The sequence below is a fragment of the Convolutriloba macropyga genome, chromosome 2, assembly GCF_964194025.1.
Source record: "Convolutriloba macropyga chromosome 2, txConMacr16.3, whole genome shotgun sequence".
Lineage (NCBI taxonomy): Eukaryota > Metazoa > Xenacoelomorpha > Acoela > Convolutidae > Convolutriloba > Convolutriloba macropyga.
The window spans coordinates 6,865,693-7,009,871 of NC_134469.1; the positions used below are offsets into that span (position 1 = coordinate 6,865,693).

A 144,179-nucleotide genomic window follows, 5' to 3' on the forward strand; every position below is an offset into this window, starting at 1 on the left:
AACTTAGGAGCCTAATGAGTCCTAGGAATTTGAGAGACACTCCGTATAAAGATATCAGATTGGCGCTTCAGAATTATATTTCTCCTAAAGAGAGTAGTAACGGCAGAAAGAGCCAAATTTCTGTCCGTAATACAAGTTGTAGGCGAGTCAGACGACGACTTCCTAGCACGTCTTAGAGAAAAACTACGCTATTAAGACTTCGAAAAACTGAGAACAGCGGCCAACCCCAAAGAGGAGTTGGTAAAAATGAAGTTTATCTCAGGTTTGAGGGACCCTGAAGCAAAACTTAGACTACTAGACGGTATTAAAGAAAAACCAGCAATGTCGGTTACTGAAATGACCGAGAGCTTACAGTTAAGAAGCGAAGCAATGGCTTTTGCAAGTTCTTAGGTAATAGGCCCTTTACTGTGAAAGAAGTTGGGTTCAACTTCAAAAAGAGCTTTCAAAAACCAAATGAAAAAATTACGGCTAATAAAAGCAACAACATGTGCACTAGGCGTGGAGGTAAGCCACACTCTCGTATACCCTGTCCAGCGCTAAGTAAAAGGTGGGACACTTCTCAAAAATGTGTAGAAGCAAGCCCCAACCAAATTCAGGTAAGTACAATAATCAGAATAACTTTTGCGAAGAAGAAAATGTTTCCTCTGAGCAAACATCTCCAGCATCGGAGATGGGAATGTTTTATACTAAAGAACAAACCTTTAGCATGTCTGTGGCATGGGAATATATCTCAATAAATAACTGCAAAGTAAAAATGCAGGTAGACACAGGTGCAGATAGCACAGTGGTATCATCAAAAACATGGACTGAGCTTGGTAAACCTCAGTTGGATGGTAAAATAAGACATCTCGAAGCTTATGATGGTCATCAATTAACGCTTCTGTGATCACTTACTTGTGACGTTGAGCGGAACGGAAGCAGGCTCACGCAAAACCACTATCAGTTGTGCAGTCTGATAAGGAATTTGGACTGCTTGGTGAGACCTTCTACCCAAGCACGTTGTGAACAACATCACAACAGAGCACCTACCTGCTGTGAAGGGTTACAAAGCTCATGTGAAGCTGATACCAGGAACACAGCCAATGTTCTGCAAAGCCAGAAAAATACCTCCAGCTCTTCAAGACAAGGTCAGAGAGAAGCTGGAACAAATGGTCAGACAAGGCATCCTTGAACCGGTACAGCCAGGAGTCACTAATGCATCTCCAGTTGTGTGGCAGAGAAAGAAGAGTGGAGAACTGAGACTTTGCGTGGACTTGAAAGTGCACATCAATGGCAAGGTCATGGATGAGGACTACCCAATACCAGACATGGAGACGATCTTCCACAACCTATATGGGGCATCACACTTTGGCAAAATTGACCTCTCAGATGCCTACTATCAAATTGACGAAGAAGCAAAAGATATCTGCACAATCAACACATCTCAGGGACTGTTCAAGATGTACCGACTACCTCAGGGATTGAAAAACTCTTCGTCAATCTTCCAGAATTGCATCGAATCAACACTCAAAGGAATCAAAGGTATCGTGATCTTTCAAGACGATGTATTGGTGTATGGAACTACCAAGGAGCAGTTCGACAAAAGAATGCTTGCAGTCAAGAGTCGACTACGTGAGGAAAATTTTACTATTTATGAGAAAAAATCTTAACTCAAAACCAGTCGATAGCGTTAGCTTTTTGTGATAATCCATTTCAAAGGAGGGAATAGCACCAGATCCCAAACATTTTGAAAAAATAAAAAAATCAAAAGCACCAACTAACAACAAACAACTCGAATCGTTTGTTGGGTTAGCTAATTTTTACGGAAGAATGATTCCTGATTTTGCAAAAAAATGCTATTCTTAAATAACATGAGAAATAGCGATTTCTCATGGGGCAAAATGCAACAAAAAGCCTTTGAAGACATAAAAATGAATTATGTGCTAACCCACTAGTACAGCCATATTGTCTACAAAAAGAAGCAACAGTTACTACTGACGCCTCTGAAAAAGCCATAGTCGGGGTTCTTTCGCAAGAAGGATATCCAGTCATATATGTATCGAGAAAATTGACTCCAGCGGAGCAAAACTACTTGAACATAGAGCGGAAAGCACTGGCAATTGTGTTTGTGGTCACAAGACTTAAGCAATTCCTTCTTGGAAGACGATTTACCTTACAGACTGACCACAAACAACTCAAATACCTCTTTGCACCAGACGAGGAGATCCCGAAGACAGCATCAGCGAGAATCACAAGATGGGCAAAAGCTCTAATAGGTTTCGACTATGAGTTGAAGTACACACCAGGAGAGCAGATACCACATGCAGATGCTCTGAGCAGAATGGATTTTGACGAAGACGAATCGGACAACGATCGAGTGTGCTTCGCAATCAATAGCATCTACATCGCCCAGAGTGAATTGGTGACTCAAGCAAAAATCAAAACTGAACATGGAACAAACAGACTCTTCCAGGACATAATGAAACGAATCAAAAGCGGCAATTGGAAACAATGTTCAGAAGCGGAAAAAGGATTCGAACAACAGAAAGATGCACTTACTTTACTTAATGGAATCATCTTCAGGTGTTGTTCCTTTCATTCCACCCAAACTACACTTGGTTTTGGCAAAAGCCCATGAGACACATCCCGGGGAAGAATGCAACTGAGGCATCACTAAGAACGATAGCATGGTGGCCTGGCATAACCCAAGACGTTCAACACTTTGTTAGTAAATGTAAGAATTGTCAAATGAACAGGTCTAGCCTGGGAAAAACAGTCTTTACGTGGCCAGAAGCCGACGTTTCGGAACGGCTCCACATGGACTGGGGTTATGTTAAGGACCAAGGCAATATCTTAGTAATTGTTGACGTGGGTTCTGGTTGGATAGAAGCTTTCCCCGCGGGAAATAAAACATCAGAAACAGTTAAAATATATCTTAGTCCAATCTTTGCAAGACTCGGAATACCAAAAACGTTAGTATCTGATAGTGGTCCTCAATTTGTAAGTGGTGACCTTAAACAGTGGTGTGAATCACTGGGAATTAAGAAAATGGAATCATCCGTCTATCATCCAAGAGCTAATGGACTAGCTGAAAGAGCAGTTCAGACAGTGAAGCGGGCACTTCAAGCGTGGAGTCCCAACCTTAATGTGTCATTTGGAGCATTCCTGCAAAGGATACTGGTGACACATCACAACAATTCAAAGACGAGGGGCAAAACTCCAGTTGAACTCTTGTTGGGACGCAGAGTGAGACTACCATAGAAGATTTAGACTTGTGCGACTAAATAGCAGATTTAGACTTGTGCGAACACATTTTATTAAGGCCAACGAAAAAACAAAGACAGTTCCTGCTACCTTCATCATCAGGAAGGGCTTGAACACATCTTTTATACAGCCCGAAAACTGAACACGGACTATTCTAGTGAGTAACAACCAAATTGCGAGACTAGATGAGGACAAAGTGAAAACTGAACCAGCAGTGGAGGAGACCATATCTCAATCAGAACAACAACTTCAGAAAACAGATGTGGGACCTTCACTTCAAGATGAAACTTCTGCAGCCACATCATCTGCAGAGCACCAACAACCCAAAACGTCAGAGCCTTCACGAACATCAACGAGAAACAGAAAACAACCCGACAGATTTGGAGAACCTATACCCACAAACTTGCTTAAAAAAGGAGGGAGGGTGTGATGGTTTCAAAGAAACATCAAGAAACTTAGAAGTTTTCTTTATTAAAGTTTCAAAGAACGAAAAAACTTACCTGACGAACTTTATTGATGTGTCGAGAAGAAGTGGCCACAAAACTAAACTCAATTCCAATTTTGTTTTGACGCTATCATTATCTTATCGACCTATCAATCATAAGTCAGAAGTAAATTCTCCAACCAACAGAAACCTGATTCTAACATCCACCGACTCCAAGTAATGAACTCGATTGTACCCAAGCCATATACGATTCTCATGAGATGTTGATGAAAATAGAAAATCACCTCCGGGATTCCGAATTAAGATCTATTCACATGCCAATCATGTGAAATATTTGTTAGCTAATCTAAATTTTCTCAGTATATTTTCGCATAGATAACTACTATAAAAACAAGCTACTTTTTGTATCTTTTCAGTTTAAAATTTAATTTAAAATTCAACTTATTGAATTTTTGACCCGTGTTATCGACCACGACAATGAGCTACCATCTTTTAGCTAACAAAATTTTAATACCTGACTGACTTCATATGAAGTATGGTTTATGCTGTCTGTGTTATTTAATTCAATTCACCATTATACCCCGCCCCCCGAAATTATAGCCCCCATATTATGGTATGTTAACATGATTGGGGGTTTAATTGTTATATGACCACTAAGCTGGAGGGATGGGGGCTATAATGGGAAGACCCCAATTTTCTTGAGCAATATTTCACTCACAGCAAACTTGGAGAATGCGCCGTCGTACACGGGCAGCTGTGCAACTCTGCACCTGTCTCTGTTCTTGAGAGACTCGCCACTTGTGTAGCCACCCCGCATACCAGCACCCTCTGCCAGAATCAGCTCGAGCTCCGGAGTCGCCCCTCCCGTCACCAAAGTCCGGATCAGTGTCAGTGCTTTGGGGTTGAAGTAAGCCTGAACGAAAGGAAAAAAATTAACGTTGTGGATTTGTATTGATTTCAGGAGAAAGTCTTGATGAAAAAATTCGTCCATACTTAAAAATTTAAGTATCGAATAATTGCCAGGGTCAGATTTGTTATACTCAATAATGTTGCGTTTTTTAGGAAGCATTATATATCCTGTGCCAAAAAATAATGATATTCAGTATCACAGCCAACTTGCCATTCGCTTGTCACACCTCAGAAGTTTAAGCAACATTCGAGTATATCGTAGTGTTCTCCGCAAAAGTGAAAATTATTGCGAGAATGCGTCAATAGATTTACTGGATTATGGTTCATTCAAAGGCATTAGGTATTGGGTGTTTTGCGTAATTGAGAAAATGGATGGAAGAATGAGGACTAACAGCACTCATGATGGAGTCGAGGACAGAGATGGCGAAAGTGGTTCCAGTGGCGAATGGCTGTGTCATGTACAACTCAGTGTCCGGGTCATCGTCGTCATCCTGGTCCAGGTACTGTGCACTGTCGTCGTTCACTATCTCCGTGATCATCGGCACATTAGCACCTAGACAACAACCCACACTCATACAATTTATTGCCATCAATACACTAATCCTCAATAGCCTTCAGAATATGAATCCTGGAAACACCCCCAATAACCGTAACTGATATGCACTGAACTTTTCACGTTTGCTCGCCAATAACTTCAAAAACACGCACGCGCAAGTTTTAAAATGAAAGATCTCTGCGGTGCCCTATTTTCCTATATACAGATTTTTGGAACTGTTGGCATTTTATAACTTGCAAGGTGCGTGTTTGAAGAAAGGTTACGCGACTCCACTAAAGCCTTCCAAATTCTGGCTTCAACTCTCGGACCACTCCGCAGTTCTCGATTAATGCAAGATTTTCTCAGTGACTTCATTAGCGTCACGTATCCTTTACACTCCTTCAGTTGAGAATAAATGCGCTCGTCCAAAATGATGCAAGATTCAAAAAAGCTGTTGACTATAATGGTTAAAAAAAACTGCACCAAACACATTCTTTCTTATGGGGCACTCAGTTGATTTTACTTTGCGCTACAGTTGATGTTACGCAATCTTTTCCTTACATCATAGTTTACAAAAACAACCGGGTTTTTTCCATTATAGCCCCCCCCCGCCGCTCCCACACGAAATTATAGCCCCCTCCACATTATTACCATGATTTGTGGGGTTATAGTTTATATGACCACTACGCAGGGGGGGGGGGGGGGTAATGGGAAAGACCCGAAAAACTTACGACTAATAATAAAAAGAATTTAAAATCTTTAGGCGGAAAGAAGAGGATTCTGTCCTTGATGGCATGAATTATCCATCACAGAAAGTTTATTGTAAAGTAATCCAAAAACATTACATCAGCAGAAAAGTTAAACATTGCATATGTGGACACTTGCTGTATCAGAAAGCAGAGTTTTTGAGAGCACTGTTTTTTAACTAAGTAGCATTCATGATGCCGGAGACTTACAATTGATACTTAATTTAGTTGAGGCAGACCGTAGGAGGGCCCCTTTTACTGCTTTAAGGGTAATCAATAGAGAGCTACTTATTTCTGTACTTATCCGTTTATTATCTGCACTGAGCGATTCAATGTCCTTACGAAAGGAATAGAATTGACTAAAGGGAGTATTGGAAGACTCCTTTAAGAGCATCAGCTATTTATTACAGAACAGTAGATTTCGTAAAGGCAACCTGAAAAATTCCAATCTAGTAAACCTTGAGTACATTTCCATCTGCTGCATTAGTTTTCATGATATGATGGTTATAGTTCATAAGATCCTATATAGTGAAGTTAGGCTACAACCCGTGCTTCTGCCTTTAGTAATTCTCTGAACGGCTCTATGAGACGTTTGGCCAAATCAGTTGTAACTTGTACGCATAATTCTGAGCAAGTACCGTCGCTACCATTGCAAGACAACACTGCAAAACAACATTAAAAATGAAGTAAAAATCGATTCCGTCTTCCGATTTTAGTTATAATAAGTTATTTGTCATTGATGTTTCATCGCTGAATATTTTTAGTAGCTAAACAACAATCCTTATTTTTCAATGTTAATTCGACTTTAGTTCTTAACTTAAATGTTTAACTAGAAGTACAGCAACAGCAACATTCAGGGCAACACCCATTTTGGTTTTTGGTGAATTTTTGACATCATCCAAAACATTCCACAGTAAAGTTGGACGAAAAACAATAACATAGCTGGCAGATTACCAGAAAATAGCCGCAATAGCTTCGTAGATCTGCAGTCTCAAAAAAACAGTAAAAAAGACAGACCAAAAAATTCGTCTTTTCGTTGAAGGCTGATATGTTATATTTTGATTTAAAATCTGTACAAGTTTTTCCTGCCTCTATTAGCTGGTCTCAAATAACCTTCATTTAGAGTGACAGACACCCATTTGACATTATCTCTTTGAATTAAAGTAAATGAAAGTCAATTTCAACGAGAGGAAGTCATTTTTGAAGTGAAATAAAACAACTGTGACCAAAAAATTAACCAAACGATTGAACAAAAGAACTCGCTCCACGAAGAGCGAAAAATGACGTCACGCACGCACTTCAGTTGAAATTGCATGAACGAAAGAACAAAAAGCAGATCTGAAGTGGTTGTGACGTCATATGGTCGTAACAAAAATCGCGTCGACGAAACAAAAAACATAGCAGGACAAGTCCTGACGTACAATTCAAAGAATTTTCATTGACTAAACAAAAAACTAGATCTAGAACGTACTATGAGTGGATTAGGAAAACTATTTCTGAAAACAAAACAGATAAAAAAATTAAAAAAAAACAATCAATGTCAAAATGCCGCATATGCGCATATGAACAAAAAACCACTAGAGACAAAAAAAATTGCTTCAAACGAAACATAGAATGAAATATGAATGGATTGGGAAAACGCTTTAGAAAAAAACCGATCCAAAAAATCGAAAAAACAGTAGAAATCAGAGTGAAATTGCCACATGTGAACAAAAAACCACCAGACAGAAAGCAAACTTTTGTTCAAACACCGTTTTCTCACTCTGCTTTAAATTTAGAGCGAGAAAATTTCATGCCGCAAAACAATCGCTTTTTCGCTCCTCTTCATGTTTCGGCGTGACCAAAATCACTACTCCAATTTGACTTCAAAAATCATGAAATTGTGTGAACAGATCTTAAAAAAAGACAGCGCCCCAATACAATTCAAATTCTTTGAATTGTAAAAAATAAAGGAAATTTCTGCTTCCGTCTCGCGGCAATTATTACGACGAGGCTTAAAGTGAAAGGCTCAGAGTAAACTTCGAGGACTAAGGTTATTAATCGATGCACTGCAAACATATTTTTTTGCTATGACTCCTTCTTTCAAGTTACTTTTTATTTCCTTATTTTGGTTACTCCCATGCAGTACCTTTCATGCAAAGAGCCTCATGGTCATCTGTATCGGCCTTTTTTGATATAATCTCACATCTGAAGTTCAAAACTGTTCAAACACCGTTTTCTCACTCTGCTTTAAATTTAGAGCGAGAAAATTTCATGCCGCAAAACACTCGCTTTTTCGCTCCTCTTCATTTTTCGGCGTGACCAAAATCACTACTCCAATTTGACTTCAAAAATCATGAAATTGTGTGAACAGATCTTAAAAAAAACATGCCGGAAGAATTCCGGAAACGACTCGAATGAGATAATTGCCCATACTTATAACTAAACAACTAGAACAAATATTGTGAACCCTGAACCTCCACAAATGCCATAAAAAATTTGAAGAATAGAAACGGCACTCAAAAACTTAAAACTAGAAAAACTTAATGATTTTCTTTAAAAGTACAAGGAAACATAAAATCGAATAAGGTTTCTTTGCAAAACAATGGGCAAGTCATAATAGGCTACGAAACTTGTCTAAGATTGAAAAAAAAGAAAAACTGCAAAAAAATAAGAAAAATGGTTTAAAATTTCTTCAATTTTTCTGTTAATTTTCCTCAGAAAAAAAGGATATATACCACTAAAACTTTAGCCAATTGGTATCTGAATATTCTTTAAGTAACAAGCTTCTACTTAAATCCCACTTAAAGCATTAAAAAAACAGGCAAAAAATCGTTAAATTTCGTCTAAAAATCAGCAAAACTGATCAAAAACCTCCAAATTGGCATTAAACTCAAATTAACTACCTGAAAACTTCAATTCCTATCGAAACAAGCGTAAAACTAATACAATATCATAATCAAACCTCATAACCATCAAAAGTTGCAAAAAACTGCTTTTAAAAGCCGCACGTGAACAAATAAGTTTCGCTCGCTCAGAGAAATTTTTTTCACATCAATTTCTCACTCTCTCTCGAAAACAGCGGTATGAACAAAAAAAAACTGTCTTTTCGCTCCGCTCTTCACTTCTGTTCAGCACCAAAATCACTCCAATTCTTTTCACGCGTTTCATTTCCCGCTTCAAAAATCACTCCAATAAAATTGATTTAAAAAAGGACTTCTCCAATACTCCTCTTCGAGTCGTAAAAAAGACAGCGCCCCAATACAATTCAAATTCTTTGAATTGTAAAAAATCCAAGAGAAGGCCAATAATAGCTCCAGCTATCGCTGTGCGGCTATTAATCAAAAACATACCGTTAACAATAAAATAAGTCTCGAGAGCTCTAATATGGTACCATTCTACGAATATGCAAAAGAGATTTCCAATTTCGTCACCAGAAAAAGCCAGGCTCGCATAAAAATTCCAACTTTTCTAATGAAATGTTGGAAAAATTAATTTGAATACCTGAGAGCACTTCTGGTCTGGCGGAGGAAGGGGCCGACGTTGTTGAGTTTGAGGCTATGGCCACTGTTCCGCCTGCTCCAGCACCACCCCTGCGTGTTAGGGTGGAGCCGGTTGCATTGGGGGCACCAGGACCCACACCTCCTGCAGTATTAGATTGGGGTCCACTTAACTGACTAGCTCCCGATTGCCTACTGCCGGCTACTCCTAGAAAACATGACAGAACTATACCCTAAGTCAGCCATCCACAAACATCGGTTTTTAAGCTATAGTTAGCTGGTCTGTTAAAGGAGCACGGCTGTGCGATTTTGATTTCTAAAAGAGCAGTGCATTAGTATGATTTTTAAAGTTAATTAAAGTGAAGTATACTGCGAAACGACCCACTGACGAAGGACCAATTGCTCTCATGATTTGGGCTTTCCAGTTTAGCTTCACAACGTGCTTTAAGTGTTTGCTGTAAAACATAATATTTAAGTTTAAACACGCACGTACAGGTTTGGAAAATGCATGAAATCTGAAGTGCCATAATTTAAAAAGCCAGAAGTTACTACATACATATCCAGAAGTAAACATGGCAGACATTTTTTCAGCATATTCAAATTCGCAGAATACGTGATTTAAGCAAGGTTAGGTTAATCCCAGAAATTCTGACTTAAGTCTCATCCTGCAACGTGTTTCTCTATAACGCCGGAAGATTTCAAGAGCGATTTCAAGTTACTTCAAGAGCGATTCATGTCATCTATACTTTGCGACAACGTCAAAACAAATCACTCAAATAATTCAAAATGGCCAAGCAGAACATCGCACAAAGGCCAACATGACCAGAATTGATGTCAAAAAGTTAATTTGAGAGCAATTAATCACGTCTTTTCATTTTGCATACTTATTCATATAAATTTCAGGAATATGCCTGCTATAATAAGCGTTTCCTTTTAACTAATCGGTCAGCGAAGGAGCTGAGCTTTTATCGTGTTTTGAAAGTCTCAGAACCCGAAGTAAACCTGAAATGAAATCAAACCACATATAAGAAAGGCTTCAGAGATATTTTGAAATAGATAGACACCAAAGCCAAGACATAACAGAGTCAAAAAGGACGAAGAAACGATAGTACTGAGCCCTGAAACTTCTAAAAGCATGCAAGTTAGAAACGAATGCAGTTAAAGTAACACCGCTGAAGTTAGACCAAAATCCGCCAGCAAGCAATAAGGATGACAGATTAGAAGTTTGCATGTAGTGTTGACGTGAGTCTTTAACTCCGTTTGTGCGTCTACATCACCCTTGCAATACCTGGCAGCGAATTGGCAGTCGGATAAATTGGAGGATTCGCACTCGGATCCACGACGTGAGGAGTTCCCGACGTTTGATTGGCGGGAATCGCTATTAGGGTGCTTGTACTGCCACTATGAACACTGTTGAGTCCTGTATTTTGCAATGCAGGACCATTCATAGCTAGTGTCTGAGCAGTAGCTTCGCTTACATTTGATGATGCTAGGTTTGTTGTTTCACGAGCTAATGAAGAGACTGCATTTTTGGAAATATTCGACCTGTTTGAAGCTCCTCCGCCACCCCATGGCACTGCTAGACCGAAGTCTTGCAACGATTCCTTCATACTAACGACCGATTCCATACTGTTTGAGGGATTCATGACGGATGTTGGAATCGTCTCAGATACCCGTGAAATGGATCTCGTTTTTGCGTTTTTATTTTTGTCAGCTTTGTTTGACTTGGCGTCTCTAGGAGTACTAAACTGGCGGTTTTCTGTGTTGTTGTCTTCGGGGGACTTTTTGGATGGCATCGTATCGTTTGCAATGATGGGAAGAGGAGCTAAACCTATATCAAGGATTATGATAAACTGGAACTCTTCTGTCCCAAAGCTTAGTGGGCACACAGCTTTTAGCCCCCCCCCCCCCCCCCCCCCAGGTGGACGTGCTATTTTTTTACAGAGTAACGTGCCATATAACAAATAAATTGTAAATGGGGGGCATAAAAACATTGGGAGGGGTGGGGGGTTAGCGACAGAATAGTTACAGAATATAAACTTATTTGACATTGAATAAGTATGAAATTTTGCATCAAACACAAGATTTCCGAGACAATAAAAATTTCAAAACGGGCCATGTGGCCTAACATAGCGATATATGTGGTGCTTTCCTGTCACGAGTTTTGTTCAATTATAGTGTTGTATATAATAGCTCCAGAAGAAATCAGCGTTACTGCAGATAATACCCAACAAAAAAATAACACTTGACTCTAAATACAGTTCGACTCATGTGGATAACGAAAAAGGCTCTCAACTTTTTCTAAACTAAAGGACTCATTGAAGGACTCAGTGTTTCAATACTTGAAACACTTTTCAATTGAACACAGAAAATATTTCCACTACTCAATTGACCACCAGCATGGTTTTTGTAAAAATGATTAGGCCACTGTCGCTTTGTGGAAGTGACAAGGCCACTGTTTCAAATGAACTTTAAAAAAGTACCAGACCAATTTTGCAATTTTTCTGTCATTAGCTGACAAGAACTAGAATGTCAGAAGCCTCGAATATCATATTTCAAATGGAGTCACACTTAAGTGTAAAAGCATCAAGTTCCGCTTCGTTAGTTTTGTTTCCTACTTTTATTACATTTACAAAAAGCTTTTTTTCAACAAGGAAAAGTGAAATAGGAAAGCGGGCATAATTATTATCATGAGGCAATCACGATAGAACCAAAAAAGACTCGATAGGGTTAAAAATATAAATTGATACTCACCCATCATCTGCTGTTCGGCTTGGGATGGAGGTGGTGGCCCAGGTCCCACGTGTCCAATGGCATTCTCTCCAAAGTGCATAGCTTTGATGTTTAGAGAGGCGAGGATTGACTCTTTGTCTGTCACTGAGGGGTCAACTATCTTAGTCTTGTTAGCCGACAGAATGATACACATGTCGCACAAGTTCACTTTGATTGATCGCAGGTCCGCTCTGTTCAGAGGAGAGCCCTGAAAAACGTTGACAACCCCATAACTCAAAGCCATCAATGGTTGTCTTTTACAACGAGAGTCAATTGTAGTCTCATTTTTCCGGGAGGGGTAGCCGGCTACATCTTCACTAAGAGATTTGACTTGAATTTGTCTAGATATTAGCTAGATTATGAGATCGGGATTGTTTCCTGGTTTCTTTGAACAAGATAGATTATTTGCGATAACCAATCCGAGCGGATTCAATGCAATTGCAGTCGCTATTACACGTATGATTTAACTACTTAATGGCCATGGTCAAGCGTCCGCGAACCCGTGGGACTGGATATGAATCTATCACAGCCGAACATGGGATTAAATTATCCGCTTGCGTATGTTGAAACATACGTGTAATAGCGACTGCTAATTTTTATTCGGATCATTAAACGAAAAAATTAAAGTGCATTGGGCATTGGCAGGTTAGGTAAAAGGACATCGGGTATAATGACATTGGGTAAATTGTCATGTGACCTATTGTATAGTATAGCATATTGATAGTAATAAGCTAACTGACCACTAAGATGTCGACTTTGGGGAAGTTGGCGAGGGAGTCCCACTCCTTCCTGAGGTACTCTAGATTGCCCAGGAGCACAATGTGTTTCAACTCGTGGTAGTGGAACATGGAGGCCCTCAGAGGCATCACCAGGTTCCGAAGTCCAATCAAGGGAGAGTCTGGCTCAGCAAAGATACACACTATCACGTGACCTGACAGTTGCTGCCTCGCCGCCTCAGATCTCAACTGAAATTAGAAATATGTCTTTGTACCAGCAAAGTCATCATTCAATATGCCGTAAGCACCAATGCTCCCCGTATACACTACAAGCCTAAGCAAAGGCGCCTACTCATGAGCTTCATTTGTTAGTCAAAGAGTAAACTATTCATAATAGACTATTCATAGAATAAACTTATTCATAGTAAGTTTAATTAGAATTGGTTTCAGATCTAAATTTCGAGGCCGGTTCATAATTTGCATGTCAGTCTGGCGACGATTGTGTTTTACGTTGATAATACATCCCGAGATGACAAAAAATCAAACCCCTGGTCACTAAAAGTTTTGAGAACACTGGAAAACGCACAAAAAACCGGACGCTTGTCGTTTGACAATCAATCAACTTTACCAAAGCTACTACACAAAAGGCCGCCGCGGAAATTTTCACGGACAAGCAAATAAGGTCACTAAGTTTTGAAAATCTAACCTAGAATGGCTCCAAACGCATGACTTTATAGAGTTAAAAAAGCATGAAACAGTATTTGATCTGTTGTGACCAAATTAGCATATCTATGTTTAGTAAATAAATTTGATAAAAGATTTCCAGCTGGTTGAACTGATGACCAAAAGCTCTTTAATAATTAGTCTGCACAGAGCTTTTTTTTGTTTCATACCACGAATAACTGCTTGATCATCGTCACTCTGTCTATTCTATTAAGCATGCAAGCCATGTTAACTATCTGAGCACACAGCTCGCATTAATTACTATACCACGAACTTCATTCAAAAGAAACAACTCGATACCAACCAATTCGATAAGATGAGAAAACGGCGGACAATTTGAAAATTATTAAGAGTGACAGGTTAATTATTATTTTAGCTCTTTTATGTGAAAGACAAATCACCATTTAACAAAAGAGCTTTGACCAGCATTATTCATCTGCTCGATAACTCAACGACAAATCGACGGCTGAGTTTATTTCCGCAGGCTATTACAGATAAACAAACCGAATAACGTCGGACACATTTCTCTCGAACGACAAGCGGGGCAATTTAGTTCAGGGGCAATAACGTAATTAAATTTCTCCTCATGGGTGCAAAACTCTACGCTTAGTTCGAAACCACGACCTCCAGAGTTCTCAGCATCAGAATTCACAAGTCAGCTATCTGGTCTTTGTTGTTAACTATTATGCAATCGGTTTCATTTTAGCAACACAATTTTTGCGGAGTGAGGGCAATTGAGATCACTCAAAAAAGAAAAAGTGAAGCATGAAAAAATCAAACTTGAGAAGTCAAAAAAATGTGTTAGAAAAAGCGCAAAAAAGGTCAAGCAAAAACTTTGCATTAAAAAAAGACACAGATGTTTACAATAATTACTTCAAACTTCGTTCGAGAGCATTTTAAAACCCTGTATTTACCGATCAATCCTTAAAAAGCATAAGATTCCCACATTATTCGCGGCCAAATAAGCACTATACAAAAATATTACGCAGCCATTACAGATTCTCTAATAGATATTTGAGCGGTCATGCGTGAGAATCATAACGAACTCCTTCTCAACATAACAACATAACCGGCAGATTGCCGGAAAATAGCACCAGTTGATTCCAATAAGCATGATTGGGATCGAAAGAGAAGATATAGAAAAAAAAAGATTTTTGTACAAAAACATTTTTTAAGTCCGATTTATTTTGATAGCAATTCGTAGTTGAACATACTTCTGTTTTTTAGAGAGAGACTACAGGCGCTACTGTCAATACCAATAAGTATTAGAGATGTTAACTAAGACTTATTGGAACGACGTTCAAATAGCGGGCATCTAAAATTGGGCTTTATGGGTTTATCCCGTTTCTATTTCTGACTTCAATTTTTTATACTGACTCTGTTCATTTTAAATTGCTTTGCTGAGCAACTGATGTTCAAATTCATTTTTAGCAGAATGAGAAAAGAGAGAAACTAGCCTAGAGAAATCAAAAAGATTTCACGCAAAATGTCGAAAAAGCGGCAAAATGGTAAAGCGAACAAAAGTTTGACGAAGTAAAAAAACATAGCAGGACAAGTCCTGAAGTGAGTGAATTGGGAAAACCATTTAGAAAAAATCCGATCCAAAAATTCGAAAAAACAGTAAAAATCAGAGTGAAATTGCCGCATGTGAACAAAAAACCACTACCAAGTAACCGAATTTTTGTTCAAACAACGTTTTCTCACTCTACTTTAAAATTAGAGCGAAAAAAATTCACGCCGCAAAACCACTCGCTTTTTCGCTCCATTTCCTGTTTCGGCGTGACCAAAATCACTACTTCAATTTGACTTCAAAAATCCTGAAAATGTGTGAACAGATCTTAAAAAAAGACAGCGCCCCAATACAATTCAAATTCTTTGAATTGTAAAAAATTAGGAGCGCTATAATAGCCGGCTGAGAAAATGAGAACGCCTATTAATTACAATAATTTGAAACATTAGAATACACACAACCCCAACGAGAATAAAATACTTGCCGAGAGCCACAGCAAATGTAAATATATTCAAACTATCTTCTTTTAATTATACAAGTCAACGTTGTACACTTTGTTCTTTATGTAAAACAGTTATTATACAACAGTTAAGAAATCAAGTATTTGACGAATAAAAAATTCACTAAGCCCAAAATCTACGGCAGTTAAATTAATGAAATTTTGACAGAATATTGAAATAACCGCTAATGTGAAAAAAGTATATTCTGGACTCACTCTATTTCGTGTTGGCATTTCATGCAACTATTATTAACTGCATTTTTCCGGAGAAAAGTTTGAGCAACGAGCAGCTTTCAGTTGCAATAACAATCTCAGTGCAAAGTGTGGTAAACTCGCAGAAAATTATTTACAAAAAAGGCTCGTGCGGGTCTCTGCACAGCCTAGAACGATGCAACTTCTTTCCAAAAAAATCCAAAAACCTACTACATATCGGAGTACAATCTTTTTTGAATCTTTAATACTTTATAGTTATCCAAGATCAATTTGAAGCAAAAATTTTCAGGCAGGTGTTGAGTAGTTCTTTTTCATGAGCTAGAAACAGTCCAATATTGGTGAAAGGGACTCGCATAACTCAATATAAGTTATTATAAACTACTATTACAAAATACTAGTAACAAAACAAAACAACCAATGAACGTCACAAAAATTGCTCTCGAACTGGTGAGAGCTCAAATCTATCGCAGCCTGCTTCAGTCGGGGGTAAGGGGGTAGCTTAATTCACTAAGTGGACTTCAAAATTTTAAGTGAGAACCACCGACTAACGTCGGAAGAATTGCTCTCGAACGACTAGTGGAGCTCTAATCTATTGCAGCCTGCTTCAGTTGGGGGGTGGTAACTAAAATTGCTAAGGCGGCTTCAAATAACGTCATTAGAGGTTATATACGACTATAATCACTAAAAAATTAAAATAAAATAAATGACACTAATTTCGGCGCACTCTTCATTTGACTTGTAGTAGTAAAATGCCAACACTTGAGTTCAGCTGTGGACACTTGTGAAGGAGACATAATATTGGATCAGGCGAAACGAAAACGTCAAGGGCGTTAAAGTCCCTCGAAAAGTCAAACTGGTCAAGCAAAAATTTTACATAATTAAAGACCAACACCTTTTTAATAATTGCTTTAAACTTTGCTCGAGAGCAATTAAAAAGAGAAAAATCTAGCAGGCCAGAAAATAGCTGCGCCGACTTCGAAGACATGTAGTCTCAACTATATGTCAAGATCTGAAAAAATGGATGTTGCTTTTCACTGATCTGAAAAAATGGATCTGAAAAAACAGCGTTGTTTTCAGACCCTGCAATTATATAAAAAATCGCGGTTTGAACTAATTCTTGAAATAGAAGTAAGTAAAATCAATTTGAAAGCGAGAAAAAGCATTTCGAGATTGCTGTAAGTCAAGTTTGACAAAAAAATGATTTCATTGGCACAAACGAAAAAAACTCCTATGTGAAAACGTGAAGTCACGCACAAAATGCTGTTTAGAAGCTGCATGAAAGAATGGATATGAGCAGATTTGAAATGACAAGTCATATGGTCGTGAAAAACATCGACGACAAAGTAAGACTCCCAAACCGAATCGTAGCCATATCTGTCTTGAACTGCAGGTAACAACAAATTAAACAAATTATCTTTTCTTAATTATTCAAGTCAACTTAAATAACTGGAGGTCAAAAACAAAAAACTCAAAGTTTGTCTCCAGGAAAACTCCACAATTTGCAATTACAAAACATAGCCGGCATATGGTCAGAAAATAGTCGCAATAGCTTCGTAGATCTGCGATTTCAAAAAGATAGTAAAAGAAAGAGACGAAACAAGAAATTTTTCATTAAATGCTGAGATGTTATATTTTGATTATTAATCTGTATAACTTATTGCTGCTTCCATTAGCAGCTCTTAGAAAACCTTCACTTATAGTGACATACACTCACTTGACCTCATCTCTTTGAATCAAATTTTAAAAAGTCAATTTTAGAGTGAGAAAGTCATCTTTGGAAGTGATGTAAGTCATGTGTGACCAAAAACTTAATCACGCGAATGAACAAAAAAACTAGCTCCACTAAAAGTGAAACATTACGTCACGCACGCAATTCAATTGAAATTGAATGAACGAATGAACAAAAAGCAGATTTGAAGTGATTGTGACGTCATATGGTCGTAACAAAATCGTGACGACGAAAGTAAAAACATAGCAAGACAACTCCTGACGTACAATTCAAAAAATTTTCATTGACTAAGCAAAAAACTATAACGGACTATGCGTGAATTGCGAAAACCATTTCTAAAAAACAATCAGATGAAAAAACAGAAAATCAGTGTCAAAATGCCAAAGTGAACAAAAAACCACCAGCGAGAAATGGAAATTTGGTTTAAAAGATTAGGCCTAGAATGAACTATGAATGGATTGGGAAGACCATCTAGAAAAAATCCGATCCAAAACAAAAGAAAAACCGGAAAAATCAACAGGAAATTGTCGCATGTGAACAGAAAATTAGAGCCAAAAGATTTCACACCGCAAAACCACGCGCTTTTTTGCTCCACTTCCTGTTTCGGCGTGATGAAATCACCAATTTGACTTCAAAAATCCTGAAAATGTGTGAACAGATCTTAAATGAAAGACAGCGCCCCAATACAATCGAAACTCTTTGAATTGTAAAAAACAAGAGAAGACCAATGATAGCCCCAGATATCGCTGTGAGGCTATTAAACATAAACCGACGGACATTTTCCTTTGTGCCGCCAGTACGTTATGCAACCACCATTTACAGAGCACCTGTAATTCAGTGCAAAAATATGGCAGGTGCGTCTGGGTGTTGGAAATAATATGCACCCATTAAGCTGAGGGGCACAAACGGAAAAGATCCAAACCGACTAACGTCAGACAAATTGCTCTCGAACGACAGGCTGGGCAATTTAATTCAAATGCTGTAACCTAGATGAATTTTTGTTGATGGGAGCAAAAACATCCTATCCGGTTGGGACTGGACCCCGCGACCTCTGGATCGCTCGCCAGAAGCATTCACCACTCGGCTATCGGGCCCTTACAGTCTCCTCAGCTACAATCGCTTTTACCTTATTAACAAACTTTACTTCGGAGTGAGAGTAATTGAGATCACTCAAAAATAAAGAGAACCAAGAAAAAAATCAGTTGAGAAGTCAAAGGATGTTCTAGAACAGAAGCGCAAAAACGGTCAAGCATGCGTGAAAAACACGCACTGAGTTCTCTGGGTTATGGTTGGAACAGTTCCGGTGATTCGCATGCTTAGCACCTAGTAAGAGAAAAGGTTCTAAGAGAGCTTAATGCCCTCCGGGCGTTACCTATTTGAGGGCGAAAAGTCAGAAGGGTCAGACAAAAAATCATTCAAGCGAAAAATTCCATACACTAATATTCCATAATTTTAAGTGAAATACGTACCCAAACACACTTGTCGATACCTCTGGCCTCACACCAATGGAACATGCCTGTGACGTCATATCTCTTCACTGTGTCAATCTCTCCTGCCATCATCACTGCACCAGAGGGAGGCTCACCTCCTCCCCCACCAGGAGCCCCTCCCGCCCCAGCACTGGCTGCAACATTGCCCACAAATTGGAGAGCACTGCCAACAGCTTTCTCGCCCAGGGCACTCAATTGCAGCACAGACCTGCAGGGCACAAGCAACACTAACTTTGGCATAGATTATTATAAAAGAAGGCTGTCTTGAACATTTTAAAGATAAAATTTTGATGAGTAGTGGCGCTTGAAACGATTGAAGCAGTTGAGCTGCGATCCCATCTAACTATTAACTAAATATCAAAAGGCACTCTACTTTTGGTTAAACACAGTTTGAGTCGAATCCTCAGCATCGAAACTTTTTATTCGTTTACAGAGTTTAATTCAGCAAAATGGACCCCAACTTTGCAAGGAAAGATTTTAAATTTAAAAAGCAAGATTGTCAAATTTTGCAAGAAACCGCATTCGTTTTTGCAAGATAGCGCTCCAATATTTTTCGAATTACTGGAAACATAAAATATGGGCAAGTAATTAGTAGGTATAAAGATTGGAGTCATTAGTCAGTTAATTCCGAAATTCAGTTTTAATTTGATCCAGAATTTTTTTGTTGATTTAGTCCTTTGAACTTGCTTTAGCTTATTGGGGGCTTTCTCATTACAGCCCCCAAGCTTAGTGGTCAGATAACATATAGATCCCCAATCATGGCAAATATACGATAACGGGGGCTATAATTTCAGGGGGTCTATAACGGGAAAGACCCGCTTATTGTTCATTTAGATGCTGAAACAGATCCTAATTATCTCGGATTGAAATTGCTGTGGTAGGGAATATGGGGTAAACATTATTCAGGGATGTAAAGGTAGGGTGTTAAAAGATATGGGTGGATTGAATCTGGGTAAAAAGAGAAGTCACAGAAAGTTATGCTTGCCCGTGAGTTAATGTTCTTGTTGAACACTCTTACCTATTATTATGTCCGCCGGCAATGCCATTGAGTTGTTTCTTGTCGTGTGCCCCAGTGGGTCTGTTATGCCCCCCTAGATTCCCTCCGAGGGCATTTCTGCTCTGCTTCTGATCTGAGGCACATTTGCACTCCTTGATCTTTCTGATGTCTTGTACCTCGTCGTGGCAATTCTTGCAGTAGTAATAAGCTCTATAACATCACAAACAAATCCTTGTCAGACAATTTACATTTTGACCTTAGGGCTTGTCCAGTTATGATAATCTTAGTTTTACCGTAATAGAGCTCCAATTAATATTTTTAAGGCAAGGGGATTTTACAGAACGAAGGTCTACATCAGGAAAAATACTGTTTGATTCGATTTTTACCCAAAATTAGCTTAATTTACTATGGAATTAATTGTTCGGCTATAAACATTTTTTCTCTGCAGTCCCAAATTGTTCACTAACATCCGATGCATTGCTCTCGAACGATAGGCGGGGGCAATTTAAATTACAGGGGATGAAGTCTAGAAATGTTTTAAGGGTGCACCTACAGGCTGACAGTCTGACATCTTAATCTCCCAGCTACAATGACTTTGCTTTCCTTTCGCTCACAATCGCTTTTAGTAACCAACTTTATTTCAGAATGAGAGCAACTTGGATCGCTCAACAATGAAAAACTTAAGTGACAAGTCACCCAAAGAATGTTATAGAACAAAAGCCCAAAAGCGGCAAAGCAAAAATTTTGCATTGAAGACACACACGTTTACAATAATTGCTTCAAACTTTGGCAAGTGTGGAGTTCTTTCTTAGGGGGGAGTGTGCAACTTCAGAGAAGGCAGTAAGGTAGTTAAAATTGTTCAAAAAATTAAGTTCCAATGAATTGTAAAGCTCTAAGAGCTGATCAGCGACCTAATGGCCTACTGGCTTTACCCATTCAACAGTTTTGTGGGGACACAAAGTCAATGGAGTCATGCGTAAAATTGATGGAGCGAAAGATGAATGCAAGTCCTCTATTACAATCCAAAGAAATGAATTAGATACGCAACTAACAAATGAACCAATTACAGCACACATACACACGCACGCGCACACACACACACACACACACCTACACACAAACACACACTTACACACACACGCATACACACACACAAACACACACCCACCCACACACACACACACGCAAGCACGCACACACAAACAAAAACAAACACATATACACGCACGCACACGCAAAGACACACGCACACGCACAGACACACACACACACACACACACACACACACACACACCCACATAGACGCATACGCACACAAACGAACAAAAACAAACAAAAACACATGCACGCACACACATACACAACACACAGACACACATACATACACATGTGCACACACACACGCACGCACTAGAGAAGTCTAAATTTTATGCAAAATGTCGAAAAAGGGGAAAAAATGAGGAAAAGCAAAACAAAATTTTATTCGACGAGGTAGAATATATAGGAGCGCAGTATAGCTTCTCTTCCTGCGAAGATGAGAACGCCTATTTAACATAAACTGACTAACGTTGCACAAATGGCTCTTGAACGACTGCAGAGGCTAGGGAAAATTTTATGCTGCAAAAAATTTTGATTACGGAGGGGTCCGCACTACGCAATTCAAAAATAACAACGTCGGGCGAATCGCTCCAATGCGCCAGGTTGGAGGAGGCGGAGAAGCTTGTCGGGGCGGGGGACGTAGAGTGTCGGGTGGGGGGACTGCAGGGGTATCAAACCTCTAAGACTAAGAACCGCCTTTCACATCTTGAAAAGTCTACTCAAAACAGTTTTGGTGAATCGGATAATTAGAGCCTATTATCAATATAATTGTTACAAATTTCGTTTGAGAGCAATTAATCACTCAAAAAACAAAAAAGAAGTCAAGCATGAGAAAGTCACCACAAAAAATCAGTCCAGCAAAAATTTAGCATAAAAAAGACACCCACCTTTAAAATAATTGATTCAAACTTCATTCAAGCGCAATTTAAAATAGTCAACACATTAAACATGACATTTCTGAGCCTAATACACAAAGAATAACAAATACCGGCATCCAAGTTTTCAGTAAAAACCATTAACTGACAGTTGTGAAACTCAAACAATAGCAACTGGGCAACGTCGTATACTTCTAAAACATATGTATCTCCTTTTATATGCATTTCTGGAAAGAAAACGAAGTCAAGTAGAGCACTTGAAAAACTTTCGATAACCATAACTGCCCTCACTATACCCTTAAAAAATTGACTTTCTCACCTTTAATCGAGCTTTATTTTGCTTTCTAAAACTTCATCGCGCCAGAAATTGAAACCTCGTTGAGGTCAAACTATCGAAAATCAACTCAGTTTACAAACAACCGCCTGACGTGTGACGAATTCGCCCTATATATACAGCAGGCGGTGGATGGGGTCAATTTCAGCATGCTTCACTTGCAGAAGGGTGGTTAACAGAAATTAGACAGAATTTGGGGCGGTTAACAGCTATTAGACTACTGCTCAAGATATACCGGGAAAAATTGATTGATTTGGGCGTACATTTCATTTGACATTTTATAACCAGTCACCAAATCAGTTCAGCTGCCTAAAATTCGGAATGAGAGCAGTTTTAGATCACACAAAAAGCACAAAGTCAAGCGCAAATGATCAGAAGAAAAATTGATCAACCAAAAACCGCGTTAAAAAAGACCTACAGGACAAATATGATGCTACAATTTTCGTTTGAGAGCATCAAAAAGGACAACGCAACAATACAACCAAAACTCTTCGGTTTACAGAAAAAAAGCGAAAGTGGGCATTTCTCCATCATAAACATAGCCGGCAGATTGCCGGAATAGCTGCGAAAGAATAGACCTGCGTGCCATATAATAGAGATAAAGATACAGATCTAAATTGAAAAATCGACACCGCTCAAAAACTAGGCTAAAATACATTCAGCGATAAATTAATGAAGCTTGTTTAAATTCATTCCACAGAAGCCTTTATTAGTGACCTTTACTGCACATGAGTTCCTTTGACCTTAAACAAATTCAAATTAAACTTAAGTTTTAAAGTGTAAAAGTCATTTTATTGAGTGAGGTAAGTCACGTATGGTCAAAATCTAATCACGCAAATAACCTAAAGCGAGTGAGAAATGACGTCACGCGCGCAAATGCTGTTAGTGAGAGGAAGAAGTCATTCAGAAAATTTGACTTTTTCAGCTTTGCTGTGTGAACAAATGTAAAACGAAAAAAGAGCGTCAGACGACGAAACAAAAAAACATAGCAGGACAAGTCCTGACGTAAAATTCAAAGAATTTTCAATGACTAAACAGAAAAACTAGACCTAGAATGGACTATGAGTGAATTGAGAAAACCATTTTCAAAAAAATCAGATAAAAAAATAAAAAAAAGAACAGAAAATCAATGTCAAAATGCCGCATGTGAACAAAAAACCACTAGCGAGAAATGAAAATTTAATTCAAACAAAAAACTAGGCCTAGAATGATCTGTGAATGGATTGGGAAAACCATTTAGAAAAAAATCCGATCCAAAAAATCGAAAAAACAGTAAAAATCAGAGTGAAATTACCGCATGTGAACAAAAAACCGCTACCGAGAAACCGAATTTTTGTTCAAACACCGTTTTCTCATACTACTTTAAAATTAGAGCGAAAAAAATTCACGCCGCAAAACCACTCGCTTTTTCGCTCCATTTCCTGTTTCGGCGTGACCAAAATCACTACTCTAATTTGACTTCAAAAATCATGAAAATGTGTGAACAGATCTTAAAAAAAAAGACAGCGCCCCAATACAATTCAAATTCTTTGAATTGTAAAAACCAAGAGCACCGCAATATAGCTACGCTCAGCTTACAGCTTCGCAGCTATAACTTCGTAAAGTAACGAAGGAGCTGATTGCAAAAGATCATTTTTCCTTATTTGAATGTACTCTGCGTCAGTAACGCAAACCGTAAGAGTTCAATGAAAAACCACTTCTCTGTCACGGAATTGAGCAAACCATCATTCATACAAAAACCGATTGTCTTTTGATGTTGTTTCTCAATTAACTTTTATCTTGCAAGCATCCTTGCCAAAAACATGTTTAAGAGATTCTCAAAATAATCCAGAAGATTACACTGTATGGTTGAAGCTCTTATATTTCAAGACTGCATGTATAGCTTGACCGGATAGCGCATTCATTGCCTCGCCGGGTATTTTGGTGACCATAAAACACCGAAATAGAAATCTTTTCAGGGACACCTCGATTTGTTTGTACACGGGCTCACCGTTTAACTTCCTGGGCTGATCCGGCGATGAAGAATCCTAATGTCCCGTCTTGTATCTTCACTTTACTGCCTGGGTTTATGATGATTCTGAAACAGTATGCAAAATAACCCAATATCATCTCTAGAAAGAACACCTCAATCTCTAAACCCTATCTCTACACGATAGATTGAATCATCACAAAATGAATACACCATACTTCTTTCTAATAAATTTTACCATAAGTTTCTAATAAAATAAGTTTTAAATCTTGACGGCTGCTAAACTTAAAATAGTCAGCATTAGAATTCAGCAGAAGTCTCTTGCAGAAGGTCAGCAGAAGTTTAAACGTTTCTCTCTAATACACAATCTCAATTTGATTGAATTTTAACGACTGCTTCAGTTTTAAAACGGATCAGAGCAATTGTAATAAGTTAGGCCTAGCTCTCAATATATTTTTTTAAAAATAATATCGCGATAATACTTCAGTCTCGGCAGTTTGAAAAATTCGGCCGAACATTTACGAAAGCAATATGTACTGCGTTAAACTTGTCTCTGGTTAAATTAGTTATTAGACTACATATAGTTAATTTTTTTAAATTGAGAACTGAAATGGTTCACATGGCGAGAGCTGCAGCTATTAATGAGCTCACAAATAGTCAATGTCGGACATTAAGATGAGAAGAATAAGAAAATAGAGGAGTTATCACACTTAAAACAAACCAAACGCGTTATGATTTATGATTATTATTAATTATAACCATTATTATTACACAAGATAAGATACAACACAGGTGGTATTCTGCATTATTAACGTGAAAAACACTTGAAAGATTAATATTTAGTTGTTTTTTGTTCAACCGCCTTAGTTGCAAAATTTTCCACTGCACTTACTTTCGTTGGCTAAAAGTAAAATGATTTAACTTTAAACTTCAGCTTCTATTATTTTGTAGACTTCTTCACAAATACATGAACACTTTTACAGCAACAACGCAGGAGTATTAAATTTGATAGATTAGCCACTTACGTTTAAATAGTTGAAAACTGCAAATTAACACGTTTCAGCCTGTTAAGCAAGGAAACGCTGACTTTTCGAAAATTTCGACCAGATATAAGCCGCTCTAATGAAAAATGCAAAATGAAGATTAAACTCTCCCCATGCGATCTTTTACAAACCATTAATAAAATAGCAAATTTCATCTCAAATTTAAAGACATAAATCTGGAACATTTCCCAGAATATAGATTAAATAATCTTTTTTGCAATCTACCCTCGAGAGTTTCAAAACACACATCATTCAGAACGTTCTCAATGTTGGTCCTTACTCAATATTGCGCCCCCCTCCTCACTCGTGATCACAAATCGAGTGAACTCTTTTATAATTTCTATTTTGAAGTTGTTTACTAACTTAGTTTCGTCGTTTTCGTCACGCAACTCTACAGCAAACATGAGAAGCTTCAACTTGACAAAGATGAACCTGAAACAACAACAAATTGATTTGTTCAAATAAATACCGATTCAACAGGAAAACGAGAAAGTATTCGGTTATTATGTCAGAACAGATCATATGCAATTATAAATTTAACCAACCGTGGCCGTTATCTGTACAGGTCTGATATTAAAGTTTAAGATTTGGTCTTAAGATTTGAGGTCTCAGACATTGAGGATCCAATTGAGAAGGCAATAACTCTCGCGTTGAATCTTCGGCAAAACTACAAAAAATATCAACACGATACAAACATCGCACCCTCAAATAAAACATAGCCGGCAGATTGTCGGAATAGCTGCGAAAGAATAGACCTGCGTGCATATAATAGAGATTAGAAACAGATAGATCTAAATTGAAAAAAAAATCGACGCCGCTCAAAAAATTAGGCTAAAAAACATTCAGCGATAAATTAATAAAGCTTGTTAAAATTCATTCCACAGAAGCCTCTTATTAGGGACCTTTACTGCACATATGAGTTCCTTTGACCTTAAACAAATTCAAATTAAACTTAAAATTTAAAGTGCAAAAGGCATTTTATTGAGTGAGGTAAGGCACGTATGATCAAAATCTAATCACGCAAATAACCTAAAAACTTTCGCTAAAGCGAGTGAGAAATGACGTCATGCGCGCAAATGCCGTTAGTGAGAGGAGGAAGTCATTCAGAAAATTTGACTTTTTCAGCTTTGCTGTGTGAACAAATGTAAAACGAAAAAAAGAGCGTCAGACGACGAAACAAAAAAAAACATAGCAGGACAAGTCCTGACGAACAATTCAAAAAACTTTCATTGACTAAACAAACATCTAGACCTTAAAATGACTATGAGCGAATTGGAAAAACCATTTTAAAAAAATCAGATAAAAAAATTTAAAAAAAAAACCAGAAAATCAATGTCAAAATGTCGCATGTCAAGAAAATCATTAGCGAGAAATGGAAATTTGGTGCATACAAAAAACTAGGCCTAGAATGAACTATGAATGGATTGGGAAAACCATTTAGAAAAAAAATCCGATCCAAAAATCGAAAAAAACAGTAAAAAATCAAAGTGAAATTGCCGCATGTGAACAAAAAACCACTAGCGAGAAAGCTAACTTTTGTTCAAACACCGTTTTCTCACTCTACTTTAAAATTAGAGCAAAAAAATTTCACGCCGCAAAACTACTCGCTTTTTCGCTCCATTTCCTGTTTCGGCGTGACCAAAATCACCACTCCAATTTGACTTAAAAATCATGAATATGTGTGAACAGACCTTAAAAAAAAGACAGCACCCCAATACAATTCAAATTCTTTGAATTGTAAAAAACCAAGAGCACCGCAATATAGCTCCGCTCAGCTTACAGCTTCGCAGCTATAATAACGCAGTAGGCGGACCGTCGAAAAAAGCTAGGAAATGGATTTCAGCTATGTAGACAGAAACATACAGAAATGAGGTGAAATAAAGTTGGTTTTCAAAACTATTTTAAAAAAAACCATTGGTATAAAATGATAATTCTAGTTCAATTTCATCCCGCCGAGATTTCCGCGCAAAAATGCCTTTAATAAACATTATTCCAAAATTTTAAGCTGAGCTGTCCCAACAAAAAAAAAGAGTAAAAATAGGGGGAAATGTAAATTAAATTGCTCTTCAACGACTTCTTTGATGTTTTTGTTAATAAACTCAATGACTTATAGCATGCAATCACTTAAGAAATAAACTCGCAAGAAAACCCTATAGATCAATTGATAAACTTGGTAATGTCTTCAAAAATCCAAACTTGTAAACATCGGGCGAATTTCTCTCAAAAGATTGGCGAGCGGTTGGCTTCGTTAGTAGCTAGCTACACTTTAAGTAGGCAAAATTTAGCTTAATTTAAAGGGCTCGGGGTTGGCACGGCGTAGCGGGTGGAGGGGCTCGAGTGCGACGCTGGGTTGCGAGTGGAACGAAGTGCAGGCAGTGGGGGTGAAACGCTGATGACTAATACGTTAAAGAAGGAGACTATCAGATTTTGAACAAAAACGGAAATTAATTTGAAAAACTGCTTCAAAATTTGATGTGTATTAAATCAATTTCATTAAGATATGTTTAATATGTTTAAAATAAAACAAACTTTTCCATATAAACTAAAATCTGCAAAGCTGATAGGATATTAACAAAGTAAAAGATATTGCCAAAAAATCATTGCCAAGTTAATATTGCCAAAAGCAAAAAAATATATCAAGTGCTAAAAACTATGCTAAACGTAAATACAGTTACAACTCAATGTCAATACCAATTGGTTACAGAAAAAAACGAATAATTGACCAAAACACTCGTCCCATCTGCTCATCAAATTAGTTCAACTTTTTTAAAACTTTTTAAGTACGCACAAGCCTGCAACTTTTTTAAATACGCACAAGCTTGCAAAAAGCCTGGAGTTAACGTGTGTATCAGTAAATAAACTTCTTTATCGAAGTTCAAAGGTCACCATTCCATTCAGAAAACAGTAAGCAAATTGACGCAAAATATCCGAGTAAGAAGAAAAATGTTAGGTACAAATTATAACTTTCCGAATTTTCAAAAAGTTTTCTAACTTGGGGTGCAGTTTAAATAAGATTACAAAAATATTCTTAACTCGCCTTCTAAACTAAAGCTATTCAACTTGAAACTAGAACCAACTAGCATTTGTTCGAATGAAAATCGATGATGTAATTCTAAATTCATTTCAGTTGAACCAATGAGTAGGCGGATCAAAATTAAACGCCAAAAAGAACAAACATAGCCCACCGATTGCCAGAATAGCTGCAAAAGAATAGACTTGAGTGCCTTATAATAGAGATAGAAACAGATACAGATCTAAATTGAAAAAAAGAACGATCGACGCCACTCAAAAAGCTAGGTAAAAACATTTAGCGATAAATTAATAAAGCTTGTTGAAATTCATTCCGCAGAAGCCTTTTATTAGGATCCTTTACTGCACATATGAGTTCCTTTGACCTTAAAACAATTCAAAACATATCCGGCAGATTGCCGGAAAATAGCCGCCGTTGATTCCAATAACCATGATTGGGATTGAAAGAATAGATATTGAAAAAAAATAAGATTTTTGTACAAAAACATTTTTTAAGTCCTATTTATTTCGATGGCATTTCGTAGTTGAACATACTTCTGTTTCTTAGAGAGAGGCTACAGGGGCTACTATCAATATCTATAAGCATTAGAGATGGCAGCTAAGACTTATAGGAACGACGTTCAAATAGCGGCCATCTAAAATTGGGCTCTATGGGTTTATCCCGTTTCCATTTCTGACGTTTTTATTTTCTAATTTTTTGTTCTGACTCTGTTTATTTTGAATTGCTTTGCTGAGCAACTGAAATTCAAATTCACTTTTAGCAGAATGAGAGAAGAGAGAAACTAGCCTAAAGAAGTCAAAAAGATTTCACATAAAATGCTGAAAAGCGGCAAAATGGTAAAGCGAAAAAAAGTTCGACGAAGTAAAAAAAATTAGGAGCGCTATAATAGCAGGCTGAGAAGATGAGGGCGGCTATTAATTAAACTTAAGTTTTAAAGTGCAAAAGTCATTTTATTGAGTGCGGTAAGTCACGCATGATCAAAATCTAATCACGCAAATGAACTTAAAATTTTGCTAGAGAGAGAATGAGAAATCACGCGCGCAAACGCTGTTAGTGACAGGAAGAAATCATTCAGAAAACTTTACTTTCAGTTTTGCTGTGTGAACAAATGTAAAACAAAAAAACCGTCAGACGACGAAACAAAAAGATAGCCGGACAAGTCCTGAAGTAAAAATCAAAGAATTTTCATTGAATATACAAAAACTAGACCTAGAATGGACTATGAGTGAATTCGGAAAATCATTTCTAAAAAAATCAGATAGAAAACAGAAAAACGAAATCAATATCAAAATACCGCTATCGAGAACAAAAAAGCACTAGCGAGATATGTAAATTTGATTATAACAAAAAACTAGGCCTAGAATGAACTATGAATGGATTGAGAAAAACCATTTAGAAAAAAATCTGATCCAAAAAATTTAAAAACAGTAAAAACCGAGGTAAAATTGCCGCATGTGGACAAAAATCCACTAGCGAGAACGAGAAATTTTGTTCAAACACCGTTTTCTCACTCTTCTTTAAAATGAGAGCGAAAAAATTTAACTCCGCAAAACCACTCGCTTTTTCGCTCCACTTCCTGTTTCGGCGTGAACAAAATATCTACACTAATTTGACTTCAAAAAGCATGAAAATACTTAAACAATTCTTAAAAAAGACAGCCCCCAATACAATTCAAATTTTTTGAATTGTAAAAAAAACCAAGAGCACCGCAATATAGCTCCACTCCGCCTACAGCTTCGCAGCTATAAAACAAAAAAAAATGAAAGGTAAAAAAGTTAAACATAAACGGCAGATTGCCAAAAATAGCCACAAATATTCACATTCACCCGATTGGTATTAAAAATATACCCGGCAGATTGTCGGAAAATAGCCGACGTTGATTCCCATAACTCTAATGGGATTGAAATAAAAGAAAATATCCTCAAAAATTGATTTTTGTATAAAAACATTTTTAAGTGCGACTGACTTATTTTGATGTCATTTCGTAATTGAGCATAATCCTGTCTCTCAGTGAGAGGCTACAGGGTCTAGTATCAATACCAATAAGCACTGTAGATAGTTAACAAAGTTCAAGTACCGGGCATCTAAAAATGGGCTTTATGGGTTTATCCCGTTTCTATTTCTGACTTCGATTTTTTTATACTGACCCTCCTCATTTTGAATTGCTTTGCTGAGCAGCTGCTGTTTAAAAGAACTTTGAGCAGAATGACAGAAGAGTGAAACTAGCCTAGAGAAGTCAAAAAAGATTTCACGCAAAATGTCGAAAAAGAGGCAAAATGGGTAAAGCGAAAAGTTCGACGAAGTAAAAAAGCGTAGCAGAACAAATCCTGACGTACAATTCAAAGAATTTTCATTGACTAAACAGAAAACTAGACACAGAACGGACTATGAATGGATTCGGAAAACCATTTAGAAAAAAATCCGATCCAAAAATCGAAAAACAGTAAAAAATCAAATTGAAATTGCCGCATGTGAACAAAAAACCACTAGCGAGAAAGCGAATTTTTGTTAACACACTGTTTTCTCATTCTACTTTAAAATTAGAGCGCAAAAATTTCACGCCACAAAAGCACTCGCTTTTCTGCTCCATTTCCTGTTTCAGCGTGACCAAAATCACTACTCCAATTTGACTTCAAAAAACATGAAAATGTGTGAACAATTCTTAAAAAAGACAGCGCCCCAATACAATTCAAATTCTTTGAATTGTAAAAACAGGAGCGCTATAATAGCCCGCTGAGAAGATGAGGGTGGCTATTAACAAGAACAGAAAAATAGAGTTTTTTTAACCAAAAATGGACAAAAGTTTGCGCTACATACTGGGCATATGAAATTGTTTCTTAGGTTTCTCACGCAATTTTTCATTTCAATTTTCTTTACTGAGCAACTAATTTTTAAAAGCAACTTGATCAGAAATAGAGAAGAATTAGAATACACTAGAGACACCAAAAAGACTTCGACGCCACTCAAAAATCTAGGTAAGAACATTTAGCGATAAATTAATAAAGCTTGTTGAAATTCATTCCGCAGAAGCCTTTTATTAGGAACCTTTACTGCACATATGAGTTCCTTTGACCTTAAAATATTTCAAAACATACCCGGCAGATTGCCGGAAAATAGCCGCCGTTGATTCCAATAACCATGATTGGGATTGAAAGAATAGATATTGAAAAAAAAAGATTTTTGTACAAAAACATTTTTAAGTCCTATTTATTTCGATGGCATTTCGAACATACTTCTGTTTCTTAGAGAGGGGCTACAGGGGCTACTATCAATATCAATAAGCATTAGAGATGGTAACTAAGACTTATAGGAACGACGTTCAAATAGCGGCCATCTAAAATTGGGCTTTATGGGTTTATCCCGTTTCTATTTCTGACTTAAATTTTTTATTCTGACTGTTTATTTTGAATTGCTTTGCTGAGCAACTGATGTTCAAATTCACTTTTAGCAGAATGAGAGAAGAGAGAAACTAGCCTAGAGAAGTCAAAAAGACATCACGCAAAATGCTGAAAAAGCGGCAAAATGGTAAAGCGAAAAAAAGTTCGACGAATTCAAAAAAAATTTGGAGCGCTATAATAGCCGGCTGAGAAGATGAGGGCGGCTATTAATTAAACTTAAGTTTTAAAGTGCAAAAGTCATTTTATTGAGTGCGGTAAGTCACGTATGGTCAAAATCTAATCACGCAAATGAACTTAAAATTTTGCTAGAGAGAGAATGAGAAATCACGCGCGCAAACATTGTTAGTGACAGGAAGAAATCATTCAGAAAACTTTACTTTCAGCTTTGCTGTGTGAACAAACGTAAAATGAAAAAAAGCGTCAGACGACGAAACAAAAAACATAGCCGGACAAGTCCCGACGTAAAAGTCAAAGAATTTTCATTGACTATACAAAAACTAGACCTAGAATGGACTATGAGTAAATTCGGAAAATCATTTCTAAAAAAATCAGATAAAAACAGAAAAATAAAATCAATATCAAAATACCGCTATCGAGAACAAAAAAGCACTAGCCAGACATGTAAATTTGATTATAACAAAAAACTAGGCCTAGAATGAACTATGAATGGATTGAGAAAAACCATTAAGAAAAAAATCCGATCCAAAAAATTTAGAAAAAAAACAGTAAAAACCGAAGTAAAATTGCCGCATGTGGACAAAAACCCACTAGCGAGAACGAGAAATTTTGTTCAAACACCATTTTCTCACTCTTCTTTAAAATTAGAGCGAAAAAATTTCACTCCTCAAAACCACTCGCTTTTTCGCTCCACTTCCTGTTTCGGCGTGACCAAAATCACTACTCCAATTTGACTCCAAAAAGCATGAAAATATGCGAACAATTCTTAAAAACAACAGCATCCCAATACAATTCAAATTCTTTGAATTGTAAAAAACCAAGAGCACCACAATATAGCTCCACTCCGCCTACAGCTTCGCAGCTATAAAACAAAATAAATGAAAGGTAAAAAAGTTAAACATAAACGGCAGATTGCCAAAAATAGCCACAAATATTCACATTCACCCTATTGGTATTAAAAAAATACCCGGCAGATTGCCGGAAAATAGCCGCCGTTGATTCCCATAACTCTTTTGGGATTGAAATAAAAGAAAATATCAACAAAAATTGATTTTTGTATAAAAACATTTTTAAGTGCGACTGACTTATTTTGATGTCATTTCGTAATTGAACATAATCCTGTCTCTCAGTGAGAGGCTACAGGGTCTAATATCAATACCAATAAGCATTATAGATAGTTAACAATGTTCAAGTACCGGGCATCTAAAAATGGGCTATATGGGTTTATCCCGTTTCTATTTCTGACTGATTGTTTTATACTGACCCTCTTCATTTTGAATTGCTTTGCTGAGCAGCAGCTGTTTAAAAGATTTTTGAGCAGAATGACAGAAGAGTGAAACTAGCCTAGAGAAGTCAAAAAAGATTTCACGCAAAATGTCGAAAAAGCGGCAAAATGGGTAAAGCGAAAAGTTCGACGAAGTAAAAAAAATTAGGAGCGCTATAATAGCCGGCTGAGAAGATGAGGGCGGCTATTAATTAAACTTAAGTTTTAAAGTGCAAAAGTCATTTTATTGAGTGCGGTAAGTCACGCATGATCAAAATCTAATCACGCGAATGAACTTAAAATTTTGCTAGAGAGAGAATGAGAAATCACGCGCGCAAACGCTGTTAGTGACAGGAAGAAATCATTCAGAAAACTTTACTTTCAGCTTTGCTGTGTGAACAAATGTAAAACGAAAAAAAGCGTCAGACGACGAAACAAAAAACATAGCCGGACAAGTCCTGACGTAAAAATCAAAGAATTTTCATTGACTATACAAAAACTAGACCTAGAATGGACTATGAGTGAAATCGGAAAATCATTTCTAAAAAAATCAGATATAAACAGAAAAACAAAATCAATATTAAAATACCGCTATCGAGAACAAAAAAGCACCAGCGAGATATGTAAATTTGATTACATGAAAAAACTAGGCCTAGAATGAATTTTGAATGGATTGAGAAAAACCATTTAGAAAAAAATCCCATCCAAAAAATTTAGAAAAAACAGTAAAAACCGAAGTAAAATTGCCGCATGTGGACAAAAATCCACTAGCGAGAACGAGAAATTTTGTTCAAACACCGTTTTCTCACTCTTCTTTAAAATTAGAGCGAAAAAATTTCACTCCACAAAACCACTCGATTTTTCGCTCCACTTCCTGTTTCGGCGTGACCAAAATCACTACTCCAATATGACTTCAAAAAGCATGAAAAAGCGTGAACAGTTCTTAAAAAAGACAGCGCCCCAATACAATTCAAATTCTTTGAACTGTAAAAAAACCAAGAGCACCGCAATATAGCTCCACTCCGCCTACAGCTTCGCAGCTATAAAACAAATTAAATGAAAGGTAAAAAAGTTAAACATGAACGGCAGATTGCCAAAAATAGCCCTAAATATTCACATTCACCCGATTCCTATTAAAAAATAACGGCAGATTGCCGGAAAATAGCCGCCGTTGATTCCCATAACTCTATTGGGATTGAAATAAAAGAAAATATCAACAAAAATTGATTTTTGTATAAAAACATTTTTAAGTGCGACTGACTTATTTTGATGTCATTTCGTAATTGAAAATAAACCTGTCTCTCAGTGAGAGGCTACAGGGTCTAGTATCAATACCAATAAGCATTATAGATAGTTAACGAAGTTCAAGTACCGGGCATCTAAAAATGGGCTTTATGGGTTTATCCTGTTTCTATTTCTGACTTTGATTTTTTTTATACTGACCCTCATCATTTTGAATTGCTTTGCTGAGCAGCTGCTGTTTAAAAGAACTTTGAGCAGAATGACAGAAGAGTGAAACTAGCCTAGAGAAGTCAAAAAAGATTTCACGCAAAATGTCGAAAAAGAGGCAAAATGGGTAAAGCGAAAAGTTCGACGAAGTAAAAAAGCGTAGCAGAACAAGTCCTGATGTACAATTCAAAGAATTTTCATTGACTAAACAGAAAACTAGACACAGAACGGACTATGAATGGATTCGAAAAACCAATTAGAAAAAAATCCGATCCAAGAATCGAAAAAACAGTAAAAAATCAAAATGAAATTGCCGCATGTGAACAAAAAACCACTAGCGAGAAAGCAAATTTTTGTTCACACACTGTTTTCTCACTCTACTTTAAAATTAGAGCGCAAAAATTTCACGCCACAAAACCACTCGCTTTTCTGCTCCATTTCCTGTTTCGGCGTGACCAAAATCACTACTCCAATTTGACTTCAAAAAACATGAAAAATGTGTGAACAGATCCTAAAAAAAAGACAGCGCCCCAATACAATTCAAATTCTTTGAATTGTAAAAATAGGAGCGCTATAATAGCCCGCTGAGAAGATGAGGGTGGCTATTAACAAGAACAGAAAAATAGAGTTTTTTTAACCAAAAATGGACAAAAGTTTGCGCTACATACTGGGCATATGAAATTGGTTTCTTAGGTTTCTCACGCAATTTTTGATTTCAATTTTCTTTACTGAGCAACTGCTTTTTAAAAGCAACTTGATCAGAAAGAGAGAAGAATTAGAATACACTAGAGACACCAAAAAGACTTCGCGCAAAATAGAGATATCAAAAAAATTTTTGAAAAAGAGGCAAAATGTGATATAAAGCTAGAAGGAACGCTTTGGTTTGACAAATTTCAAGAGGCCGGCAATAAGGACCAATAAAACTAATATAATTGATAAAAAGTTCGTTCGAGAGCATTTATCAAACTGGTTATATTCACGCTTATGTGTATGTTCTGCATTTCCTAATGTGCACTCTACGTTGTACTAAAAGACTTCGATTACATATCGTACCAACAAAGCATAACTCATCGTCAGAGAGATGACACAAGTAGAAGTTTCAAAAGAAAAGGTAAAGCAAAAGATTTATTATGAGCCAGCAAAAACCAAAAACATACCCAGCAGAATGCCGGAAAAAAGCCGCCATGGACTCCCATAACACCGATTGGGATTGAGGGAACAGAAAAACAATGATAAAAATTGACTTTTGCTCAAAAAGAATAGGTAAGTGCAAACTATTTCTATTGGATTTCGTAGTTATGCAGGGCCCCTGTTCCTTAATGATGATGCGGGGGCTAGTATCAATAAAAATAAGCATTAAAGGTGTTAACTAAGACTTTAGATTCCTTTGCTGAGCAAGTGCTGATTAAAATCAATTTGAGGAGAATGAGCGACAAATAAAACTCTCCTACATAAGACAAAAAGATTTTGTGTAAACTGTCGAACAAGCTGCGAACTAAGAAAGCGAAACAAATTTTATTCGACGAAGTGAACAGATAGCAGGGCAAGTCGCTCCCTTTACGGTTCAAGGGTGATTAAAATCCGTGCTTAAGAGTTAAAATCTGAAGTGAAAACTGAACAGATCTCCAAACAGACAGTACCCAAAAATCAACCACATTTTAAGGATCGAGTCAGAAAAAATTCTAAGCGTTAAAAAGTTCTTCTTTGGCGTACAATTTTTCCTGAACGGAAAAAAGGGTTCAAGAGATAACAGATTGTATTTTACTAATACTCAATCCTTTTCAATGGATGAAATACCGAATAAATTTTAGAAACCTTGCACATCAGTTTCTTATAGCTAATCGTTAAACTAACTCATCAGCGAAGCAACACAAAACATAGCAAGCAAATTGCCGGAAAATAGCTGCCGTTGCAAACCGGGATTGAAACAGAAAAAAAAATTGACATAATTGACTAATGTCAGCAAGTAATCGCTCTAATGACCTTTGATAACCAAATGCACTTTGACCTAATGACCAGGCTTTATCGGTTTATCATGTTTCATTTCGATTTTGCTCTTGTGACTTCGACCGAAATCCATTCAATCAGGAAACAGTGAGTGAGGTAAGTCAGAAGTCTGACGTGAAAATCGTGACCTATGTAAAACGAAAAAAGGATCAAATGGTAAAGCGAACTAATAAAACATAGCAGGACAAGTCCTGAGCTACAATTCAAGGAATTTTCAATGACTAAACAAAAAATTAGACCTAGAATGGACTATGACTGAATTGGAAAAACTATTTAAGAAACCCTAGCGGGCAAATCGCCAGAAAATAGCCGCCTTTAACCCGCTTGACGCTCATTGGAATTTTTCTTATAAAGGTGAAGGTGTTCTTATTTGGTGTGCAAATTCTGCATATTCGATTGAAGGCTATTGAAAATCGTAAAAAAAAATGAAAAACCGTAAAAATCAAAGCGAAAATACCGCATTTGAACAAAAAAACCACTAGCGAGAAAGCGAACTTTTGTGCACACACTTCTTAAAAATGAATGAAAAAATTTCAAGGCGCAAAACACTCGCTTTTTCTCTTGACTTCCAGTTTTGGCGTGACAAAAATCATCACTCGAATTTGACTTAAAAAAATCATGAAAATGTGTGAACAGATCCTTAAGAAAAGACAGCACCCCAATATAATTCAAATTCTTTGTATTGTAAAAAAAGGAGACCGCCTAAATATTAGCCGTCGAGAGCCTGACGGTGGCTATTAAAAAAATAGGAGCGCTATAATAGCCGGCTGAGAAGCTGAGGGCGGCTATTAAACATAAACCGATTAACGCCGGACGAATTACTCTCGAACGACTGGAGAGGCAATTCAATTCAGAGGGGTTGTAGCATAGATAACTTTTAATGGCTGCAAAACACCCAACAGGTCATAACTTTACTGCTATAGTAAATCTTTAATGTCATCACTGAGCTGACATTTTGGCATCTAGAAACTTTCAGAGTAGTTTTTGATAGGAAATTTCCCAATGATGGTTTTCAAAATTTTGCCTTGCTGTATCAGGAAATAAGGATGTCGATTGACTACGTACTCTGCGACTTGTGAGAAGGTGAGATTTGAGAAGGCACTAGAGAGATAATCAGTGTACATTTCATTGGCAGTCCCTGACAGGTAGTGCTTGAGCCAGCTGTTGCCCTCTTCGTCCACTTTGGGGTTGCTGCGCATGGCGAACAGGTTGGCCATCACGCTAGAGAAGCCGGGCGCCAGACACGACTGGGCGATGAAGCCTAACTTGAGTTCAGTGAGGCACACCACGTCGTCCCCGTCGCGCCAGTTCCAGCTAGGAATGTTCAGGAGGTGCGCCTTAAACACATTAAAATTAACATTCCCAAACAGTTCACAAAAAACATTTCTAAAGTGCAAACTTTTGAAGCCAAACTACTCCTGTTTCATAATGAGAGGATACAGGAGCTAGTATCAAAACCAAAATGCACTAGAGATGGCAACCAGCCTAGAGAAGTCAAAAAGATTCCTCGAAATTGTTGAAGATGCAAAAAAACTTTTTTCGACAAAGTTATTGAAAAAAGTAGCAGGACAAGTCCAGAAACAATTCAAAGAATTTTCATTGAAAAACCAAAAACGTAGACCCTGATAAATCGCAGAAATGTGCGAACAGATCTTAAAGACTGCGCCCCAATGCAATTTAAATTTGAATTGCAAAAAAGACAGCTAGAGCCGGCTGAGATGACGGCGGCTATTAAAAAATAAATTTTAATTTTAATGGTCGATTAGACATAAATAGGCAAATTGCGGTTTTGGATTGTTGACTTCTCAAATTTTTTGACGTTTCCCTAGCTGATATTGTAGAATTATATTGTAATTATAGTGCATGTAAACTTCAATTGAAGACATCTGGAAGAATGCAGTAAAATACCCGCAACGGATTCCCATAACCGTAGTTGGGATTGAAAGAATAACAAACTGAAATTGATTGTTGAACAAAAAAAAAACATTTATAAAGTGGTAACCACTTTATATGGATTTTGTAATTAGACATGCTTCGGGTTCTCCAGGAAAGAAGACATTGGTAACCACCCCCCCCCCCCATTATACCGGGTAGCTAAAACTAATTAGATAAGATTTCAGATACCGGGCATCTAAAACTGGACTTTAAGGAATCCAGTTTACATTCTTGATTGCGTTTTTCCAAACTGGCACTGTTTATTTGAGATTGCTTTGTTGAGCAACTGCTCTTTAAAAGCATTATAACAAGGAGCGAAGAATTAATCTAATCTGAAGAAGTCCAAAAGATTAAGCTGTGAACAGGAAACCGCGAAACCTTGAACACGTACACCACTATTCAAAAAAAATTGAAAAACTTATTTCAAAAACTTGGAGTATTATTAAGGAATGAATTAGAAAAAAAGCCAAAATCGTCGCTGCAATTTGACTACAAACATCAAACGTGTGAACAGATCCCAAACTCCAAACACGAATCGAAGTTGTCTTTGAAGAAACACTAGCCTTTCATGTAGCTTTTATCAACTGGCAAAAAACATCAAACCAGTAAAAAAAAAAGTCTAAAACCAACTAAAAATATGATTTAAACCAACAAAAGCAATCGACTATTGTCAGGCGAATTGCTCTCAAACAACCAGCGAGAGGTTGGCTTCGTCAGTGGCCAGCCACGGTTTAGTGAGGCTAGCTTTAGCTTAATTGAAGGGGCATGAGCTGAGGGTAATAGATGATGACATCACGCTACATAACAGCAGCTGAAGTGCGGCAACAAAAGGAGAGAGAGAGAGAGAAGAGAGGGAGAGAGAGAGAAAAGGGGAGAGAGAGGAGGGAAGGAAAGAAAACCTAACCGCACAGCACCCACAGAGAGCTAGGAAATTTTCCATGATGAGATTCGACTCTGCAACTTCTAGGTTTCCAGCCTTGTTAGTATTAATATTTTATAGAGATGCGCAAAATTTTTAAAAAGCTTCCAGAATGTGCAGTGAAAAAAAAAGTTTTGAATCAGTTTTGTCTCTGGAGTTGTTCCGTTATGTAACCGATCTGCAGGACTTAAAAAGTTTTGGCCAATAATGATAGTAAAACTCAGAAAAGGATAAATTCGAAAAGTTTAAAAACAATTGCAAACTTTAAAAAAATTTTGCTAAAATTACTGATATTAATATCTTCAGAACCAATTCATCGTCTCAAGAGACTATCCGAGATCCCTATTTCAATCCTTGAAAAGTTTCACTCGCACATAAAAGATCCATAAACTTAGAACACGATAAGAATTTTTCGGAAATACTGTATAAAAAAATGATAAACCTCGAGTCACTAGGAAATGTATAACCCTTCCAATCAAGAAACTATGCATCTGCTTATTAGAGAACTGGATCCCTGGTGCCAGAAAAAAATCAAGAATATTTAAAACACTAGAAAAAAGCAAATATTTTTTTACAAAAATTTCGTTCGGAAATACTAAAAAAAAATGATAAAACTCGAGTCACTAGCAAATGTATAACCCTTCCAATCAAGAAACTATGCATCTGCTTATTAGAGAACTGGATCCCTGGTGCCAGAAAAAAATCAAGAATATTTAAAACACTAGAAAAAAGCAAATATTTTTTTACAAAAATTTCGTTCGGAAATACTAAAAAAAAATGATAAAACTCGAGTCACTAGGAAATGTATAACCCTTCCAATCAAGAAACTATGCATCTGCTTATTAGAGAACTGGACCCCTGGTGCCAGAAAAAAATCAAGAATATTTAAAACACTAGAAAAAAAGCAAATATTTTTTTACAAAAATTTCGTTCGGAAATAATAAAAAAAAAATGATAAAACTCGAGTCACTAGGAAATGTATAACCCTTCCAATCAAGAAACTATGCACCTGCTTATTAGAGAACTGGACCCCTGGTGCCAGAAAAAAAATCAAGATTATTTAAAACACTAGAAGTGCAAATTTTTTTTTTACAAAAATTTCGTTCGGAAATACTATAAAAAAAAGATAAAACTCGAGCCACTAGGAAATGTATAACCCTTCCATTCAAGATACTATGCATCTGCTTATTAGAGACCTGGACCCCTGGTGCCAGAAAAAAACAAGAATATTTAAAAATACTTGAAAAAGTGCAAACATTTTTTTTACAAAAATTGCTTAAATTTGTTATATTAAAATTTTGAAAAACATTCCATTACATCTAGAAACTATGCAGTAACATATTATTAAACCCTAGAGGAGGTTTCTTGGCCCTTGAAGCGGCAGAAACCTAAACATGACAAATAATTTCAAAAAACTTGAAAATTGCAATATTTAAAAAAAATTGCTCTTATTCGTCATATTAAAATTTTGAAAAACATTCTAAATCATGAATATAAATACTATGCAGTAATATGTGAGGCTGCAGAAACCTAAAAAAGCAAGTTTTACAAAAAAAGTGCCAAAAACTGTTTTTAAAAAATTGAAAACTATTCTATGGCCAAAAAATTTTTCAGTAACTTATTATCAAACCCTTAAGGAGGATTTCTGACCCGTGAGGCAGAAAAAACCTGAATAATGACAAATATCCAAAAAAAATTGAAAATTTGCAAGTTTTGTAAAAAAAAGGCTAAAAATCGTGATGTTACATCTAGAAACTATACAATAACCTATCATCAAACCGCAGACAAGGTTCCGTGGCTCTTAGAGACTGGAGAAACCTAAAAAATAATAAAAAACTTAAAAATGGCAAGTTTTATCAAAAAATTGCTTAAATTTATAATATTAAACAGCTGAAAATAATTCCATGGCCAATAAATATTTTTCAGTCACTTATAATCGAACCCATAAGGAGGTGCTATGGCCCCTGTGTCAGGAAAAATTTGAATAAGAATAGGAAAATGAAAATAGATGTCAAAAAATTGACAAAAAATGCAAGTTTTATCAAAAATTGCTAAAATTTTTGAAATTAAAACCTCGAAAAACATTCCATTACATCTCCTGAAAACCCTGATTCCATTGAAACTATTGAGTATCCTATTATCAAACCCTAGAGGAGGTTCCTTGGCTCTTGAGAATAAAGAAATCAAAAACATGACAAAAATTTTCTTAAGTTTTATCCAAAAACTGCTAAAAATTTTCATTTTAATAAAAAGTTAAGAACTATTCCAATGCCAAAAAAATCCTTTCAGTAATAGAGTATCAAACCCTTAAGAAGGTTTTCTGGTCCCTGGGACTGAAAAAACTTGAATAATGACAATAAATGTCATTGAAAAAAAATTGAACAAAAAAAAGTTATTAAAATATCTAAAATTGGTGATATTAAAAAGTTGACAACTATACCATGGTAAATAAAAACTTTCCAGTAATTTATTATCAAACCATTAAGCAGGTTTTCTGGCCCCTGGTTCTGGAACAACTTGAATAATGACAAATGCCAAAAAATGAAAAAAAAATTGCAGGTTTTCTCAAAAAAGGCTAAAATTCGTGATAATAAAATGTTGAAAACCATTTCATTACCACTGAAAACTATGCAGTAATCTATTATCCAGCCCTAGAGGAGGTTTCTTGACACCAAGAGCTGAAAATACTCAAAAAAGACAAAAAGTTTCAAAAAGTTGGAAAAATTGTGAAAATTAGCACAAACGTGTTTTTGTTTGGATTACTAAAAACATATAGCTCATAAAATGGTCATATAAAGTACTTATGTCTTGCAAAGGATTTTTTTCAATTTCAACCACCCTCAATTTTATACTGATCCCAACAAAAAATTTTAAAAATGAAAAAAAAAAACAAAAAAATGTAACACTTTGGGCTCAAAAACTCCTAAAAATGACCATTTAACCTTTAACTACGGCCTTCCCAACAGCTTCATTACACTAAAAACTTGAAGGACAAAAAATCGGTAAGCTGAAATATTGCATAAAAAACAACAAGAAGTCTATAATTGCTACGAGCTTCGTTTGAGAGCAATTAAAAAATAGGAAAGTACAATTATTCTGTTATTAACTAAGTACGCTTACAAACAAAAAACTTCGTTTCCTGCAACCACTGCTAAAACTTGTCTACGAAATTCATGATGAACTCACAATATCTATTATTGAAAGAAAAACAGAAACTGTTCGAAAAAAGAGCATGGAAGCAATAAAACTTCATTAAATTCCTAATACAAAATGCATACGGATAATTGGCTTCAAATTATATAACATAACCTCAAATTGCCGGAAAATGACCGCCGTTGACCCGCTTGACGCACATCAGGATTGAAACAGAAAGAGGCAAAAAAGAAGACCGTGTATTTTTTCAGTGTCAAAAAGAGGTCTAATCTGGTGTGCATTTTGAGTTAGATTCTAAAACTACACTTAACTCAGCTTTTAAACTGAAAGCTAAACAAAGCCGGCAAATAGCTGGAAAAAAGCCGCCGTTGACCCACTTGGCGCTCATTGGGATTGAAAGAAAAAGAAAAAATAAGAGATAGAAATTGAGAGAATTTTTCTAAAGGGCAAAGTGTTCGTATTTGATGTGTGTAAATTCTGCGTATTCGGTTAGATTCTAAAATTACACTTGATTCTGCTTCTTAAGTGACGGCTATTAAGCATAATACTAACGCCAGCTAGCAGTCGCTTAAAAGGACTTTGATAACCTAATGCACCTAACTTAATGACCGCGCTTTATATGTTTATTCCGTTTCTTTTGATTTTGCATTTTTTGACTTTGACCGTATTCACTACATTACCTAATTCAATACGCGAAAGAATTTTGGTTGAAACAGTGAGTGAAGTAAGTCAGAAGTCAAGCGTGAAAGTCGTGACTTATGTAAAACGAAAAACGTGATCAAAAGGTAAAGCGAATTTTAAAAAAAAAGAGCGCCTAAATAATAGCAAATGAGAGGCTGACGACGGCTATTAATCAGTAAAAGTAGTAAAACATGAAAGGCCAAAAATTGCTGAAAAATAATTGCTAAAATAGAAAGAAAATTTAATAGTTGAAGCTCACTTTGATTACCGAAAAAGTTCACAACGCCATCAAAACAACTTGAATATTTTTTAGTTAGTTTCTCAAACTAAGGTCCTCCCTATACTAAAATCGCATAAAAAAGACCACAGGACTTATTATATATAATTGTTACAAACTTCGTTTGAGAGGAATTAAAAATCAATTCTGAGTTGCACAGCATGAAATAATGTATTTATTTATGATTTGACAATACAAGTGATCCGAGGAGGCTAACCTTGTTCTCGTACTGTAGCATTTGGGTGATGATGCGTATCTTGGGGTGGAAGTCCTTGATTGATATGACGCGCATGATGTTGCCGGCGTCTTCTGCGTTGGGGTCGCACGCGTACTTGTTCGCCAGGATCAGACACGCGTCCGCCTGGTCTATCTAAAACACACAAATACAACACATCAATCTGCAAGCAAATAACAAACTGGTCTAATCATGATTCAGACAAAAGACGCTGACCAAAATTTCGCGATAAAATATTGCATTGAGTCAATGAAAATTTGGCAGCTAACAAACATCAATTTAAGTTCAACGTTTCCTACTCGAGACTTGGAAACAGTTTCCTAAATAGGGAAATATAGCCGACAGATTGCCTGCAAATAGCCGCGATAGACGCTTGTGGCCTACCATGAATTGAAACAACTAAAGAAATAAGATTGACAGATCGACCACCAGCTTTTCAACAGACCACTAGACTTTTTGTGTTAGATTCGGACTGTCATTTTTATGAGACAAAATTGCTCTACAAGGAAAAAGCCCTAATGGAGCTTTTTCAAAATTAATATTGGATATTAAAACAAGACTCTATTACTCAGGAATTAGGGCATAAAAGTTTGGCACTACTTAGATGCACACTATTGACCTTTAATTGGCCTAAATTGACCTAAAAAATTGACCACGCAATTGACATAAAAGCAGAAATGACGTCACGAACACAAATTTTAACTGCAAAGCAGTAGAAGTCACCGAAGTCAATGAAAAAGTCAGCGTAAGACGAAACAAAAATCTGTTAGACGATAAAAAAAATAGGAGCGCTATAATAACCGCCTGGAATTGCTGACGCGGCTATTAAAAATGGGAAATTACGTTACTTATACTGAAGATATGAGAAGAAATATCTACAAATTCAGATTTCGCAAAGCAAATCAAAACCTGAATGAACATCGTTATTTCCACTGCTTAAAAATCAAAATGACCAAGAAGTTAACTCAGGCCTACTAAAACTAGAAGCATTCCCGTGTTGACATTTCTTGGATGTCTTTCAAGGACTATACACGATGTCATTCCAATCTCACGGTTTAATTCAGCAATCAACGCATAGACCGTAAGGAAATCGAGATGCCTTCAATTTTATCGGGAAATCAAATATGATAGTTCTATGACAACCGGGAGGTCATGGATATCATACAAGATTTTGCATGATCGCAAAGAGATTTGTTCGATGGCCATCCCGGGCTGCCACTAATAATCTGAGGAGCATGATTTGCCCAAAATTCTCCCTCGACTTTGTATTTTTGTTATTAAAGTGAGAGCAGAGCCTTATTAAGCTGTGGCAGGAGTAGAACGAGAGTAGTACAAATGAACAAATGATATAGAGACAGGGATAGACAGCAGCAGCAGGCGCGTCTCTTCACAATTTCCTCAAACAACGTTTGACTTAATTTCATTTCAGCAAACAAAGCCTCCCTCCCTCCTTCACAACCCAACACACACTCGCCACTGCCCCTAACACAACTACCACTATTAACTAATGGAAGAAGGACAGTAGATCGAAAGGACAACAGATCGAAACTACCAGAATTTGAACAGAAACTCAAATTACCCTAATCAGTTGAGTTGAACCAAGATTTTTTTATCAGATTAGCATCTAGATTTTCTTATTAGAAATATATTTATCAAAATGTGAGAGGAAATCTATTATCAAGCAAGAGATTTTTATCAGATTAGCAAAATTATTTGTGCCTCGCCAGTCATGGTCACACCTCGATGTTTCGTCGCACTAGCTATAAACCTATCGAAAACAAATCGTGGTCACGGCCGAAATTGTAAAACACGCTAGCAATGGTTTGTCTCAAAACTCAATAGGCCCAAAAAAACTCGGGAAATAAAAAAGCGCATTCGATCTCTTGTCCCGTTTCCGGTTTAGTTTCCTTCTGCCAACTGACCTAGCACCCTCCTAGCTAACTAACCAACTCAGTTAGCTGACGTCCAACCCAAACACATAGAACCCAAGCCCAACATATGTAGTACTAATAATAGCATACGTATTGGTATTTACGTTTAAGAGACCTTGGTATGCGTGTGTGTGTGTGTGTGTGTGGGTTTGCATGCATCTAGCAAAATGATTTTAATAATCCCATGAGCCCTGTCAAAACCGGAAACTGTACTGGGCTAAGCTTTATTTTTGAGAGAGACACATTGTGGCTTCCCCTGACCAAGTCAACACCCTTTTATCGACCGAAAGTGCGTTCATCCGAACATGTTTATCTTTATTAGCCCAAGCACCGATGTAGGTTAGGAAGAATCGCCTGCAAGTTGACACAAACCTACACGAGCTCCACAACGTTTTGACGAGCAGATCCAGCTTTTGAGAGTTATATGACAGGTGAGTTATCAAAACCAGACAACTGTAATTGGTCGCATGTTCGGTCTGCTTCAAGAATCGTCGTCCTCCGGAGCTTAGATAGTAAAAATAATAGAACACGTGTTTTGTCTGAAGAGCGGGAAAGGGTGATAAACAAAACATGGAAACAGACTCCCGTAAAACTAACAAAACCCACTTTTGACCAAAGATACCCAACAATACACTTCGAATTTCACCCAAATTAACACACACCAACATTGGCAACAATTCCGATTGTATTATTGCATTGCGTACAATTTTAGAAGCCATAAAGAGGGATAATCAGATCAGAGAACAGGCTTCACCTTATCGGTCAAGATACCTTCAATAAACACACGCCTATTTATCCAAAATGTGTGTACTTGATTAGGTCTAAACACTTTGAAGACCGACTGGATTTACGTCAATGTTTCTGCAGGACCGTCAGGGCAATTTATTTGAGGCAGACCAATAATGTCCCTAAGCGGTCATTGTACTCCCACACTTTAACTGATTGGTCAGATATACGTCAATAAATTGGACCAACTTACCTTAATGTCTTAAGTAAGTTTTAATCGGTAATACAAAAGCGTATATGGAAGAAAATGGAATTACTAACTTTTCAGCCTGCACCCTCATTCGGGCACTGCTGTACTCAACATAACAGCCAAGGACATATTTGGGCTAGCAAGGATGACATATAATTTCTGCTTAATTTTGTACGCTTCATTAAAAAGTGTAGTATTCAGTAGAGTGACTGGCAACTAAAAAACATCCAAGTGTTGAAGGATCAGGCAATTAATATGAACAGTTATACCTGTGGATCGACGGTATAACATAGTTATTTTAAGATCGGAAAGGAAACTCTTCAGTTTGTCCAGCCTGCTTCAATTGGGGAGAGCCTAAATGTGACTAAGAAAGTTCAATAGTTGGCTTCAAATAAAAATCAAGTTGAAAAATATCTAACGTCCTTCAGATTCGTTTTTATAGTATAAACTAGAGATTACTTCGGAAGTCATTTATGGAAAATGAAAAAACAGTCGTCTGAGGAGTTTGTGCGCTTCGATAAACAAAAACATCCCACCTCTTTCGTGAATATTACCAGTGACTCTTTGGGCCGATGGGGGCTAATAACTACGTTCACGTTCATGGTAAAACGGTGTTTTAATTTTCCTATTGACCAAGAATTCGAGCGAATTAACTCTGCTTATCAGGAAAATTTTTCTGTTTTTCCTTAAAAGATTTAGAAATCGAGAGCCTTTGAGCCTGATTCATCGTCGCATAGGGGCCTTCTTCCCTTCTGCTCTTAAAATAAGATAACTTTGAGGTTTCTCAGGGGAAATTTCTAACTTTCTTCTTACTTCACCTGCTTTTCTCTCGGAAGTTCCTCGGAGAAGCAAATGGCAGTTTAAGAGGAGGGAAATTGAGCAGAGTTACCGGCGCCTACGTAAAATTAGTTCTTGTTCTAGTAAGTACAACTGACCTCACACGTACAAATTAAGCTGCTTAGAGGTAGATATCAGAGAAAAAGGGGCTCTCTAATTTGACGCGTGGTCGGATGATAGTAACATATATCAAGGAAAACCATTACACCGTAAAAATAATGCCTTAATTACCAACGGCAACAACACCCTTTGATTGCCAACAAAGCTTATAAACATGCGCAAAAAATGGAGATAGAGGACTGATTCTTTTTTGAAAAAACTAGTATTGTTAAAAATATCACAGCCAGTCGAATCATGTTGACAAAGTCCACAACGCTTCGCAAAGAAAATCACACAAGATTTGTTTAAAGACAAACGATTCGACAGAAACGATAAGAAATCGACATTTATTAGAACTCAAAATAGCTGGCGACAAGCTTTAAACACTTAAACCTGTTTTGTTAGACAACTGAAAGCCAAAAACATCTGCAAACGTCAAAGCCTACGATTTTTTTAATACCAAACAGAAATGCTAACACTGTTTGATTTTGCTTCACCATAATGAGGTGTGAGCTGGCAGGAATGAGACATTAGAAGAGTCGACAATGGACAACCGACAGGGATAGAAGTGAGGTGGTATGTGTTCACTTATGCCTCATGAGACCAAAATAGACATGTCGAGAATGGCTTTAAAATTTTACCAGATCCTCACTAAAAGAACATACCCGTAAGATTACCGGGAAAAAGCCGCCTTTGGTTCCCATAACCAAGATTGGGATTGAAAGAAGAACAACTAGAAAAAATGATTTTTGTACAAACAATTTTAAAGTACGAACTATTTTGATGTCATTTTGGAGTTGAACATACTCCTGTTTCGTAGTGAGACCCCAGAGTGGCGCGTATTAATACCAATAAGCATTGGAGCTGGTAACTAAGAATAAAGTTCGAGTACCGGGCATCTAAAATTGTGTTTATCTCGTTTCTATTTTTGATTTGGTTATTGGATGATGACTCTGTTCATTTTGAATTGCTCTGCTGAGCAACTGATGTTCAAAATCACTTTTAGCAGAATGAGAGAAGAGAGAAACTAGCCTAGAGAAGTCGAAAAATTTTCACGCAAAAGGTTGAAAAAGCGGTTAAATGAGGTAAAGCGAAACATTTTTTTGTTCTATGAAGTAAAAAAACATAGCAGGACAAGTCCTGACGTACAATTCAAAGAATTTTCCTTGAGAAACAGAAAACTAGACATAGAAAGGACTATGAATGGATTGGAAAAACCATTTAGAAAAAAAACCGATCTAAAAAATCGAAAACACAGAAAAAAATCGAAACGAAATTGCCGCATGTGAACAAAAAACCACTAGCGAGAAAGCGAATTTTTGTTCAAACACCGTTTTCTCACTCTACTTTAAATTCAGAGCGAAAAAACTTCACGCCGCAAAACCCCTCGCTTTTTCGATCCACTTCCTGTTTAGGCGTGACCATAATCACTACTCCAATTTGACTTCAAAAATCATGAAAATGTGTGAACAGATCTTAAAAAAAGACAGCGCCCCAATACAATTCAAATTCTTTGAATTGTAATAAAAATTAGCAGCGCTATAACTGCCGGCTGAGAAGCTGAGGCAGCTATTAATTAGCCTCAAAAAAGAATAACAGTTGAAGCTAAAACTCAAAACTTTTAGACACATAGTTTCAAAACCTTCAAAGCCATTAACTGAAAACTTCAAATACCTTCTCCTATTGTTTTCATAAGTTTTTCACATGGAACCACCTACTATGAGACTATAAGAGAGGACATCAAAAAAAACAAATGGAAAAAAGTAAAACGTCCACAAATATTTTTCAAGAAAACTCAGTGCTATAGTAATAACAACCAAGAGTTGCCGATTGATCGATTCCAACCATTTTATAAGGGCACTATAAGATCAGCTACATTAACATTAGAAAACCTTCGCGTACTGATAAACCGAAAAGCAGCAAACAGAGGTCAAATTGCCGCATGTGACAATAAACCGCTCCAAAAACCAAAAAAAAAATATTCAACCCAAATTTTGCTCCACTTGTAACGGCTGCTTTCATATCAATGACAAGGAAAGTTTTATAACGCCCAGTTCGTTATTAGCGGTTTACAAGCTGTCGGTATACTAAGTTGTGCAGTTCGCTTTTGTAATTTTATATCCGCTATTCTGTAAATTACCGTTGCATTAAACGTTGTTTTATTAGTCCAAATAACTAATCTTTCAGCTTTGCTGAATAATCAAACCAATTGCCGGAACTTCTCAGTAAGTTCCAATTAAATAATCAAATAAATTTCTGAGTTTTGGTTAATTACTCAATAATTCAGTTTGGGGCTATTCAAAACCAAAATTTGTATCCCTATAGGTTGCTCACTGTTTATGTTTATAAACGAATCTAAGGGGGTACATTCGGTTTCAGAATAGAACACAATTCACAGAGGAAAACCCGTCTTTTGCCGTAAGCGCACTTGAATTGTTGGTCAAAACAGAGGTCCTTCGTTAGTCACTGGGGCCGAAGCCATAGAGACGACGTAGCATCTAGGTTTTTGGTTCGGAAAATTCAAGTCTGTGAACTGAAAATCTATCTTTCACCGCCTATTACTTTCAACGAACTGATTTTAGTCGTTCGTCTGGTCAAAGAAGAGGAATTTTGACACCTTTATGTTCAGCTAACAGTGGTTCTTCAATTTCCTTTCTCTCAAGTTACTCAAACTTTCAAGACCAAATCGATGATAAGATAAATTACCAGTTTCACGTTAGCAAGACAGTATTTTACCGCTCAAATGAGATTGTTTGGCCGGCTGGATTTCCTTGTGAAAACAGTTTTCTTAGTTCTTTCGAAGCCACACTGACTTCAACTAAAATCTGTGGTGTTCTGCTGAAGCTAGAGCTCCTGTTTTTCCACAAAACTGAACCCGGTTTCTGTGATCACAACAAAGCTCAGGCTTAATTTTCTGATTGTTCACAGCAATCTGTGACACACACACTTACTTTTATTAAGCTTTGAAGTGCGTGGAATCAGATCTATGCGGAATTTCACGAGTCTTAATTCTTTCACTTCACTTCTGTATAAGTGGCAGCAGCTGTGATTTTTTAGAACACTTTGTTGTTACCAGGTGTAAAACGCAATTTTGGTATACAGCAGTTTTAGTGACCTCGTTTTGTTACGACTTTAACCCGGTCAGCCTGTTTACACGTTTGGGGGATCTTTTTACACGTTTACAAATGTATGAAAATTAGAAACAAAATATGTCGACATAGAAATTGTTTTAATGAAATTAATGTTTGAGGAAATCATTCATGCTCGGCCTTCACATCGCCGGCCCTGTTTTCCATCACGAAAACATCTTTACTGCTTGGTAACAAAGGAGCTAGCTTCACCACTGGTCTCTTGTAAACTCCGTCGTTCGTTCGAACTTTCGCTGATCGAATCACTCCGTCGGACCCTTCGATGGTCTCCGTGACCCGACCCAGATTATAATATCCTCGCTTGTTACTGTCTTCGATCAACCAAACGAGATCGCCTGCTGTAAGGTTTTCCTTCGCTATAGATCGCCACTTTTGCCGGTTGTTCAACGTTTGCAGATACTCTTTTCGAAATCTGTCCCAAATGAGATTTGCATAGGCTTGAGTTTGTCTAAAGAGCTTTCGGTGATCGACAAATTCTTCTGCGCATGGTAGGTATGGTATGCAAACATTCTTGTTGCCAAGCAAGAAATGATTGGGGGTCAGTGCCTCTAGGTCATTGACACCTGAACTTACGGGAGTCAACGGTCTTGCATTCAATGTTTGCTCAACAATACACATCGTTGTTGGAAGAACGTCCTCTGTGACTGATCTGTTCCCCAAGACTATATACATTGCCTTTTTGCAACTTCTGACCAACTGTTCCCATACCCCTCCAAAGTGGGGTGCTGCGGGTGGGTTGTACTTTCATCTGATTCCTTGCTGAATTAGATGTTCCTCGATTCGTTCTTTGTTCCATGCAGCAACGTACTCTGCAAACTCTCGTTCAGCTCCAACAAAGCTTTTCCCGTTGTCGCTGATGATTGTACTGGGTTTGACTCTTCGTGCAATAAATCGCAAGATTGCATTGAGACAGCTATCCGTGTCTAATTTGGGTACCACTTCTATGTGCACCGCTCTCACAGTTAGACATGTGAACAGACAACACCATCGCTTTTCGTTTCTTCGCCCAATCTTTTCAGTGAAAGGGCCAAAGTAGTCAACCCCAACGTTTGTAAAGGCTGTTGAAGCATCTAACCGCTCTTCGGGTAGATCTGCCATTACTGGTGTTATCGTTTGCGCTCTACCTTTTCTGCAGGTAACACACTTGTTCTTGATTGATCGTCAGGCGTTTCGTATGCCTAGGATCCACATTTTCTGCTGAACAATGTTTCTGACATGCTCTGTGCCTTCGTGTTGATTTTTCTTGTGCTCGTTTTGCAAGAACAATTCAATTGCATGATGTTTCCAATGTAACAATATTGGATGTTTTGCGTTAAAGCCCAATTGACTTTTACCTATTCTGCCTTTTGCACGAATAAGTCCTTCCTCATCCAGGTAAGGTGAGAATTGTAGAATTTTGCTTTTTTGGGATTTACTTTTCAACTTTCAGAGACTTTATCTCTTCACCAAACTGTTCTCGCTGTAATAACTTTAAGATGATTGCTTTTGCTTTTTCTTTTTCTTCAATACTGACTATTAGTGTTGCTGGTTTGTATTTGCTGAAAGCTCACCGTACGTATGCCATTGTATTTACTAGTCTGTTAAAGTTACTGAATCGTTCCCACTGAATTACCGCTTCCTTTTCATTAGCCTGTGTCATGAAGACTGATAATGGTATCTTCTCTTCATCTGAGGCAAAGACAAGGTTGACTTGCTCTGGCCATTCACTCTGTGGTCGCTTTAACCAGGCCGGCCCAATGAGCCACTCACTCCTTCAATATTGATCGCTCTCGTGCCAATGTCCGCTGGGTTGTTGATACCGCTCACATGTCTCCACTGTGAAACATCAGTTGTATCCAATATCTCAGCTACTCGATTCGCCACAAACACTTGTTCTTTGCGATGGGAGCTGTGTATCCACTGCAGTACTGTTGATGAGTCCGAACAAAAACTGCAACAATGTATCTTCATTTTGTGCTCCTTGACTATCTGCTCCTTCAACCGTACTGCCATGACTGCCACTTGTAATTCCAGCCGTGGTATCGAAACATTCCTCATCGGTGCCACTCTGCATTTTCTAATTACAAATGCTAAGTCGGCTGAGTATTCCTTTGGTTGGGATCTTAGATAGGCCACTGCACACATGGTGTCTTCAGATGCATCAGCAAACACATGAAGTTCGGTTTTATCCCTCTCTCTGTTGAAGTATCGTCTACCAATGATTGTTTCAGCTACAATTGGAAGTTGTTCCTTCCACCTCGGGAACTCTGCTTCTTCACCAGGCTCCACTTGGTTGTCCCAATTTTGACCATTCTTAGTCCAGACGCCTTTCAGAAGTCGTCTCATGTGAACACTGAACGGAGCAAACAATCCGATCGGGTCGAATACTGAAGATACCAGTGACAGAATTTTCCTCTGGGTTATAGGGGCTTCAACTTTCTTGTTCGTACCTCAGCAGACTTGAAGACTATTATCAGTAACAGTCCATTGTAGTCCAAGCACTGAAGATCCCTCTGTAATCGGTTCCACTTCGACTTGCTTCGTGTTGCTGATTGATTTCAAGTTGACTGTTGCTTATCCACTGTGTAAGTTGAAATCCATGCTGCGAAATAAGATGTCGCAACTGACTGAAGACTTCGATTGCCTCTTCAGGGGTTTCTACTGATTTGATGAAATCGTCCATGTAAAAGTTGTTTTGTATTGCTTTTGATGCAATTGGATACACTTCTTCGTTATCGAGTCCCACTCGTTTGAGAGCATAGTTTGCGCAAGTTGGAGAACTCTTAGCTCCAAACACGTGACGCTGATATTTGTATATTTGAACAGGTTCATTAGTTCTTGGGCGCCATAGAAACCTCAAGCAACTCCTATCCTGCTTGGGAACTTGCACTTGTATAAACATCGATCCGATATCTGCTGTTAGGGCTACTGGTCTTTCACGAAATCTGAAAATCGTTCCAATTAAACCATGCAGTAGATCAGGCCCTGTTAGTAGCTTGTCGTTTAGGCATACCCCTTTGTACTTTGATACAGCATTGCAAACACGTCTCACTTTGCCAGGCTTGTTCGCGTTTAGCACTGGATGGTGTGGCAAATACCATTCTTTCCCGAAGTTGCCTTTCACATAGGACTCGTCCAAAATCTTTACGAATCCCTTCTCTACATCTGTATCTATCTACTTTTGATATAAACTTTTAAGGTTTGGTTCCCTTTGGAATCTTCGCTCTAGTGAGTGAAGCTGACCCAATGCTGAGCTGTAGTTGTTCGGCAGGTTGAGCTCTGGTTCACTCCAAAGCATTCCCAATTCGTACCGCTCGCCTGTGAACTTTGTCGTACTCTCTAGCATCTTTTGTGCCTGCAGCTCCTTCTTGGACTGACTGACGACGTTAATTTTGGAAGCATAAGTTTCTATGTCCCACCATTTTTGGATATTCTCAGCCACTTTCATATCTTCTGTAAGGCGAAATGACAAACATTTTGCCTTCTCTTGCCCGTCATGGGTCCACTGACTACCCATCCTAATTCGGTTAGAACGGCAAAAGGTTCACTTCGTGTTCCTATCCTGTAGTCCAATGGTCTCTTTAGCTCGTAAGCATCTTGACCGAGAATGACGCCGACGTCCATCAAGTTGAACACTTTGTTTGGGAGAACGTTCAAGTGGTTGAAGCTTTGCTTCAGCTTGTGGTAGTCGTAGTTTGTGGTTCCCAATATGAAATTGACGGGTGTACAAACGCTTCTATCGATTGTACTTTTGAATGCCGTCCCTTTATTTTTATGGACACCATTTCTGTCTCCAAATCTTTCGTTCCGTGTATGCCAGCTATGTTGAGCGTAACATCGGTGCCTTTGGCTCGCAACTTCTCATTAACGCTTCGGTCGACGAATGATACCGTTGATCCACTATCGAGGAAAGCATATGCGTTTAACGTGTTGCTGCCACTCTGAATTGAGACTGGAACCATCTGAAGAAAACTCGTAACTTCGTTACTTTGACTGATTCTTGCTGCGCTTACGTTGACTGCGTGATTGCCCTCGTCCATTTGGTTTTCTGTGTGTAGCAATCGGTTGTGCTTTTTGGTACATCCATTTATAACACAAGCGTTGACTTTACAATCTTTGATTGCATGTCCTTTTCCCAGACATCCGTAACATAAGCGTTGCTTCCTTACAGCTGCATAACGATCATTCACGTTCATGTTCTTAAACAAAGGACAGTTCCAAATTTTGTGCGTTCCATCGGCTAATGGGCAGTGATCGCTAATCGTTGCCTGCTCTTCCTTCACGTTTGAAATCGCACTAAAATTCGAGGATTTAGAGAACTGCTTGGTTTTGTTCGCATTTCGTCGATGATCCTCCTTACGTTCCCCTGTGGGCTGCGACATGCCTTCGTAAACGAATGACATTCTTGATAGCCAGTTCTCTAGGAGACAGAGATCTGGTCGGTCCTCATTGGTTTCATCTACATAGAACCACCATTTTTCCTTCAGAGTAGGTGGCAACTTTTCAATCGCGATTTGGAATCTTCGCTCCAGTGAGTGAAGCTGACCCAATGCTGAGCTGTAGTTGTTCGGCAGGTTGAGCTCTGGTTCACTCCAAAGCATTCCCAATTCGTACCGCTCGCCTGTGAACTTTGTCGTACTCTCTAGCATCTTTTGTGCCTGCAGCTCCTTCTTGGACTGACTGACGACGTTAATTTTGGAAGCATAAGTTTCTATGTCCCACCATTTTTGGATATTCTCAGCCACTTTCATATCTTCTGTAAGGCGAAATGACAAACATTTTGCCTTCTCTTGCCCGACATGGGTCCACTGACTACCCATCCTAATTCGGTTAGAACGGCAAAAGGTTCACTTCGTGTTCCTATCCTGTAGTCCAATGGTCTCTGTAGCTCGTAAGCATCTTGACCGAGAATGACGCCGACGTCCATCAAGTTGAACACTTTGTTTGGGAGAACGTTCAAGTGGTTGAAGCTTTGCTTCAGCTTGTGGTAGTCGTAGTTTGTGGTTCCCAATATGAAATTGACGGGTGTACAAACGCTTCTATCGATTGTACTTTTGAATGCCGTCCCTTTATTTTTATGGACACCATTTCTGTCTCCAAAACTTTCGTTCCGTGTATGCCAGCTATGTTGAGCGTAACATCGGTGCCTTTGGCTCGCAACTTCTCATTAACGCTTCGGTCGACGAATGATACCGTTGATCCACTATCGAGGAAAGCATATGTGTTTAACGTGTTGCTGCCACTCTGAATTGAGACTGGAACCATCTGAAGAAAACTCGTAACTTCGTTACTTTGACTGATTCTTGCTGCGCTTACGTTGACTGCGTGATTGCCCTCGTCCATTTGGTTTTCTGTGTGTAGCAATCGGTTGTGCTTTTTGGTACATCCATTTATAACACAAGCGTTGACTTTACAATCTTTGATTGCATGTCCTTTTCCCAGACATCCGTAACATAAGCGTTGCTTCCTTACAGCTGCATAACGATCATTCACGTTCATGTTCTTAAACAAAGGACAGTTCCAAATTTTGTGCGTTCCATCGGCTAATGGGCAGTGATCGCTAATCGTTGCCTGCGCTTCCTTCACGTTTGAAATCGCACTAAAATTCGAGGATTTAGAGAACTGCTTGGTTTTGTTCGCATTTCGTCGATGATCCTCCTTACGTTCCCCTGTGGGCTGCGACATGCCTTCGTAAACGAATGACATTCTTGATAGCCAGTTCTCTAGGAGACAGAGATCTGGTCGGTCCTCATTGGTTTCATCTACATAGAACCACCATTTTTCCTTCAGAGTAGGTGGCAACTTTTCAATCGCGATTTGCAGTGTTGCACTAGATCGCAAGTCGCCTTCATATTTGTAGTGCTTCAGAACACTGACTACGTTACTGATGGTTGATGAATAACTGACTAAAGCTTTTGAATCATGCATTCAGATTGCCTGTTGATTTCGCAAAGTATTGAGTTGTGCTTCAACAATTAGGTAAGGTCGGCCAAACCTCCGTTCCAACAAAGCCCAAGCTTCACCATATAGATCTCCGGAGTATCCCATACTTGCTATAGCCACTCTTGCTTTGCCCGTCAGCAAGTGGTTTTCAAGTGGTTCATTTTTTCCGAGTTAGGTATGGCACGGTTATGAACTGTTGCTACAAACATGTTCGACCATTCCGGCCACTCGAGTGGGTTGCCGTCGAAAGAATTTAACTTCAACTTTGGTAGCTGACTACTACTGCTTAGTACATTGCACTAAGACCCGTCGGGTAAACGGCTGAGTTTGAAACGCTCGCCGCTTGGGGATCTGGATTTAAGTAAACTTTCTCGATCGAAACTGACTCGATAGTTTTCGTGACCGTTCTTTGTATGATCAAAACTACAGTCTTTAAAGTTTGCAAACTTATCTGATTGGTCGAGCCAGCCGAAGACGTCTTGCTCCTTGGACTTTTCCAATTGAAAGGTGATCGGCTTCATTTACTAGGCGCGGCACCATCATCAGAACCAGAAACTCTGGCATCAAGGGCTTCCTTTTCGTATTGCAGTTTGAGCGCACCTTCTTCTTCCAAACGGTGCAGTTCCATCTCAAGCTCCTTCTGCTTCATTTCATATTCAATTTTTCTAGGACGCATTTTGGTGTTAAATTCTTTGTCTAGAGCTGCAAACTTCTCTGCTTTCTTTGCCTTTTTTATCGGAAGACGCTTTGGACTCGTTGTCCTGGTTTTCCTTTTGTTGATTCTTAACTGAAACTTGGGAGGTTTCTCCCATAGATCTTGGAACTTTATCATTTGGCTCTGCAGCCCTGCTTTGGAGAGGGTTCTGATTCTGCTGATCCGCCATGCTTGTCTGGCCGTGGATATATGGCAACCAATCGGCTTCTCAGTTGATGAAAAATTCGCGTTGTTGGATTTTGTGTCGTCGGTAGAATTCCAAATTGTTGAAGATATCACCCCTCTTGTCAAGTAGCTTCTCTAGGTTGATATCGAATTGCAAAATTTGGTTATATACTGTTTTAACTTTGCTAGGCCGATCATTGTTTTTGATCAGTTCGCAGCCTTCTTTCTCCTTTAGCTCAATCTGCTTTGCGCAGTGCTTGATTTGTCTCTCAAGATTGCTGTGACTACGTGACCGAGTCACAATTTGTTTACTTTGACGCCGCAGTTTGACGCTTTTCTGTCCCGTGGTTTTTTTTCGACAAAGTTGGCCCCTCAACGTCGTTTGACTGTGCAACTCGAATTGCCTCGTTGGTCTTTTGTTTTGCTCGAGATTAGACAGCGGTTTGTATTCCACTGTCCGGGTCGACGGACCAAATGTAACGGCTGCTTTCCTATCAATAACAAGGAAAGTTTTATACCGCCCAGTTCGTTATTAGCGGTTTACAAGCTGTCGGTATACTAAGTTGTGCAGTTCGCTTTTGTAATTTTATATCCGCTATTCTGTAAATTACCGTTGCATTAAACGTTGTTTTATTAGTCCAAATAACTAATCTTTCAGCTTTGCTGAATAATCAAACCAATTGCCGGAACTTCTCAGTAAGTTCCAATTAAATAATCAAATAAATTTCTGAGTTTTGGTTAATAACTTAATAATTCAGTTTGGGGCTATTCAAAACCAAAATTTGTATTCCTATAGGTTGCTCACTGTTTATGTTTATAAACGAATCTAAGGGGGTACATTCGGTTTCAGAATAGAACACAATTCACAGAGGAAAACCCGTCTTTTGCCGTAAGCGGACTTGAACTGTTGGTCAAAACAGAGGTCCTTCGTTAGTCACTGGGGCCGAAGCCATAGAGACGACGTAGCATCTAGGTTTTTGGTTTGGAAAACTCAAGTCTGTGAACAGAAAATCTATATTTCACCGCCTATTACTTTCAACGAACTAATTTTAGTCGTTCGTCTGGTCAAAGAAGAAGAATTTTGACACCTTTATGTTCAGCTAACAGTGGTTCTTCAATTTCCTTTCTCTCAAGTTACTCAAACTTTCAAGACCAAGTCGACGATAAGATAAATTACCAGTTTCACGTTAGCAAGACACAGTATTTTACTGCTCAAGTGAGATTGCTTGGCCGACTGGATTTCCTTGTGAAAACAGTTTTCTTAGTTCTTTCGAAGCCAAACTGACTTCAACTAAAATATCTGGTGTTCTGCTGAAGCTAGAGTTCCTGTTTTTCCACAAAACTGAACCCGGTTTCTGTGATCACAACAAAGCTCAGGCTTAATTTTCTGATTGTTCACAGCAATCTGTGACACACACACTTACTTTTATTAAGCTTTGAAGTGCATGGAATCAGATCTATGCGGAATTTCACGAGTCTTAGTTCTTTCACTTCACTTCTGTATAAGTGGCAGCAGCTGTGATTTTTTAGAACACTTTGTTGTTACCAGGTGTAAAACGCAATTTTGGTATACAGCAGTTTTAGTGACCTCGTTTTGTTACGACTTTAACCCGGTCAGCCTGTTTACAAGTTTGGGGGATCTTTTTACACGTTTACAAATGTATGAAAATTAGAAACAAAATGTCGACAAAGAAAATGTTTTAATGAAATTAATGTTTGAGGAAATCATTAATGCTCGGCCTTCACACCACTTCAGGCGGAGTTTGAAAAAATTAAGCCTCAAACTTACTCACTTTGTCGCTCTATTTATCGGTCCAGTGTTATAAAAATCGCACTCAAATTTAATATCATCTTATTGACATCAAAAGGCCGAAAAAATGTAAACGTATCTTAAAAAAGACAACACCAATCAGTATCAGATCATCAATATCCCAATATCGCTTTGCAGCTACCACAATTAAGTATTTGACCCAAGAATTAACAACAATATACGACGCTGAAAATGAACAAAATTGCGTAAAATTGACTAAATTAGCAAAATCTTTAAAAATGGCTCCAAAAAGTTCTGCTAGATGGCAGAGGTTCAACTAGCCCTCTTAATAGTTATGAAGGTCGTTTGAACAAGTTTTAGGGTACTGCTCTCATGCGCATTATTAGCAATTTTAGCTTTGATTTGGTGCTGGTCTTTGAGAAAAAAATTCAAGTATTGACAAATATTGCACTAAGAAATATTTAACTAATATATAATAACTATATCGTGAAAAAAATTAGAGAACTATTCTGATTGAGCACAATTTAATCTGTTTTAGGAAAACAGAACAGAGTTTGCGAAAAAGTTCGAAACAAAGCCCGTCAATTGCCTGAAAACAGCAGCCGTTGATGCGCATGACACCCACAGGGATTGAAATAGAAAAGGATAAAGAAGAGATTTCTCTAAGTGTCAAATATTGTTCCAATTTGGCATGCAATTTTTCCGTTAAAATCTATAATTCTACTTAATTCAGCTTCTACACTGACGTATATTAAGTTTATTACTTATGCCGACAAGCCACCGCTATAATGAACTTTGATATCCTTATGCGTTACGATTTAATGACCAGGCTTTATCGGTTTATATCGATTCTTTCAACTTTGCCATTTTGACCTTGACCGCATTCACTACATTGCCGAATTCAACGGGTGAAAGCAAGTCACGACTCAAACGCGAAAATCATTACTTATTTAAAACAAAAACGTGATAAAAAATCAAATTAAAAAAGGAGACAGCCTAAATAATATCCACTGACATGCTGGCGGCGTCTAATAAAAGCAAAAAAAAATCACAATCACGCAACGCAATATTCGCCAAAAATTTTAGTTAGATTTAATTACAAAAAATTGTTGCAGTTACTCATTGTATGTTTTACAGGATTTCTAACGATACCACTCACAATTCATTACAATAATATATCAATCCGTCTAAAATGACAGAACAAAAAAAAACAGTTAAGCATGTAGTTCTTTCGCGCACAAAGTTTGGTCATAACAAAAACGAACAGTTCGATAGACAAAAAAACATCTACAAAAAATAGCTTCGATTCCTCATAACCTTATGTTGAAATTTAGCTTCAATGAACTTTTGTTCGATTCCTGAAAAGGCGCATTTGAGCCAATAGCAAATATAAAAAAAATTTACCGTTAAACGGGTATTCTAAGTTTTAAAAAGTTGCCAGCAAATATTTAGCTTGAAGACTGCCAGAAAGCCTCTGGGATAAATTTGTAGACGTTCAGTAGACTTTGTAACTTCCTTGGTCATTACACCAAAAAGAAAGATACCCGTGGAACCAATAAAAAAGTTCGCTCTATTTTTTAAAGATTTTAAAATTTAATCTTAGGTAACGTAAAGGTGCCTGGCAATAACCTTCAATTAGCCAGAGTTAAGTTTATTTGTCTTCAAATCATCGCATTAAATTCCAATAAAAACTCGTCCCAAAAACTAATTTAACTTTTAAAAGTTTACAAAAAATTTGCGCTTCTCGAAAACTATTGATTGAATCTATTACAGCAATTATGGGGAAATAATCCAACAGGAAGTTAAGCTGACCCAGAACGACAACAAAAGCTGGGCACGGTTTAGTGACGCTAGCTTTAGCTTAATTGAAGGGGGCGTAAGTGAAAGCAGCGCGGGGGGGGTGCATCGGAGGGCTGATTGGGTGGCAACAGTAGGGGGGGGGGGGGGGAGGGGGGGTGTCAATCTCTAAGAACCGCCCTTTGCACCATAAGTATAGGCCTCAAAACAGATTCTGTGAATCGCATACTTGAAAACTAGTGAGCTGAATGGCTCTAAGAGCACCTAATGCCCGCTGGGCGCTACCTGTTTATCCCGTTTTTGAGGACGAAAGGTCAAATGGGTCAGACGAAAAATCGGTCAAGCGAAAAATCGCATAAAAAAAGACCAGCAGGACTAATATAATTGCTACAAACGTCATTTCTGAGCAATTAAACATGAACAACTAAGTTCGGACGCTCTGCGTTAAAACGACCAACGGTGTGGTATCAATAAAAACGTCTGCAGTACTACCAAAAGGGTTTAAAGATTTTATTCCTGTTAATTTTACAACACAACAAGACTTAACTTCAAGAACTACATTTTACACAATCAATAATTACTCCAAAAAAACGGTGATTTTTACACTTAGTGACTAGTAAAGTTCATGATAACTTAATGCTCTCCGGGCCTTACCTATTTAACCCTTGCTTGATGACGAAAAGTCAATTAGTCAGAAGATCCGACGATAAGTAAAAGTAATATAATTCCTACTTTATTTGAGCAGTTATTAATTGCTACGACGAGGCCAGCAGAGCTATATAAGTTGCACCCCAACGTGCGTTACCCACCTCGACTAGGATACGAAGAACAATGGACTATAAACTATTCTGTCGTAGTGGTGTTGAAAAAGTTAAAACAAGACAGGCTTTTGTTTCTCTTCACAGGCAGTAACTGGTATATTGTGCTCAACTCAACAAAACATAGCCGGTAGAATACCGGAAACGACTCAAAGAGTCGTGCAAAAAAACTCTTATCTAACCCTACCTATTTCAGAAATATTTCAGAAATAGAGTCTTGAGTTATAATATCGAATATTAATTTCGAAAAAACTCCTTTAGGGCTTTTTTCTTGTAGAGCAAATGTGTCCGAATAAAACTGACAGTCCGAATCTAACCCAAGAAGTCTAGTGGTCGATTAAAAAGCTGGTGGTCGATCTGTCAATCTTATTTCTTTAGTTGTTTCAACCTATCTAAACTACCCTCCTCCCCCAACTAGACCCCCACACCTACCCCACTCCAACACTTACACGTACCCTCCCCCCCACAACTACCCCCTCCTACCTAACAACATTTCTCACTAAAATTGATTTTTCAAAACAATAGTGCTTTTCTATTTCTTTATCTAACCCTACCTATTTCAGAAATATGAAAAAAGAAATAGAAAAGCATTATTGTTTTGAAAAATCAATTTTAGTGAGAAATGTTGTTAGGTAGGAGGGGGTAGTTGGGGGGGGGGTAGTTGTGGGGGGGGGGAGGGTACGTGTAAGTGTGGGAGTGGGGTAGGTGTGGGGGTCTAGTTGGGGGAGGAGGGTAGTTTAGATAGGTTGAAACAACTAAAGAAATAAGATTGACAGATCGACCACCAGCTTTTTAATCGACCACTAGACTTCTTGGGTTAGATTCGGACTGTCATTTTTATTCGGACACATTTGCTCTACAAGAAAAAAGCCCTAAAGGAGTTTTTTCGAAATTAATATTCGATATTATAACTCAAGACTCTATTACTCAGGAATTAGGGCATATAAGTTTGGCACTACTTAGATGCACACTATTGACCTTTAATTGGCCTAAATTGACCTAAAAAATTGACCACGCAATTGACATAAAAGCAGAAATGACGTCACGAACACAAATTTTAACTGCAAAGCAGTAGAAGTCACCGAAGTCAATGAAAAAGTCAACTCCAAGAAGTCAGCGTAAGACGAAACAAAAATCTGTTAGACGATAAAAAAAAATAGGAGCGCAATAATAGCCGCCTGGAATTGCTGACGCGGCTCTCAATAACTATACACAACAATTAAACATATTTTTTAAAGTCCATTGTTCGAAAAAAGAAGTCATCGTTCTAAAACAGAAGTCAATGCTCGACAACAAAAGTCAAATTTCAAGCCATTACTTCAGCTTAAAAAGCTGTAGAATCTCAATACTCCTCTTCGAGTCGTAAAAACCTGTAGAATACCAATACTCCTCTTCGAGTCGTAAAAACCGTGGAGGAAAAAAATTGGAAAACTTTTGCTTCCTGATGTGACATTTCTAATGTGTGCAATTTAATGTTACGTTTTAGCTAACAAACCTTGACGCGTTCTAGGTCCTTTGTGTTCATGACAGAGCCCTGGAAGAACTCCATCTGTGTGAAGTGGCGCTTGAAGAGGGCCTGCAGGTCCAGATCTGGAGCTGACTGGTGGATGAACACGATGACGACATCCACGTCGTCTCTGTCCTCGTGGAGGAAGTCCTTGATGAAGGAGGACACCGACTCGTAGTTTATGTGGCCACAAACCACTATGTGTCTAAACAAATGAACACACACTCAACTGCCGAACCAAAAAAGCACCTCTAATAATTGAAGAACTCAAAATTGTGCAAAAATACATTGTTACAAGATTTTGCATCAACTTACACGTTTTGAATCTCCTCAGTTTTCGACTGTCATCGAAAATTATGATAAAACTAATTCCTTAGATTTAAAAGCCTTGCATTTAACTTAAATATATCAAAATATCAGCAAAAACACATTACGTTCGTACAGCAGGCGTGAATTTTTTTAAAAAAAGCAACAGACTAAATTCGGGCGAATTGCTCTCAAAAACTGGCGAGCGAGCAGCTGGCTTCGTCAGTACCTGCAGGTTAGGGAGGCTAGCTTTAGCTTCACTAAAGAGTAGAGGGCTCAGCTTGGGGTACGGAGTGAGAGCTGGGAGGATCGAGCGCGCTGGGTTACGGGTGGAATGAGGTCGAGGGAGTGGGGGAGGAAAGTGCATAAAAAATGTTTGAAAACAGATCTGTAGCTTAAAAAAATCATGTAGAATACCGATACTCCTATTTGGCTCGTAAAAAGATCAGTAGTAGAAGAAATTGCATAAAAGTTGGTAATACGAGAAATTGTAACGAACAAGAAGACCAACAGAACTAATATCACCGCTACAATTTTCGTTTGAGCGCAATTATAACTTCAGAACATAAAAATCAAAACCTAAATTGATTTTTAGCAATAGCAAACTATCTTATTTAATTACTGAGTTCAATAGCCATCCGTACTTATATTAGATCATTTTTAAAGGAAACGAAAAACAAAAAAAAACTAAACAATTTTACAAATCGCAAATAATTAAAGACCTCGTTTCGTAAACATAACCAGCTAACAGCGGACGAATACCTCACGACAAGGGGTTGGCTTTGATAGTAGCTAGGTTAAGTTTAATCTGGAAGAGCCTCACTGATTGGGTGATCGGGGGATTACTTGCAGGTCAACTCAGATTAACCTTCAGATAATGAACTATACTTCCTCGGGATTTTCGGTGAAACGCATATGTAGCGACTTCTAGAGCTCTAAGAGCACTGGACAGACGTTTACTGCTATCAGACTACATTATTAAAGTCTATCTTGTGTTTGACATCGGAAAGTCAAAGCGCCAGACGAACAATTGATCAAGCGAAAAAGGCCCCAATACTTGCCACAAACTTCAATTATGAGCAATTCAAAACAATGCAGTAAAAAGAAACGGAAATCGACTAAGTTGGATGAATTGCTCTTTGGCACACTCTCAAAAAAAGCCTAGCCAGCAGCTTGCCGAAAGCAGTGTATACATAGCAACAGACACAGAACTAAATTGATGCAGTTGCGACCATTTTAAAGATTCAAACGTTTTCAAAATATAAACTCAAATTCTTTATTTTATTTTGGTCGCCTTTTGGTTTGCTTTCTCAAAATTGATCATTTGATTTGATTTGATTTAAATTCAGATGGTAGATGATACAGAGCATTTTATACAGAATATTAAGTTTAATCAAATTACCACCTTGGACACCATACGAGTCAAATGACTCTACAAAAGGTGCCCAGAGAAAAAACGTGCAATACCTAAAAAAACAAATCGAAAACATCTTTATTATCCAAATAATATGCCCTAAGTTTAGTTCGAATCGAAAAAATCTGTTCTTTAGATACTTGTTTGGGTAATAGACTTTCTTTAGCAAGGTAGTTGAACATTTTTATTATTGAAAATCTCAAGGATTTCTTCTGAGTCTGTGTTTTAAATTTTGGTAAAGGGATGAGTGACTTAATGGATGCCCGCGTGTTCGGCCTGTTACTGTCAATATCAAGAAAATTCAAAGGAGAAACTTTTGCAATCTGATCCAGGATCTCTTTTACAAGAGCGTCAAAATATAAGTCAAAAACTGACAGCACGTTGTAACGCTTGAAAAGATAGCATACATGGTCTCCTCTCTTTTTGAAAAAGATAGTCTTTAAAATGCGTTTTTGTAGACAGAAAATCGAACTGAGTTTTGTTTTTTTGCGGAACCGTAAGCTAAAATGCCGTACGATATCATTGGTTTGGCATAACTATTATACATTTGTAATAAAAAAGTTTTCGTAAAAAAGTTTCTTGCTCGGAACAGCATTCGATTGAATTTTGCTAATTTTTTGCCAACATATTCAATGTGTAGATCAAAATTGAGATGCTTATCTATGAACACTCCTAGATATTTGAATGAATTTACTTCTTCAAGCACTTCGCCTGATGGCAGATTTTTTGATTTTTCTACATTCCGGCCAAAACCAACAATTTTACATTTCTTACTGTTAATGACAAGTTTGTTTCTTGAGGACCAATTTTCAATCTTTTTCAAGTCATTATTGAGCTTTTCCTCAATTTCCAAATTATTGCCTGTTGTTAAAATTGTTGTGTCGTCTGCAAAAAGTGCTATTTTTGAATTATCTTGAACAATTTGAGGCAGATCATTGATAAACAAAAGAAACAGCAACGGGCCCAAAATTGATCCCTGTGGAACACCTACATTAATTTCCATTTTTTTCGACACTTTTGATCGGTGGACTACAAATTGTTTTCTATCTGACAGGAATGAAGCAATGAGTGTACTAATTTTTCCTCGAAAGCCTAGATTTTGTAATTTTTTTATCAGAAGTGAATGATCAATTGTGTCAAATGCCTTTTGAAAGTCAATGAAGCAAGCGAAACCCATTTTTTGTGAGTCAATAACATTTCGCATCAGTTCTGTAACTGATGCGACAGCTTGTGTGCATGAGCGTTTTGGCCGGAAACCGAACTGTTCGTTTGAGAGAAGTTGATGTTTTTCGAGGAATTCAACCATTCTTGTATTCAAGACTTTTTCAAACACTTTGCTTAGGGATGACAATAGACTAATTGGTCGATAGTTTGAAGGGTTTTCACAACTTCCATTTTTATGTAGAGGAATTACCTTAGCTGTTTTAAGACAAACCGGAAAAAACCCTTCTTGAGTGCTCCTATTTATCAGCTTAGCCACATGATAGCTAACTACAGAAGCTACAAGTTTTAAAAGTTTATTACTAATTCCATCATGACCCGCTGTGCTTTTGTTTTCTAATGAACTTATTATGTTGAATATTTCGATAGTGTTGACCGGAAATAAGAAAAAAGTTCTGTCGTGACATGGTAAACCTGGCTCACTGTCTACATTGTGAAAATTTGTGTTACTCACTTTCTTCCCTACGTTGATAAAAAAAGTGATTAAATTCTTCCACAACAATGTCTTTTACTGATTTTTTTCTTTGCCCTAGGAATTCTTTGAACACTTTAAATTGTTGTGCTGGACTACCTGATAAAGTCAGTTTTTGATCATAGTGTTGTTTGCGAGCATTTCGAACTTCATTTGTTACTAAATTACGTAATTGCTTGAACCGGACTTCATTTTTATTATTTGGGTGAGATATTAGTGTATCATGTGCCCGATCTCTCTTGCTAATGAGATTCTTTAACCTGTTTGTCATCCAACTGTTTTTGAAAATTTTCTTCTTCGTAATTGGACATTTATCATCAAAAATTTGTAGAATGATTGAACTTAGTTCACACCATGAACTTTCAAGATCATAATTATTCATCTTGTTTAATCTATGTTGGAGAATGAAGAGGAAATTCAAATAATTCTGTTCATTCTCAAAAAATTTAAAATCACGACTGTAATAAAATTCATTAGATTGAGAGCTAGAGACTGAAAAATCAAATTCATAAATTAGAGCGTAATGATCGCTGAAAGACCATTTCAGGGTTGATACTTCTTTCGATTGTTTTGACAAAATATGATCGATACATTTGCTCGTGAACTTAGTTACTCTTGTAGGTTCTGCGTTTTGCATTTCATAATTAAATGAATTGATCAAGTTTTGGTACTGTTGATGATATGCATCAGAGATATCAATATTAAAGTCACCACAAATAATAGTTTCCTCTTTCATCGCGTTTATTTTGAACAATAAACTTTCAAAAGTCTCAAGGAAATTGAATTTTTTCCGAGGGAGGCCTGTATAGAACACAGAAATTTATTCGCTTTTTTCCGCTCTCTATGGATAGGAGTAGATGTTCCAGATTTTCTTCAAAAAAGAAATTAGAAATTAGCTTACAATCTTCTTGTACAAAAAAGCCAACGCCTCCTCCTTTTTTGTCGTTTCTATTTTTACTATCAATGGTTGATACCCTGTTATGAAATACATATATATGGGATCGTTATCAGTGAGCCAGGTTTCGCATACAGCTATTACAGCTGGTTTGGTTTTGAGGGTTTCTAGTTGACAGCACAGTTGGTCATGATGGGATCTTAGGGATTGCACGTTTATAAACAAAAGCGTTTTCGAGTGTTTATCCATTTCCAAGTAACAGATGATTATCCAATTACTTGATATTAAAACTGTTACGAAAACACGAAGTCGAAAAGGAAGTGTACACTGCGCCTGTTTTTTAAGCCGCGTTATTTAATGTTTGGACAATCATCTATTGGGTGGAGTATTGTTGTCATTAAGTTTTTTTCCAGCTGGTGTTGCTCCCATATGATAAATATCGTCATAATTATCAATTTCAATTACATCGCCAGGTCGTTTGTTTCGTCGCTGATTTGACAATTGGTTAGTATTCCAGTTGTTGGCTTGGTTGCGTTGATTAGGAGATATTTTCTTGATTGCCCGTGATTCAAGATATTCAACTGCTTTAACACTATCAACAGGCTGTGTTACACGCCCATTCTCAGTTTTTAAAAACAGTTTTACTCTACAGTTGTAGGTCGTGGTGACCAAATCCAGCTCGTTAGCGCGCTTTTGAATAGCCAAATCATGTTGGGGGAGACGTTCTTTCATATATACGGGTTTACCATTTAGTGGGTTCCCAAAATTTGCGAGCATTGGTCGACGATTGTATAATTCAATTTTATCGTTGTAGTAAATAAACTTGACAATTACCGCAGGGGGGGGGGGTGTTACCTTTCCAAATACCCAAGGGATGACAGGCTTTGATTGCGTCCGGAGACATCGAATAATTCAAGCATTTGTTAAAGAAAAATAGAATTTGATCCGTTATGTTGGCGTTACCAGGTTGCAGAGGGGGGTTATTTATAATAATTGTGTCTTTGGAACTATACCGCTCCAATTGAATCACTCTGGATTCCAGTTCGGTAACTTGGTTAGTCAGAGAAACTATTTGGTCGTCTTTTTCAATAAGTTTTTTATGGAAATAAGTAAGAATGTTTCGCATTTTTTCGTCAGTAATTGAACAAATTTCAGATTCGAACGCGAATTTGGCCATGATTTTTACGTAAGCAGTGCAATAGTTTCAATTCAAATCATGAATTAGTAAGCGACTGTTTTCGAACGTTGCTCTTTTGATCATAATATAGAAGCCCTATATTGACCTTCAAAGGCGTTAGCGTGATCTCAACTGACCTTCAAAAATTTTTATCGCAGTTCCGCTTAAAACCCACCACCTAAAAAATGTTTAAAAAATGACATCACGTACACAAAAAGAGCAAAAGAACAGAGAAATAGAGGCGTGAAAAAATCAGCAACTGCCTTTTGAAGTTCTCGGCCTGAAAAAATGTAAAACAAAAAGAGAGTCAGACGACAAAACAAAAACAAGATCACCGCAATATAGATAGGTAATAGCTATGCTTAGCTAAAACCACTAAAAATTTTCTCTAAACGAGCCGGCAAATAGCCACCGCTGGCGGAAATTGGGATTTGAAAAACTGACTCGAATTTGGTGAACACCTTTAGTTAGATGACACAATTTTACAGAGCTTAAAACGTTGAAGCTATAAACTTAAATACTGATACCAATTAGTATTCGCTCAAATGAACTTTGATAGCTAATTAAATCACTTAATGACGGGCGTATATCGGTTTATCCTGTTTCTTTTGAATTTGTTCGTTTGATTTTGACGGCATTCATTACATTAAGTCAGCAGTCATCAAGGTCAAAATTGTGAGTTGTGTACGAGAAAATTGTGACTTCTGTAAAAACAAATAACGTAAACGAAATGTAAAATTAATTTAAAAGGAAAAAAGGAGAGCGCCTAAATAATGACAATTTGAGCAGATATAAGCGGCTATTAAATAAAGTCAAATCATTACAGATAAATAAGTGAACGATCTTATTTTCGTGAACGAAAACGAGCAATAGATGAAAATTTTGCTCGTTTAATAACGGCAAAATAGCTGGCCCAGTGAAAGACTTATTAGTCACAAAATAGTTATGCAAACAAGAAAAATACCAATGCAAAGAAAATTCACCCTTCCAGTTTAGGTAAATCACATTCATCTTTTAAAGTTGAATTGTAAACTTCAATACCAATTATGAATACCAAATTTCACGTGTTTTAGAGAATTCGAGCTACTGGAAGCAATATTTTTCTAATAAGGGTGGCGTCCTTGAGTTTTCGATCTTTATAATCTATTATTCATTTTTGGATATTTTTTTACCAAAACAAACCCATCTTATTACTCCGCCTGACTAAGCTAATGCTTCTCTAGATTTTAGGCTCCAATGAGTTCACGTGACTATCAGCAAAGAACTTATGTGATCGAAATCATTCACGAAAATTGGTTGAATATTCACACTTGCCTGACCTGGATTCAGATTGCCCTCTCACAAATCTGTTTTGGCAATTCTTGTGTTACCTATTAAGACTTTGCAGTACTAAATCATTTGAGCACGTGCATAGGTTGCAATTTAACAGAATCGGGCCAAATGTAAATTCCACAATTTATACTCCTCATATTACTCTCAATCTAAATGTTTTAACTGCGGATAAAATTTTGCGCAACTGTTGCAAAAAAGGTCAGATTTGCTCTCACCGAACCCAACAGAATTCATGAATACCATATTTTTGTTATCAATTTAAAACAATTAATTCTATATTTCCCAAGATTTGATTTTTTACAATTGCCAGCAATTTAGATTGCTTACAATTGTGTCACACAAGCGCGTTTCTTTTTGAATTTGTGTCGAACATATTTCTAGGAAATTTTCAAATGGAAATCCTAAGCATGAATATGAAAACCAAATAAATATATTTTTGGAACTTGAGCAAACAAAAACAAATTACTTAATTAATATTAGCTCCTTCCCTCAAGATATTGTGACGTTTTTGTCTGGAACAAAGAAAGGCAGTTAAAAAGAATGTTCTGTTAAAACTCATTTGTTTTAGTAGCTTAATCCGGCGGACAAGAGAGCATGTTTTGGCCTGGTCGCTACAAACAGACAAATCTAGCAACAAATACTCTCAAGTCAAGATAGAGAGAGAACCAGTAAGCTACTGTGTGGGATAGATAGTTATTGTATACAACAAAGTATTAGACAACAAGAGGGGAGAAAAGGGGAAATGTTTGAGCCAAAGTCGCCGAGGGACGTCAGAACTATGCAAACTCATTTCAAAGCTGGCCTGCCTCAACTCAGATTAATATCAATACACTTTTCCAACTAACGAACTAACCACCCTAAGTAACCACAACCACCACCACCACCTCCAGCAATGCTAGCTTCCATTAGCTACAAACTACTTCTGCAAAATACGTCAACTATATCAGCTTCTTTCGACAAAATGGGACCGGGAGCGCGTCCAGTCGAAATCCAACTTTGATCCAATCCCACTTAGCCATATCCCTCAATTTGATTCCCCCTCAGCTATGGAATCAAAAACTAACAGATACTTGACCAGCGTATCTACACATGCATAAGCATAAATCATTATTTCACCTACTCGCTCAAACTCTTCTCGCCAATCATTCAAACTTGTTTCGTGACGTCATAAAATTTGTTTCAAAACATGACAACATTGAGCTAACAGAGACGTGTATCGTGTCGCGCGTTAACTAGCCACCGCCACCACCCACACTTCATAACTAACTTAAAACACGCAGGGTTATAACTCTCCAATTTATAATTTAAGTTACCTGGTAAACTTTCTTAAACTCCTGGTCAAATCTGGGAGTATTTCGCTCTCTCACTTGGTTAGTTGGGAAAACTAAGGTCTAACAAATTAGTCACATTTACAAGGCCAAAACTAGTCTACCTACTAAATGCACCAATTTCTAGTACCAACAGTAGGTAAAACTAAAGCTTCGTTCCAAACAGTAACTAGAGTTATAACTTATTAACCAGAGTTATAACTGTTATTACAGCTGTATGTCTCTCAGTTAGGGGCATTATCCTCTCTCAGTTTGAGACTAAAGATTCAAGTTATAAATTAGGGAGATCAACTTATCGAAGCATAACTAGGATAACATTCACTCCTTAACAGTTGCTAAAGACCCTATTGTTTTTACATTCTGTCATCTAAAAGATGGTTAACTTCCAAAACAAAATATCCATTAGGTTTTCTACCACATTAAGCAAATTTTAAAGACCCGAAAATAATCTTGCCTCAAATCATAACACAAAGAATGCCCAAGCTTAAGTATGATCAAAAGCTAATATTAAAGTAATCAAAAAGGAGTTTTATCACTAAAATGTCTTCCGAAATTTATTATTTCCAATGCCTTCACATAAATCAATTTTTACCAATTTTGAAGTACATATATTCAAAATTCCGTCTGTCAGCAGGAATCAAAATAGCCTCGTTCCCTTTCAAAACAGCACCAAAATGTTGCAAAATTATAGCTCGCTTTACGTATATAGAACATGAAATTTTCAAGGCACCGCGTCATAGGCAAGTAAATGGTAATGGGCTAGTGGTGACAATTTCAACATATTAGTGTCACATTCTTTCAAACAGGAAAATTTTACAGGTACTTATGAGTTGCATTATGAAACAAACACTCAAGGATTTGAAGGATAATTATATTGTGTCTAAAATATCTCATCGAGCAAAAGTGCTGCGTTTTAAAATTTGAAACCTAGCCTGTCAGCCGTCTCATATAACAGACAACTATAACAACTATTTTATACTCTAATGATCCTTACTAGCAGAGGCTAGGGTTTACTGTTTTTTACCCCTATCATTTCGCCCCTCTATCAATTCACCCCGAACTTGATACCTTACATAATTGGTACAATTAATAATCAACATGCAAAATAGAAATACTTAGTGTTTCGAGAAAGTTTTCAGGTGATAAATTGGGTCACTAACTTTCTTCCACGTTCTTGGTTGTAAGATCCGCCATACTTCTTCCTATTTGAGACAAGCTCCACAATCTCAGGGACATAACTGGCGAATGTAGCCTAAAGTAATACAATTTTTCACTTTTATCTGTTGTAACCAGTCAAGATCTTTCTTCGCATAGATAACAAGTCATAAATAAGAAACAATCAATCTAAAAGCTTACAATAGAAACCGAGCAAAAACTTGAAAACTCACAAAATTGAAAAGAACGGTCTTCCCAGAAAAATTGGAAAATCAAATCAATTTGTTAAAATTTTTATAAAATATAGAAATTTTTATTTATATTGAAAACAATATTCTGACACAATAATGGCAAAAAGCAACAAGAAACTCTTTATCAAAAACTTAAAAAATATTTATCTGTCTTGCAAAATACTTAAAATATTCAATATAACACAGCTGGAAGGTAGTAAAAAATGGCAGTAACAGTATTGTAGACCAGCAAACTCAAAACGATCGCAAAAAAGACAGCAGGACAGAAAATTTCTGTTTTTTCACTAATTGCTAATATGATAATTTGATTTTTTAAAAATCCAATAGCTCCTGTTGTTTCTATTAGCTGCACACAAATAACCTCCAATTAACCTAACATATCCAATTGACATTATCTCATTCGAATGAAGTGAGCAAATTACTTTGAAAGAGAGGAAATTAATTTTTATAGAGGTAGTTTAGTCCCATGTGACCAAAAACTTAATCGAACAAAAAAACTCTGAACATTAGAAGCGAAAAATGACGTCATGTACACAATTCAGTCAACATTGAATGAATGAATTAAAAAACAGGTTTGAAGTGAGCGTGACATTAGGTTGAGGCAAAAATCTCGACGAAAAATATACACCAGGGCAAGCTCTGAATTACAATCCAAAGAATTAGTTAACTAATGAACTCAACATCAACACTTTTCCAGCAACTTTAGAATTACAGTAAACAAAGCACACAACAATTAGCAAAAAAAATCTGAAAATAATTAGCTACTTTTCCGGAAAAGGAGCAGTCCAAATAAAATTTAAGAAGGAGAGCATCCAAATAATAGCCTTTGACAGCATGACAGCAGCTATTACTAAGTGTGACTTGCGCTTGAATTGGAGAAAGAATGAAAAAAAAACATAGCCGGAAAACTCCCGAATGGACTCGAAGTAAAATATAACTTTAACCCTAGCCAACTACTAGCAGATAGAACTATAATCTTTATTATATCAATCAATTTAAAACAACAAATTGAGGAAAGAAAATACCAGAAAAGCAAATTGAGAAAAATTTCTCAGGGAAACATTTTATGAGTTACGACTCAAAAACAGTCTTCATAATATTCCGTCTGGTATGATTCAATTGTTCTGAACAAACGAAAATCAAGTGATGGGAAACAAAACCAACGATACATTTCGAAAACGGAGAAAAACCGAGCAAACGGAAAATAATTAAAGCAAAAAACTTAAAAAAAAAACTGTTAAATTTTTCAAGAATTCTCAAAAAATCCAAAGTCTAAATAACTGTTATCAACACACCTTCACAAACAATCACTGCGCTTATTCATTAAGCGCCCATGTGACACTCAAACGCAAAGAAACACTTAAAACATGAGAAAGAATTATACAGTAAAAAACGGCTGAACTGATTAATTTATTTCATGAAAAAGTGCTACAATCAAGCCTTTGTATTCACTTAGCAAAACAAAACCATAGCACAAAGCCTAATTAAACATTTCAATATGAGAAATTATTCTAAAAGACTGAGAAAACACAAAAATGAGGCAAAAAACTCCAAGAGAGATTTAGCAACAAAATTGTTCAAATTTAGCCTATTTTCTACTAAACAAAATCAAATGGATGTTAACGCAATGAAAAATCCACAAATATGAACATAAAAAACATTTGCAATCAAAACAATTATCTAAAACACTACTAACATGAAAAATAGTACAAAAACCGGTTAAAAAAGAGGTCTAAAATGGCGAAATCACAAAAATACCTCAAAGTTGCATATCGAAATCTAATAAATGAGATGCTCAAAAATGCTGGATAAAGTAAAAAATTATGAAAGGCTTCGAAAAAGCCGCGCGCCATCAAAATATTTCACTCGCTTAGCAACAATTTTTACATCTATTCTTTCGCTCTTTTTCGAAAGCTGGTATGAACAAAAACACCACTCTTCTCTCCGCTCTCCATTTTCGTTCAACAAAAGAAAATCACATTTTTTGCACGTGCGGCATTGGCTTTTACGTTCTGTTCCAGAACAACTGGACCAATTAAAAAAATAGATCACCATAACCCCTCTTCAAGTCGTAAAAATTGAGTTCTACGATTGGACACAGGATTTTTATATGAGCTGCGATTGTCAAAATATATCTTTATTCAAAGACAAGATTTTTTAACTCTCTTTCACTTCAAATTTTTTGTACAAAGTCATATTGCTTAAAATATTTCAAAAACATAGCCGGCAGATTACCGGAATAGCTGCGAAAGAATAGACCTGCGTGCTATATAATAGAGATAAACAGATAGATCTAAATTGAAAAAACAATCGACGCCGCTCAAAAAACTAGGCTAAAAAACATTCAGCGATAAATAAATAAAGCTTGTTAAAATTCATTCCACAGAAGCCTCTTATTAGGGACCTCTACTGCACATATGAGTTCCTTTGACCTTAAACCAATACAAATTAAACTTAAGTTTTAAAGTGCAAAAGTCATTTTATTGAGTGAGGTCACGTATGATCAAAATCTAATCACGCAAAAAACCTAAAAACTTTCGCTAAAGCGAGTGAGAAATGACGTCACGCGCGCAAATGCCGTTAGTGAGAGGAAGAAGTCATTCAGAAAATTTGACTTTTTTAACTTTGCTGTGTGAACAAATTAAAAACGAAAAAAGAGCGTCAGACGACGAAACAAAAAAAAACATAGGACAAGTCAAAGAATTTTTATTGACTAAACAGAAAACTACACATACAACGGACTATGAAAGGATTGGGAAAACCATTTAGAAAAAAATCCGATCCAAAAAATCGAAAAAACAGTAAAAATCAAAGTGAAATTGCCGCATGTGAACAAAAAACCACTAGCGAGAAAGCGAATTTTTGTTATAGCACCGTTTTCTCACTTTCCTTTAAAATTAGAGCGAAAAAATTTCACGCCGCAAAACCACTCGCTTTTTCGCTCACTTCCTGTTTCAGCGTGACCAAAATCACTACTCCAATTTGACTTCAAAAATCATGAATGTGTGAACAGATCTTAAAAAAAATAGCCGGAAGAATTCCGGAAATGAATCGAAGGAGAAAATTGTCCATACTTTTGACAAAACAAATAGAACAACTATTGTGAACCCTGAAACTCCACAAATGCCATAAAAAATAAGGAAGAATAGAAACCGCATTCAAAAACAAATTGAACAAAAAACATACCCGGCAGATTGCCGGAAAATAGCCGCCGTTGATTCCAATAAGCATGATTGGGATTGAACGAATAGAATATATTGAAAAAAAAGATTTTTGTACAAAAAGATTTTTTAAGTCCGATTTATTTTGATGGCATTTCGTAGTTGAACATACTTCTGTTTCTTAGAGAGAGGCTACAGTGGCTACTATCAACACCAATAAGCATTAGAGGTGGTAACTAAGACTTATAGGAACGACGTTCAAATAGCGGCATCTAAAGTTGGGCTTTATGGGTTTATCCCGTTTCTATTTCTGACTTCAATTTTTTATACCGACTCTGTTTATTTTGAATTGCTTTGCTTAGCAACTGATGTTCAAATTCACTTTTAGCAGAATGAGAGAAGAGAGAAACTAGCCTAGAGAAGTCAAAAAGATTTCACGCAAAATTTCGAAAAAGCGGCAAAATGGTAAAGCGAAAAAAAGTTTGACGAAGTAAAAAAAAATACGAGCGCAATAATAGCCGTCTGAGAAGATGAGGGCGGCTATTAAAAATAGAAAAACTAAATGAGTTTTTTTTAAAAAAAGTACAAGGAAACATAGAGCCGAGTAAAGTTCCTCTGCAATTAGAGCAATGAAAACCCCGCAACATAATGGGCAAGTCATAATAGGCTAAGAAACTTGTCTAAGATTTAAGAAAAAAAAGAAAAACTGCAAAAAAAATAAGAAAATTGGTTCAAAATTTCTGTTTTTCTGTCAATTTCACTAAAAAAAAACATATTTTATACCAAGAAAACTTAAGTCAATTGGTATCTGAATATTTCGTAAGTAACAAGCTTCTATTAAAATCCCACTTAAAGCATTACAACAAAAAAATAGGCATAAAATCATTAAATTTCGTCTAAAAATCAGCAAAACTGATCAAAAACATACAAATTATCATTAAACTCTAATTAACTACTTGAAACTTTCAATTCCTATCACAACAAGCCTAAAACTAATACAATATAATAATCAAACCTCATAACCATCAAAAAATGGAAAAAACTGCTTTTAAATGCCGCACGTGAACAGAAAAATTTCGCTCGCTTAGAGAAAATTTTTTCACACATCAATTTCTCGCTCTCTCAAAAACAGCGGTATGAACAAAAACCACCCTCTTTTAGCTCCGCTCTTCACTTTTGTTCAGCACCAAAATCACTCAAAATTTTTTCACGCGTTTCATTTCCCGCTTCAAAAGTCACTCCAATAAAATTGATTAAAAAAAGGACTTCTCCAATACTCCTCTTCGAGTCGTAAAAAAGACAGCGCCCCAATACAATTCAAATTCTTTGAATTGTAAAAAAAACCAAGAGCACCGCAATATAGCTACGCTCAGCTTACAGCTTCGCAGCTATAACAAATATATTGATTAAGATTCCCCGATGCCATTAGCTTAACAATTTAAGTTATCGATGATTCCTAGAGCATAAAATAATTCAATTAGTGACTTACGAATCCAATGAGTATGAATATGGTGATGAACATTCTTCCACAGGTAGTCTTTGGGTAGATGTCCCCGTAGCCCACAGTGGACATGGTCACCATCAACATGTAGCAGCACTCCCAGTAAGACAGGATCTGAGGGTTGTTGAAGTTCACCCACACGTCTCCACTGTTCTCTATCTGCACATAAACAAGATGTTATTAGACTCATTAGAAATTATTAATCTCATTTCGGATTTGTTCAGATGATTGTCCAATTTTTAAACCCATTTCCACTGTATACTCGAAACAGTTTGATCCATCCATATCTGATTGTTTCTTTTTACAGTGACTGGAATATTAAATTAACTCGTTAGTTAGACATCTCTTTATGGAATCTTAGTTAATTGCAAAATTCTCATCGGTTCAAACATGAACAGATCACATTATCATTTGGACACATCTTGAAATTGCAACCCACACAATCGGGTTTTCATTTGTTGCAATATAATCCTCATGAATAATTGCACGCTTATTTTTCCACATGAACTATAGATATTTTTTGCAGTTTTAAACAATTGAATTCCGATGTAGTCCAAATTTCAGTACTTGTTGTTCACATATTGTTGCCTCTCATTTGCCTCAATTTATAAGCGTTTAAGCTGACTTCACATTTCCTTTTGTCACAAAATTGGGCTACTTTCTTTATCTAGGTCACTACCAACAGATTAATCTTTTCCACCAGTCTTTTTTTGCACATTTGAATGGCATCATTTTGTTGAGCTAGCTTTCGTCAAATAAAAGAGAGAACTTCAGTTCTTGAGCATTTTATTGACATGAATCTCTTCTTAATCTAATGCAAACTCACGAATTCCATACATTAAATTTTAATGTACTCCTAAATCTAATTTATTTTTGATTAATTTACATTTTTGTATTCTAAACATGTAAATTAAGAAAACGCAACAATATTGCTATATATTTATACTACAAAAATTGATTGCACCTAAATAAATCGGATATGATAAATATTCTTAATTGATATGATAAATATTCTTTTTTATGATGACCGCACTAAAAAAGGGTAGCTGAGAACAGACTGCTGTGACCTAATGCTGTTCCGCTGCGATTACGCAGAAACTTCAATATTTATTTAAAAAATACGACCAATACACTTTTCTAGAAAATTATTTCTTCAATACAGGAATTATTTGCAGTGAAAATAGTGAGACAGGTGGAAGTGGAAGGTGGACTAACCAGGTGGAATAATCCGGAGGCAGTGAGCCACATACTAATCAGGATAGAAACTAACTGCACTAATTTGATAGAGTTACTAAAACACACAACATACATCTCATCATGATTGTCGCAACATTTCAACACATTTGTCCTATTAACTTAGATGCTATGACAAAATACTCAGTTCCAAGATACCCCAAAAATTATTCGTGATTTTACCCAATAAATCTAATTTCCAGGTAGTCTATTACACAAGTGAGCACATGATGCATAGAATGACTTCAATTTTTGAACCACTTCAATTTTTTTTGAAAGAATATGTAAACTAATAAGGTTAACCGTTGGGTTAAATACTTGAATACGTAAAACTATCGAAAAACCAACCGTCAGCAACTATTTATTGAGATAATATAATGCATAATTATCAAACATTGGCTGTTCTTGACTTGGAAATAATTAAATTTGCAGACAGTTTTGTTCGAATTCAGCACTTAGTTTACCTAGGTAGATACAATTTGATCAAACCCTATTTCCATGAAAACTTTTAATTTCATGATCGGTTTACTAAATACAGAAATCCTTCCTAAAATTCTTTTTAATGGGTAGAACAACGGCTTTGGGTATTTTGGCACTGGATAAAAATGTCATGTAACTAATTTAGTATACACAATAAAAAAGTACTGATTATGTTGTTAACTCTCCTCCTTAACAATTAAGATTTTATGGGTAAAGTAAGGTGAGAAATTACCTGGTTTTTAATACTCTGAGAAACTGAAGTATATCACCGAGTTGCATAAATGCAAGGGCTCGGAAGAATCGAAGGCCTGAAACCACAAACATTCCCTATTAACATTTTCAAATTTCCGAAAATTTTAATAGAAACATTTTCAAATTTCTATTAACATTTTCAAATTTCCGAAAATTTTAATAGAAACATTTTCACATTTCTATTAACATTTTCAAATTTCCGAAAATTTTAATAGAAACATTTTCAAATTTCTATTAACATTTTCAAATTTCGAATTTGGTTAGCCGATTTTGTTTGATGATCAAAATAGCAGCGTTAGAAACTATACATTTATCATAAAATGCAGCTTTTGTAAGTAATATGTGCAGTTGGTCGAATAAAGAAATTCTTAGAGAGAAATTCAGCAACAACATTAATATGTAAATCTAATTGTCTGATTACTAAAACCCAATTCTGTAAATAAATTACGACAAATAGACAACGTTTACTCTTTCATTCCCTATTACACCAATTTAAACTATCATGACCATTACACCAAAAAGATACAACCCGAAATGATTTTTTTTTCAATACATTGGTGCGCAAGTTAATACGCCCTGCTGCAATGAACATAGTTTGTACAACCTAATACGAAGTGCTACCAACCATTACAAATCAGATTTTTTTGAGAAGTAAGAAATCAATTATAGGTGATCATATTCTACAGATGGGTGGGGGGAGTGGTACAGGAGTAGTAATAGTACCGAGGTAGTGTCGATCGAGATAGATTCCTACGAATACAGGCGGGACAGTGCAGAAGTCCACGATGGAGTTCAGTTCCAGCCAGAACCAGAGCTTGTCACTGGCTGCGAGGAATCGGATGCCAAAGTGGATGAGGAAACAGATGTTGATGGCAGTCTCACAGTGCAGTAGCTTCTCCTCTCTGTCTTGCACACATCCCTCGATGCCACTAAACAACACCAACAAATACATCACTATAGAAGATAAACAAGGCAGATCGGATCGACAAACTAATAACTAATTGATTGTTCAAATGAAGGATTGTTCACTCGGAGTGGGCTGAAAAAAGTAAAACAAAGCCATTATAGCTTAATCTTGGAGGAAGGTAGAGAGAGAATCACTTAACTTAAATTTCTATAAAACTCAATAACGTAAATCAAGAAATGTTTAATTTCTAACTTACAAGATCACCGAAAACATAAAAAGCGCTATCATCGGCCACTAACAGCCCAAAAAATTTAAAATGGCTTTAACGTCAATAACTTTACAACACTAACATCCCGAGGTGTGTACAACGCAATTTCGAATTAAATCATGTCGAACTTCACGATAATCTTTAAAAGACCTTTGTAACAAAACTATCATATATTGAACGAAAGTCATTTGAATAAAAAAAGTTTCCAGTTATAAATCATGGAAATTCTTCTTTTAAATATCTATATGTTACCAATGACCTATCATAAGAAAATATGGCCTGCAAATAGCCGGATAACAGTCACGAGATAAAATGTGCAGGCCAGTAAGTTAAAAAATATATCTTTGATACCATCATATTATTTTTAACATTCTAAATCCTCACAAAGGAATAGTCAAAAATGATACTAACCGCTTATAAAATACGCTAAATCAAAAACAATGGCAGTTTTTTTGAAGCGTCGAATTCAGTGCAACGATGAGCATCTCAAATCATTTCCAAGCTGAAGGGCGCGCCATGAAGCAGATGCTTGTCAGAGTGGTCACCCAGAGAGCATTCAAAAAAATCAACCTCAAAATCCTACCTACAATCTATCCCTTACTACTATACCTACTCCTACTAGTACTATACTACTACTACTTACTTCTTACTTCTACTTACTACTTACCCAGGTTGACGTCCAGACCCAAATTTTTGTCTGATCACTTTCCAGACGTAAAATAACCCTGATCAGACTTTCCAGACCCAAGATACCTCTGATCAGACTTTCCAGACACAAAGGGTCTCTGATCAGACTTTTCAGACCGAAGGCGTTCTGATCAGACCATCTTCAGACCATGGTCCAGACTCAAATTCAGACCATTGCCCAGACCTCTATGGCAAAATCAGACTAGGATCAGACTCAAGTGCGCTCGAAGACGTTATGATCAGACTCAAGTGCGCTCGAAATAGTCTGATCAGAGAAAGATTTTTCTTATGATCAAATCTTTTAATTTTGATATAATATATTCATTTCATAAAAACTGATGCTTGCAGTATTTAAATCATCTAAAGAAAAAATCAATTAAAAAAGTATTGCTGAGGAAACGAAACCCAACTGTTGTGAACAAATTTTATTTTGTGTACCGTTTAGTGTATTTTCCTGACTCAATGGATGAGCTTAGACAGCTGTCCTTGAGAAACATCGTGGTCTCAAGTTGATCAAAATTTCCTCGAAGGGGACCGGCCTTTGCTATTAGCTGGACTCCTTTTTTTCTGATCAGAGCTATCGGACTTCATATGAGTCTCTGATCAGAACGCTCCTTTATTGTTGCTTCTTGGCAGAGCCAACATCTCTCAGTAAAAAAAAACAAAAAAATGAAAAAAAGGCGCTCAAAATTGTCCCTGATCAGACCCAATTGCGTTCAAAAACATTTCTGATCAGACCCAAGTGCGCTCGAAGAGGTTATGATCAGACCCAATTGCGCTCGAAGTCGCCACTGATCAGACCAAACTCCGCTCGAATCCGTCTATGATCAGACTTTTCAGACCAAAATTACCTCTGATCAGACCATCTCCAGACCATCGTCCAGACCGCAGTGCGCTCGAAATTCCGTCCAGACACTGTAATTTCGGTCTGGGAACACACGGGTGAGCGCTCGATTGGGTGTGATCATAAACCAATTTGGGTCTGGACCTCAACCTGGGTACTACTACTACATACTAATACCTACTACCTACTAATACTAATACTACCTACTAACTACTAATACCTACTTACTACTACTATACTACTCTTACTACCACCTACCCTCAAGATCCCTATCAAATCTATTCTTAGTTTAGAAAAAAACGTATCAATTTAATCCATGATATCTAAAATATAATTAAAGATATGCTGTTTCAGCCAACGTCTTCGCAAAACGTCTTCTTTTGGGTGGATATAAGATTTATGAATCTGTAATAAAATCTTTGTGTAAGATGCATTCTGAGCTTGTAGTGAATTGATGACATACTAGCGAAAGCATCAGCCAGGTTGCACACAAATGCATTAAAATTTAGGTTAGTTTTATTTCACATTTCTTAGCTGGGTGAACTAGTTGAGGTTTCCCTTTTCAACTTTTGAAAAAAATAATAGGATCTTTTCCGTTTGTACCCCCCCCAGCTTAGTGGGCGCATATTATTTGCACCCACCAGACGCACGTGCCATATTTTTACATAAAAAATTACTATGTAATGGCACGTGCTCTGTAACTGGGGGTGCATAACGTACTGGGGGGGGGGGGGGGGACAAAAGGAAAAGATCCAAATAATCTTGCTGAGTTTCTGCAGTATTCACGGTCAGCTTATTTCTTTCCATCCCGCTAAAAACATTTTTGTCAGTTGAGCTCATATTTCTTATAAGTCCATGTATACAAGGGTCGTCAGCAAATAACGTTATGCGAAATTTTTTTGACATTCGAGACATCATTTATGTATATCAAAAAGAGTAGGACCGAGAATTGCTGCATGAGTGACAGAATTTGAAATCTTGCTTTCTGATGACTTAAAAGAATTTAACTGAACAAATGGTTTCCGTTCCCAATATGCTCTGAGCCAGTCATTCGCAATAAAAGATGTGCAATAAAAGGTCAAAAAATGTGCAATAGCTTGGTAGCTTTTGCGCAAGGTTTCCAAAGATGATCTCAATAATTTCAAATGCATATATTTCTCCCTTTTCAAACTGGGATCATTATTCGTGCTTTGATAGACGTTTGTATTTTACGAGCAAACTATTCATCCTTTTTAGAAAGCACTATTCAAAAACTTCTGATGTAGTATCTAGATTGGCCTATAAATCGACACTAAAGATTTGTCTCTTCTTAAAAATGGCATAACTTTAAACCATTTAAATTGGTTCGAAAAAGTTTCTTTCTGAAAGTCAGGTTTATTAGGTCAGGAATATAGTAACAGGTGGCTGGATTTATAGATTCGAAAAAATGCCGTGGAAACCTATACTCGATTTGAAGTCTTCATTCGATTTGTTTTTCAACTTTTCTTTTGGTATTTTGAAGATCTCATTTTCAACAGTAGGCAAAAACACCATGCTGCTTTAAAGTTTGGCATCTATTGGTACAGAAGTTGAGTAAATTACTCTTGAGAACTTTTTTCTGATGTTTGCGAAAATTAATTTAAATCTTTAGCAGTAATCTCCGAGCTTTCAAAATTGGTACTCTTGTTTTCAATGCCCAAATGGTGAACAACAAGCGGTTTTTGTCTCTTCAAGATAACTTCCAAAATTTTCATCTTTGGCCTGTCTGATTACATTTACTGTTTTGCGTTTTTCAGGCCTATATTTAGTAGTCAAGATCAGATTTATTTTCCATCAAAATATGCAACAATTTGTGCTTTTTGTTAGACTCATTTCTAGTCAACTGATTGACCCAGCTTTTAGTTTCATGACTTCGCGTTTTTCGTGATACGATAATTTAGTTCCAAATAATTGGGCGACTTCCTAACTTATATTAACTTCTACCAAACATTACCTCTGAAGTTATACTGTAGACTATGAGAGCATTCAAACCAGCTATGACTGTGATGTGATTTGAAAAACGAGTTTTTACCACACTGCAGTTGCGCGTTAAATTTAAAAAAGAAGATCAATACATATTCCCATGATCTAGCTTCGAACGTATATCTCATGATCGTATATCGCAATTCAACCAAAGAGATCTGTAAAGAGATTCGATCAAAAAAATTCGATTCTTGATTCTTCAACAGTGTTTTTATCTGTAGTTTTTTAATCTCCACTTTCACCACCCGAACTTAATTTCACTACTCGAACTTAATTTCATTACCTGACTTCATTTCTCCAAACAAATTTCAGTGAATCGCGCACTGAAAGACTAAAAAGTAATTTAGAGAACTACTCTAAAGGCTTTTACTCTAAAGGCAATTTAAAGACTTTTACCAGTTGATCCCGTTTTTCAATGAGAAGTAACGAAATTTAGTGGTCAGACAAAAATTCGGCAATACAAAAATTTTTTGCTTAACAAAAAATTCTTCGTGCCTGTTTTGTCGGTCTGCCTAAAAAATCAATCTGTTCAAACATTTGTCATAAAAACTCAATTTTCAAGTCCCCCAATTCTTCCAATTAAATCTGAAAAAATCGATCATAATTATTACACAAAATACACCCTATCAAAACTCCTATGTCGTAAAACAGATATCAGAGCCTCAATACAAACCAAATTCTATGTAATCTATAATAACTATAATGCGCTTAAAATATCTTCTAGCTATCATTTAGTGGCCATTAAAAACATTTGGCAAAAAATTCAAGCAGTAGTCGAATAATTTTACAATGGAAGTCACTGATGAAAAACCTGTTCACTGACAAAGGTTCCTTTCACTGACAAAAATTAAAGTTTTTGATGAAGAATCTGATTACTGACAAAAAACACAAGTTGTCGGTGAACTGTCTGTTCTCGGATAAGAATAAAATTTGTCGGTGAACTTTCAAATTTCTCTTTTCACTGACAAAATAGTGAAGATATCGATAAGCTATCTGTTCACTGAAAAAAAACTTTTCAAAACGAAAAGACTTCAAAACGATTCAAAAATCAGACAAAAGTATCCGTAGGGTGGTTCGAATATGCTGCCATTTCGAAGACATAAATCATTCATAAAGAGGGTCTGTTCAACCTGGGACAATGAGCGCAGTCGTTGATCTTTATCCAGTCTCATGACTGAGTATCAATAAATTGAGATCCATTTGGCTTCCCAAAATAGTATACTAGAACCTATATAATGCTTTCAGTTGACCTCTGATAGCTCTTATACATTTGATTATATTTGTTTTAGAAATCTCAGTTTACTTTTGAATTTGGCAACTTAATTCTGTAAACCTGTTGCTTAGTCTCAGTAAACACAAATCGCATCTGCCTTCCAGTGAGTGAAAGTAAAGTCTCTCTAGAGGTTATTCTTTTTTTAAATGTTGGCTCCATTGCTTCGATACCACGGGTTCTTAACAATATTTTCACCTATTGAACATTTGGGAAATTTTGAAGTTCCTTTTGTTGCCTTGTCCGATAATCATTTTAACAGTTCACATAACGATTGAAATAAAACGCATATACACAAAAAAAAAATTTGTGAATAGCGTACAATTTTAAACGCTTGGAAACCGTTTTCTCGCAAAAATTAATTGAGTTTCTGCCTGTATTTGTATTTCTTGCCGTTCTATCGCACACTCCGGATGATGGCACGTCTCAGCGGCTTCTTCTGGAGATAAAAAAAATCGCATTTCATGATTTCAGCGGATTGCTAAGGGTATCAATGGCTTAATTTTATTTTCAAAAATTAGATGGAACTTCTGCACTCTGCCCTTTTCTGTTTTTCTTGTTTGACAACTTTCATTTTAGTCTTTTTAATGACATCTCCCATCCAATTCTGGCAGAGCGAACAATATCTCTGCTGTTTTTATGTTGCAGCTGACGGTTTTATGGCTAATAGGTTGTGGTTTAATTTTTTAAAAAAATTGATACTGGTCAGTGCTTGTGGCCATTTTTGTTCCTTTTCGCATAGTCCCTTAGATAAGAGGGTTCTGTGATTTTCAAAAAAAGCCTCAATTAAACAGCCATAACCTGTTCAATAGATATATTATGGTTTTCAAGGCTTCAACAATGTGTTTTTGATCATTTGTGGAATATCGAGTTTGGTATGTATTCGTTGTGAAAATGTTGTCTTAAGAGTTCTTTTCCACTCATTTGAGATACCAATGACTTTCCAAGAAGTTGAAACTTTCCAATTCACATTACCTTAAAAATGAGGTTTTTTGAATTTTTCAAATTGTCTGATTGAAAAAAATCAAAGTTTTTGAATTTCGGATACTCATTTAATCCCATGTCGGAAAATTTGCAATATAACTTCCAATGCAGACACAGCTTACTTCTTCTTTCTAGAGAACAAGTTTTATGTTATTACAAGCTTTTCTTTATGAGTGGTCTTGTGGCTCCATTGTTTTGAGTTTTCATAAAAGATTTGTGATTTGATTAATTAGTTAAACTATTTTTTAAATATTTGGCCATTTTTGATTTATTATTTTTTGTTTTCATGTCATACCAACATTAATTACGGTTTCCACAAGTTTTGATGATGAAACAAAATGAACAATCTCATGACAAACTCTGGATAATGAGAGATCTCAATGGTTCCCTATATGGACGCGTATTTTCGGTTGAGAGCTAATGATTTTTTTAATTTGAATTTCTTTTCAAAACTACAAACGTATTTTCAAGTTACGCTCTTTTTCTTTTTTCTGCTGACTTGTTACCTAATCTCAGTAAGGACCGGTCCCACATGTTTTCATCAGACATACAAAACTTTTTTGGCTGATGCCTTTTAAATATTAATTGATTTTTTAATTGATAGGACTTTTGTCTGGTATTCTGTTTCCAATTCGACATTCTTTATTTAGCGTTTGTAAAAATTAAATAGATTTTTGGTCGCAATTCAGTTATTTTTGTTGTTTGATTTTGTTCATCTTGTCTCTTATTCTCATCAATGACAAGCCTCATTGGTTCTCTGGCATAATTTAATTCGTTTGCTCGATGACGAATGCTCCCAACGGCTCAATAGAGTTAAATTAGACTATCTAGTATTTGTAGTTGACAGCTGATGGTTCACTTTGCCTCTTTTTATTCTGGTTTTTCTTGAATTGTTACAACGTCTTATTAAGGAAAGTTTATATCTGCTTTGGGGTGAGGTACAAGTTGATTTTTTAGTTTAGGTTTTAACAGATGTATTGAATTTTTTTTTAGTAATTTTTTATTTCAAAAAATAGATTTTGAGTGAATAGACGAGAAAAATAGACGAGAATTGATGTTTTGTTGTTTTTGTCGCTTGTGTTGTCTCGTAGTTTTTAATAGCAGGTATCATTGGCTCTCCAAAGCGACAGTAAATTCATTCATCGGTTTGCACTTAAGACAAATTACTCATTAACCAAAAATGAGCGGGGTCGAAACATTATGTAAAAACGCACATTACCGAGCCTCCTTGGTGCTAATTGGTATCATAATTAAAATCATTATCCACAAGTTCAGAGGCTGAGTTCTCCGTATTTATAAGCTAATTGAAAATTTGATTAAACACCAAGACTTTTTGACATATAGAATAATTTAGGCTGTGAATTTCTATATCAATTTTTCTTCGCTTTTTCAATCTCAACGCCCCAGCGAGGAAAACGGTACCTAGTTTCCTGTAACCAGTTGGCTACGTTACAAAATTTGGCCATTTTTGTAGTTTATGTAAGACAACCTATTACGGTGGAAATGTTCGAGTTGGAACAATTGCTGCAATTTGCCCAGCCTACCTCAATTCAGCACGTTGCTTTCATAAATATCACGCATGATTTTTGTCTAAATTGCGAATAATTGACTGTAAGTAAATGCAAGATTTCTATTTGAAACTTTGAGGTCAATTTTATTGTTTCCTTTCGCACGATTCGGTTAATGGAGATATTGACAAACTACTATTCAAAAAAGACAGCATCCCCTTCCTTACCCCTTAACATATTCCACAAAATGGCAACACCTAGTAATGTTTTCCCACTTTCCCATGACCAATATTTGAACAACACCTTGCTCTACAACAAACAACAACCTCAATCAACTTGGAAACACAAATACTTGACGCATTTATTAAGCAAACAAATATCAATAAATACTTGTTCACTCACGCAGGAAACATTCGCACCATAATATAGGAAGTTGTTCACGTAGAGAAATTTACTGTTAATGCCAGTTAAAACTCAATTTATTCCATTCCCCCGTTCATTTACACACAGGAATTCAGGGAAACGAAAATAGCTAACACCACAAAATGGTATCATTAAAAAGCGCTTAGAGGAAGCTATTAACTATTTGTCTCCAACAAAAAAGCAAAACAGTATTAACTCAATTCTAGTCAATTGTTACCCAGGCGCTACATCAACTGTATCTCGACATTTTTGAAAATAGACAGGAAAAATAAGTAAAAAACGGCTGTCAGCGTAGAAACAAATGGTTTCCCTTATTACAAACTAATACTGCAAAACATAACCCACTAAGTTGGAAGAATTGTTCTCAAACGACCGGCGAGCGGTTGGCTTCGTCACTCGCTAGCCACGGTTTAGTGAGGCTAGCTTTAGCTTAATTGAAGGGGGGCGTGAGGTGAGCGCAGCGGGGGGGGGGGGGGGGGGGGGCAAGTGGTAGGGGTTTTTTGGCTGCACGGCGCCTTTACGGCCTGAACGATGTGAAGGGGTGGGGATTGGGGGGGGGGGGGGGGTGGGGGGAGGGTGAAGAGAGGGGGGATGTCTTGTTTTTTGACGTGGTAACAATTTATTATTGTTATTAGTAGGAAACTATATTGGTACCAAACGCATTAACAAATGAGCATTGAATATTTAAATTCCATCAGAAAAATTATATCAGTTGACTTTAATAGTTTTTTTCTATGCTTTGTCCTCTAGTTAATTGTCTTGTTTTTTTTACTCTACGAACAAGTTTTTATTGTTACTAGTACTGAACTATATTGGTAGGCTAGGACAAATGAGCATTGAATCTTAATTTCGATCAGACGAATTATATCAAATTAAGAATGGTAAGATAGTAGGGGAGATAGAGGGATAGGCAGAGTAGATGGCAGCTAGTATTAGTAATAGTAGGGATGGTGGTGGATGTGGAGAGGGGGAAAAGGAGGCTGAGCTTTGATTGGGGAATGGGAAGGAGTGAATTCTTCCTCGTGATTTATTGGGACAAGGCACTTATTGTGTGCTATACACTTTCATTCAGTTATACTACCACCACCCCATTTAGATTAAATCGAAAGGACTGTAGATCGAAAGTTACAACATTTCATGAAATTAAGACCACAAACAAAAATCTGACGTCATGCTGACTGCTAAAAACATGGTTTCATCGAAACGAATTCATCAGGCCAGTCTTCATCGGCTCGTCGTACGTGACACTAATCTATAATCAGGACCAAATTATCACGACAAATAAAATTATACATATCCTATAATCATACTTAAATATAATGAACTCTTTCACAGAATAAATTTCGCTTTCAATTTACTGTCCGAGCTTTTTGCTTTCAAATTAGGGATTTTCGATCTACTTTTCCAGCTTAACTACCATCACACTGCCTACATTCACTCGCCATCTTATTTTTCTGCGCACTGTTTATTTTCGATACAACCATCCGATTGAGGGAGTGAGAAACAGAAAGTGAGGCTATGAACTGAAAAGAGGGAAGGGATTTTATGGAAATAAGCAAACGGCGGCAGAGATTCTACACTTTTGCTAACGAGGCAAAGCGACTCTACCTATCTAACTCGCTAGCTCGATAATCCGATCATCATCAAGGTCGAAAATTCACCTCACTCTTTATTCCAAATTTAAATTGAACTCATCTGAATAATACATCTTTATTTTCGTAATCCACTTTAATTTCCAAGTAAAAAGGCTCTATAAAAAATCGACTTCATTCTCCAAATTATAAAACGACCTCATTTTTAAAATTACCAGCAATTCTAATTTCTAAATGAAAAATCATTCCCATTTCTGGGTCGATAATCAAGAAAGGCAACCAACAAGCTGACAGCCAAAATTGTGACAGAAACCGTCGGGCCGAAATAGTAAAGAGGGGGGGGGGGGTGTAGCCTAGATTTTTTAATGGGATTTTGTTTTAATAACAGACAAAATTTCTGAACAAGAGCAATTTAGGTCACAAAAATCAAGAAGTCAAGCGTGAAAGTCATCCGAGAAGTGAAATCGAGAGAATGTTCTAGAAGAAAACCATCAAGCAAAAATTTTGCATAAAAAGACAGGCGTTTACAGCAATTGCTTCGTACTTCATTCGAGAGTAATTAATAATCACGAAAAAAATGGAGACAATTTTGAAGTCCACAATTTCCCTAATAAATAATAGACGGAGGCATATGGCTGTTAATACTAAGAAAGAACTTGATCAAGTCACTTTACGGGCATATTTCTCAATTGACAGAGAACATCATTGAAGTGGAAAAAGCAACAGTTCCACATCGCATGCTTAGTACATGTATCTGTTTATTATCGACATTCCAGTCTTTTCGGTCACTTGAGCGCAAGGAAAAAATCGTTAAAGACTGGAGTAAATACTAGATCCGATTGGAGATTACCAGGATAGTGAAAAAGGAGAGAGAAGAATGAGCAGGGATTGATGGAACAAAACAAAGGCGGTGTTGAAAAGGGAGAAATAGTAGTCACTATCATAATACGCATCGTACACCTTTAGGAATGGGGGGGGGGGGGGTGGGTGTTAGGGGAAGGGAAGGAGAGGTGTGACCAAGTGTGACGACAGGTAAACAAAGGCAAGGAAATAGAAAGACGACAATTCTGATGATGATTCGATAGTGACAAAGATATCGAAAAAGAATTAATACAACAAACTACAATACTGTTACTAGCATTGAAGTCAAACACAGCCAAATAAAACAATTGAAACTTTTACAACTTCTAACTTTGATCAACCTGTATTAGGTTGAATTATATTTACACGCTAGATATATCTTATAACAAGCACCGCTGATTCTCATTTTCAGGCGCCGAATGGAAGCTATTCCCAGGTTCTGCAATACTGTTCAACAAATGTTTTGAGGCGGGGAATTTTCCAAAGACTTTTAAAAAAGCATCCGTAACACCACTCCACAAAGAAGGAGACGAGAGCAAACCACAGAACTATAGACCAAACTCATTTTTACTCATCATTGGCAAAAAAATTCAAATTTCTAATTTTCGATAGAATTAAAACTATATAGAAAAATTCAAGACACTTAAAGTTGAACAATTTGGGTTCAGATCAAACCACAGCCCTATCGACGCAATTGCTTCCTTGTTAGAGGATATCAGATTGAACAAACAAAATAAAGCAAATGAAATCAAGGTTACTTTTCTGGACTTGAAAAAAGCATTTGATACAATCGACCATCGCATTCTCCTAGAGAAATGTCGAGACTATGCATTGAGGGTTAAAACTTTGATCATAAGAGCTTCATTTCTGGACGACAGAACACAGATGCTAAAAGTGAAAGAAAAACTTCGAAATCTAGAGAAGTGTTGTTTGGAGTACCGCAGGGTTCTATCCTTGGACCAATGCCTTTCATTCATTATATAAATGACATTTCATGTCAAAACAATACAGATTATCTTTTTGCTGACGATACCACTATAAAAACCACGGGAAATCAAAAAACAATAGCAAGCATCAATTGGCTTTGAATAACCTTAAGCATTGGCTAGAGCAAATTAAACCAACACTTAATGTCAAAAAAAGCAAAGACAATGTCTTTTAGACAAATGAAAACCAGTGAAGACAGCTTTTCATTATACGCGGAAAAAAAGAAACATTGAAGAGTTTCAAATATTTAGGCATGATTCGAGATCACCGCTTCAATTTTGTTGAACACAGCAATATTATCCAGAAAAGACTGAACCAGTTCAATGCTATAAATTATCCTTTGAGAAAAATCTTAATAGTACCGCAAATGATAAGATTTTATAAGACATATGCACAGTCCTAGCCAGTCATACAGTACAGAGTCCTAGTCTAGTGGTCGATCACAAAAAGCGTCCTACAGCCTATTGATAACAAAGTTGAGAGTATTCTTTAAAAATTTTCAGTCAACTACAAAAGTACACGAAAAAAACAACATTTACAGCACACAGGAGCTTCAGTTTTACGAACTGCTACGGTTGATGATAAAAGTGATACGAAAACAATGCAATGTCAAACACCTGCAGCGAGCAAACGAAGAAAAAGAGTTCGATGGGATCACAAACTTGATGGGATGAGAAAAACGAAAATAAAACCTCAAAGTTATTTATCCTAAACTAAGTAACTGCTCAATCACTGTAAAGTTGAGAGAACTAAGCAACTGCTTGTTAACATTGGACCCTACTGTTTTCAAAAGTCTACAAAGTTTTTGTTTATCTACCTCACAAACATTTCAAAAAACGATCCGAAGAATATACAAGAGTCATAAATTCCAAACAGACTATCTATGATCATCTCAAAATTTACCTCTAAACCAAAAGAGTGATCCTCTCAAAATTCACCTTGAAACCAAAATAGTTGAAACCAATTGAGGTATATTGTTCCGAGATGTTCGATTGGAGCTGGTTGAATTAAGTTGATTTCACAAGAGGGTGCTACAATGATGACGGTATAGATGAACAAAATTATGATTGTCATAGATGAACTCAGGAATTAATTCCAGATATAGAAGGAAACCTAGCAGTTAACATGCAATATTCAAAACAACAGTCCCAAGAGTCAGAACAGTCGATGAAAAAATGCACAAAAAATCAAAGACCGCTCGAAACAGCGCAGCAATTCATTCAAAAATATTTCTGGCCTATCTCAAAGCAGAGATACTTAAGATAGACTAAGTATTAAAAACCAAAAAGCGATGTACCTTTATGCTATAAAATGCGGAAAAGTTTTAAAACTGATTTTAAAAATCGTTGGCGGATTAGATAAAAAACAAACTATCGTAAATGCATTGAAAAAAATTTTATGATCCAGAACACTAGGAAGATAAGCAGTACTAAACAGCTGGCACAACATGAACTGATTTTATAAAAAAAGTATTTTAATTTACCTGAAGAAAACTTTAGACAAAGACCTAATTTTCAGCCTTACAAGTCAAACAACAAAAACACAGCCGCCAAATGGGCGAAAAACATCCTACCTTTTTGCACATCGGGATTGACACAGTAAAGAAAAGAAGTATTTGACAGAAATCAATATTAAATGTCAAAAAAGCTGTATTTAGTGGAAAGTTTCTGTTAGATTCTAAACTTAAATAATGGTTTAATGTACTGCAGTTGGAATATACATCAGAAAACCACAAACATTTCCCAATCTGTCCGCAAAAAATTGATCAGAGCTACAGTACTTAACATTTCAAAGAACCGTCTGAAGAATATACCTCAGTTATAAATGCCAAACAGACTATCGTTGATCATCTCAAAACTTACCTTGAAATCAAAATAGTTGAAGCCAATTGAGGTATATTGTTCCAAGATGTTTGATTGGAGCTGGTTGTAATAAGTTGAATTCACAAGAGGGTGCTACAATGATGACAGTATAAATTAACAAAATTATGATTGTAATAGATGAACTCCGGAAATAATTCGAGATATAGAAGGAAACCTAGCAGTTAACAAGCAATATTCAAAACAACAGTCCCAAGAGTCGGAACAGTCCAGATGAAAAAATGCACACAAAGTCAAAGACCGCTCGAAACAGCGCAGCATTTCAATCACAAATATTTCTGGCCTCTCTCAAAAGGAGTGATACCAAAGATAGACCAAGTTTTATAGTAAACAAAAAGCGACTGACCTTTATGCTAACAAATGTGGAAAAGCTTTAAAAACTGATTTTAATAATCGTTGGCGGATAAGATAAAAACATAAACCAAATGCCTTGAAATACATTTTATGATCCAGAATAAGAACTGATTTTACAAGAAAGTATTTTATTTTACCTGAAGAAAACTTAAAGACAAAGATCTAATTTTCCGCCTTACAAGTCAAATACCAAAAACACAGCCGCCAAATGGGCGGAAAACATCCTACCTTTTTGCACATCGGGATTGACACAGTAAAGAAAAGAAGTATTTGACAGAAATCAATATTAAATGTCAAAAAAGCTGTATTTAGTGGAAAGTTTCTGTTAGATTCTAAACTTAAATAATGGTTTAATGTACTGCAGTTGGAATATACATCAGAAATCCACAAACATTTCCCAATCTGTCCGCAAAAAACTGATCATAGCTACAGTACTTAACATTTCAAAGAACCGTCTGAAGAATATACCTCAGTTATAAATGCCAAACAGACTATCGTTGATCATCTCAAAATTTACCTTGAAATCAAAATAGTTGAAGCCAATTGAGGTATATTGTTCCAAGATGTTTGATTGGAGCTGGTTGTATTAAGTTGAATTCACAAGAGGTTGCTAATATGATGACAGTAAAAATTAACAAAATTATGATTGTCATAGATGAATTCCGGAAATAATTCGAGGTATAGAAGAAAACCTAGCAGTTAACAAGCCATATTCAAAACAACAGTCCCAAGAGTCGGAACATTCCAGATGAAAAAATGCACACAAAGTCAAAGACCGCTCGAAACAGCGCAGCATTTCAATCACAAATATTTCTGGCCTCTCTCAAAAGGAGTGATACCAAAGATAGACCAAGTTTTATAGTAAACAAAAAGCGACTGACCTTTATGCTAACAAATGTGGAAAAGCTTTAAAAACTGATTTTAATAATCGTTGGCGGATAAGATAAAAACATAAACCAAATGCCTTGAAATACATTTTATGATCCAGAATAAGAACTGATTTTACAAGAAAGTATTTTATTTTACCTGAAGAAAACTTAAAGACAAAGATCTAATTTTCCGCCTTACAAGTCAAATACCAAAAACACAGCCGCCAAATGGACGGAAAACATCCTTCCTTTTTGCACATTGGGACTGAAACAGTAAGGAAAAGAAAAATTTGACAGAAATCAAAATTAAATGTCAAAAAAGCTCTATTTAGTGGGCAGTTTCTGTTAGATTCTAAATTTTAACTTTGTTCATAATGGTAACCAAAGGCCATTAAGTTTTAAAATAATAAGACAACCTTGCGATCGCTGATTAACTTTGATAATCTAATGCTATATGACTTAATAGCCGGGCTCTATCGAAATATCCCATTTCCTTTGATTTTGTTATTTTAACACTGATGGTATTCACTACAAAGCGTAAACCAAAGAGCAATTGATTTCAAAATTAATTGAGTTGTATCAGCAAGTGATAAAAGTCTATTGTCAGACGTAAAGTTGTTACCTATGTTAAGCAAAAAAGAACAAAGTTTTCCCTTCTGAGAGCATGTGACACTTGAGAAAAAAACAAATTATGTAATGCCCAGTTGTCTTATGCGCAATCTGGAAACAATTTATTATTATTAAGCTATTCAAAAATTGCTACTGTCGAAAATATTTATTTTTGACATGGTTTAATTGGCGTTCCTGGGTAAAAAGAAACTTCCTATAGATAATGTGAATTTTCTGACAGCCGACATGCCAGCAAAAACAAAAAAAGTGCCTCATTATTGCGGATATCAACTATTGCAGATATCAAAACAGAATGAGTAATTGCTGCCTAAACTAAAAAGTACCGGTTTCGGCCAGGTACTTTTGAAAATAAAATGCCAACCAAGACATTCTGCCACAAAAAAATCTTAATTTGTTTTGGAAACAAAACTGGTCTCAAAAAAATCAATGGTTTAATGTACTGCCGTTGGAAAATACATCAGAAAACCACAAACATGTCCCAATCTATCCGCAAAAAAATTGATCATAGCTACAGTACTTAACATTTCAAAGATCCGTCTGAAGAATATACAACAGTTATAAATGCCAAACAGACTATCGTTGATCATCTCAAAATTTACCTTGAAATCAAAATAGTTGAAGCCAATTGAGGTATATTGTTCCAAGATGTTTGATTGGAGCTGGTTGTATTAAGTTGAATTCACAAGAGGTTGCTAATATGATGACAGTAAAAATTAACAAAATTATGATTGTCATAGATGAATTCCGGAAATAATTCGAGGTATAGAAGAAAACCTAGCAGTTAACAAGCAATATTCAAAACAACAGTCCCAAGAGTCGGAACAGTCCAGATGAAATAATTCACACAAAGTCAAAGACCGCTCGGAACAGCGCAGCATTTCAATCAAAAATATTTCTGGCCTATCTCAGCACGAGTGATACTAAAGATAGACCAAGTAAACAAAAAGCGATGGACCTTTATGCTAACAAATGCGGAAAAGCTTTACAACTGATTTTAAAAATCGTTGGCAGATTAGATAAAGAACAAACTATCGTAAATGCCTTGAAACAAATTTTATGATCCAGAGTACTAGGAAAATAAGCATTACTAAACTGCTGGTACAACTAGAACTGATTTTATAAAAAAGTATTTTATTTTACCTGAAGAAAACTTGAAAAGATCTAATTTTCAGCCTTACAAGTCAAATTTCAAAAACACAGCCGCCAAATGGGCGGAAAACATCCCACCTTTTTGCACATCGGGATTGACACAGTAAAGAAAAGAAGAATTTGACAGAAATCAGTATTAAATGTCAAAAAAGCTCTATTTAGTGGAAAGTTTCCGTTAGATTCTAAACTTTAACTTCGTTCATATTCATAATCACAGGCCATTAGGTTTGAAAATAATAAGAACAGCTTGCAATCGCTCTGATGAACTTTGATAATCTACTGCTCTATGACTTAATGGCCAGGCTCTACCGAACTATCCCATTTCCTTTGATTTTGTTATTTTTAACATTGACTGTATTCACTACATAGCGTAACTCAAAGAGCGATTGATTTCAAAATTAATTCAGTTGTATCAGCAAAAGAGGTAAGTCTAGTGTCAGACGTAAAGTTGTCACCTATGTTAAGCAAAAAGAACAAAGTTTTCCCTTCCGAGAGCATGTGACACTTCAAAATAAACAAATTATGTAAATGCCCATTTGTCTTATGCGTAATCTGTAAACAATTGATTGCTATTAAACTACTCAAAAAACGCTACTGCCGAAAAGATTTATTTTTGACAGGGCTTAATTGGCGTTCCTGGGTGCATATAAACTTCCTATAGATAATGTCATCTCGAAAAAAGTGCCTCAATATTGCAGATATCAACTATTGCATTTATCAAAACAGAGTAAGTAATTGCTGCCTAAAATAAAAATTACCGGTCTCGGCAAGATATGTTTGAATTTAAAATGCCAACCAAGACATAAAAATATTTGGTTTGTTTTTGAAACAAATGCCAACCTGCCACAAAAAAATCTTGATTTGTTTTTGAAACAAAACTGGTCTAAAAAATCAATGGTTTAATGTACTGCAATTGAAATATACATCAAAAAACCACAAACATGTCCCAATCTATCTGCAAAAAAATTGATTTTAGCTACAGTACTTAATATTTCAAAGAGCGGTCTGAAGAATATACAACTTTTATAAATGGCAAACAGACTATCTATGATCATCTCAAAATTTACCTTGAAATCAAAATAGTTAAAATCAATTTAGGTATATTGTTCCGAGATGTTTGATTGTAGCTGGTTGAATTAAATTAATTTCACAAGAGGGTGCTCCAATGATGACGGTACAGATTAACAAAATTATACTTGTCATAGATGAACTGCGGAAATAATTCGAGATATAGAAGGAAACCTAGCAGTTAACATGCAATATTCAAAACAAGAATCGCAACAGTTCACATAAAATGCACGAAAATCAAAGACCGATCGAAACAGCGCACCATTTCAGTGGAAAATACTTCTTACGTACTTAAAAAACAGTGACACTAAACATAGACCAAAATTTAAAATAAAAAAAAGCTAACAAATCTGTGGAAAAGCTTTAAAATTGATTTTAAAAACCATTGACCGATTCATAGTAAATGCATTGAAAGAAGTTTTATGATCCAAATGACTGGGTACATACGCAATCCTAAAGAGCTGGCACAAAAAGAACTGATTTAATAAAAACAGTATTTTACATGGCCTGAAGAAAATTTAAAGAGAAAAACCTAATTTTCAGCCTCACAAGTCAAATACCAAAAACACGGCCGGCAAATGGACGGAAAATACCCTACCTCTACGCACATCGGGATTGAAACAGTAAAGAAAAAAAATTTGGCAGAAATCAATTTTAAATGTCAAAAAAGCTATATTTAATTGGCAGTTTCTGTTAGATTCTAAACTTTAACTTAGATCAGATTCATAATCAAAGGCCATTAAGTTTCAAAATAATAAGACCAGCTTGCAATCGCTCCGATGAACTTTGTTAATCTAAAGCTATATGACTTAATGAACTGGCTCTATCGAAGTATCCCATTTTTTAATTTTATTTTAAAATTGACCGTATTCATTACATTGCGTAATTTAATGAGCAAAAGATTTCGAAATTCATTACGTTGTATCAGCAAGTGAGGTAAGATTAGTGTCAGACGTGAAAGTTGTTACTTATGTAAAACAAAAAGAGCAAAAGGCCAAGCAGATTAAAAAAGGAGAGCGCCTATATAAAAGTCATTGACAGGCTGATGGCGGCTATTAAATATACTTTTTCAGAATTTGTTTAGACTTAGGGTGGCTAGATTCACTAGGTGAGAGGGAAGCTGACCAAATGGTGGATAGAAAAAGATGAGGGTCCGAACCTATAAAAAAACTTTACACGGCGATTAAACATCTTGAACATAACTGAACCGCAACAATGTCTTCGTGCTTTTGTTTTTGCCTAATGGAAGTTGAGCGTTCGGGGCTACGGTTGGATTGAGGCTGAGGAGGGTGGATTTGAGGGTTAGCGGGGTGGTGAATGGGGAAGGGAGTCAAGAACCGCCTATCACAGCCATTTTGTGTCTCCTCTATACTCTCCGTGAATCGCATAATTAGAGACTAATAAGGCGAGAGCTGCTCATACACCGTTTTTTAGGACGAAAAGTTGGTTAGGGATAGACAAAAAATTGGTCAAGCGGAAAATCACTTAAAAAAGACCATCAGGACTAACATGAATGCTACAAACTTTCTTTGACAGCAAATTGACACTTTTCATCAAAGATTTCGTAGCTCAAAGACCTTTCAACTGATACTGAATAAACTTTTTTGTGAAAGATTTTGACAAATTAGAGAAAAAAGCTGATAGCTCCTACTGAAAAATTATCAAAAAAATTACGTTTTCTTCAGTTTCACTTATTATCTGTCCAACACTTCGTTCAATTTTCTGTTTCATCATTTAGCTCTTTTCTTTTCTGTGCCATTAATTGACTCATCGCCAAAACGGTCCAAGAAACAATCTATCAGCAAGACTTAAATTATTTAAATCCAAATACTGTTGAATAGACAGACGCATTATACCATGAACTCTCTTCTCTCTGTACTTCCTCCCTACCTCTCTTCCTTATGTCGTTAAGAAGCAATTCAGTACAACAACCATAACTTATCACACATTACTAAATAAACTGACGAATTCCCAACGCCTTACCACAAATACCTTACCCCAAAAACCCTAGCAGAACTAATTTGCCCCGCTAAGCTGTACAAACTCAATACCCCATCAGTTAACTACTCACTAAAATAAGTTCGAAGTCAGTGTGTTGATATTTTCAAGCAAGAAAGTCAAGCACGACTGCTCCTCCCCCATTAGAATTAACTAATCACAAAAGAAGAAAAATTGAGACTGAATATGGTGTTTCACTCACACGCACCCCCCCCCCCCAACCACCACCCCCGAACACACACACACACACACACACACACACACACACACACACACACACATACATACATACATACACACACACGCGCGCGCGCGCACACGCACAATAATACACGCCCTTACACTTACTTTCACACACACAAACACTCTCTCACAACACAAAATACATACTATAGATACTAGAATATAAGCAAAAAGAACAACACAACAAAAATTCTCGGAACGATAAAGTGCATCTCCATTCCTAGATTTACCAGAAATGGTGTTTTCAATTTTTCAATGATTTCATTGTAGTGGACAAGGTCATTTAGATACATAAATCTTTAAACATTGTTGCTCTAACTATGAACCGGTTTCAATTTTTTTTTTCAATCCTGCTAAGACGTCAAAAAACATTAAAAGATTATTATTGACTCTGATCTGACTGAAACAGATTTGTATCGCCTCGTTTCATGTTTTTCCGTTCTGCTTATTTCACAGTTCAAGCTCACTTCTACTATTATTTTTTCAAGTGAAAAAAAACCGCGCGAATTTGTTCGTAATGGCATTTAAAAGTGGAATGTATGAATAACCAGGCCATAGTTGTAATAATAATCGAAGACAGTTGCAGTGATACTTATCTATTGGACATTAGTGATATGCATTGTTTTGTGGACAAGGGAAAATTAAACGCATCGCAACACAAACACAAACCGCCACCAACATAAAAGGATTTTCCTAAAGAGACAAATTGTGCCTAAATGACGTTTCATACGCACTCAAACATACATAGCCAGAGATAAATAGCCAGTACAAAATTCAAGACCAACCAAGAAAAAAGAAAACAAACAGAACGAAAACAAATACTTAGAAACATTCAATGACGAACGTTGAAACGCATTAGACAAAACGCAGCAATATCTTTAAGTGGACCACATTTAGGACCGAGATTACTAAAGCGTCAAATTCAATTTCAATTCAGAGAATAATTCCCTGGATAATCGAAAAGTTGGAAATAAATTGGACTCCTATGATAAAATTTCATTTATCAGTCATTTTTCTCTAAACAGGGCACAAGAATAGCAAATTTTTGATATGGCGAGGAAATCAAATTGTTGCCATATTCATTTGACCCAAATTGAAAAGCTGTTCAAACTTTAAAGACCCCAAAACCCGTCCCTGTTCCCACAAGAGAATAATTATCAGAGATGTTAAGTTTTTCGACTGATAATGATTTTGACATTTTAATATCAATGGCCGTTGCCATTTTTTAAATATTTTGAGTCAGGTTCCTATTACAAAGAAGTTGATACTGATTGAATTAGTGTTTGAATGAATGGTCAACTTACTCAGATCCCGTGTAGAGAAGGTAGATAACGAAAGCAGCCAAACTGTTGAAAGCCATGAACACCATCTGAAACAAAACACATTCACCCTAAGTTGCTTAATCTTTTGGTTTCATTCCCAATTTTGGGTGCTGGGTCTTTACGCCAGGGGAACTTTTTTGTTAACACGCATGTGGCCAACTGTTATGTTTTGCGTACATAATTTTTGAAAAAGGTATAATTGTAAAGCTCGTAAAAAACTGAATAGATCAGGTCAAATCAACTTTTGCAAAATTTGCTTACTTCGAAAATTTTTTTGCCTTTGACAAAGTGAAAAAATACTTTCGTAAACAGCAGTTAAGTATGCTACTGACCAATTTCTTAATTTTTTCCATTTGGCGTTGATTGGCTTTAGGGACTCAACGAATCGTTCTCTAAGTATGTGTAACTGGCAGCATTGTTTTTGAATTCTGTCCCCTTTTGTAACTTGGGCAACTTTTATTGAAGCAAACGCCTGGGTTGCAACAGTTGCCCTGTTTTGGACAGCGAATCGAGGTTTGCTGTCCAAACCGCGGCAACTGTTCCAACCCAGACAGATTTTACTGAACAGCATTTGAATATTTCTGACATTTTTTTTGAAACGTACGTTAACATTTTGAAATCCCACGCAACTGTTTTCCTCAGTTTTATAATATTTTTAAAATGCCGACTCATTAATGGTTACTCAACGACTCAACAGACGTAATATGCTAAACATCGCCAGATGCAATGCACAAAAAAATCAATGAATATCAGTATCAATAGATCCTTGACCCCAAAGCGATATAAGATCCTCAATTGTGGCAAAATATTACATTGTGTATTCTATTCTTCGTCCTAAAGTTAATAATGCAATCCAAATTCCGATTCATAGACCGAAATCAAAACAAATCTGCTGGCAAAATTCGATTTTAATTAGATCAAATTGCAATTGTGAGATATCAAATCTTTCAGTGAGACAACGAACCAGAATTCTGCCGGTGGTGGTCTGTGCTGATATGAGGATTCCGGCCCAATCTTTGAGCGAGGTGAGCCAGCCCACCTCCGCCTTCTCCTCCTCCTCGCCCGGTGGCCCTCCCCCTGGACTGTCCCTGTGTTCGTTATCTGTCTCATCATCGTTGTCTTCTTCATCCTTTTTGAACATGACATGTGCCCGACATGCCAAGATGACAAATAAACCTGGCACAAACAAAAACAACAATAATTACCATATTATTGAAACACTCAAATTTAAACACGGTATTGTAAAACAGAACTTGAATCATTGTAGTTCCTCAATTATCACAGTTTTTGGAAGAAAACTGCACTAAGACAACTTACTAGATAAAAGCCTCCAAATACACCAAGTAAATCATATCAGCAATCATCTTATCACGAAAACAAGATGAAACCCTTTTACCCTAAAAATTACATGGAATTAAAAGATATGAGATCTATCCTTACTGAGACTCCATAAAAATGACAACAGAAAGGGTAAAGTTTCAGTTTTTGAAAAACATTATTTTCTAAGTGATTAAAACTATTAGGTATCAACTGAAATCAATAAACGAATTATTTATACCTCTTGATATATAAATGAAGAAGCAATTGATACCTGTTAAATTATACCTCATAAGCTGGAACAAATTCAGACCAGTCATTATCTAGATTGTCATACGACTAAAACTATGTCATACTACAAAGGCAAAAATTTCTTCATAAAATCAAAAAATTCAACAAGAAAACCGTGTCGCAGCCGTTAAAACGACAATCATTTCACTGAAAACATTTAAACAAATCAATTGCACTATTTTCAAACGCCAATGAGACCTACTCATTAGTGTGATGCCGTGGGAAAGAGGAAAAACAGCCTCAAATGAGAATCGTAGTATCAAAACTACGAAACCATTGGTTGAAAACAAAACAGTTAATAAGACTGGATTTTGGCTATACAGCCTATCTTTACAGAGACTAAGCTACCTATTGACATAAGGAAGATGAGAAATGACAAAGATCAATAAGCCATAGATTTTAAAACAAATACCTTCAAAAGTCAAAGAAAACATCCGCTTTCAACTAAAAAGAGAAACATATTAACCTGCAACAGCCTAAGAAAAAATTTGGGCTGATTATTAAAATCATTATGTTAGAACGATTAGGCTACAAAAAACAATAAACATCGACAGAACTAAAAATTTTACAAACAAGTTTACCACAGTATTGAAGCCATTCAATTTTGAAAACCAGGAAAAACTATGGCAAAATGCATGTATTTTAACTCTTCTCTTGGGGTCTATTTCATCATCAATGTGTCCTTTTGGTAAAAGGTCAATGTTGAAAAAACAAAATGAACATGAAATATTGACCAGTAAAGAAAACTCATAAAAATTCTCATGAAAGTCTAAGCCCTAAAGACATCAAGAACAAAGAAAGGCAAGGTTTACAAATTTTTTTTTTTGAAAAAAATTTCATCTGAAAGTCATTAAAGCCATTAGCAAAAACACGAAATCAATGACTTTGATCACTTATACATTCGGAAGAAGCTAATGAAAACATTAAAAATCTAGAATATTTTGAACAACAAAAAAAAAGAAACACGGTAAAATTCAAATTTTGCGAGAGCGGTGTCGCAGCCGTCAAAACCGAAAGAAATAGTAACATAGATAAATGATAATTCAAAGTAAACAAACAGTGACAGTTAGATAAGTAAGAAGCTGAAAATGCTAATAAAATCATTTCCATACTGAACACTCTGTTCTGATGTCAGAATGCTGAATGAAACCTTATCAAAAACTCTTGCGTAATCAAATCAAGGTAAATGGAGTAGAGTTTTCTCTTTAGCTTCACTTTTAAAAAGATTTTCATTAAATTTAACCAACTGAACGATCGCACTTATGAGACTGAAAGCTGAATTGTTTCGGATAAAGCTTATGGCATAGAAAATTGAAGATAACTTGCTCAAAAGTGAAACGGTAGGAAGAAGTCTTATTGTTCTCAGTTAGCAATATCATTTTCAGATTCCTTTAGTGAAGAGGTCTTACATATAATGTATTCCAAACAATTGGAGAAACTTTGATTAAGAGTATTGAGCAGGAAACGGGATACAGCAAGTTGCAATAGATATCACGGCATAATTTTTTTTGAATTTGGACTGGTTGAGAACCATTTGTATCGCAAGATGAGTTTTTGTCAGCAAAATAGTGCTTTTAATTTTAGCAATGAGGAGTGGTTTAAAAAAAGATAAGAAAACTGTCGGCGTGACTTCTGATAATGTCGGGTTTTAGGTAGTCTCGTTAAAGTTCCAGCAGAAACACGATTGAAAGTAATTGCCACAAAATTGAGTTCTGTCGAAATCGCATTCTTTATTTTGCAACTGTTTCGAAAACTGCCGTGTAATGAACTTAACATTTTATATAGGTCATTTTGATTTGCAGCTAAGGAGCCATTTAAATAACAAATTTTATCAAATTAAGCAACATTTTCCTGATCCAACTTGAGGCGAGTCAAATATGTTCATGTTGGATTTCAAACAGGCTTCCGTTCGGCTGTTTTCATAATAATTAAACGGTTGATTTTCAAAGACGTATGGTAGAACGGGTTTCACAGCCTTTTCCTGGTTTTCTACTTGAGGAAGTGAACAATTTCCAAAGCAAATTGCAAAATTTTTCAACTACATTTTCAGGATGGCGTTCGCAACAGATACAAAAAGCGTTAACAAAGTTTGAAAGACAAGCGATTGTATTTTTGTTGAAAAAATTTAAGAGCGTGAAATTTTTCGGGCAGCTTTTCTGAATGAAGGGTCATCAAATAGAGATAGTGGTCACTTAGAGACAAAAATTCAATATTTGCCAAGATGTTATCTAAAAACGTTTATACCAAATTTTGCAAATGCATGCTCCATTTTAGATCTGAGGTAACAGCGACTCAGATCTTTGTGCTCTGTGACAATTCGGATTATTTCATTAGTCATTTTGACAGTTCTTGAAAATTTCAATTGAACGAATTTCCGTTTCGTTTTAGCAGCGTTCAATATCGTGCCAATTTGCAAGTTCCAAGGGGCTATTTGGCTCAGGTCAATTTCAAAGTTTAAAGAGTTGAAAACTAGTTTCAGGTCATCCGCAGAAAGCCATGAAATCGCATCCAGAAAAATTGAGGACACGTCAGTATTGGAAATGTCGAACAGCAAGTGGCCCGCGGCAGACACATTTCAACAGGTAGTTAACGCAGATGAATGATCATTCAAAGTAAACAAAATTTGACAGTTCCATAGGTAAGAAGCTGAGAAATCTAATAAAATCAATTTCCAGACCAAACACTCTGTTTTGATGTCAGAATGTTGAAAGAATCCTTATCAAAAACTCTTGCGTAATCAAGGTAAAATGGAGTAGAGTTTTTTTCTTTGGCTTCATTCTTAAAAAAGAATTTCAATAAATTTAACCAACTGAACGATCGCACTCATGACACTGAAAGCCGATTTGTTTCGAATAAGGTTTGTGGCATAGAAAATTGAAGATAACTTGCTCAAAAGTGAAACGGTAGGAGGAAGGCTTATTGGTCTCAGTTAGCAATATCATTTTCAGATTCCTTTGGTGAAGAGGTCTTACATATGCTGTATTCCAAACAACTGGAAAAAGTTGCTGTATTGCAAACAACTGGATTAAAAGTATTGAGCAGAAAACGGGACATAGCAAGTTGCTACAAACATCAAGGCATAATTTTTTGAATTTTGACTGGTTGAGCATCATTTGTATAGCAAGATGAGTTTCTGTCAGCGAAAGAGGGCTTTTAATTTTGGCAATGAAGAGTGGTTTCAAAACATAAGATAAGAAAACTGTCGGCGTGCCTTCTGACAACGTAGGGTTGTAGGTAGTTTCGTTAAATTTCCAGCAGAAACACAATTGAAAATATTTGCCACAATATTAAATTGTCACAATCGCTTTCTTTACTTTGAAACTGTTTCGAAAAAAGAGTCGCGTAATGAAGTTATTATTTTGAATGAGTCATTTTGATTTGTACTTAAAGAGCCATTTAGAAAACAAACTTTACGAAGTTCAGCAAATTTTTCCTGATCCAACTTGAAGGCGAGTCAAATTTGTAAGTTGATTACAACGGATTTTTGGAACGGGAGTGAAAACGTTTTCCTGGTTTTTTCTTGAGCAAGTTTAAGTTTTCCAAAAGAAATTGGTAGTCTTCAACTACATCTTCAGGGTGACGTTTGCAGCAGATTCCACAAAAAGCGTCAACCAACTTTGAAAGATTAGTGCTCAAGTGTTTGTTGACCTACTCATTAGTGTGATGCCGTTGGAAAGAGGAAAAACAACCTCAAATGAGAATCGTAGTATCAAAACTACGAAACCATTGGTTGAAAACAAAACAGTTAATAAGACTGGATTTTGGCTATACAGCCTATCTTTACAGAGACTAAGCTACCTATTGACATAAGGAAGATGAGAAATGACAAAGATCAATAAGCCATAGATTTTAAAACAAATACCTTCAAAAGTCAAAGAAAACATCCGCTTTCAACTAAAAAGAGAAACATATTAACCTGCAACAGCCTAAGAAAAAATTTGGGCTGATTATTAAAATCATTATGTTAGAACGATTAGGCTACAAAAAACAATAAACATCGACAGAACTAAAAATTTTACAAACAAGTTTACCACAGTATTGAAGCCATTCAATTTTGAAAACCAGGAAAAACTATGGCAAAATGCATGTATTTTAACTCTTCTCTTGGGGTCTATTTCATCATCAATGTGTCCTTTTGGTAAAAGGTCAATGTTGAAAAAACAAAATGAACATGAAATATTGACCAGTAAAGAAAACTCATAAAAATTCTCAAGAAAGTCTAAGCCCTAAAGACATCGGTCAAAAACCACATAAAGCAGAAAATTATTATACAGTTCAGTAAAAAGCTGATGATACTGTCAAAGAATGAGATTAACTCTGGTGATTGCAAAATCAAGAACAAAGAAAGGCAAGGTTTACAAATTTTTTTTTTTAAAAAAAATTCATCTGAAAGTCATTAAAGCCATTAGCAAAAACACGAAATCAATGACTTTGATCACTTATACATTCGGAAGAAGCTAATGAAAACATTAAAAATGTAGAATATTTTGAAAAACAAAAAAAAAGAAACACGGTAAAATTCAAATTTTGCGAGAGCGGTGTCGCAGCCGTCAAAACCGAAAGAAATAGTAACATAGATAAATGATAATTCAAAGTAAACAAACAGTGACAGTTAGATAAGTAAGAAGCTGAAAATGCTAATAAAATCATTTCCATACTGAACACTCTGTTCTGATGTCAGAATGCTGAAAGAAACCTTATCAAAAACTCTTGCGTAATCAAATCAAGGTAAATGGAGTAGAGTTTTCTCTTTAGCTTCACTTTTAAAAAGATTTTCATTAAATTTAACCAACTGAACGATCGCACTTATGAGACTGAAAGCCGATTTGTTTCGAATAAGGCTTGTGGCATAGAAAATTGAAGATAACCTGCTCAAAAGTGAAACGGTAGGAGGAGGGCTTATTGGTCTCAGTTAGCAATATCCTTTTCAGATTCCTTTACTGAAGAGGTCTTACATATAATGTATTCCAAACAAATGGAAAAACTTTGATTAAAAGTATTGAGCAGGAAACGGGATAGAGCATGTTGCAATAGACATCACGGCACAATTTTTTTGAATTTGGACTGGTTGAGAACCATTTGTATCGCAAGATGAGTTTTTTTCAGCAAAATAGTGCTTTTAATTTTAGCAATGAAGAGTTGTTTCAAAAAATAAGATAAGAAAACTGTCGGCGTGACTTCTGATAATGTCGGGTTTTAGGTAGTCTCGTTAAAGTTCCAGCAAAAACACGATTGAAAGTATTTGCCACAAAATAGAGTTCTGTCGAAATCGCATTCTTTATTTTGCAACTGTTTCGAAAACTGCCGTGTAATAAACTTAACATTTTATATAGGCCATTTTGATTTGCAGCTAAGGAGCCATTTAAATAACAAATTTTATCAAATTAAGCAACATTTTCCTGATCCAACTTGAGGCGAGTCAAATTTGTTCATGTTGGATTTCAAACAGGCTTCCGTTCGGCTGTTTTCATAATAATCAAACGGTTGATTTTCAAAGACGTATGGTAGAACGGGTTTCACAGCCTTTTCCTGGTTTTCTACTTGAGGAAGTGAACATTTTCCAAAGCAAATTGCAAAATTTTTCAACTATATTTTCAGGATGGCGTTCGCAACAGATACCACAAAAAGCGTTAACAAAGTTTGAAAGACAAGCGCTTGAATTTTTGTTGAAAAAATTTAAGAGCGTAGGGTCATCAAAAAGGGATAGTGGTCACTTAGAGACAAAAATTCAATATTTGCCAAGATGTTATCTAAAAACGTTTATACCAAATTTTGCAAATGCATGCTCCATTTTAGATCTGAGGTAACAGCGACTCAGATCTTTGTGCTCTGTGACAATTCGGATTATTTCATTAGTCATTTTGACAGTTCTTGAAAATTTCAATTGAACGAATTTCCGTTTCGTTTTAGCAGCGTTCAATATCGTGCCAATTTGCAAGTTCCAAGGGGCTATTTGGCTCAGGTCAATTTCAATGTTTAAAGAGTTGAAAACTAGTTTCAGGTCATCCGCAGAAAGCCATGAAATCGCATCCAGAAAAATTGAGGACACGTCAGTATTGGAAATGTCGAACAGCAAGTGGCCCGCGGCAGACACATTTGAACAGGTAGTTAACGCAGATGAATGATCATTCAAAGTAAACAAAAGTTGACAGTTCCATAGGTAAGAAGCTGAGAAATCCAATAAAATCAATTTCCAGACCGAACACTGTTTTGATGTCAGGATGCTGAAAAAAACCTTATCGAAAATTCTTGCGTAATCAAGGTAAATAGAGTAGAGTTTTTTCTTTAGTTACATTTTTAAGAAGGCTTTCAAAAAATTTAACCAACAAGATCGCAATTATGAGATCAAAAATTTAACCAAAATAAGATCGCAATTATGAGACTGAAAGCCGAATTGTTTCGAATAAAGCTTGTGGCATAGAAAATTGAAGATAGCTTGCTCAAAAGTGAAACGCTAGGAGGAAGGCTTATTGGTCGCAGTTAGCAATATCATTTTTAGATTCCTTTAGTGAAGAGGTCTTACATATGCTGCATTCCAAACAATTGGAAAAACTTTGATTACAATTATTGAGCAAGAAACGGGATACAGCAAGTTGCTATAGACATTACAGCATATTTTTTGAATTTTGACTGGTTGAGAATCATTTGTATCGCAAGATCAGTTTTTGTCAGCGAATTAGGGCTTTTATTTTTAGCAATGAAGTGGTTTCAAAACATAAGATAAGAAAACTGTCAGCGTGACTTCTGCTAACGTCAGGTTTTAGGTAGTTTTGTTAAAGTTCCAAAAGAAACACGATTGAAAATATTTTCCAGAATATTGAGTTCGTCACAATCGCTTCCTTTACTTCGAAACTGTTTCGAAAAAAAGAGTCGCGTAATGAACTGAAAACTTTGAATGAGTCAATTTGATTTGTACTTTAGATAACAAACTTTACGAAGTTCAGCAACATTTTCCTGATCCAACTTGCAGGCGAGTCAAATTTGTAAGAATTTGTAAGTTGATTCTAACGGATGTATAGAACGGGAATGAAAACCTTTTCCAGGTTTTCTTCTTGAGCAAGTGTAATTTTTCCAAAAGAAATTGTTAAAGTCTTCAACAACATCTTCAGGGTGCCGTTTGCAACAGATTCCACAATAAGCGTCAGCAATTTTTGAAAGGTTAGTGCTCGAGTGTTTGTTGAAAAAATTTGAGAAAAGTGATGTTTCTTGGACAGCTTTTCTGAATAAAGTGTCAACAAAATGGTTTAGTGTTCACTTAGAGGCAAAAATTCACTATTTGCCAAGATGTTCTCTAAGAACATTTCTACCCTATTTTGCAAATGCATGCTCCATTTTAGATCAGGGTTAACAACGACTCTGAGATCTTTGTGTCCTAGGACAATTCGGATTGTTTCACGGGGCTATTTGGCTCAGGTCAATTTCAATGTTTAAAGAGTTGAAAACTAGTTTCAGGTCATCCGCAGAAAGCCATGGAATCGCATCCAGAAAAATTGAGGACACGTCAGTATTGGAAATGTCGAACAGCAAGTGGCCCGCGGCAGACACATTTCAACAGGTAGTAACGCAGATAAATGATCATTCAAAGTTAACAAAAGTTGACAGTTCCATAGGTAAGAAGCTGAGAAATCCAATAAAATCAATTTCCAGACCGAACACTGTTTTGATGTCAGGATGCTGAAAAAAACCTTATCGAAAATTCTTGCGTAATCAAGGTAAATAGAGTAGAGTTTTTTCTTTAGTTACATTTTTAAGAAGGCTTTCAAAAAATTTAACCAACAAGATCGCAATTATGAGATCAAAAATTTAACCAAAATAAGATCGCAATTATGAGACTGAAAGCCGAATTGTTTCGAATAAAGCGTGTGGCATAGAAAATTGAAGATAGCTTGCTCAAAAGTGAAACGGTAGGAGGAAGGCTTATTGGTCGCAGTTAGCAATATCATTTTTAGATTCCTTTAGTGAAGAGGTCTTACATATGCTGCATTCCAAACAATTGGAAAAACTACAAATATTGAGCAGGAAACGGGATACAGCAAGTTGCTATAGACATTACAGCATATTTTTTGAATTTTGACTGGTTGAGAATCATTTGTATCGCAAGATGAGTTTTTGTCAGCGAATTAGGGATTTTAATTTTAGCAATGAAGAGTGGTTTCAAAACATAACATAAGAAAACTGTCAGCGTGACTTCTGCTAACGTCAGGTTTTAGGTAGTTTTGTTAAAGTTCCAAAAGAAACACGATTGAAACTATTTTCCAGAAAATTGAGTTCGTCACAATCGCTTCCTTTACCTCGAAACTGTTTCGAAAAAAAGAGTCGCGTAATGAACTGAAAACTTTGAATGAGTCAATTTGATTTGTACTTTAGATAACAAACTTTACGAAGTTCAGCAACATTTTCCTGATCCAACTTGCAGGCGAGTCAAATTTGTAAGAATTTGTAAGTTGATTCTAACGGATGTATAGAACGGGAATGAAAACCTTTTCCAGGTTTTCTTCTTGAGCAAGTTTAATTTTTCCAAAAGAAATTGTTAAAGTCTTCAACAACATCTTCAGGGTGCCGTTTGCAACAGATTCCACAAAAAGCGTCAGCAATTTTTGAAAGGTTAGTGCTCGAGTGTTTGTTGAAAAAATTTGAGAAAAGTGATGTTTCTTGGACAGCTTTTCTGAATAAAGTGTCAACAAAATGGTTTAGTGTTCACTTAGAGGCAAAAATTCACTATTTGCCAAGATGTTCTCTAAGAACATTTCTACCCTATTTTGCAAATGCATGCTCCATTTTAGATCAGGGTTAACAACGACTCTGAGATCTTTGTGTCCTATGACAATTCGGATTTTTTCACGGGGCTATCTGGCTCAGGTCAATTTCAATGTTTAAAGAGTTGAAAACTAGTTTCAGGTCATCCGCAGAAAGCCATGAAATCGCATCCAGAAAAATTGAGGACACGTCAGTATTGGAAATGTCGAACAGCAAGTGGCCCGCGGCAGACACATTTCAACCGGTAGTAACGCAGATAAATGATCATTCAAAGTAAACAAATACTGACAGTTCCATAGGTAAGAAGCTGAAAAAGCTAAAAAAAATCATTTTCCAGAAAGAACACAGTTTTGATGTCAGAATGCTGAAAGAATCCTTATCAAAAACTCGTGTAATCAAGGTAAAATGGAGTAGAGTTTTTTCCTTGGCTTCATTCTTAAAAAAGAAGTTCAATAAATTTAACCAACTGAACGATCGCACTCATGACACTGAAAGCCGATTTGTTTCGAATAAGGCTTGTGGCATAGAAAATTGAAGATAACTTGCTCAAAAGTGAAAGGGTAGGAGGAAGGCTTATTGGTCTCAGTTAGCAATATAATTTTCAGATTCCTTTAGTGAAGAGGTCTTACATATGCTGTATTCCAAACAACTGGAAAAAGTTGCTGTATTCCAAACAACTGGATTAAAAGTATTGAGCAGGAAACGGGACATAGCAAGTTGCTATAGACATCACTGCATAATTTTTTGAATTTTGACTTGTTGGACTTGTTGAGCATCATTTGTATGACAAGATGAGTTTTTGTCAGCGAAAGAGGGCTTTTAATTTTGGCAATGAAGAGTGGTTTCAAAACATAAGATAAGAAAACTGTCGGCGTGCCTTCTGACATTGTAGGGTTGTAGGTAGTTTCGTTAAATTTCCAGCAGAAACACAATTGAAAATATTTGCCACAATATTAAGTTGTCACAATCGCTTTCTTTACTTTGAAACTGTTTCGAAAAAAGAGTCGCGTAATGAAGTTATTATTTTGAATGAGTCATTTTGATTTGTACTTAAAGAGCCATTTAGATAACAAACTTTACGAAGTTCAGCAAATTTTTCCTGATCCAACTTGAAGGCGAGTCATCTTCAGGGTGACGTTTGCAGCAGATTCCACAAAAAGCGTCAACAAACTTTGAGAGATTAGCGCTCGAGTGTTTGTTGAAAGAATTTGAGAAAGAGGGTGATGTTTTTTGGGCGGCTTTTCTGAATGAAGGGTCATCAAAATGGGATAGTGGTCACTTTACACTATCGAAAGGATACCTGCTTCATATGAAATAGGACAGTTCAATTTAGCGCAGTTGCACTAGGCAAGTTGAAGTTCCCTAAAACGTAGAGGTTGGTCAATCTACGAGTTTTGGAAAAGTTTGGAAGAGAGAAAAGCAGCTGTTCAGACATTTTTAAATCAATTTTGGTAAAAAAACAAAATTTGATAGAGTGGGGCGGGGCGGTAAATAGAGAAAGCTGAAAAGAAGTGACATTTCATTGATTGTTAGGACGGCTGAGGAGCAAAAGTCAAAGTTTCGAACAGGCATATTGTTTATTTGGTTGCCAAAGGTCTTTCTCCCGGTCCGCTCGTGAGACAACTGCATACTGTCCAAACAACGAAAGAAGAGATTCATTATGGGTGTTATTGTGCCAAATGATTAATTTGGATAGCAACATTCTTTATACAACAATTTGAAAATCCAATAAAGATCAAAGGAGCATGAGAATACTTTTAAAAAGCGACAAAACTAGCGCGTACCCAAAGAGTAATTAATTGTTTTTCAAAATTTAGTTTTTCTTTACTTGAGTAATAGGATACCCGGCTGATATATTTGAAAGCTGAAAAGGGTTTATCGATAGTTCAAAAAATGCTGATTTCAGAGAAAATCATACAATTTAATGAAAGTGCTTCAAAACAATAACAAATTGATGAAAATCGATGGTTAAACATTTTGAAAAATGAGTTTTAAACATTTATTGTAAACCAGCCAAAAAATTCTCAAAACTCCTTGAATCACGAATCAGCTGATTTGGACTAATGAAAGCTATTTTTGTAACCTGGTGACAAATATTAATCAGAAGGCGAAGCAATAAACGTCACTCCTCGATAAAAAAGAGTTTAGTGAATTCTTTTGGAAGTAAACTACAATACCTAGAAACAACATACTCAAATAGTAAACACTCCATTAACGGGTTCTTCTGAAAAAACTAATCATTTACAGGTACTTTTAAAAAGTAAGTTCTAACTGATGAAATTTCTTCAGTGGTCATTGAGTACATTTGAGTAATTGACAAACAAAAAAGCTTCACTTTATAAATGAAAATCATAATCTTTCTCTACATTTTACTTTTGTCTACATTTGAGCACTTCACTTTTTTCTCGTAAAACTCGAACTTATGACTGGGTGTTAACTGTAAATGACACCTTATATATGGACAGGACTACCATCAACAGAACTTACCAGTGGCGAAAGTGATAACGGAGCTGGAGATGAAAGCGTACCAGAACTTTTCATCGTTGCACTCATCTTCTAAGACTTGGTTGACGTTTGGTGCCTGAGTAACTACAGAAGGGCTACAGCAGCACGTTTCTTGGGTCATAACTTTTCAGCAAGACAAGATTCTCTTCTTTTGTTTCAATCAAAATACAATTTCTTTCGTCTTCTGCCCCTCCCGGTCACAGAAGACATCAATAAAAGGGTTCAATTCACATACAAGATAAGATACACTCAATCACGTTGCCAAAAGAATAATCATATTCGTTAGGTCATAAAATCCTAATCTGAAAATGGAAAGGTGTTCAATCTAAGGACTATCTCATCAAGTTTTTGCTGGACCTTTTCCGGTATTGACTTGCTGTTGTTGTTGGGGATTTACAGTTTTCGCTGAGGGGATTTTCGTCCCAGTCGTCGTCTTAGAAAATTGTCCTATTATTTCTGCAGATCTGACAGTCACAGCATAGATGCCAGCTACAGATGTTATTTTCGTCGAATCGCTCGTTTACAAACTTCCACATGAAATTTAAAACTCAATTTTTAAGGCCTTTTTTCGTATTAAATTCAATGTATTTTTCTATTCGATTTGCTAGTCTGCATGTACGGAAAAAGAAATCATTTCTAGCCTTTTCAGTTCTGGTTTTCAGTTCTGGTTGTTGAGTATGTTACGCAAATCTAATTTACACAAGCATGTCGCTATATAGAATCATGGTGCCGTTGTTGAGAATTCAGAGTCTGCTGTAGGGCGACTGTTTCCCGGTCGTCAGTATAAAAAGATTGTCCACATATTTCTGCAAGTAGAGCAATCACAAAAGTTGCCAGACGTCCGTTTTCTGTCAATATAATAAGTGCTTGCGGGTTGCAAATAATAACACCAAATTATTCTGAGGGGTAACGAACCAAAAGATCCGAACTGCACTCGTTTTTCAGTATTTCTAGTATCTCTGTGGGATTTCTCCCGTGGTCAATTCATTGCTTTGCACCAAAGATTTATGCGGTTTCAAGTTTCATCTCAGTATAATCAAAAGCTGTCGCAAGCCCCTACGATTAAAATGATTGACTAATTAGAAGAGAGAATGCAAAAGATATTTACGCTAACGCTCTGCAGGATCAACGCGCAGCTCGACTGGGAGACTGCATTAGCTCGGACGTTACATAATTTTTGTCCTTGAATTGTAGAAATCTCGTGAAATTGTAGGCAAGAATGATTATAAACCTTCACGGACCAACAAACGGCACGTAGTTCATAAAATTAATAATAATAATAATAATCATGAAGAACAACAGGTCCGGGGGTCAACACACACCTACAGATATTGTTGTTGTTGTTGGGGATTTTCTTTACAGAAGGGATTTCTCCCGATCAAAACAGTTATAGAAAATTAGTCCATGTCTCTCTGCAGAGTTGACAGTCACAACAGATCTGCCACGTGCAAACGTTTTCTGGTTTGTACCGCATCATGATATCATTCCACATTTGCTTTAGAATTCTGTGTTTTAGGCCGTGTTGATTTCCGAAGTCAATGCTGTGCTGAAGTCTGTTGGCTATCGTTTGGGTGCGAAAGAAGAATTCGCCGCGAGATTTTTTGAGTAGTTTTTTCGTTAAGTCAAAGTAATCTTCTCTTCTCATTGTAGAGATATATGTAACTTTTAATCTGTTTATCAAGTTCAGTTCATTCACATCTTTGCTATTTGAACATCCAATAGTATACACTATGTGCAGGACTCTTGTTCAACCTACTTTAATTTGAAAACTGTTTGTAGATGAGAAGCTTCTTCTTGTATTGAGTCATTGAAAAGTGTCATTTTTGAAGAAAACATTGCAGATATTTGCAAGTTGACTTGCTCTTGTCCAGATATCAGAATCACACTTTTTCTGTCTAAACCTAGGATAGCTGAAAACTCTCAATTATTATGCACAGAGTTCGAAACCGTTCGTAAGAAAGTTTTAAATTTCTTGATCAAATTTGTCAATTCAACAAGCCGTTGCCCAGGAAGGGGCAAGCTGAGTTTTCTATGTCATTTTAGCTTTATCAACATGGAACAATTACAGATGGTGCATATTCTGGCGTTAACTTCGCTTTTCCATGCATTAAAGCCGAAAAACAGCAAACATCCAAAACTGTTACTCCCGACCGTGAGGGCCATTCCAGGTCTTTCGTTCAACCAGAATTCCAGAAACGCCGAAAAAAAAAATAAGAAACGCCTGGGACAAGGATAACTTGAAAGACCGCAGTTTCGTGATTTGGCACGACACCTTGAACAACTGCATCACCCCTCACAAACGATAAAACGACAACAGACCGTGTGATGCTGAGGAGTTGGTTGCTTTTTTACAACGTCTTCCGGAGAGAATCAAGGCGATAGTTTACTTTCACAGGTATGCCGCAAAAAATATCTTAAAACAGCTGTTAAAATCGGGAGTTTTAGTGATCCAGTCAACGAAGCATTTGTTGTCAAGACGGAAGCAAAAGAACACCAACATCATCAGCAGATATTTCCAACTAAACCAGGACCCCGAAATTGAGCTTAAATCACTGGGGTTAGTGTTGAAACATCAATCTATCAAAGGAAACTGCTGAAAAAGAACAGGGGGAAAAGGAAACTGAGCAAAAATCAACGTGAGGCAAAAAAAAAGCGAATGCTTAGTGGTCAGTGATAGCATCTCTTGGTGTTCGCTCACCGGAGGTCTTTCACAAACATTCAGCTATGCTTAAACTGCCAAGATGTTGGTTGAGAAACATTCTACAAAAAAGAGATTGTTGGAAAACATACTTGGACTATGAAAACATTGTTTGTAAGTATGAAAGTAGCAGATGCAGAATAAATTTTCTTAAAACTTACCTTAGCACAGATATAATACCGGTTTTTTTTGAAATTTCGTGTTCCGAAAACAGATCGGAACACAGCAGCTGACACGCATCATAAATGTGAACAAAAGCGAGCTGCTAGTCGAAAAGTTCTCCTTAAGATTTTAGATAACCACATATTGCCTTCCGTAATTTTTGTTTTGCACAACCGAGTTTGCAACCCTGTAGTTAGTTCTGAACAAAGATTGCAGGCAAAACTTGCCAAACTTTCGGAGAGGCCAGACAAGCCGCTAAGATCATCAAATGAGAAGACTGTAGTGGCTCTTGATAAAATCTTTTTGCCGGGATTCGCCGGGGACTTGCTCGCTTGTGGTACAAAGCATCCATAAAAGGACAAGTTTGAAGAGTTGTATTTCTTGGCGAACTTAGACAGTTGAAAAAAAATCTACCTGAGAACAATGTACCAGTTCAAAAACTGTTCGCAATTGAAGCAGCAGCAAAATGAATTTCACGAAACTTTAGAGAAACTCCTTTAGATAGAGCATTAGCAAAAGAGCAAAAATATCTGGGTGAGAACGCCCTGATTGCTGTTCTTTTTGATAAGGGTGTAGAGTTTTGTGCTATGAAAACGAGCACGTACGCGGAAAAACTGGAAAAAGTATTAGATTGCGAACAGTTCAGAAAACTAGAAAAGAGTTGTGATAATATCGTAATGAAAAATGAAAAAGAACTAAACAAAGAACTTTTGGTTATGAGGAAAAAAAGGGAAGATACCGGTTAAAGCGTACAAAGCTCTAAGGTCCACTGCAGCACAACCGGCAAGGTTGTATGGATTAGCTAAAGTACACAAAAAAGAAACTCCTCTGAGACCTATTCTCTCTATCTCGGTATGTTGTTACCATAAACTTAACAAGTTGCTAACACCCTTTTTCCAAAAGATTGAAAGAGCAAACATAGAAACTAACACCAATGACGCACGAAAGGCTCTGGAGCAAATAAAACTTGAAAAAGACGAACAAATCCTATCATTAGATGTAAAAAAAATTACACACCAACGTTACCGTAAAGGAAGCCATTAACATTAACCTGTGATCGCTTTATGCTAGGGACAATAAATCAGACATAACTACAACACTAGAACAACAATGAAACGTCTGCTTGAATTAGCCGTCACCAACGTCCATTTCAAAGGCAATGAAAGTTGGTACTGTCAGAAAGACGGGTTGGCAATGGGTGCGTCCTTGGCAGTGATTTTGGCAAACCTTTGGATCAAGTCGTGGGAGCCACAACTAAAAATACAGACACCTAAATGTAAAACAAACTCACATTAACATTGCCCTGTGATCGTTTTTTGCTAGGGACGATAAACCAGACATATCTAGAACAACAATGAAACGTCTGCTTGAATTAGCCGTCACCAACGTCCATTTCAAAGGCAATGAAAGTTGGTACTGTCAGAAAGACGGGTTGGCAATGGGTGCGTCCTTGGCAGTGATTTTGGCAAACCTTTGGATCAAGTCGTGGGAGCCACAACTAAAAATACAGACACCTAAATGTAAAACAAACTCACATTAACATTGCCCTGTGATCGTTTTTTGCTAGGGACGATAAACCAGACATATCTAGAACAACAATGAAACGTCTGCTCAAATCAGCCGTCACCAACGTCCGTTTCAAAGGCAATAAAAGTTGGTACTGTCAGAAAGACGGGCTGGCAATGGGTGCGTCCTTGGCAGTGATTTTGTCAAACCTTTGGATGAAATTGTGGGAGCCACAACTGAAATTACAGACACCTAAATGTAAAACCAACCCACAATCTATCATTTGTCGCAATTGCGAACACCGTTTGACAACACGTTCAGGGTTGTTGAGAGTGAAATTTGCAAAAGATGTTTTCAGGCAAAATGTCAGCAAATCAGTAACACAGAATATGATAGCATGAAAAACCAGTTCTGGATGTGCTCATTCTGCCGTAAAATTGATCAGACTGACATTAATCAATCGTCCGAAACTAAAATTTTTCTTAGATATGTCGACGATATTGTGAGAACAGTTAGAGGTGAAACAAAGGAACTGTTAGATGCGGTCAATAACCTCCATCCAAATCTCCAATTTACATTAGAAATAACAGATGATAAAAAACAGTTTGCCATTTCTGGACATCTCAATTAACGTACAACCGGAGGGGACCATTTTTTGCACATGGTATCAAAAACCATCAGATAATGGAACAATAGTGAACTATCGTAAATGTGCACCCCTACAAAATAAGAAAAGCATAATACAGGGAACAAAACACCGCCTGTTCCGAGCCGCCAGCAGTTGGGAAGCGTTCCATGAAGCATTGACAAAAAAAAGGAAACTTGGGAACGTAATCAATATCCTAGGCATTGGGTAAGGAATATTGTCAGGGATACAATTAACCAGCTGCGAAGGAAAGAACAAAGAAAAAGATTTAGATATAACTCGGGTGTAGCCGTGAAACAACAGGAAAATACTGAGAAATGGCTATTTGTATTACAGTACAGAGGCAACATCTCTAAAGAATTTGTAAAAAAGCTGAACAAAATTCATCCTTTACAGACGATTTTCAGCACTCGGAAACTTAAGAGCTGTTTACCTAGCCTTAAGTTTATTTTGATAAGGATCTCAAGTCCCACGTGGTTTATGAACTTACTTGTAACGCATGCAAATCAATCTATGTAGGGCAGACATGCCAACATATCACCACAAGGGTTGCAGAGCATGCCAAGGCGGACTCACCAATGGGATTACATGCAATCGATTGCAACGGTGATAAAACAGCTTTCCAGTGGAAGATATTAGACCAATGCAGCAGCCAATCTAATTTTTTGACACTAGAGGGGCTCTATTTAAAAACACTGAAACCAGCCATCAACACGCACGACGAATACCGACCACGAGAATTGACACTGAAAGCTTAGTTTGGAGATGAAAATCCAACTTGAAAAAAAGACAAATTGTGAAACAAAGTTTTCAACTTAACCATTGAACAAAACCAAAGTAAGTTTACAGCAATATATGTAGGTTTTTTTTTAATAAAAAACATGTCGATATGCATCTGCTACATCAAATCGAAAATGTATATTTACTTAGATGTAAAATTTTGTAGATACAACTGTAGATATGTAAAAACTCGTTTTAAATTTCCTTGAATGAGTGATTTTAGTGATTCGCTTTTTATGTTCTGGTTTTTCATTTTAGCATTTTGTATTGTTTATAACCTGACGATGAACTCAGAGTTCAAAAACGTTCGTAAGAAAGTTTTAAATTGACAATCCTTTTTTAAATCTAGAACAGTCTCATAAAATTCGCGGAAAAGCTTTTTCTCCATACTAAACTGGGTTTAGACATGGAAGTTAAGTTGTAAATAGAGTCATCATATGTCTCGAGCACATGAGTGATGAAGTTGACCTGTAAGACAGTTACTTAAGGCATAATTTGTCCGATAATAGTTCAGAAGTTGTGATCATTGATGGTCTTTCTGGCTCAGCAAGGATTATACCAGGAGGCACGTGCTAAAAACTTTGACTTAGAAACGTCATATCAAAATGTTTATTTTAAAGATGTAATTCGATGATCAGGAAATGGATGACATTTTCACGGTAGCAAAAGAAGATTTGTGAAGCAAATCTCACAAAAGAAGTTTCAACTGTTGGCAAGGCGCAACAGTGGGTAAAGGGTAGCCGAGGCATATCGTGCCAAAAGAAAAAAATCAACGGTCTTTTTCGAAACAGCAGCAACACTGGCGTCAGTGATGCAAACTGATTAGCTTGATTCTCTGACTTCGGGCCACAGCACCAGCAATACCACACATTCAATAATAACTGACGGCGGAACACCACACAGTTTTTACTGGTGACCCACCCAACAAAGCTCGGACGCAAAAACTCAAGGCAAAGGCAAAGACAAAGACCACAAATCAATCCTAAAGACCAAGACCCCACCGGATAATAAGGCCGCCAGCACACTCTCGAATTCCACAAAGCCAAACACAAAGCAGATTACCAACCGCTTGACAGCAGTGCCGAACAAAACCATGCTACTATACGTTTTGAAAACAGAAATCAGGGTTATGGGGGAGAAAATTGAGAAGAAATTGCAAACCATGAGCAAATCGATTGAGAGTGAAAACATAAATTCACCAAATAATGTTCATGAAAGGCAGCGGAAACATTTTCTGAGTTCGAGGAAACAAGATACGAGTTGATTTCACACCTTGATGAAGATCGACATGAGGAGTATTTCGGCAAAATTATTGAAACGTGTAACAACATCGATGAATGGAAAATTAATATTCAGACTCACTCTTTGCAAGAAAACACCGCAACAAATTTCAATACACAAGATAACAACAAGACATCAGTAGCAGCCAATTGGACAGCAGTCAACTCAACAACCAACAACAGCATCAACACTAGAGCAATTGGACAATAGCAAACATTTATCTACAGACAATCACACAACGATCAACCGGAAACCATCAATTTTGCTCAATGTGACAACCTCAACAGCTTTTTGTATAATAGACAAGCTTACTCAAGCAGAATAAACGACCAGCAGAACAGGGTAACTGGAATGGTGGACACACAAACATTCAATAGCGCAACCGCAACAATTGTCAATACCGATTTCAAAACCAGTTCCACTCTAAATGCCTTACGTTGAAGCTCTTCCAAATATGAATCGTCAGAAGCTCAACTGTAACCCAAGGAGTTTGCTTCTGCCCTTTCAGCATCATGATTGGAGATAATCATCTCAGTGTTGGAGACCAGATCGCCTAGCGACAATGAATTGCGATTGGAAACACCAAAACAGCAATTGAAGTATTTGCCTTCAACGGGCACCTGTACAATTATGCAGCAAACGAGTTGAAACACCTTTTTTGTAACATCATTTTCATCTTAATAAAAAAGCCAATTAACTACAGGCCACCAACAATATTTCTACTTTGGACATTTGTAAACTTTGCCACTTTCATAACTACTATGACAAGGACACAGAAAGAGCTTAATTTCGTAGCCGTTCACCGTTCTCAACAGCACAACAATCTTGAAACATGCAACCGACAATCTACCTTACAGCAAAAAATTCAATTGGAATTGTTTTGCGACTATGAATTCAATAGCCGGCAACTGTTTCAAACAAAAAAATTAAGCGATAGCAACAAACAGCTTTCGCTTTCTTTCTTCAGCGATGGTAACGATCAGTTATTCCATTGTCAAAGGTTTATCGCAAAAATAAACAGATGAAGGACTGCAAACATTTCATCAGTTGAACTTTTGGCGAAACTGTTTGGGAGCCGACTATTGAGCCAATATTGACCAATTGTCCTTCGAACTCTAATTTTAGGCAGCACGAACGCTGGCAACGACACAGCAATATCCTACACGGTGCCAACAACATGTTCGGACGAACAATGATCTCACTAAAACTCGCAATGGAGCAAAAATGCAGGAAATGGCAACTCATTTGCAGTCATCAACAGCAAAGATACAACCACAACAAAGGACACAACAGCACCAAAAAAAGAACAAATCTTCTTTATATCTTGCCATTTATTTTACATAACAAAAAGAAAAAAAATCGGAGATACGCGTTCATTGACCCACGAAGCAGCTTGACAATATTTTTCTCAAGGACTGCTGATGAACTATCCCTTTAAAATGAAACTCTTCAACAATTTGTCTTGGAACGAGCGAATAAAACAGACACAAAATCGTGTTACACAACATGAACGGAAACTTCAAATTTGGATAACGCTACAATCCCAAACAATTTAAACATCAATTTACCAGAGTTGTTGCAGCTCCTGGGAGACTTTGCCAGAAACTATGCCCATCTTAGACATATCAATATGTAATTTCTGGATAATTACTAAGTCAATTTGTTGAATGGGAAGGACAACATTAACCTGATCTCAACAGTCAGAATGGAACAATGACCATCGTCAGCATCAAGCGCAGGTCTTTTCTGTCTCGCTGGACAAATTCTGGACCTCATATCTTGTTCGAAGACAGCAAAACGCAACATTCTCTGCATCATACTGCTTTGTTTTGCGGCAATTGCATGAAACAAGACAATTATCTCAAAAAAGAAGATTCCCGTTGATGGAAAGCAGATGCAAAACCGTTGGAATCCAAAAGAAGAACGAGTGTTCCAGATGTTTTATTAGCCAACAAGATACCTAATAAAACATGATTGAGACAAACAGATGGAGGCCATGAAACAGGACTTCTCTGGAAAAAAGACGACAGCAGTTTACCAGACATAGGGACACAAGCCTTGACTCACCTGAATCATCTTGTCAACAGACAACAGAAGAAACCAGAGCAATACAAAAAATAAAATGAGGGCATTCAAGCAGACCTAAGAAAAGGCGACATCAAAAAAGTATTTTCCCAACTGGAGAAAGATACAGGATAGTACATACCACACTATGGTCTTGTCCGCTCAAACAAACCCGATAAGATGCGGAGAATTTTCAATGCCAAAGCACCACAAAGCCGAACGAGCCTAAATGAAAAATTTTTAGCAGGATCTGTCCTCTCGGGAGTATGCTTGGAATTTTGCTACGATTCCGACTGGGAGCCAATACACTTCAGGGAGAATTTGAAGCGTTGTTCATGCAAATTATATTATGACAACAGGACCGAAGTTATCTGCGATTCATTTGAAGACAACCCAACACTCCAGAATAAATGGTGTACGATTACCAAAGACACATTTTTGGTGTCAGGGACACAGGGGCTTAAGCAAATTTTGTTTTTCAACAGACAGCCAAAGACGAAATCGAAGATCACCCAACTTCTATGGAAACCATTCAAGGGGCGTTTTTCAAGGATGAAATGAGTGCATCTTCCAACGACGCCATCACATTTTTCTCTGCAGCCAACGATGTCAAGGAAATTCCGAAAAAATTGAATTAAATCAGACAAAATGGCGCAGCAATACACTTGAGCTTGGTCGGCAGATTCAGTCCAAGGGCTGTTCAGTAAAAGTTTTCATCAACGGGTAGAGTACTTTGAATTCACTGGAGCCTGGATGAAGACAAAATAATGTCCAAAGCAAAAGACAAAAAGAACCTCGACAGGAAACCTTGACAAAACGCTGGTTTCTGTCTTTTGTGTCAATTGTCTACGATTCTTTGGGAATCATATCTCTTTTTCTCATCCTAGCCAAGATTCTACAGCAAAAACTGTGGAAAGATGGATGCGATTGGGACAAAGCCATCAGTGGACAGAATGGAAATGCCATCAAGGATTTAGTACAGGAATCGCAACCGTTAGGCACGGTAGGGCTAAACAGGTTGATATCTGGTTCAGCACATGAGGACACAACGGAACTTCATGTATTCTGCGACGCATTATTGGAAGCAACAGCAGCAGTAGCATACATCAAGACAACCAGGAACAAAGAAACCACATCTCCTTTTCTTATAGGGAAAACAAGAGTTGCAACTTTTATTCAAACAACAGTTTCCAGGCTAGAAGGGCAAGCAGCGGTTTAGGTAGCAAGTTTGAAGAGAACAATCAAGGGTGAAACGGATTTCAAGGATGACAAAATCTTACTGTGGAGTGAAAGCACGACTGTTCTCACAAGCACTAATCAGTGGAACAACGTCAACACCAAGGAAAACCCGGCAAATCAAATATCCAGGAGACTTACCGCAACAGAGATGACCGAAAAATTGTTTTGGTTACAGGTAACACAGTTTCTTCTATCTTCTAGCGACAACTGGACAACCTACAAAAATCAACACGAAAATATTTTCTTGAACAGCGCATAACAGAAGTCTCAGGGAACACAACGACAGCATATTGACAAGGGCCTATTTGAATCCAACAGGTTGGTCCAGTGGTTGAAACTCAGAGCCGTCATCATCAATAAAAAAAACCTACGAAACAAAATAGGAACACGTGATTAACGATTCATAGATGCAGAGAACTTCCTCTTCCGTCTCTCTGAACATCAATCGTTCAATGAGGATTGAAATCAACTAACACAGCAAGCCAATTCAGAAAAAGAGTGGATTGTTTCAGTTCACACCTTCAATAGACGAAGACGGAATCATTCGCACAAACAGCAGACTGGCCAATGAACCAATTACAACAGCAACGAAAAAACCAACATTCTCGGAGGGCAGGAACAGGATTATACGTCTTTTCTGGAATTGCAGCACAAAATCAATGGTCCTAATGAATTTGAACGACAAACACACAGCATTCAAATGAAATATTGTGTTCTTCAATGCAAAAGAGCAATGAAGAAGATCTCGAACAGATGCTACGAATGCAGACGAGAGAGACAACTCAACAGCCAACCTCAGAAATCAGACCTTCCGAATTACCGATTCTCAGTCAAACCTGTAGACCTTTTGGGCCCTTTGAAGTATTAAGCCAGACCATCACAGCCATGAAATGTAACTGTCGACTTTTCAGTTGTCTTACGATACGAACGAATTCAAATCGAAGTAGCCACAAACTTGTAAAACGAATTATGCATAATGGCATTCCAACAATTCTTCAGCCAACGAGGACTACCGGAAAGATCTCACAGTGAAAACATTTCAAGTTTCACCAGTACAGCAACGACTTTCGAGGAAATCAGTTTCACAACTACAGGGATACAGAATTCCCCAGAGTCCAAAAATATTGCATGGAATTTTATTCCACCGGGAGCAACACATTCTGTTCGACCATGGTAACGCCGCATTGGGACGAGCAAACAACTGTTCTTCAAAATTGCCGATTCTAAGAAACTCCAGGATGACAGATTCTCACACTTATTTGCCAAGTCGGAAATCTACTCAAATGCAGACGTCTAAAATCAACCAGTGACATACGCGTTGCCATGAACCTGATACCAGGACAATTTTAGCAGGAATGACAACAGGAGTGCCATCAGATACTACAATTAGCAGCAATCACAGAGGAACAGGAAAATTGTGGAAGGACGTCAACAGTATCGTGAACGAATTTTGGACACGTCTTTTAAAAGACGCCAACACTCAGACAACGTCGAAAATGTCATTCAACAGTAGACGTGATAGAAGTGGGGGACTAGAAAACAACACACCAAGGGATATTTGGCCGGTAGGTAAGGTACAAAAAGTAAATAGAGGTAAGGATAATGTAGCATGGATATTAGAAAACAAGACATCATGGGGTATTTGGCCGGTAGGTAAGGTACAAAAAGTTTATAAATGTAAGGATAATGTGGCGAGGTCTTGCTTGAACCATCTATTGAACTTAATCTGATCAAGGAGATATCAAAGTAATGGTTACCGAGAGTAATGAGGGAACAGTAATTTTAAGACAATCAGAAACACTACCTTAGGCATCATTCAGTTACAAGTAGCAATTTCATTTGTATCCCATATGGCTACTCAAATTATCAAAGCTTATCGTATATTAAAAAAGTTTTCAATGGGAAAATTGAACAAGGTGTGCTTAACAGAAAGACAAATTCAGGATAGACATTAGGTAGGTTTTGGAATTCAAATGCACAATTAATCAGCTTATTGCGCTACAGCAGAGGGTTAAAACAACAAGACAACAGTTTTAGTTTTGGCAGATGACAAAAAACAGCTTAGGTAAAACCAAACAACAGAAATACAAAAGTGTTACAAAATATTTGGTATTCAGGCGTACTAAAATTTGCGAGAAACAGATAATTGGTAGGCAATAGTTACAAAGTATCCGTAGCTTTAAGAAAAGTAGGGAACACAGGGAGCGTCAGTTTGTCAACCAACAACTACAAAGAGCAGACCAGCAACAACAACATTTCCGATAATCATTCAATATTAGGCATTCGCCAATCAGCCAATACAACTGTCGGTTCAGAACAACTACATCTGTATACAATTAAACGCAACCATTACAATTACCAATTGAACTTTCCAGCATACAGTTTTCATATAACACAACAATCAGGACGTTGACAACCAACACAAAGCAAAGATCTACAGACGACACAGACGTAGGAAATTAACAGAACTTTCATGAGAAGAACAAACATTTCATCAAAAATTACTTCAGAAGAGGCTGCAGAATTATTTGAACAGCAGTCAAAACATTATAAGCAGACATCATCAAAGTCACGCTAGACAAACTTTTAGATATGGACAAGTCCACGGCTCCGAGATCAGCGTCTTACTGAGGACACAGCGCAATACAATATTTTTAACGAAATCAACAGCAGTTGAAGCAAAAAAATCCAGTTTGGCTACACCGAAAGCAATAACCAAGCAAGAGTGAACGCAACAAGGCGACGAACAACGACTTCAAACAGACTTAGAAAATCAACAGATTGGCTACAGATGGACTACTTTCTGATTTCTGCCCAATAATGGGGGCGGAGTGTACCAGAAGCACGGTCTGAAAAGTGTAACGTGGAAATAGCAAGTCATGATGTTGATTATGGAGATGTAATTCAATGATTAAGAAATGGATGACTTTTCACAGTAGCAGAAGAAGATTTGTGAAGAAAATCTTGCAAAAGTTTCAATTGTTGGCGAAGTGCAACAGTGGGCAAAGTGGAGCCCAGGCATATCGTGCCAAAGCAAATATAACTCAAGGGTCTTATTTGAAACACCATGAACACTGGCTTCAGTGAAACAAACTAATTGGTCTGATTCTCTGAAGTCCGGCCTCAGCACCACCAACGCCACAAATTCGAAATTAAGTGACTGTGGAGCACTGTACATGGATCTTTTGAATAAATTCTGGGCATGATAAAACAAAGGTAAAGACAGAATCAAGATCGAAGTAAAAACTGGCCTGCTAACAGTGCCACTGTTTCATTTCAGTGTAGAAAGTCAATAAGTTACACAGATTAAATCTCGTGGAATTGTCTTCTCGTTTACGGTTCAAAACACACAGGCCGTATTTGAAATTTTGATCGCTCTGATGAAAAAGACTCTGATGAAAAGCTTAAGAAAGGCGACTGCTCTGGATGCATTTTATACAGCAAAGCTCACCTTACAAAAACCTCTCCGCAAAAATTTTGTTTCAATCAATTCTTTGGTCTCTGCAGCTGTGGTGCCCGGGTTTGCGACCGATCCACTCGCAAGGCGAGCGGGCGTAAGTGGGTTCCCTACTGTAACATACCACAAAATCTACCTGCCCCCTTCTATGGCACGACTGTAAGCCCACCCAGTCTCTGGCTGTTTGGTCTTCAGAGATGACTTGTTCCTACCACTGAGGGCATACGAAATGAGCCCCATATTTGCTAAAGAAAATGGTTGTGATAAGCTAAGCGAGGCGAAAAAATCTCACTGGGCCCATGTGGCAAGACAGACTGTACCAGGTGTCTGGCTCCATCATTCTACCACATATGCATTTGTGAGGTTAAGAGACCCTGGCTCCCAGATGTCAAATTTTAAAATTCAGATTTTAAATTTTTTGTGGAATTGCTCTACCAATTTCTAACATACTCATTTCTGAGATCCACAGACGCTGTCAACAAAGCAAAAACCTATTGAAATTCATAGTTGTTGGTTTTATTATTTCGAATTAAAATTATGAGGGGTAAAACAATTACTTCAACCAGTCCATTTGATGTTGTCTTGTCTGCTATCTCTTTGGACTTTGTCTTCCCATTCCAGCTGTCTAAGCCATGTTTTTAAATTTTTGAGTCGGTTCAATAATTGTAGCGATTTCTTGCCCAATACGTGATTTTCTTGCTCAATACGTGGTTTTTTGCCCCCATTTTTTTGCCGAATGCGTGATTTAGTGTCGCGTGTGCGCCAACTGTTAAATTTAAAAAAGCAAGAAGAGCGCTAAATTTGCGTATAGGTGACACAAAGTCCAGCTGTTGACGGGGGAAGACTGATATTCGAAACGCATTTTCACACATATTTGCATTTATTACACTACTTGATAATCGATGGTGGTAGGAGGATTTCTTAAAAGAGCTTTCTTCTAACACTTAGATTGTTGCTGACAGGAATCCATCTAAGTGTTTTGCTCTTGGCTCCTTCAAATACAGTGAAATCGGAGAATTTTTTTCCATAGTGTAAAAGCATATCTGTTGATTGGTTCAAGATGACTAAAGAACACTTTTCTCTTATTTAGCAGAGTAAAGTTTGATTAAAAAAATTGAGCTTCATCCTGAAAATGTCTCTGCGTGCCTTCTGTGATTAATGTTGGTAAAATTAGATCTAACTAAGATAGCCCAATACAATCAAGCGCAAATCATTTTATTTATCTATTGAGGACAGAATGATTTGAAAAAAATGCGAGCCTTTTAGGAAAGCAGTTTAGCTTTAGGGAAGATTAAGGCCTGTTGTTACCTTTGCACCACCGTAAAATTTTTTTGAAGTCAACATGGAGCGTCACGAGATTTTTTCCCACGAGTTTGTCTTAGACCAGCAAGTCGTCGGCGTATCAATAATTACTTGACAGATAACAATCAGGAAGGTCTTTGACAGATACCCAGAAAACAAGTGCAGTGAAGATCCATGGAGCACATTACAATGAACACAGATTTCAGTTCAGGTGTCATTTTTCATTCTCAATTTATTGTGTTTTTGAAGAAAGTCACTGCAGGAAAGACTGAGGAAAATTCCTTCTGTTCCAGACGTACACAGTTTCTCATGATTTACCTTGTTAAAGGCTTTTTTAACTGCACCAGAAAACAAGTGCAGTGAAGATCCATGGAGCACATTACAATGAACACAGATTTCAGTTCACGTGTCATTTTCCATTCTCAATTTATTTGTTTTTGAAGAAAGTCACTGCAGAAAAGATTGAGGAATATTCCTTCTGTTCCAGACGTACGCAGTTTCTCATGATTTACCTTGTTAAAGGCTTTTTTAAAAGCAACGTACATGCTAAGTAACCATGTAGGTTATGCCCTTAGAACTATATTAAAGATAGGTTTGCTGCTGCTATTGATTGAGGTTGCTGACTCTGGATTATTTTCTGTGTACGCCGGTTTGCGTTGATGACAGTAGAGGGTATAATATTGAATAAAGCTTATCAAAGATCAAAATATTTTTTTTATTTTGAATCTGTGGTGGAGACAAATTCGACTGTAGCCTGATGTTAGCTGACCGTCTCCGTCGTCGGCAATTGAAACTTCTAATTTTTCTAAGTGTGAAAACGACACATTTTTTTGGCCGTTTTGTTGAAAAGATTGTACATTGTTGTTCGTATGTAAGAAGCAAACGATACAAAGACAATATTGCTGATTCTGCCAGGCCCCTTGGATTTTTGAGATTCCAAATAACATGCTCGGCTCGTTTTCCTGTTCGCTAAAGTGACGACTCTTTAGAATTGATTGAGTTTAAAAAATGGCATCCTTTATGTCTGAACGATAGAATAAAAAGGCAGATTGAAGTCTTTAGGTTTAGGTAAAAAATAATGGAGTTTGAAGCGTGTTTTTCTCCGAGAAGCAATCTAGACTGGCATATAGTAATCTAAAGATCACCATAGAAAGAATTTTGTCAAGCGTTACCAACAAATACAATTCATAACTATTTGAAGCGAAAGACGTTTCTTCATCAATCTTAGAATAATTCAATATGCGATTAAACAACAAATAAAAGGCAGATTTAAATTTTACCTTTTTTTCAGCTTTTATTGTATCTACTAACTGTTTTGTATCCAACTGAAATTCCAAAGCCCTACTTATTTGAATTTTTTTAACTTATGTTACAGAATGAGGACCAATTCCACTTAAATCAACGCATTGGAATATTCTACGTTATGAAAATAGACAAAACCCCAATAAGAAACATCTTGCTGGTACAGCTCAGAGAATTTTGAGACTGCCTGGGCGCTGCCGTCAAAGCACTGTCATAATCATAAAAAACTGGTGGCGAGCACGCTATAGGTGTAGTTTTCTTCAAAAACTGCTTCGCCAATGTAAAGCTGGACAATTTTTCGCAACGGTTTACTTTTGCTCTGATCAAAAGGTAATGAACGTAAATGTTGACAGACCATGCTGACGTTGAATTGTTTTCAAAAATCTCATCCACAATCTGTTTCTGTTTAAATGCTCCACAAAAATCAATAATATCTGTGCCACAAATTGGATTACTGATTTGATAATGCTATCAATGATTTTGTGCCAACACGAATTCAGCTCCGACAGTCCTTTCGCGGATTAACCCCTCCCCCAGCCCCCTCTCAAGTTTAATCTCACAAAACGGCTCCACACACACACAGAAGAAGTTACTCGAAAAAAGGCCAACAATTTGCCCGTTAATTGAGGCTAGCGGATAGGAATATTTAATGTACCACGACAAGAAGCTGCCTGGTTCGTGGAACACAGCTAATATTTTTAAGCAACTGCTGAAGAGTTTTATAAAATGAAAAATCTCACCGAAAAGAGAAGCAGGGACTAATAGTTGCCCCACTTGCTTTTGAGAACACATATGAATCAACTATATCTTTCAATCCGCGTTTTCTCTCAAAACAATTTGGGCATAAACAAGATCGAATGCGAAAATCTGACTCCCACAAACTTAGAAATCTCAGAATCTTTCAAGAAATCGATATGATTAAAACATGTGCATCGAATGGCTACCCGCCAATTTTCTTTGCCCATTGTTGCCGTAGAATGGTGAAGGCACTTCATACTATCAAGAAGAGCACAAAACGTTTCGAGAACATTCCACCTATTTGCAAAACTGCCGCCATCTCGTCCATCCAAATGAGATGAGAGGGTGCATAGTTGGAAGATTTATACCACTGTCATTGATGGACCACGGCAGCAAAGTCTTAGAGAAATGTCTTCATTAAACTTTGGACAATTCATTACCGCGCGTCCACATGGGTTAGTGAAAAAGAACTCATTCAACTCCAACCCGCTTTCATTTTTAAAATTATTGTACACTTTGATGAAAAATAGTTTCGAAATCGAAATGGTAACAGTTTTTACTGATTCTTTGAGGTCGTTCGACAAGTTGACACACCTTGAGCTCCTAGAGAACGTCGCTAAAAATGGAGTTGGTGACTGCTTAATTGAGGTTCTCCTCAAACTAACTATGAGCCCTGTTACCAATGTTCAAATTCAGGGTTCCTTACTTGGGCCTGTGTTGTTCTGCATCTACAAAACTGTAATTCTCTCGGGCTCTATCTTTTGGCTTCTCTTGCAGGCTGCACGATCTCGAGAGATACCAGAATATAATAGAACAATGAGAATGGCAATTGAGTGGCAAATTCTTATAAAACATAGGGTTTTTAATGTTCAGCCATTTTTCCTGTAGAAATGATTCAACTGCTTCATCACTCAGCAATGATGTGGAGTGAAGACAACGATGTGATTCATAACAAGAGTTGCATAATTTCGCCACCATCAGAAAAAAACTTCTTTCAATTCCCAGAAGTCACATCAGAAAAAACCGAGCTGGAAATTTAGTTTAAAACTGAACAGTATTGAACACAAAAGCCGCTTATACACTCTGATAAGTAAATTTGTTGATGGAAAACTCTCAAAATTGAATGCCCGCACTTCTCAGATGCAATTTGATATCAACAACAGGAAGTCGTTCTAATTGACCTCAAGGTGCAAGCATCCTCAAAAGATTGCTGTGAATTCCAAACAACCAGAACAACAACATCAAAAACAACAACTACAGATCAGTCAATGAATGCATCTCTCAACACACAAATTCAAATGGCAACGCAAGTAGTCAAATGGTTGAACTGAAAACCAAAAATAAGGCTAGGAACCTTTGATATAGACCTGAAATAAGGAATTTGGTAAAAATAAGAATCAAAATATCGATAGTAATTTCTATTTCCAAAATCAAACTCGCGGTTGTGTACAATTAGTTTCAGTTGAGCTGACTTTCTGTATGGAATTGCAATTGCCAGATTCTCACAGAACGGATAACGAAAAGCACTTGACTTCTGAGTACCAAATTGTGAATGTGAATGAATATTAGAACGTTTCTTAAGTAGCTGTCTTACTCGTCCAATTCATTTCTCGTGTGCCCTAGCCATACTGTTGCGGTGCAACATTAGTTGAATCACTTGCTTAGAAATGCTTCATAACGCTGTATGCTTAAGATTCTCGAGCTCCAAAAGACCAAGTGATTTTGATAATATCGCTAGAAATTATAAACATTTGGTTTCAGCACATGGTTAATTATCATGGTTTTCCTCATCTTGCTCGGATTGCATTGAAGGTCATTGTAACAAAAGTAATTTTAAATCGTATTATACCTGCCTCCATGGGCTGGTTCACATTTATTACTGTATTAATCAAACTGGCCTTTTGATTAACTGGTCAGTTGCGTCAAATAGTATTTCTCAGCAACCCATCAAAAAATTATTGCTACCTTCTTAAAATCAGTCAACTGTACAGTTTTGTGCAGTTGTAATTTACATTTTCTTGCATTAATTCCTCGATTGTACCCTGTGTTGTTCAAATTTCATCTGTGTCATCTTGCTTTTTGATCTTACTGAAGACATTTCAATATCCTCTTTCCTTAACAAGACAAGCTTGTTGACTGGTCGTATAAATAGTCCAGATGATGCCTCCAGTTCAACAACTCGAACTCTTTTATCGTTTCCGTCAAAGACCCTTGTTATTTGTCCCCCGGTGCTGACAAGACTACCTGGGCCCCGGCCCTACCTGTACCTAGGGAACTAGTAGAAAAACAACTCGTTTCATCATCTGCGCCCCCGGCGCTGACAAGAATACCTGGCCCCGGCCCTACCTATACCTAGGGAACTAGTAGAAAGAAAAAGAACTCGTTTCTTCATCGGCGCCCCCGGTTTTGACAAGACTACCTGGCCCCCGCCCTACCTATACCTAGGGAACTAGTAGAAAAAGATCTCTATTTTTATCTGCGCCCCCAGCGCTGACAAGACTACCTGGGCCCCCGGCCCTATCTGTAACCTCATGCGTAATGGCTGAAATTGAGCACCAATTTTTCCCGCGCCCCAGGCTCCGACAAGACAACCCGGCCTCTGGCCCCATCTAAACGTAGAGGAGCATTGGTAACTAAAGAGATCCCCGTGCCTTGCCAATCCTGTTGATGATGTAAGCACCTTGGCCACCGGCCCTACCTTTACCTACAACCCCCTCTGGTCCAGTAGATTCGTTACGTTGCTGAACGTCTTGTTGTGTCGCGTCTCTGCTGTTGTTGCTTTCATCTTCAGTGGGGTGATTCTTGATGTTCTTGCACTCATGAAGAAATTTTCGCTGTATGAAGCTGTACAGTTGAAGTTGACCTTCGTAGTAATCTTTCCCTTGTAATGAGACTAAATTATAAGCCCGGATCATTGATTGAGACATAGACTCATTACTATCAGTCCTTTCGTTTGGCGTTGAAGAGCACGTTTTTTTCGTTTCACAATTCTTTTTGTTCGCTGTTTCACTTTTGAAAATCGAATTCTTCTCTTGATGCTGCTGATGAACCTTTGGACATAAGTAAATATCCTTGTAACCTTATGTTTTGACGAATGCTGTTTTATCATCAATAAGATTGCGTGATACTCTTTTGATGAAATCATAGTCACCTTTTCAGGTTGCACCTTTACTCCTTTTTCGGTCTCTTCTCCTGTAGGTGACAAGAAGTCAAGTGAAGGCCAAGAGTTTTCAGGTTAACGCAACCACTCTGGTCCATTTCATTAAAATTTATGGTTCAACAAATTAGCTGCTGCTAATCTTCTTGAAGCACAATCCCCTGGGTTATCTTCCATTGGAACAAATTTCCAACTACTCGCTGAAATAATTTCTTGTATTTTTGCTACTCGGTTGGCGACAAATGTTTTCCATTTCCTCGGATAATCTTGTAGCCAGGCAATTGTAACCGTAGAATCTGACCACGCAAAAACTTTTGGAGTTGGAAATCGTTCGTCACTAATAGCATTCGTCACTGCCGCAACAAGCTTAGCTCCTAGCAGTGCAGCACAAATTTCCAACTTTGGAACACAAACTGATTTGATTGGTGCACCTCTTGTTTATGCTCTACGCATTTTTGTTTCAATGAAGTTGTCTCTCTCCTCTCTGATGAAAAAGACAGCAGCATATGCTGTAGTTGAAGCGTCGCGAAAGACGTGCAACTGCAAATCTGATTTCTTGGCTGGCTTAAAAACCTTCTGTTGATGGCTAGTTTTTTCTAGATCCTTCAGTTGTGCTCGAAGTCGCAGGTACTGCTGTAGAATTGGGTCCAATAAAAGTTGATCCCAGCTGAGTTTGTCCATCCACAAGAGTTGAAGAAAGGATTTGTGTTGAATAGTCGTTACTGATTGCCATCCGAGTGGGTAAAATAAACGTGATATTTCTGAAAAAATTTGTCGTTTAGTAAATGGAGTTCCTTTGTCAATATTACTAAGAAACCAAGTTGATTTGGATTTTGATTCTACCTCATTCCAAGCGCCTTAATGGCGCAGCCTCCAATTTCAATTACCTTCTCGTCTTCCGTTTCTCTGAAAGTGGCAGCCAGCCTTGATACAAGTCTCGAGTCGCTGTATTCCAAATCAAAACTTGCTTAAGCAAGAAGCGTAATAATGGCGTCTTGAAGCTTCTCTGCGCCTTTTGAATCTTTGTATATCGTGTAAGTAGATCATCCACATACATATCAGTTCTTAGTGACAAAAAAAATTTAGTGTTGGTTGTTTCTTCGGCAAGAACTTGTAGGGGTCGAATTGAATAAAAAGACGAAAAAGCAATGTTGTATGTTACCCGAGTCCTACGATAAGTTTCAATCGCATCTGATTTTGCGTCTTTTCACAGTAAATGGTGGTAAAATTTGTCTTTCTTGTTCAATTCCACTTGTCTGTACATTTTTGCAATGTCAGCAGAAAGTGCTACTTGATGTAGTCGAAATCGAACAGGAATGCTGAAAAGGTCTTTATGAATTGTTGGTCCCACCATGAGTCTGTCGTTAAGAGATACGCCCGTTGTCGTCTTTGCCGATCCGTCGAAAACGACCCTCATTTTGGTGGTAGTGCTTGACTCTTTGAACACAATGATGACAAAGATAGTACCTGTTTTCGACAGGCTTGATAAATTCTGATGTTGGAAATTTCTCCATGTTTCCGAGGTGAAAAAACTCTCCAACGAATTCTGCGTATCTTTTATAAGGGTTGGGTTGTCTTTCCAATCTGAATAGAGGATTGCGGAGTCGTTTTTTGGCTTGTAGAAGTGAATCTCTCAATGCTTTTGTCTCATTCTTTAAGGAAAGTTTCACTATGAAGCGACCTTCAGGGATTTTTCTAGTTGTTTCCTTGAAGCAACCATTGCAGCGTTTTTTGGTTGTCCAAAGCTGCATTGCTGGAAATTCTTCTATTTTTCATAAACGCTGCATTTTTTCTGGCTCTGAAGAAACAAAGAAAGTCTGCAGATCGTTTGTATAGGTTTTTTCTGTCTGTTCTCTTCCAATAACGACACAACGGGACAGCCTTTTGAAAGCCTATATGTTTTTCACAGTTAGGCTTTTTTAATCGATTGTTGCCAAACATTATGTTTTCATAATGAGATGTTGCGATGAAGAGTTCAATTGATGACGGCTTGTTGAACTCTGGGTCAGCAAGCTCCAACTCCTTTACTGTTTCCCATTGGCTGGTGTCAATGACCCGTGATGGCAGATTATCAGTCATTTTGTCAAAACTGACGCACTAATATTGATAGTTGACGATTTGTTCCTTGATGAAAAAAGAAGGTGCACTCGACCTTTGTTGTCTTGAACTGTTCCACCCAGTCCAAAATTTTCTGCGTTGCCGCTTTTCTTCTACAATTATTAGCGCTGTACTGCTGCTTCGGTTATAAGGTTGTTTTCTGAAGCTGAGTCTAGAAGTGCCCTAAGTGAAATTGTCTGGCCATGAACCTTAGAGGAAACAGTTGCGGTTCGAAGAAAGACTTCTTCTGAAGTTCGTTGAGACATAGGTCCTGTGAACTTGTTTTTATCCTTCGATTTCGCGATTGCTGTTGTTGCTGTAGCGTTCTTCTTCTGTTTCTCATTCGCTTGAGTGCTGGTTGTTCCGCTAGTTGTCTGCTAATTGGTGTTTTTGTAGTGAATTTTTTCACGATGAAGAAGAATATGATGCTTTCTACCACACTGCTTGCATTTCGATCCATCACAATCTATTGATCTGTGCCCCGGTTGCAGACAATTGAAACAGAGTTTTCTAACCTTTATCAGCTCTGCACGTTTCCTTACTGAAAACTTCTTGAACTTTCCGCATTTAAAAATTTTGTTCGTTTCTTCACAACATTCGCATTGTTGCTCGGAAGTCGCCAAATATGTGTGCAAAGGTCGTGGATTGCCGTTCACTTGAATTTTTGTCGCTCCAGTTCCATTTGGCGCTGAGTCCTCGTGAGCTTGTGCACGTTCCTCTAAGAAACGTCTGAGCTCTGCATACTTCTGAGGTTCCTTGCCCTTTGAAGATAGCTCCCATTGCCTTCTTGTCTCTGTAGGCAGCTTCTCACTGATCAAGTAGACAAAAAAATGTCTTCAATGTTGACTGGTTCTTCCAAATGCTGCAAGGCAAGTCGATGTTCGTCCAATGCTTCAATTAGGTTTCTTAAATCCCTGGAATTATTGGTTGTCAGTGATCGATACGAAACAATTGAATGCAAGTGTGTGCGAATGATGATCCTCTTGTTCTCGTATCTGTTTATCAGAGTATTCAAAGCAATGTCGAAGTTGCGATCGGTAACTGATATCCAGGCAAGCAGTTTGGCAGCATCACTTTTTACAGATGCATTTAGATACAGCAAATTCTAACTTCCTTGAATGGAACTGTTGTCGATGACTGCTCCTTTGAACAAATCAAAGAACGAAGTCCATTCCATATAATTACCCGAAAATACTGGCAGGTTGAGTTCTGGTAACTTGATCACGGCTGAGTTTCTCATAGTATCGGAGAGCGTTAAAATAGATGGTGTTGAAATATCCACCGCTGTTGAAGGTCCCTCAAAATGTTTCGTGAAGCGTTTGATTGCATCAATGTTCCGTGGCAACTTGTCATCAACTTCCTTGGACTCTAGAATATCATTGTCCAGTGCTTCAGCCTCCGTCAAGTTCTGTTGAAGTTTTTGTTTCAATTTTACCAGAAAATTCTGCTTCTGGATGAGAAGTGTCGCTACTTGACTTAGCCTGTTGATGTCTGCTTCTGAAAGGGTGTCTTGATCTTTTGATATGATGTTTTCAGCCTCATTGTTAAAACTTGTAGCAACGCTGCGGTGTGATCCCCGATACTGTTTCTGCATTTCAGGATTGAACATATTCTTGTCTTTGTTGTTGGTATTTGTTCGTATCTTTTTTGTTTGTCTTTTTTGTGGACTTTGCTGTGCTGAAAACTAAAAACACCCAAAAAGAACGCAAAAAATCCCCCTTCAAAAAATGCGGCCAATTTTTACGCGCAAACTTAGTGTTAAAACTTCAGGGGAGTGAACCTAAACAAAAAATTTCGAGTTCTCCGAGAGAACTGAGAGAGATCCCCCCCCGATGTTTCATAAAAGTTTTTGTAAGCCTTGATATATATATTTCTCCCACTAGGTAACTTTACTGGGTCTCAAAATTAGGTTAATCAACCTTGTTATGCAAGTTAATCAACTTGTATAAGATGAGGGGGGATGTGTTATCTGATGAGGGGTCCACTTTTAACCTCCCCTTTAAATTTCCACTTTCAGATTTTTGCTAAAATATTTGAAAGAGTTAAAGTTTTGGTGCCTAATGCTTGGAATATTTTATCCTTAACTTATTTGTCGTCGGACCAAATGTTGCGGTGCAACATCAATTGAAACACTTGCTTAGAAATTCTTTATAACGCTTTATGCTTATGAATCTTTAGCTCCAAAAGACCAAGTGATTTTGATAATATCGCTAGAAATTATGAATATTTGGTTTCAGAACGTGGTTAATTATCATGGTTCTCCTCATGTTGCTCGGATTGCCTTGAAGGTCATTGTAACAAAAGTAATTTTAAATCGTATTATACCTGCCTCCATAAGCTGGTTCAACTTTATTGCTGTATCAATCAAACTGGTTTTTTGGTTAACTGGTCAGTTGCGTCAAATAGTATTTCGCAGCAACCCATCACAAGTTTATTGCTACCTTCTTAAAATCAGTCAATTCTTGTTTACGAATTTTGTACAGTTGTAATTTACATTTTCTTGCAGTAATTCCTCGTTTGTACCCTCTGGTTTTCAATATTCATCTGTGTCATCTTGCTTGTCAGATCTTACTGTCGGCATTTCAATATCCTCTTTCATTAACAAGACAAGCTTGTTGACTGGTCGTATAAATAGTTAAGATGATGCCTTCAGTTCAACAACTCGAACTATTTTATCGTTTCCGTCAAAGACCTTTGTTATTCGTCCCATTGGCCGCTGCATCATTTGTAAGCAATTAAAAAAGTTTAGAACTTATTTAAAAAATACGAAAGAATTAGCGATATTGATACTGATATGGAATTTTGCTTCGGATTTAATTTTCATCAATAGTGGAGAAGGATGATGTTCCTTTTAGAAGAATCTATGATGGAAAATTATTTGAGAAAGTGAGATGATTGAAATCAACCATCACAATCATTTAGGTGGCGCCATCACTGCTAGAACAAAAACCCCAACCTGTTGATTGAATGTGAACTATCGTGGTTTCTAAAAACAAAAAAGAAAAGATGCTGGCTGGTACTGCAAATAACAGAGGCCATTGGTTTACTAAAAAATTAATATATTAATTTATTATGATTTTTGTTTTATTAGGTTCAAATTGGACTCGCAGAACAGCGTGTTATAACACCTCTAGGACTGTACAAGCAGACAAGTATTCGTTTGGAATTAACTTCTGCGCCAGGAGATTAGTAAAACTTAATAAACTTTTATTTGCGAGTCTCTGTTGCAAAAAACCTCTCGTTTATTTAGGCGCCGCATCGTTTTTGGGAGAACTTTGAAAATATCTAAAGCGGTTAGAAATAATTGTTCAACGGTTAGCGGCGACTAGACTTGAATTAAAAAGGCCACACTGCAACTTTCTCCAAAGGCTTGTTGGCTTCTTTGGACGCATTTTATCTGAAAGTTGATTCGTTTTGAAACAAGAAAATTTAAGAGATGATAAAGGAATGAAAGTTTTCTTTAAAAAAAGTTGAGTCGTGTTTTTGGCGTCATCGGCTGTTATCGATTGTTTATTCGGTTTGATTAAAAAAACTGAAGAAGTTCTCTACATATTACTGAACCAATCAAATAAATTCAAATGAACCTCAGGGTTCAAAAATGCAGTATCTGAATTTAAGAAAAACCTATTGAAGGCGACAGTTTTATGATGACAATAAACTTAGTGGATAAATGATTTGTACCAACAAACAATATCTAGTTTCATCGCAAGTAGTAATATGTCCGAATTAAAGCTCAAAAAATGTGAGGAAATTTTTTTTATAGCTCGGATGACAGAACATTGAGAAAATTAAAAGCAGTAATAGAATCTAATTCTGAGTATCACACTCTCGCGGCTGTGCACCAGCTGTCATTTGCCTGCTGATTTTATCGTCTGTACCGGTTTGCAAATCTCGTCCAGTTCAATACTCGTGTAACTGAGTAGAATGGTGACTGGTCCCATTCCCCGACTAGAATCTAACTCGGATCTTTTCCGTTTGTGCCCCCCCCCCCCCCAGCTTAGTGGGCGCATATTATTTGCACCCCCCAGACGCACGTGCCATATTTTCACATAGTGATTTACTATGTAATGGCACGTTCTCTGTAACTGGGGGGAGCATAACGTACTGGGGGGGGGCACAAACGGAAAAGATCCTCTAACTCCTTCTGACAATATAACTTCAATTTCTGAGAAGGGAAAAACTGAAAATTTCCAGGACAAATTTGTTAAATAATTTTAGATAATTTTGTCTTAGAGTTCAATTTGTATGCTGAGAGTTTTTCTGAATAGATTTGAAAATACACTCGATCGTTTCAAAGAGTCCTCACCCATCATTTTCATCCGGTTTCCAGAACTGTAATTATCTCAATTTGCCTTGTTGATTTTATTTCACCGTTCAACACCTTGAAATTTTTTTGGCGAGTTGACGTTGTTTTTTCTTTGATTGAGGAAATTAACAGCAGCATGCTTTGACACTTAAAATAGATCGATAAGCGAAACCGTTGTCATTACGTTAACCTACATTTTCATCCAGAAGTCACAATGTCTAATTCATAAGAAATTGTTTCATTTCTCTTGAAATTGTTCAAATCGCATTTTTTAGATTCGTTCAATCTCTTTTCACTCAATGTCACTCAGAAAGCACAGTCGTAACGCATAGCTGATGATAAACAGACGCATCGGTTTGCGTTTTTCATATTTGCTATTACTGATATATTTCTTTCGAGAAATTAGAACGCTTTCCAGGCTTCCAATAACCGGTTATCTGCACTTGCGTTCCAAGATAATTTAATGCACCTCAAAATTCCCATATATTTTTGTTCTTGTTAGGTTATCATGTCCTGCTGTGTTCTCAAGTAGGTCTGATTTAGTTTTTCATCGGGTCATTAAGCAGTTTAGTTTGCAGGAGGGAGTTTTTTCCCCAAAAAGAGCTTTTTTAGTTGTTTAACACCAATTATCAGTTCTGTCTATATCTTTCCATAATTTTTCAACACCATGGAAAACCAGTTGTATAAACCAGTTATAATGCCGAAAATAATAGAAAAATCCAAATATGTGAGTCACTCAGTAACGGTTTTTGGGCCAAGAAAGTACGGTGAAAGTGTAGGATCGGTTTTTTTGTTCAAAAATGCACCATGCTGTTAGCAAAAATTACCAAAATGTTTCATCATGGTTATTTAATTGCTCCAAGTGGCCCGCTGAAGCCAGGGTCCTTAAATTAATACAAAACGCTTTTTTATCAAAACGGCAAAACAATGAAGACTTTCAGAGACCATACAGATCACACGCACAAAAAATCACATGCATATAATGACTAATATATACATGAACATGTTTTTGTACATCCGCAATAAAAAAGGTCAACATACTAGCAAAATTCGTCATAACATTAAAAAATTATCTATAGAGACGCTCTCCAAGATTTGGATGAAAATTCAGCCGCGAGATTGTTTTTTATAACAACTAGTTCAAACAAAATTTTTTTCTCATATATGAATAAACAGTTTTTGAAAATATAAAAAACAAAGGTTTATTTACTTGGCTAAAGTATAAAAATATCGGTTTTTAAATTTTAAGGATGGAACTCATTCTTCATTTTTAATAAATCATTTTCCTTTACTGTTCATTTATTTATGATTAATCTTTAATTTAGGTGTTACTGAGTAAAGCGAGAAATATATCAAATTGCGTCATTTTTCTTAGCCAATCAGAATCGAGTATTTAAATACGCATAGAAATCGTTTCCAATTTAGGTACAAAGCTCGGAAAAAGTGCAAATAACATAATTTCGTTAAACCCAAATAACATAATTTCGTTAAACCCCGTTTGAACTTATTAACTTTCGGTTTTTTGCACGGTTTCGGATAGAATGGTGACCAGCTTTGATCTCAAGTATCAAAAATAGACTGAGACCAGTAAAATGGGCAAAGGACTTTGCCGTCTAAAAACACTTGTGGCTTTGAACGGAGCAATCATTTTACGTTGTCTTATTGAGACTTGCTTGAATGAAAATATGTTGATTTATATACGATTCTGAATCGAAACTTCGAAAGTCTGATTTTGTCAGCTTTATATTGGCGCCCCACAAGCGACTTTCAAATATCCCGCTTCGCACGCCTGTTGTCAGTAGCAACCATTTGTATATATCGCTCTGTCTGTACAATAACATCTTTATAACAATCAAGTTTCAAAATCAACAGCCTTCGTCCTTACCACGACACTGCAACACAATACGTATTATTGTTTGCTATTGTTGACAGAGTACTGCTGGATTAGCAATGGCAGTTTAGTCGACAATTTCGGGCACATTTACCAGCCTATTGAAGTAAGTAATCGTAATAAAGGCGCGCCGGAAACACCACCCACATTATGGGCAAAATTGTCTAACGCAAAATGGGAAACACGGAGAGAATATCCAAAAAGTTCCCGAAACACCTAGTTAAACGGATAGTTTATTTCGCCTGATTGAGGAAATAACCGGTCAGCGCACCTATTGGATCCCTACCAGAACCAGAGGCAACACGAAACTGGAGCTTATAAAAAAGTAGGAAATCTCATTAACCTGGACCGGGATGTTCCTTGGAAGTGGGCTGACTGTGCGGGCTGACACGGGTTATACTGTTTCACCAAAACTGTAAGACAGAAGCGTTGAACATTTTTGTGAATTAATAACTTTTAGACGGCAAAGTCTTCCAATCTTTGTAATTATTTTTGAACTTGAGCAAAAGTTATAGGAAGGCTCTTGAATGGTCATTATACGGATGACCGGTCACCAATAACCCCCCACAAACATAATTTTTGAGATGACAAAACATCGATTTTGAAATTTTTTGGTCGAATTGTCGAAAATTTGTAAAAAGTGATTAAGTCGGTTCGGATATCAAAAATAACCTCTGATATAGAAAAATAGAGAAAACATTATGCTAAATTGTTCAATTTTGAAAATTTTTTGGTCAATTTTGATGCAATTCTAAAAAACTTCAGAAAATCAATACCGAATATCGATAAACCGTATTTTCGAGCTTAAAACCGTCCATTTTACTGGATTACCGTTCCGTAATCAAGAATTTGCAAAAAATTGACAAAAAAATTGAAAAAATTTGACAAAAGCATAAAGTTTTGACAAATTTGTCAAAATTATGATTTTTCAACCAGAAGGTTCGTTAATTGAGTGAAACTCAATACGGAGAAAAGGTGTGAAAAAAATCACTACCTCCGGCCCACAACAAAAAAGGCTACCTTTTCATTCCTTTTTTCTGTTTGCTCGTTCAATACCGTACCGTTCGCGTGTTATTCGTTCGTTCCGTGTTCCGTCTCCTCTGTGTCCCGTTTTAGATCATC

The 144,179-nt window shown here is 36.9% G+C and overlaps 1 protein-coding gene across 1 annotated transcript; it reads right to left on the reverse strand.

Moving 5' to 3' along the window:
* Positions 1-4,361: 4,361 nt before the first annotated feature.
* Positions 4,362-114,766, reverse strand: LOC142356050 (calcium-activated potassium channel subunit alpha-1-like). Its single transcript, XM_075408031.1, has 21 exons — positions 114,414-114,766; positions 102,526-102,737; positions 101,544-101,608; positions 80,440-80,645; positions 79,697-79,772; positions 78,967-79,042; positions 77,740-77,910; positions 72,844-72,935; positions 63,527-63,743; positions 43,834-43,986; positions 37,717-37,988; positions 25,689-25,757; positions 24,304-24,390; positions 20,028-20,216; positions 18,989-19,217; positions 12,870-13,094; positions 12,112-12,337; positions 10,646-11,188; positions 9,362-9,565; positions 4,990-5,150; positions 4,362-4,601 (listed from the first exon to the last, which is right to left on the reverse strand). Exons 1-21 carry the CDS (start codon positions 114,550-114,552, stop codon positions 4,362-4,364), a joined length of 3,852 nt encoding a protein of 1,283 aa, XP_075264146.1. The 5' UTR covers positions 114,553-114,766.
* Positions 114,767-144,179: the final 29,413 nt, after the last annotated feature.

What these genes read in the sequence shown, in the direction of transcription:
- LOC142356050 (XM_075408031.1), bottom strand. Translation starts at nt 114,552, where the DNA reads ATGACCCAAGAAACGTGCTGCTGTAGCCCTTCTGTAGTTACTCAGGCA. An exon ending in CGTTATCACTTTCGCCACTG is followed by an intron (nt 102,738 to 114,413) that starts GTAAGTTCTGTT and finishes TGTTTGTGCCAG; the next exon opens with GTTTATTTGTCATCTTGGCA. An exon ending in AGGACCTAGAACGCGTCAAG is followed by an intron (nt 43,987 to 63,526) that starts GTTTGTTAGCTA and finishes TGTGTGTTTTAG; the next exon opens with ATAGACCAGGCGGACGCGTG.